Genomic DNA, 136,027 nt, shown 5'->3' with positions numbered 1-136,027 from the left:
GGCCGGTTGAAGAGTGAACCAGTGAATGGAAGACACCTCTCTCTCTCTCTCTCTCTCTCTTTCCCTCCTCTCTTTCTGTGTAACTCTGACTTTCAAATAAATAAATAAATCTTTAAAAATAGAGATTTATTTTTGAGGGTTGGCACTGTGGCATAGCAGGTAAAGCTGCTGCCTGCAGTGCTGGCACCCCATATGGGCACTGGCTCAAGTCCCGGCTGCTCTACTTCTGATTCTGCTCTCTCCTATGGCCTGTGAAAGCAGTAGAAGATGGCCCAAGACCTTAGACCCCTGCACCCATGTGGGAGACCCAGAAGAATCTCCTGGCTCCTGGCTTCGGATCAGTGCAGCTCCAGCTGTTGCGGCCAATTGAAGAGTGAACCAGAGTATGAAAGACCTCTCCCTCCCTCTCTCTCTCTCTCTGCCTCTCCTTCTCTCTCTGTGTAACTCTGACTTTCAAATAAATAAATAAATCTTTAAAAAAAGAAAGAGAGATTTTTTTTAAGTGGGAGGGAGAGAGAGAGAGGTGTTCCATCTTTCTTCTGCTGGTTCACTCCTCAAATGGCTGCAGGTCTCCCACCTGGGTATCAGCATCCCAAGCACTTGGACCATCTTCCACTGCTTTCCCAGGTACACGAGCAGGGAGCTGGATCAGAAACAGAGCAGTCAGGACTTGAGCCAGTGCTTATATGGGATGCCAGCCTCACAGGAGGTGACTTAACCCACCGCCTCCGCCCCCCATGCTACACCTCTCCCTTGTTGTCCCTGTAACTGGCCCTCCTCCATCCTAGGTCTGAGGGGCTCATAGCTAAACGCCATATTTGTCTGAGTCGGTTGCTTGTCTTGGCCAACTCTGCTCCTCTTAGTGTTCTTGCCATGACTCTGCCAGTCAGGCCCGGCCTTCTTCCCGAGTGGCAGTGTGTGCTTCTGGGTAGTGCAGTGACTTCTCTTGAGAGCAGTTTCCTTGAGGGCTGCAGGAGGTCACGCTGGCTTGAACACAGCACTTCTCTCTGGCTGGTCTTGCGCCTAAGCTCAGATGCACTGCCTTTTTGTCTTCAAGGTAGAACACTCCAGCCCCACAGCCCCTGTCATCGGTACCCACGGGCAGTATTTGTGGGTGTGTGCATCAGTTTCAGGGTGTTTTGACCAGGATTGTGGCAAGGCAGGGGGTGCAGAGTGAGCACAGCCCCCCCCCCCACCCTGTGACCCTGCCACTCAGCCACACTTCCGCTCCCTCCAGCCCAGTGGACTCTGTCAGACTGCCAGCCCCTTTACACCTGCTGTTGCCTCACCTGGAGTGTCCTTCCACTTGCTCTCACCTGGCAAATGCCTTCCTTTGCATCCTGCAAGGTCCTGGTCCAGCAGGCTCTCTCTCAAACCCCATCTGATCCTCCAGGCAGAGTAGCTTCTTTGTAGCTCTCCATTCATCCTGTCGCTCAGCTGCCGCTAAGGGTCTGCCATGTGCCAGGCAGAGTCTACTGGGCCTGCACCCAGAAGGAGACAGAGGTACGGAGTGCATTAGGTCAGCACCAAGGGAGAGCACTGCACCTGCCTGGGACAAAGGACAGGGACAGGTCCTGAACGTGGTGTCACCGGAGTCCTAAGAGTGTGTGGATCTCCAGGTGGGGAAACTGGCTTGGGCCAAGGCACGGAGGAGAGAATAATGTGCTGTGTGCAGGGTAATGGCAACCAGTTATTCTGGAACAGAAGCCAAGGCCAGCAAACGCAGGACTTTGTTAGGTTGAACCGTAGGAAATTGCATTTTTTGCAGGTCCCAAAATAGGCAGATATCAGAGTTGGTGTTTGTGGCGCATCAAGCTAAGCTGACACAACATCAGCGTCCCATGTCAGGGTGCTAGTCCAAGTCCCAGCTACTCCATTTCTGATCCAGTTTCCTACTAGTGCCCCCTTGCAGGCAGCAGAAGATGGCCAAAGTACTTGGGCTACATCGGAGATCTGGATGGAGTTCTGGGCTCCTAATTTTGGCCTGGCCTATCCTGGCCATTGTGGCCATTTGGGGATTAAACCAGTGGATGGAAGATCTCTTTCTATCCTTCCCTCTCTGATGCTCAGCTTTCAAATAAGTAAAAACAAATCTTTTTGAAAAATTAAAAAATAGTCAGATATCATCATTTTTATATAGGTTTAATTTACTATGTAGCTGTGAATCCTGGACCTTGCCTTAGTGTTTTCCAAACTTCTCTCATTCTTGAGCCACCTGCATGGGTTTTACCTGCTCTGAGTACCTACCCACTCAGAGCTACTTAATTTTCATTAAAAGAGACTCACTTTTTAAAAAAGATTTTATTTATTTATTTGAGAGGTAGAGTTACAGACAGTGAGAGAGAGAAACAGAGAGAAAGGTCTTCCTTCTATTGGTTCACTCCCCAGGTGGCCACACCGGCCAGAGCTGCGCTGATCCAAAGCCAGGAGCCAGGTGCTTCTTCCGGGTCTCCCATATGGATGCAGGGTCCAAGCACTTGGGCCATCTTCTACTGCTTTCCCAGGCCACAGCAGAGAGCTGGACTGTAAGAGGAGCAACTGGGACCAGAACTGGCACCCATATGGGGTGCCGGCACTGCAGGCAGAGGATTAACCTACTGTGCCATGGTGCAGGCCCCAAGAGACTCACTTTTTAAACTTAATTAAGGGTCTGGAGCTGTGGTGTAGCGGGTAAAACCACTGCTTGCAGTGCTGGTATCCCCTATGGGTGCTGGTTCGGGTCCTGGCTTCTCTACTTCTGATCTGGCTCTCTGCTATGGCCTGGGAAAGCAGTACATGATGGCCCAAGTCCTTGGGCCCCTGCACCCATGAGGGAGACCCAGAAGAAGCTCCTGGCTTCAGATTAGTGCAGCTCTGGCCATTTTGGCCACTTGGGGAATGAAACAGCAGATGGAAGACCTCTCTCTTTGTGTAACTCTTTCAAATAAATAAATAATTTTTAAAAACCTTAAATACACTTATTTTGAAAGAAAACTATAAGGTGAACATTTTAAAAAATTATCACTTACCATATTAAGAAGATAACTGAGGGGGCTGGCACTGTGACATAGTGGGTAAAGCTGCTGCCTGCAGTGCCGGCATCCCATATGGGCACCAGTTTGTATCCCGGCTGCTCCACTTCCTATCCAGCTCTCTGCTATGGCCTAGGAAAGCAGTAGAAGATGGCCCAAGTCCTTGGGCCCCTGCACCCATGTGGGAGACCCAGAAGTTGTTCCTGGATCCTGGCTTCAGATCGGCACAACTCCGGCTGTTATGGCCAATTGGAGAGTGACCCAGAGGATGGAAGACCGACCGACCTCTCTCTCTCTCTCTCTCTGCTCTCTCTGCCTCTCCTCTCTCTGTGTAACTCTGACTTTCAAATAAATAAATAAATATTTTAAAAAAAGATAACTGCAGAAATAAATTTGATGAAAATAAAACTCTTACTAGATCCTGTTGCCCATGAAACTCTGTCTAAAAATTCCTTCTTCCACTGCCAAAAGGGTGAATCCAAGACAGCCCAAGTGTTTGGGCCCCTGCCACTCACATAGGAGACCAGGAAAAAGTTCTCCCTCTTTGTAACTCTGAATTTCAAATAAATAAATAAATAAATCAAGAAAGAGAGAAAGAAAGAAAGAGAGAAAGAGAGAAAGAAAGAAAGAAAGAAAGAAAGAAAGAAAGAAAGAAAGAAAAGAAAAGAAAAGAAAAGAAAGAAAGAAAGAAAGAAAGAAAGAAAGAAAGAAAGAGAGAAAGAAAGAAAGAAGAAGGAAGGGAGGGAGGGAGGGAGGGACAAGCAAGCAGGCATTTGGAAATGAAAATCACTAGGATGAATTGGATGTGATGAGTGTGAAAAGCAGAATCAAGAGCGACTTTCCAGGGGCCAGCACTGTGGTGCAGCAGGTTTGGCCACTGCCTGCAATACCAGCATCCAATATGAATGAAGGTTTGAGTCCCAGCCGCTCCACTTCCTATCCAGCTCCCTGCTAAGGCTCCATGAAGGCAGCAGAAGATGGCCCAAGTACATAGGCCACTGCCACCCATATGGAAGACCTGGACGGAGTCCTGGGCTCCTGGCTTCCACCTGGCCCGGTGTTGGCTGTCGTGGCCATTTGGGGAGTGGACCAGTGGATGGAAAGTCTCTTTCTCTCTGTCTCTCCCTCTCTCTCTGCCTTTACGAATAAGTTTTTAAAATAAATCTTTAAAAAAAAAAAAAAAAAGACTTTCCAGTTTCTAGCCTAGAAGGTGGTGATGGTGCAACTGTAGACATGGGAACAATGATTTAGGATGGAAGATGATGCAGACTATCACATCCCACACTGGGGGTGCCCAGGGCGAGGGTTTGAAGCAGAGCCTTTGGGTCCTGATGACCCCCTACAGAGAAGCTGGGGGGCTGCAGCTTTGCCCTCCCCTGAGTGGGAGCAGAGGTCTTCGTAGTCTTCACTGTCTCAGCAACTCCTAGCTCAGCAGAGGAGGGGAGGTTTAGGGAGAAAAGACAAATTCTATCCTGAAACCCCTGAGTCATGGGCACCTGGGGGAAGAATCCATCCGGATTCCAAGCTCCACCCAGGCCATCCACAGCTCAGCCTATGGATTGGGGGTCACCAGCCTGGAGAGGGAGGTGGAAACCACGGGAGTGGATGAAAGTGCCCAAAGGGAGCCTGGGGTGTTGTGACAGTCATAGGCTCAGGATCCAGCCCCCAGGGGCCACGCCATTTGAGGGACAGGAAGTGTGGAAGAGGAGACCACGAGAGCAACCGAGGGGAGCAAGCAGGAACCTCAGGTTCACCAGGAGAGCCAGGCGTCCCAGAAGCCAGCAGAATGGAATTCCACGGAGCGGCGGGATCCCCAGCACTGGGGACCGCGGAGAGGTCAACCAGCATGAAAACACCTTCTGATGGTGTTGTGGGGATTTCTTAGAAAAGCTGTTGTCAGTAAAGCAGTGAGAACAGAAATCAAAATTCAGATTGGATCGCAGGGTGGCAAGCGCAGGGAGCGAGTGTAGATCGTTCTTTGGAGGGTGAGCGGTGGGTACAGCATCACCATTGTCATTTATTCATTCATACTGACCACTTGCTAGGTGCAGGCACTGTTCCAGGTGGTGTTCCAGGTGCTTCCACGGAGCTCACCTTCCAGGAAAGTGCTGTGGAGGGAATCAGTGCCAGAGGCACGTGTGCTCTTTTATATTGGGTGATTGGATAACGGCTCTGGTCACATGGCCGTCATCAGGGATTGTTGAGTTTAAATAAAGTACAAGGTGGGATTAATTGTACACCTTAGTTTTTTAGTTTTTTGTTTTTTACAGGCAGAGTGTACAGTGAGAGAGAGAGACAGAGAGAAAGGTCTTCCTTTTTGCCGTTGGTTCACCCTCCAATGGCCGCTGCGGCCAGCGCGCTGCGCTGATCGATGGCAGGAGCCAGGTACTTATCCTGGTCTCCCATGGGGTGCAGGGCCCAAGTACTTGGGCCATCCTCCACTGCACTCCCCGGCCACAGCAGAGAGCTGGCCTGGAAGAGGGGCAACCGGGACAGAATCCGGCGCCCCAACTGGGACTAGAACCCGGTGTGCTGGTGCCGCAGGTGGAAGATTAGCCTATTGAGCCATGGCGCCGGCCCCTTAGTTTTGTTTTTAAAGATTTATCTACTTATTTGAAAGTCGGAGTTAGTTACAGAGAGAGAGGGAGAGACACAGAGAGATCCATCTTCTGGTTCACTCCCCGGAGGGCTAGAATGGCCAGGGCTGGGCTAAGCTGAAGCCAGGAGCCAGGAGCTTCTTCGAGATCTCCCATGTGGGTAGCAGGGGTCCACTGTTTTCCCAGGTCATTAGCAGGGAGCTGGATCGGAAGTGGAGCAGCTGGGACTCAAACCAGCGCCCATATAGGATGACGGTGTCACAGGTGGCAGCTTTACCCACTACACCACAATGCGGCCCCCTAGGCCTTAGTTGTTGATACACTGTCTACAATTCTAATTGACTGACTTGTTACTCCTCTACTGGAATCCATAAAACTGCACCGTCATGGTTTCCAAATCTGTATGACCCCCAAAGACCCATGTGATCCCCAGAGCCTGATGTGTGAACCGAGTAAGGATGGAGCTCCATGGAACTGTGGTGTCTGAAGGTGCGGCCTTGGAGAGTGATTGGACTGAGGCTTCATAGAGACCCCTTGTCCTGTGTCATCTTGTTACTGCTGTCAGTGCATTGACCAGGCAGTCCTCCTCCTCAGTTAACAGAGTGGAAACAGGCCTGGCCAGTCCAACAGCGAGCTAGGCAGGGAGGAAGGGGTGACCCGCATCTCAGCCTTCAGGCACGGAGTGCAGGCCAGTGTGGGCTTTGGGGCCGAGCAGCCCTCGTTGGCATTTTTGGGCTTGTCCTTTACCAAATCTGAGTTCATTGCAGCCTCAGGTGCTCCACGCTCAATGCTGCCTCCCGAGATTGCAGGAGATGGAGAGGAGATGCCTGCCACGAAGCACTCCTCCATCCTGTACGTGCACTCCGTGTCTGCTGCGTGCCACGCAGCTTAGCCTGCTCTGCCCTCGTGGCGTGGCGGAGCGTGCTCAGAACAGTGGTGGGTTAACAGGAAGGAGACTTAGGCCCCCTTAGAGAAGTTGTAGTTTGTTCTGCCAAAACTGGGGATGAGAACTTCATCCATCAGTCAGTTCGCAGCTCCTTTTTAGTTGCCCTCCTCCCTCCCTCTATCCCATCAGCTCCAGGCTAGCTGCCCTGAGCTCCCACTTTGTCTAACACCTTCACCCCCAGGGGCATTCCCAGCAAAGCCCATCACCACTTTCTCAGTCTCTAGGCCTGAGGGCGTGGCAGCCACCTAAGCCTCCTTTCTCTCATCTGCACAATGGATTGCAAAGATTTCCTAAGATCACACTGTTGGTTGACTGCACCATGCCAGGCACTTTCACATGCAATTTTTTTTTTTTTAAGATTATTTTATTTGAAAGACAGTTACAGAGAGGTAGAGACAGAGAAAGAGAAGAAAGTCTTTCACCCACTGGTTCACTCCCCAAATGGCCACGATGGCCGGAGCTGAGCCAGAGCTGCTTCTAGGTCTCCCATGTGGGTGCAGGGACCCAGGGATCTGGACTGGAAGTGGAACAGCCATATGGGATGTGGGCGCTGTAGGCTGGGGTTTTAACCCCCTGTGCTACAGCACCAGCCCCCCCCCCCCAAACACATAATCTCTTGTAATCTACAGAGCAATGTGGGGAGGGGGAGCTTCCGTTCAATTCCACCAGTATGTACTGAGTGTCTGGTAGGGACAGGCTCTGTTTTATCCACAGCCGTGCCTCCCAGAGCTTACATAATGGGAAGAGACTACAAATGTGTACTAAGTACTAAGTGCTGTAACACAAGTAAGAGGAAGAGCCGGGGAGGCATGCAGGGCACTGCTTGGATACACTTTACACAGATTCAGGGGGCTCCAAAGTATCTACGTGTATACTCATTACTTTTTATGGTAGCCTTGTGTCCCCCTGAAAACTTCAGATTCTCAGTGGACTCCTTGGAGAATGTTGCTGTCTTCCTTCTCCAGAGGAAGGGCCCCAGAGGGATCCGGGGCTGATAGCCTCAGCTCCGGAGTGGAAAGTTTGACCCGGCTTCCATGCATTCTGTGAAAGGTGTGGATTCCCAGAGGCTGTGCCTGCAGGGGAACCCATCACTTACTTTACTATATTTAGAGAGGGTGAGTCCAGAAAGGTGCCATCCCTCAGTAAATAACCCAGGATGTGAAACAAAGATGAATGCAGTCGATTCAGAACCAGGAGCCCCTCGGGGCAGGCAGACAGTGGCCACAGCTGTGCACAACACTGCCCACGTGGGGGACTCTGGATGCGGCTTCACAGCCAAGCACAGCGAGTTCTCATTACCAAGGCAATGCATTTCCCCCCAGTAATTGCTGCTTTTTCCAAAAAATACGTTAGATGTCCTTACTGATCAGACTGATAAGGCTCACAGGAAATCTAAAAAGGAGGAGAAAATAATTTCCATGAGTGTTTAAAAAACTTGATCGGGGCCACGGGTAGCACTGGGGACTGGTCACAGAGACCCAACATTCTAGCGACCTCTGACGCCGCCCAGCTGATGGGATTGGGCAGAGGAGCCCAGGTTGGGAGCTGGCCTGGGGAGGTCTCCTCAGCCCAGTGTCTTTTCACTCAGCACAGGTTCTGTCCAGCGCCCCCAGGTTCCACCACTATGGAGGAGTTCCTTTCGGCTACTGAGGACAACATGGCAGTTCTTATTTTAAAAGTTTTTGAGTTTCTTTGTTTACTTTTTAAAAAATTTTAACTGATAAATAAAAAGTGTACATATTCATGGGTACCACATGATGTTTCAATACATGTACACAGGTATTTTTTTCTTCTTCTTGCCTTTCAGGGTTTTAAGTTACCCTAGCGCTAGTCAATCTGGGATTGCGCATTCCTAAGTTACTGCTATTATAAAAGTGGTCTATATTTGTTGTGTACAGAGCAGATGAGAGCACCCCATCTGTGTCCCCCCCAACATTTCCTTCAACATGGCTGAATGACAAAGGGCTCCGTGCTAAGAGGGCTGAGAGGCTGCTAAGGTTTTCAGAAGAGGCTTTAGGCTAGCCGTATGTTTAGTAACAATTAAGTTGAGTTTTCAACAAACTTCTGATCTAAGATGGATCAGAAGTCTCTGACCATAGGGGACTCCTCCCCTTGTTGACACATTCATGCAAACCAAGGAGTACAGCAGTAATCCCCCAGGGAACAGGCGCAGAGCTCCATTCTTAGAACTGGTTGAAACCTTGTTCTTAATCAAAGAATGAGGGGTGGGTGCTGGGTGCAGTGGGTAAGACACCACTTGTTATGCCCATGTGCCATCCTGGGGGGCCTGGGTGTGAGTCCCAGCTCTGCTCTCCACTCCAGCTTCCTACTAATGCAGGCTCAGAGGCAGCAGGTGACGGCTCCAGTACCTGGTTCCCTGCCACCCATGTGGGAGAAAGGGACAGAGTTCCAGGCTCCTGGCTTTGTCGACCTGGGCAGAGCTGGATGTTGCTGGCATTTGGGGACTGAATCCGTAGATGGAAGATCTCAATGCCCCCGTCTCTCTGCCTTTCAAATAAATACAATAAACCAGAGAATGACGCGTAGGCGATTAACTGCTCAGGAGAGAAGTCATACATTCAAGTGCAAGAAGGCTTTGCAGGTAACCCTGACTCGGGCTGACAGATGGGTGGGTGAGCTGCCCTCTGCAGCAGCCCCCAGCAGCTCTCTCCCTTAACATTTGTAAAATGTTCCCTGAGTGTCGGGATGTGCCAGGTCAGTTAGTCAGCAATTCTGCTTCAAGAATCCGCCTCTGTTCCATGACTCCGGTGCGGCATTTTCCCGATGGAAGGAATTTAAAATGTGAAATCATCTACTGAACAGAGCAGGGAGACTCTGGGGCTGGAACCCCAGGCCCCTCACTCACAGCTCAGTGGGGCGGCCATCAGGTGCCTATGCACTTTTTATCCAACGATGATTTCACGGTCTGGAGAACGCTGAGCCGGTCAATCAGCAGCCAGGCGGCTACGGGGATTAACTGAGAATTTACTTACACTTGAGAAGGGAACAGGGAAGGGGCACCAAGTGGAGGAGTGGGGACCTGGGGAGGCATCCCCAGCAGCGTGTGAGAACTTACAGCGGAGGTCGGCTTCTGTTTCACTTTGCATGGCTGGGACCTGGAGGAGTCCCCGGGCCTTCCTGTTCTAGAAAGAAGAGCTCAGGCCAGGTGCAGCGCCCATGTGCTGCCGGAGAGCTGAGCTGATCTTTAATGGAACGAGAGGTAACCAGCGCAGGCTTCTTAAGTCATTTTCAACCGGACACTTAGAGCTTCTAGGAGGAGCTTCCAGTCTCCGGGACTGCGTCTGGGCTGCGCCAGCAGAGCAAACGGCTGCTCGGTTCGGTTCGTTCGTTCCCTGCTTCGTTCCTTTGTGCACACCTCTTTAACAAATCCAGCTCTCTCTGGGCCTCAATTCCCCGACCTGATCAGAGGTACGGGCTCACATGGGACCCCGCCTTCTGTCATATTGTTCGGCTTTCACCTCTTCTCTGCGCCGTGACCACTTGCCAGTTAACCGTGAGCCCCTATTTCCTCGCGTGTAAAGTGGGGACACCGCAGCCAGCTTCACCCGGGAAACTAAGGCCGCGCGCAGCCACCGGCGCTCAACCCGAGCGCTGGCTGCCGCTGGCACCTGCGCAATCCCCGGGCAGGGCGCGGACCCGGGCCCCGCCGACAGGTGTTCCCGCGGGTGCGGCCCGTGGCCCCCGGCGGGGGCGGGCTCTTAAGCGCAGGCCGCACTCGGCCCGGGCGGTGCCCGCGGCTCTCCCACCCTCCCGGCGCGCGCACCCTGGCCCGCGCGCGTGGCGGCCGCCGGGGCTCCCGGCCCTCCTGGGGGCGGGGCCGCGTCCGCGGGTCCCGCGCCCCCGCCGAGGCCCGGAAGGGGCCGGCCGCGCTTCCGTCTCGCCGGGGATGCTCGGAGGGCGGAGCTGCGGCCCGAGGACGCGACGCGAGCCCAGTTCCGGCGAGGAGGCCGCGCCAGTGACAGCGATGGCGGCGGAGTCGGCGCTGCAAGTCGTGGAGCGGCTGCAGGCGCGCCTGGCCGCGAACCCGGACCCTAAGAAGGTGAGCGGGCGGGGCGGCGCGGCGGGCGGGCGTTGGCGCCGCGCGGACCCTAACGGTCGCGGGCCTGGCCGCGGCGGGGGTCGCGGGGCTGGGACCCTGAGCCAGGCCCGGTCGCGCTCGCGGGCCGGGGGTCGCCAAGTTGGCGGCCCCCGGCGGCTCCCCACGCGCCGTGCGGGGGACTCGGCTGCCCAGGCCTCTCCTTCCCGGCCCCGCCGGGTGGCCCGCGGGCTCTCGGCGGCGGCAAGCTCCGGGGCGAACGCCGCGTGCCCCGCGGGTCCCGAGCGCTCCCCGCGCCAGCTGCTTCCTGCCGGGCGGACGGCGCGGGCCGAGGGCTCGGGGCACGGGCGGCCGTCGGTGCGGGGAGGCGGCGCTGCCCGCGGAGCCGGGGCTCACGGGGCCCTCTGCTCCGGGACGGCCCTGCCACTTCCCGACCCCGGCGAGCCCCTCTCGGAACCGGACGCCGCCGCCTCGCCCGATGCCCTCCCGCGAACTCGGGCTGCGTAGACGGCCCGAGTGGCGGCCCCGGGGCTTCGGAGCTCCTGGCTCCCGCTCGGCGCCGCCGAGAGGGTGGGCAACCATTTTTAATTGGATCGAACTTGTTTTCCTTTAAAACTCTTCCCCCCCCGCCCCCCCGAAGTTAATGCGTGCCGCTGCCCGGTGTCTCGGTGTCCCTGGGAGAGCGGCTGCGGGCGGGGGTGGGGACGTCCGGCGGGGGCGCAGTCCCCGGGAGTGCAGCTCCGCGCCCGGGACCCGGGGGGCGAGGGAACGGCGAGCGAGGCGGGGCTCAGCCTCAGCGGCCCGCGGCGGCATCTGCCCAGCCCCTCTCCCCACCTGCTGCTTCCTGGGCTGCCCGGCAACGCTGGGCCCCCAGCGCCTCTCTTGATCGCCCCTCGCAGGACCCCCTGCCTGCCCACCTGGTTCCCAAGTGGGCAGGCGGAGCGCAGGGCGGTGCGCTGCCCCCCTGGGCCGGGCCACGCCGGGACCTCCTCGCCGCGGATCGCCAGCCTCCACTCGGGGAAGCCATGTTAGGGATCCGGGAAAAACTCGAAAGTGTCCGGTTGCGTCGCCTTCTGCGCCGTGCCGAGGCTTCGGTGCGGAGCAGCCAGGCGCACGGACAGGTTTCCGTGCGGGAGCCCTTTGCGGATGCAACACAAGCAGTCTATTTCTGAGCTCTGGTTTGTTTTCTTAAACACTGTAAGGACTGTGACCTTAAAGCGATCTTATCTAAGCCCCGCCCCCCCATTTGGTCTTCATTTTTATCAGATTCAGGAAAAAAAACTACTCTGTCATGTTGTTCTTTCCATTGCAATTTACATCTTGGAGTAGCTTTTTACTAGTCATTGATAGACCTGCGATATCAGCCAGCAGGTTCACTGGAACCATTATTGTTATTTTTAAGCGTTTGGGCTTTCTCTTCCCAGATGGGAAATCGCCCTGAACTTCGGGCTTTGGATTGTGAAGTGAGCGTTTGAGGAGGAGAAATGCGGAGGTCGCTTGTGCAGAGGGCGTGATAGCTGGCGTTGAGACGTGAGCTCACTGCAGAGGGAGAATTGCAAGCTGGCACACTGGCCTCCCTCCCTACCTCTGTTAACCCAACAAGCTCCCACAGGTTCTTCTTGAAATTGCCAGATGATTATGTAGCAGTGTTGAATTTGCAACCAGACCTTGCGTTCAAACCATTATTAGCCAAAGCGTTGATTCTGCATCCGTGTCTGCAGATCTTGCGGTATTAAACATGGGTGTTTAACTCTGTTTCTCAAGTTCATCTTGTGATCCAGCTTACTTGGAGAAGGTGGTATCAGGCTGTCCAGGGCTTTCTTTCTTTTTAAAGATTTTATTGCATCTTACTTGAAAGGTAGACACAGAGAAAGATCTTCCTTCCACTGGTTCACTTCTCAAATGGCCGCAACAGCCAGAACTGGGCCAGGCTGAAGCCAGGAACTCCATCCCCATCTTCCACAAGGGTGGCAGGGACCCAAGTACTTGGACCATCACTTACGGCCTCCCAGGTTGCACACTAGCAGGAAACTGGAATTGGAGCGGAGTTGGATGGCCTTGAATCCGGGTGTTCCGACAGCGATGGGGGCATTCCAAGCCGGGTCTCAACCACTGAGCCAGATGCCTGCCCTAAGGGCCACTTAGTTTCTGTTCCTGCTCTTGACTTGGAAATGATTTTCATGGCTGATAAAGTGAAAACCTACCCTTTGTTACATTTTGAACAAAATGTGTCCAGGACACAGATTGATGGTAGGTGGAGAACTAGGGGATCAGGGGCTGGCGCTGTGGTGTAGTGGGTAAAACCATCGCCTGTGATACTGGCATCCCTTATGGGTACCACTTTGAGTCCCAGCTGTTCCACTTTGGATCCAGGTCCCTTCTAATGCACTTGGGAGGGCAGCATGAGATGGCCCAAATGCTTGCAGAAAACCAAGCTGCACCCTCGTGGGAAACTCCGAAGAAAGCTCCTGGCTTCTGTCTGGCCTGGCCCTGGCTGTTGTGGCCAACTGGGGAGTGAACCAGCAGATGGGAGATTGATTCTCTCTCACTTTCTCTCTCTCTCTCTAACTTTGCCTTTCAAATAAATAAAGTCTTAATAAAAAACTAGGGGTCAACAGTAAGACTTTTGCTCTGTGGCTTGAAAGAGTGTGCAGGGAACAGCTGAAATTCCTAAGCATGGGCTGGGCTGTGTTTTCTCATGCAGACCCTTGCAAGGTGCCTGGTTTGGTAACAGCAAGTTTGCAGCTGCCTGAGGATGCCCAGTGTGCTTTTGCCTTGCTGTTCTGTTCTTTCTTGACATCTGCAGAAACCGATGGGGTTGTGGAGCCTTTCTTCTCTGTGGGGCTGAATCACCTGTGTCTGCTTAGGCCGCTCCTGCTGACACAGGAAGGCAGCACTCATTCTTGCAGCCAGTGCTCGGCTCTGGGATAAACACCCGCTCTGGGCCTCCTGGCCCATCCTTGCTTCCGTAGAGGTCTTGGGATTCTTGGCCACCTCAGTGGCTGCCTTTGCTATGTTTACTTGAACTCTAGCAACGTCACCCCGAGGAGGAGCTGCTCTGCTCAGTCCCACTTACGCTGCTGTTCCTAAGGACAGTGTTGTTAGTTTTTAAAGATTTATTTTAGTTGGAAGGCAGAGAGAGAGAGAGCGCGCGAGCACACTCAAGCTTCTATCTGCTGATTCACTCCCCAAATGGCCACAATGGCTAGGGCTGGACCAGGCCAAAGCCAGGAACCAGGGGCTTTATCCAGGTCTGACATATGGGTGCAGGGGTCCAAGGACTTGAGCCATCTTTGCTTTCCCAGGTGCATTAGCAGGGACCTGGAGCAGCAGTAGAGCAGTAGGGACTCAAACTGGCATCCATACGGGATGCTGGCATTGCAGGCAGCAGCTTAACCCACTATACCACAACGCTGGTCCTGACAGTTATTATATGGGGTGCTTCTTGGCATGTTGGATAAGTTACCTAACCTTACTCAGTTTCAATATCTGTAAAATGGGGAGGATAATATTTACTTCACAGAGATGGTTAGTGAGGCTCAAACGTGGTTACATGGGAAAGAACTTGGCGTGGTAGCCAGCGCACAGTGGATGGGATGGAGGTATTCCCCCTTCCCTTCCTGGGCATGGCATTAGGGGAGAAGTACTTACTCTGAACATGTTTAGTGATTGTCTGAATTTTCCTTTAAGAAAAAGAATTGGTATTAATCTTTGCACTCATAGCTTAGGTTACAAGAAGTAAGCAACCATTTCCTGGGTGGTAATAATAGAATTTGAAGTGGTGGATAATTTTCTCTCAGCCTTGGAGTTTCACACTCCCTAGATAAACCACATAGCCTTCTGCTTGTTCCCAAACAAGATTCTCACCTGTGAGCTGATGGCTTTGCCTAGCGACCTTATGAAGTAATAATTGGAGTGGAATGACCAGAAAAATATACTTGTTACTGTACCTGCCGGCAATGTGGCATGCTGGTTATAGCCTGGGCAACACATGGAAAAAGAACAGCTCTTGTTATATGAAATCTGTTCTCTTTGTATAAATTAAAGCATTTTTTTTTTAAAAAGGACAGGTCTTGTTATATTTAACTCTTGTCACTTTCCTGGAGAAAGGTATGGCTGACATGGCTCTTGGCAGAGGTAGACCAGGAGCTGGCTAAGGAATACCGAAGGCCACACGAGTGAAACGTTTGGAAAGCTGTCTGTTGATGAATGAAAAGATTCACAGTGAGCACGGTTGTCTCCAGCGTCCTGGGCCTGTGACTAAGGCCCACACATGGGTTGTCTCAGTGGCTCCTCACAGCTGGCGACTTCAGCATAGGCTCCGGTTCCCAGCTTTCAGATGAAGCAGCAGCCAGGGTTCAGGGAGGTTACTAACTTGCGCAAGATCTCCTGGCAAGGGGCTGATGAGCCAGACAGGGAAGCCTGCCCTGCCTCTGGAGCCCCATCTTACCCACTTGTGCCTCTAGTTTTAGGAACCCCAGCGAGAGAAAGTGTCCAAACCCAGGTTGCTGTTCTCATCTCTTTGGGCATTTGGTGTCCTCAGCAGCTAAGCTCTGATTGTAGCAACTTGAAATTGCTTCCCATTTATATCAAAGGAACAGTCCTGTGAAACAGTGTATCCCTTCCGGAACCCTGTCCTCTTCCTGCCAGGGTTTTCTTACACCTTCCCTGGGCCCTGATTTCCCTAAGACGGTACCCTAGCAAAACTGGAGCGGAATGATGGACGCTGCTGACTTTGATCAGAGTTGACAGCTTTGATTCTCTTATCCACATGCTGCTTCCTCTGGGGTAACCTCCTGATCCAGAGCCACAGACCCGAGTGACTCCTACCCCACTAGCATCCTGGGCCTGACTTTTCTGGACCTGTTTTCACAACTGTAAAATAGCTATTATCACTGCTTGCTACTGTAAAATAATAGTCGGCCCTGCGTAGGCACTTGACCGTCGGATACGGTGCTTACTTGCCCCAGCGAATATGATTATGACTTTAGAGAAACTTGATGTTTGTTTTATTCCTTCTGCAGCTTTTGAAATATCTGAAGAAACTCTCCGCCTTGCCTATTACAGTAGACATCCTTGCGGTAAGAGTTGTGTAACTTTAAATATTCTATGACTATATTCTGCCCCCTTCCCGCTGGAAAGAGCATAGGGGGAGATTAAGGGCGTGGGCCTCCACTCAAGACTACATCCTGCATGCTTCCATTCCTGTGGAATGTCCAGCGGAGGCAAACCCAGACACAGACGGACAGGCAGAGTAGTGCTTGCCAAGGACTGGGGAAATGGGGAAGAAGAGGGTGACTTTTGGGGGAGGTGGACCTGTTGTGGAATTCGCTGGTAGTAATGGTTACACAGTATTGTGAGTGTCCTGGAAGCCAGTGAGTTCCACTGTTTAACATGAGGAATTGTGTATTGCGTGAGAGTTATTCCAAAATTTAAATGAATTAGAACAGTATTGGCTTTCTCCAATCCTGGATCCAGATCCGAGTTCTGGGACTTTGGTGAAGTGGGTTGACCCTGCTGCCTGGACGTTGCAGACTGGCTCCTGCACCATCTACCAAACCCTTCGCTGGGCGCCCGGCCCCTGCCGTGGTCACTGCTGGTGTTACTGTGAAAGTTGTGACCCCTCTGTGCTTGGTACACTGTGCTGCCGGGTGTCACGGAGACTTGGAAACATGGGCACAAAGGGGCTTAGTCTGTTTGAGGAAAGAAGTGCTGTGTGTTGGGTTTCTCAAGGCAAGAGGCCTTATTTCTGTAAAAAAAACGGGAGTCTAGTTGGTGACTCTCCGCCAATTCCTCTGTCAAACGTGCAGGAGACCGGGGTTGGCAGGACGGTGAACAGCCTGCGGAAACACGAACACGTCGGCGGCTTTGCCAGGGAGCTCGTGGCCCAGTGGAAGAAGCTGGTTCCTGTGGAACGGTAAAAGCTGTGTTTTGTCAGCTCACGCAGCGCCAGTTTTCCATGCTGTCCCTACTCTGCCTTCTTATTTCAAGTAACTGTCTTAGGAGACAACTTTTGCTGGCATGCCCAGATGCCATATTGGAGTGCCTGGGTTCCAGTGGCTCTGCTTTTGACCCAGCTTCATGCTGATCGTCACCTGGGAGGCAGCAAATGGTGACTGACGTACTTGAGTCCCTGTCACCCAAGAAAATACATTTTTTAAAGATTATTTATTTAAAACTCATAGTTACAAAGAAGGAATGATAGGAGAGAGAGAGAAGAGAAATGTTCCATGAGCTGGTTTACTCCCCAAAGTGAAGCCAGGAGCTTCATCTGGGTCTCCCATGTGGATGCAGGAGCCCAAGGACTAGAGCCGTCTTCCACTGCTTTCCCAGGTGCAGTAGCAGAGACCTGGATTGAAAGTGGTGCAGCTGGGACTTGAACCGGCACCCATATAGCATGTTGGTGTTACAAGTGGCAGCTTTGCCTGCTATGCCACAGTGCTGGGCCCAGAAAGTATTATTAAAATAGAATGAGTTGGGACTGATGCTGTGGTGTAGCAGGTTAATGCCCTGAAGTGCCAGCATCCCATATGGGCACTGATTCAAGACCTGGCTGTTCCACTTCTGATCCAGCTCTCTGCTATGGCCTGAGAAAGTAGTAGAAGATGGCCCAAGTCCTTGGGCCCCTGTACCCACATGGGAAACCCAGAAGAAGCTCCTGGCTTCTGGCTTCAGATCGGTGCAGCTCTGGCTGTTGCAGCCAATTGGAGAGTGAACTATCAAATGGAAGACCTCTCTCTCTGTGTAACTCTGACTTTCAAATAAATAAATATTAAAAAAAAAATAGAATGAGTCAACATATCTTATATTTCTATTTATTTTTAAAGATTTAGGTCTTTCTTTTAAGATTTTTTATTTGAAAGGCAGAGTTAGAGAGAGATCTTCTATCTGCTGGTTCACTCCCCAAGTGGCCGCAACAGGCAGAACTGGGCCAATCTGAAGCCAGGTGCTGGGCGCTTCTAGGTCTTCCATGTGGGCGCAGGAGCCCAGTACTTAGACCTCTCTCCGCTGCTTTCCCAGACCAACTAGCAGGGGGCTTTACCTGCTACACCTGAGAGCAAGATCGTTCCTCTGCTGGTTCATTCCCCAACTGGCTGCTAATACCGGGTCTGCACCAGGCTGAAGCCAGGAGCTTCATCTGGGTCTCCCACATGGCTGCAGGGTCCCAAGCACTTGGCCACTCTCTGTTGCTTTCCCAGGCACATTAGCTGGCAGCTGGATCAGAAGTAGAGCAACTGGGACACGAACTGGTACCCATATGGGATGCTGGCATCACAGGTGACAGCTTTACCCGCTACACCATTACACCAGCCCCATAATGCTATTATTTAAAGATAAGCATTATTAATACTTTGATGTGGTTCTTATATTTTCTTAAAAAGCATTTGTATATAGTTGTGAGCTATATAAACCAGAGCCCCCCTTTGAAGTAACAAGTTAAATACGTCCCTAGGTTGGAAAAAGATCTCCAGGTGTTTTCCTGTGCACAAGATACTAATTTGTATGTCGTGGTCACACCCATCACCTTCCATTTGCCAGTGTTCTCCTCATCTCATTTCTGCCTCTGCTTCAGGGCCGCACCAAGGTTCACATCTGTTTCTCCTTTCCTCTTAGAAACAATGAGCCTGATGAGCAGGACTTTGACAAGAGCAGTTCCCGCAAGCGCCCCCGGGAAGCTCTGCAGAAGGAGGAGGAGATGGAGGAAGAGGACCAGGAGCACTGGGAGGTCTCCGGGAGCCAGTCCTGCAGCCCTGAGCCCAGACAGAAGAAGCACAGGAAGCTTGCCGAGCTGGAGAGACCCCACAAAGCCTCCCACAGCCACGAGAGGAGAGACGAGAGAAAGCGGTGTCACAGGGTGTCGCCCGCTTACTCCTCAGACCACGAGTCTTCAGATTATGGCCACGTGCAGTCCCCCCTGTCTTCTGCCAGTCCTCATCAGGTGTACGTGGACCATTACAGGTCCCCGGACCAGGACCCCGAGCCCATTGCTCCACACCAGAAGCCTGGAAAAGGCCACAGCCATGCCTTGCAGGACAGACTGGGGATCAGCCAGGAGCGGCACCTGGGTGAGCCCCAGGGGAGAGAGGCTGTGAACCAAAACAAGGAGCACAAGTCTTCCCACAAGGAGAAGCGCCCTGGGGGTGCCAAGGCCGAGGAGAAGGCCTGTGCCATAAGCAAAGAGAAATCTCACAGCCGGAGGCCGCTCTCGGGTGACAGTGCGAAGGAGAAGCTGCCCTCGGGTGTCTCCCAGAAAGAGAAGGAAAAAGAGGGCAGCAGCCACAAGAAGAAGTTTGCCCCCTCCTTGGAGGTGGCTTCGGACAACCACCTTAAAAAGCCAAAGCACAGAGACTCGCAGAAAACCAAATCGGACAAAAAGCCCGGTCCAGACAGCGTGGACGCGGGCAAGGGGGGGAAGGGGAAGACTCAAGACGGGAGAGTGAAGGCCTCCAAGGCGGGAGAGGAGGATGCCGAGGACGGCTTTGAGGAGCCCACCATGTCCTTTGAGTCGTACCTCAGCTACGACCAGCCCAAGAAGAAGAAGAAGAAGGTCGTGAAAACGTCGGCCCCAGCACTTGGAGAAAAGGGGCTGAAAAAAAGCGACTCTAAAAGCACTAAAGACTCGGGCCCAGCTCGGAAATTGCCTAAGGGGAATGAAAACCAGACGGAGAAGCTGCCGGCAGCCAGCGCCGACTCAGCCAAGCCGAAGAAGGTAACCCTGCAGCCCACCCCCGCTCCCCGGCTGGTGTCTGAGGGCCCGTGCCATCTGCTTGCCGTAACTTCTCAGGGCCAGGGCAGCTGGTGCTTTCTGAGCTGTCCCAGTCTGTTTCCCGATCATGGGCCCCTCCAACAGGGACGTGCCTGTGCCGTGTGCTGTGTGCCGTGTACTGAGTCCCGCCGTGGGACGGGAAGCTGTGCTTGTCACCGCGCTGTCCCTTCACGGCTCTCTTCCTGCAGGTCCCCACAGACACGTTACCGGCGCTGCCAGACCTCCCCCTGCCCATGATCCAGACCAATTACCGTCCACTTCCTTCCCTCGATTTGATCTCTTCCTTCCAGCCAAAGCGAAAAGGTAATTTTCTATATCGTTCTGTTTGTTTTGTTTGAAGGTTTATTTGAAAGGCAGAGCGATGGGAGGTGGTGGGGAGAGGTCTTCCATCTGCTGGTTCACTTCCCAGATGCCCACAACAGCTAGGGTTGGGCCAGGCTGGAGCCAGGAACTCCAGGGTCTCCCGCGTGGAAGGCAGAAGCACAGTACTTGAGCCATCAATTGGCTACTTTCCAAGGTTCACGTCGGCAGGGAGCCGGGTTGGAAGCAGAGGAGCCAGGACTCGGACCCACACTCTGATGTGAGATGTCAGTATCCCAGACAGCGGTTTAAAGGCCATGGGGCAGGCACTGTCCCTTTCAAATCATAAATAAATAAATCTTTGTTTAAAAAAATAAGAGAAAGACTTACTAATTCGTTTGTGATCTATTACCATAACAATTGTGTAACATCAGGTTTTTGGTGCACTTCCTGAGTGTAGGTTCTGGAGTTTGACAGCTTGGGTTTGAGTCCCAACTCTGATTTTTCTTTTTTTTTAAGATTTATGTATTTATTATTTTTTTGAAAAGCAGAGTTACAGAGAGACGAAGGCAGAGAGCGAGTGAGAGAGAGAGAGAGAGAGAATGTCTTCTATCCACTGGTTCACTCCCCAAATGGCTACAACAGCTGGAGCTGCACCGATCACTTTTCCAGGTCTTTCATGCAGATGCATGGGCCCAAGCACTTGGGCCAACTTCCTCTGCTTTCCCAGGCCATAGCAGAGAGCGGGATCAGAAGTGGAGCGGCCGGAACTCAAACTGGCACTCATATGGGATGCTGGCACTGCAAGTGGTGGCTTTACCTGCTATGCTACCACGCCAGCCCCTTGTTTTTTGCTTTTTAAGATTTATTTATTTGAAAAGCTGAGTTAGGTCTTCCATCTACTGGTTCACTCCCCAAATGTTCACCATGGCCAGAACTGGACCAGGCCAAAGCCAGGAGCCTGGAGCTTCATCCAGGTCTCCCACGTGGGTGCAGGGGCCCAACGACTTGGGCCATCTTCTACTGCTTTCTCAGGCCACAGCAGAGAGCTGGATGGGAAATGGACCAGCTGGAACTCAAACCGGCACCCATGTGGGATACTGGCACTACAGACTGGGCTTTTAACCTGCTGCGCCACAGTGCCGGCCCCAGCTGGGATTCTAATGGACTCGCATGTGGGATGCCAGAGCTACAGGCATTGGCCGAGTCTGTTGCACCACAGTGCCAGCCTCCCAGCTCTGATTTCTATAAGCTGTCTGACCGTGGGCAGTGTTCTAACTTCTTTGGGCCTTAGTCTCATTCTGTGAATGGGAATGATATGGTATTTGCCTCATAATCGTATTTAGTGGATTTAAAACTGATTTTCCAGTAAAGCTTTTAGCTTCAGGCCTTTCAGTTGTAAGTGTCCAATGAATCTTAGCTGCTGCTAGTCTTTGCATCCCTGTATTTTATGCTAGGTGTGATTTTTTTGTCTTAGTGGAAAAAAAAAAAAAAGACCTGTAGTTTTAATAGGAAAAGAACTAGAAGCCACAGCAGAGTCCACCAGCAGGGGGTCAATGGATAAATCATGGTCTGTCTGCACCGTGGGGTCTTTAGGTGCCATAAAAACTGGAATTTTATGCACTGACACAGAAGGATCTCTGCAGTGTGTTCAGTCACCAAAGCAGTGGTGTCATGAGCATGTTACTAATTGATTAATAAGGGGAAAACTGTTTATAAAGATCCACAAGCAATCAGTAGCACTGGCTGCCCTTGGAAGGGAAGGGAGAGGCTGTGGTCTTGGGTGAAAGGGAGTTTCGCTGGAGCACTTAGGACTTTCTGTCATTCCCTTTCTGATTTTTCTTGCCCTCTAGCATTCTCCTCACCCCAGGACGAGGAAGAAGCTGGGTTCACTGGACGGAGAATGAATTCCAAGATGCAGGTGTATTCTGGTTCCAAATGTGCCTATCTCCCCAAGATGATGACCTTGCACCAGCAGTGCATCCGAGTCCTTAAGAACAACATCGACTGTAAGTGGCCCGCGTCTCTTGGCTCGTGCGTGGCAGCGCTGGGAGGCTTGGCTGCCATTCGGCGCGTTCACCTTTGGTTTCTCTGCAGCAATCTTCGAGGTGGGGGGAGTCCCCTACTCTGTGCTGGAGCCCGTGTTGGAGAGGTGCACTCCCGACCAGCTGTACCGCATAGAGGAGTACAATCACGTGAGTGCCCCGTGCGGGTGGGAAGAGGGCGGCACGCTGCTCCGCGCCTCCAGAGACCGCTTTGTCTCTTTGGAATCGGCCGCGACCGAAGGGCAGAGCGGCAGTCGGGTCGCTGTCCTGGGCACGTTTGCTTTGCCTCCGGGCCCCTGCGCTGGCATGTTTTGAAGCACCTGCTGCCGACTGCTCAAGTGGGCCTCCCGGGCTGGAGTCGGGGTGAGACGCAGAGGCCGTGACGCACACGCCCAGCACCTCCCTTGAGCTGGGCACGGTCCTGGCAGCAGGGGGCAGCGCTTTGTGTGGACAGCCAGGTGCCTAGTGTATAGGAAAGAGCACAAACTGGTGTGCGGGGGTCTTTTTCTGGAACCATCCAGATCCATCCAGAAGTCCTCCCCACCACGTGGACGTGTTTGTCGGATTGCGTTTGTGCGCTCACTCTGCGAGGTCTGACGTCCTCCCTGCGGCCTCCTTGCCATTCAGTGCAGGGTTGTGCCGGGAAGCCCTGGGCTTGACTTCATTCAGCTCGACCCTTGCCTGCTCTCCTAGGGAAGATGATGCAGCTGGTTCTTGGCTTATCTCTTGTAGCCAACCAAAAACTGCTAGCATAGTGCCTCCCACATAACTTTTTTTTTTTAATTTAGTAGTTTAGTGTTTTCCTAGTGTTGTGGTATTTTAATATACTACTATAAAGACCAAAAGCTTCTTAAAGAAGTCTTTTTAAAAAAATCCCTTTTTTTTTTAAAGATTTATTTATTTATTTGAAAGGCAGAGTTACAGATAGAGGGAGAGACAGAGAGAGAGACGTCTTCCATCTGCTTGTTGACTCACCAGATGGCTGCAACAGCCGGAGCTGGGCCAACTGAAGCCAGGAACCAGGAGCTTCTTCCAAGACTCCCATGTGGGTTCAAGGGTCCAAGCATTTGGGCCATCTGCTGCTGCTTTCCTGGGCCATTAGCAGAGAGCTGAATCGGAAGTGGAGCAGCCGGGACTTGAACCAGCACCCTTATGGGATGTTGGTGCAGCAGGCAGAGGCTTAACCTGCTATGTCACAATGCCAGCCCCTGTTTCATTTGTTTGAAAGGCACGGTTACAGAGAGGGAGAGACAGATCTTTCATCCACTGGTTCATTCCGGAAATGGCTACAAAGATCCAGGCTGGGCCAAATGGAAGCCAGGAGCCAGGAATGTCTCCATGGTCTCCCACGTGAATGCTGGGGGCACTTGGGCCATCTTCTGCTGCTCTTGCCAGGCTATTAGCAGGGAGTTGGATAGGAAATAGAGCAGGCAGCAACTTTACCTGCTATGCCACAACTCTCACCCCTGGAAAAGGGATATTTAAGAGTGTTTATATGCAAGAAATATCCTGGTTTGATTTCAGGTTTTAATAGAAGAAACAGATCAATTATGGAAAATTCATTGTCACCGAGACTTTAAGGAAGAAAGACCAGAAGAATATGAGTCATGGCGGGAGATGTACCTGCGCCTCCAGGACGCCCGAGAGCAGCGGTTACGAGTGCTGACCAAGAATATCCAGTCTGCACACGCCAATAAGCCCAAAGGTAGGGGCCGGCGGTGGCAGTGGTGGGCAGCAGGGTCTCGGGGACCCCTGATCTCTGCAGTGTAGAGGCCAGCGGGGGTGGTTTCATTCTGCCACAGCCCATGCTTCCATGCCTTGGGGTTTTCTGGGTTGATGAACAACCTCTAGCTCCGGGGACCTGGACCGCTGCAGATGGCGTCTCTGCTCAAGGAGGCGCATGGGCAGGTGGGCAGCTCCATGTTCCTCCACAGGCAGACAAGCAAAGATGGCCTTCGTCAACTCTGTGGCCAAGCCGCCTCGCGACGTCCGAAGGAGGCAGGAGAAGTTCGGAACGGGAGGAGCAGTTGTCGCTGACAGAATCAAGTAAGCGCTCTGTTCTTGCTTGGGGAAGAGAGCTGGGAGGTCGTCTTCCCCACTGCGAGGGAGCCGTGGGTGCGGGAAGCAACTCGCCCATGGTGGGGATGGCCCTCGGCCAGCTCAACGCTCTGCCCCCCGAGCCTGGACTCCTGGACAGCAGCATAAGGCAGATTGTTTTCCTGTGCCTTAGGGCTGTCAGGATTAACCTGGACACAGGACCCGGCACAGCGGAAGCACTCACTGGCTTTCCTTTTCCCTGTTTAAGCAAAATTATTGCATCTAAGCCACATAGACATTTTCTCTTTATTTAAAAAATTTTTTAAAAATTTTATTTATTGGAGAGGTAGTTACAGAGAAGGGGAAAGACAGAGAGAGAGAGGTCTTCTATGCGCTGGTTCACTCCCTAGATGGCTGCAGCAGCCTGGCAGAAGCTTAGCCTGCTGTGCCACAGTGTGGCCCCTACATGAGCATTTTCAGAAGAGAGTCCGGAACCTAAGAAATGAAAGGAGATGAAGCCAGCGTTGTGGCACAGCGGGTAAAGCAGCTGCCTGTGGTGCCTGCATCTCGTGTGGATGCTGGTTCGAGTCTTGGTTGCTCTACTTCCCACCTGGCTCCCTGCTAAAACACCTGGGAAAGCAGTGGAAGATGGCCCAGATGCTTGGGTGCCTACACCCATGGGAGAGGCCAGCCCCAGCCATTGCAGCCGTATGGGAAGTGAACCAGCGGGTGGAAGATCAATCTCTCTCTCTCTGACATTCAAATATTATCTTCATTAAAAAAAGAAACAGTGAGAGTTGAGGCTCTCATTCATTCTGAAAGGCTGATGCAGCAGCCATCCCTGTGCCGCCACCAGAATCCAGGGCGCCCGCATCCGCCGGTCAGAGCCGCAGGAGGAACCACACTGTCCGTGCTGAGGGCAGATCTCTTCTGCTCGTGACCGCCCAGCTGTGTTCTTGTTACAGGATTAAGCCCGCCCCGTACACCGGCGGAAGCAGCCACACCTCCGGCAGCAACAGCTTTAACGCCAGCCCCGAGGAGCCGGCCTACGACGGCCCGAGCACCAGCAGTGCCCACCTGGCGCCAGTGGTCAGCACTGTTTCCTACGATCCTCGCAAGCCAACTGTGAAGAGTGAGTAACTCGGGTTCCTGCTGAGCCCCCTGCATGCAGCGACTGTTGCATTGCGTCCTGTGTGTGTGGGTGGGGGGGGGGGTGTGTGTCGCTTCTGAAGGACGCCTCCCAGGCGCTGGGCTGCACGGCGGCCCCTCCTCCCCACCCCGCCATGTCGGCGATGGTGTGAGATCGTAGTATTGGAGGTAACATGAGCCTGTTTCTCTGGGGAAGTGGTCGTTACTACCGACAGCTAAGTGTAACATCTTACTTGAGTCTTATAACCTTCTAAATATTTTTTTTCTCTTTTTGGATCTATTTTTTACTTTATTAGCTTCATTACCATAGACCAGCAGTAGTCTGTGATAGAACCGTTTTTCTGCCAAGGGCCATTTGGATATGTATAACATTGTTCGCTGGTCCCATGCAGAATTATCAACCCACAAATCAGCCTGCTGTAGATGTATTGAATCTTGAGTGCCGCCTGAGGTTGCCTTGGCAAGGCCAGCCCAAAGGAGCTGTGGGCTTTGCACGGCCCACGGGTGCATGCACGATCCCCAGGATCCCCAAGGGAGTCCTGACTTAAGTATTTTGTGTTCTTGGCTGGGCCCAAGCATCAGGTTCACCTGTTGCGAGTCAGGAGTTTGTGCGGCTCATCTCGGACTTGGACAGCATGAGGGACGGCGGGAGTGCTGGTCACTGATTGGACATCTGCGAGGCCACGTTAGATTACTGCCGAGTCTGGCAAGGAGGGAACCCCAGCTCTGCCCTGACACAGTGACCGTGGGCCCTGCGGGGGCCGGGGTGAGAGCAGCGGCCCCGCCCACAGGTCCTCAGCGAGTGCCGCTCTGTGCTGTCGCCTCTGTTGCGGTGTCAGCAGATTCACTGATGGCATCCGTCTGTCTGCCGGTGCACAGCGGAAAGGGGAAAGGCTTGGCGCTGCTCGCAGACCCCGGTGGTGCCGGCGCGTGTCTGCGCCGCCACAGATCTAAAGCGACTGCCCGGTTTCTTTCTACAGAAATTGCCCCGATGATGGCCAAGACGATAAAAGCTTTCAAGAACAGATTCTCCCGACGATAAAACTGAGGGCCCTTCTGGGAGCTGGAATTGTTGGGGGCAGGAAGAGAACAGTGGAGGCCGGGGGTTGGAACTTCCGAAGGAGACCAGGAGCCTTGCGTGGTGAAGACGGTGGTCCCTGAGCGCAGGCGACGCCCGTGTGCCCCGGCCCGGCCCCACTGCCTGCAGCACACTTCAGGATTCTGGAGGAGACGTGAAGCCTCAGTGCACTGAGGATTTTAAGGTCAATTATACTTTTGTTGTTAATTAGCATCTTTGTAAACTATAAGACATAGTTTTAATTAATAAATATTGCTCCCAGATTGTATTTATATTACCCCCCCGGCCAGGTTTGTTTTTTTTTTTTTTTTTTTTTTTTTTGGGTCCTCTACCACTCACTTAGCCTTTTTCCCCCGGGTTCTTTATTAGAGTTCATGAAAAGTGCAGAGCAAGCTATTTCCCTGTTCCAGCTCGGCTCTGCTGGGCGGACTCCGGTCCGGAGGGAGGCCTGTGTGGGACGAGGAGTGCCAGGGAGCGAGCCTTCCCGTGGGCCAGGACCGCTCCACGTTCCCGCGCCGCAGCATCTCTCACTCGGTCACTAGTGTTCATTTAGGGAGGCTGTCGGCCAGGGCGCCCGCTGCCCTCCATCCACTTTGTCAGTTACCGCTGAGTTTCCTGGGTTCTGTTTGTTTTGCGGCTCACCAGAGGGCACAGAACCTTGGGAGATGAATTTGTACCGAATCCCAGCATTTTGATAATTTCCAATTTCTGACTCAAAATTTCAGATTTTATTTATTTTTTTCCCCACTTTTCTATCTTTCCTGCTGTCCCTTGGCATGGGGGGAAAACACCGACTTGGCAGGGCTTCTCATAGCTCTGGATACGACTTGAGAGTTTTTAAAGCCAGCACTTTAATCCCTTATTCTCTATGAATTGCAACCAGAAGCCAGTGGTTTTACAAGTCGTGATGCTTGGCTGGAGGTGGGTTGAGAGGTGAGGCCACGTGACGGGAAGAGCACGGCGGTTGCTGTTGGGTGGTGAACTTGCAGTGGAAGCTCTGCTTGCTGAGTTTTTAAGCCAGGATTTGGAAGAAAGGGCCAACTTAGGGAAAGTCTGAGCCGAGGCATCAGGACGGGGCAGCCCGCGGGCGCCCATCACGTGTGGGACCGGCGGCTCTCGCTTCCCAGTGGACACGGGAGCAAGAGCCCAACGAGGAGGGCAGCGCCAGCCCCCTTCTTGGCTGTCAGAGAGCTGCTGGGTGGGACCCAGGCAGGAGGGGGAGACTGCACGTTTGAGAGGCACGCCTTTAAGGAAACCCAGGAATGAGACGGAGGGGATGGTGTGTGACAAGCTGACAAGCTGGGCAGGCCCTCTGGGAGCCCGCGGTTTGCAGGCACCCTGGAGCCCTCGCTTCGGCTGACCTTGAAGACTCCCGAGCCACACAGAAAATTCTGCGCAACAAAAGCTCCGCATCCTTCGGTGTGTGTTGCTGGGCCGGGTGTCTGTGGCGACGGGAGGCGGACACCACCGCATATCAAGTTGCCGTTTATCTTTGAATTGGATAAAGCATTATTCCCAAGAGAAATGATGCATCACCTTTGCCCCGCCCGCTCCTCTCCTAGGCTGTTCACCAAATCTAAAATCCAAAAACCCCTGTCTGACGCCAGACGCACGTCTGGGTCAGGTGCCAGATGCCCTTCAGTCACCCGGCACAGCTTCCTCTAGGTGTCGCCACCTGGGATCTCTCCCTGAGCCCTGGGTTCAGTCTGTGCCATTGACAGCGGATTCTCCTGTTTCCGGTTCTGTCGGGTCTGCCACGATTTCCCTCACTAAGAGCCCGCCCCCATGGGTAGCCACTGGGACACAGAGGTTTGTGGGCAGCCGGACCCCGACCCCCACCCCCCGCCCGCCCCAAGCTCATCTGCAGAGCAGGCATCAGATGATGTTGGGCCTCGGGCCTCGTTTGGGAAAACGTGTGATTTTTTTTTTTCCCCCCTGTGCCACACTACACAGAGATGACCACGTTACAGATGAGCTCTGCGATCCTTGGCGTCACGGGCAGTTTCCCCGGGGCGTTCTCTCTCCGGGAAGCGGGAGGGAAGGCGCAAGGCGGCATCCTGCTCTTCATTTGTATTTTGGTCCCAAAATGTAAATACAATTTTCTATGTTACTTTTTTGTGGTAACTACCAAGATGAATATTTTAATTAGATAAGTTATATAAAAAGGAAAATTCCATGTCTAAATAAAAAAAAAAAACTGCACCTGTGCCACGTCTGTCTGCTTACCGTGCCGGGGAATGGAGAGCGGCGACAGTGGTCCCGGGCCAAGAGGCGGGGGTCTTACTCCCCGGCGGGGGTTTAACAGTGCTGGATTAGGAAGAGGGAATTCCAGGTGCGAGAACCACGTGCACGGCGGGAGGGGACTCGGTTGTCAGGAGCACTTGCTGGGAGCACACCCTGTGCCGTCATATACCTGGAATCCCGGACGGTGCTGGTGGCTTCATTTTGCCGTTAGAAGCCATGGCTCGGGGATGCCACCCAAGTGCCCAGCTTGTATGTGGAAAGGAAGGGCTTGGGGCTGTTCTACTTTGACTCCGTCCTTGGGACATGAGGGGCCCAGGTGGGTCCCATCAGCCTCACGCCGCCATCCTAGTGAGCACAGGACGCCGGTGCAGGCAGGGTGGCAGCAGCAGGGACTGGCTGAGCTGCAGGAGCTGCAGCACATGGCCAGCGGAGCCCAGGGTGCGGCATCCCCTGAGACGACCCTCAAGTCCTGCCCCTAAACAGGGCATCCTTGACCCATGGTCCAGACTTGGGTTTCCCAATTCTTTGCTAGATCGGATGGTCACTGTTAAGACTTCAAAGTTAATTGTGACGTGTGACAGCTGATGGGTTTTGCTCAGAATTGGCAAGTTAGTTCTTTGGCCCTTACTAATCCAACACTGACTGAGCCAGGATGTGTTTATACAGAGGCACACGCATGTCCAGGTGTCCAGGCAGAGTAATTGGCCTTATTGGCTCATGACCCCACTCTGAGAAGGTTTTTTTTTCTTATTTGAGACATAGAGTTACAGAGGGAGAGACAGAAAGGTCCTCCATCCACTGGTTCACTCTCCAAATGGCTGCAATGGCCAGAGCTGAGCCGATCTGAAGCCAGGAGCTTCTTCTGGTTCTCCCAAGTGGGTGCAGGGGCCCAAACATTTGGGCCATCTTCCACTGCTTTCCCAGGACATAGGCGGAGAGCTGGATCAGAGGAAGGGCAGCCGGGACACAAAGCAGCGCCCATGTAGGATATTGGCACTGCAGGCGGAGTCGTAGCCCACTGTGCTGCTCTATCCCGGCTCCCTGTCGTGCACCTGGGAAGGCAGTGGATGAGGCCCAGGTGCTCGTGCTCCTGCTACCCACGTGGGAGCACCGAAACACTCCCGACTTCAGTCTGGCCTAACTGTTGTGGGCACTTGCGGGGTGAACCCTTTCTCTCTCACTCTGCCAATGAATAAGTTAATAAATAATCAGTTTTGGCATTTCTCGAGCATAGAATCTCTTGAGCTGGGGGTCCCCAGAAATACAGTTTAGAAAAGCAACCCAAGTGTTAATCAACTGAATGCTGGGTCTCCCCAAAGTGTATTGCAATCCTAAGCTCCAACGTGGCAGATACAGGAGGTGAGGGCTCTAGGGGTGATCGGGTCCCGAAGGGTGGAGCTTCATGAATGGGATTCTTCCTTATACAGAGAGAGTTTTCTGTCACTCTCCTCTCTGCCACGTGAGGATACCATGGCTTGACAGCGTCTGCAAGCCAGGAGGGGCTCTCCCCAAACAGCTTCTGCCGCGCACCTGATCTTTGGAAACCAATATCATTTGTTACAGCAGCCTGAACCACGACGCCATGCAGTTAAAGTGTCCACTGACACTGGAGATGCTCCAGAGAGTTGGCCTCAAATAGTGTAGTAAGATATGGGTCATGGCTGGGCTTCCTGGACATTCCGTCACCAGCAAGGCTCGTGTCGCCTCCCCTCTGTGTCACTGTGCATAAGGCAGTCGCCCTTGGCCTCGTGAGACTTTGTGCTAGGAGGGGAGACAGTAACCAAACAACTACATGGATACCTGTTTAAAATACAGATGCCTGGACCCCACTGCAGTAATCTGGGCGAACAGACCAGAGGTGGGAGCTGACAGGACCTGTGGAATGAGTCAGATCCCAGTTCAAATCCTGGCTCCACCGCTCCCGCCCCCTCTGAGCCTCGGTCTCCTCATCTGTGCAGTGGGATCGATGATGCAAGGGTGCAGTGAGAAGGGAGCTGAATGCCTTTGCGTGCTTCCTTCCTTCCTTCCTTCCTTCCCTAAAGGAGGAGTGAAAGGAAGAAGCGTTGTTTCCCGCTGATGGGAACTGAAAGTGGAGGGCCACAGCTAAGAGGTCGGCAGGTCCTCTCAGAGCTGCCTTCCTGGGCCCTGCTGCCCTAAAGTCGGTTCAGCTTCTCTGGTTTGGGGCCGCTCTTCTCTTCTCAGGCCCCTCAGAACCTCCTTCCTCATCTCAGAGTCACAAACTCAAACACAGCAGTTTGCAGCAAGCAATGGCCAGTGCAGGAACAGCAGGCAAGCGAGAGCTATTTACACAGCTCCACCTGACTGTGTCCTGGTGGAGGGAAGCCAAGCCTCTGCCGCCACGTCTCCTGGGCTGTAAGGAAAAGGCAGAGGCGCTGGCGCTGCGGTGCGGCAGGTTCAGCCTCCACCTGTGATGCTGGCTTCCCATGTGGGCGCCAGTTCAAGCCCTGGCTGCTCCACTTCCAATCCAGCTCCATGCTAATGCACCTGGGAAAGCAGTAGAAGATGGCCCAAGTCCTTGGGCCCCTGCACCTGCATGGGAGACCCTGAAGAAGCTCCTGGCTCCTGGCTTTGGATCGGTGCAGCTCCAGCCGTTGCGGCCAATTGGGGAGTGGACCATTGGATGGAAGACCTCTCTCTCTCTCTCTCTCTCTCTGTGTGTGTGTGTGTGTGTGTGTGTAATTCTGACTTTCAAATAAATAAATCATTAAACACACACACACACACACACACACACACAAATTCTGGAGCTTGAGTGCCTGGAGTGGAATCTTGGTTCTGGTACTAACCACCCACGTGACCCACTGCAGAACGGGGATCACAGGACACCTGAAATACGAAGATTCAAAAAATCACGGAAGTAGGAGTGGGCATTTAGCCGAGTAGTTAAGACATCTGTGTTCCACATCGGAGTTCCTGGGTTTGATTCCAGCTTCCTGCCGATGCAGACCCCCGGAAGCAGCAGTGATGGCTCATGTAACTGGGCTCCTGACCCCCACATGGGAGACCTGAGTTGAGCTCCAGTTTCTGGTTCTGGGCCCATCAACCGAGTCATTGCATGCATTTGCGGGGGTGAACCAGCAGATGGGAGTGTGCTCTCTCTCTGCCTCCCAAATATTAAATAAAAAACATTTAAAACACACACACACACACACACACACACACACGTAAGTAAAGTCCTAAGACAGTACTAGAGCATTACTGAGTTATATGATTGTTAACTGTTATTGTTACTATACCATCAGCTTGCCACAAAGAAGCAGTCAAAAGTGGTAGTAACAGCAACAGTTTCAGTTTCTTACAGGCTGAGGTGGCAGAGAGAGGAATGTGGATATACATGCATGTGTTGAACTATGAAAACAGTTATAGACAGAGCCAGAGGATGCAGGCTGTAGCTTGACCCACCAGGCCACAACGCTGGCCCTGAATGCAAGAAAGAAAAACCCGGGAGCTTTTCCTACTTGCCTCGGAATCGTCCTAGGAGCCGGTGAGAGTCCCCATTTGTCTTTAGACCATTCCTGCAAGATAGAAGTGCAGGAGAGGAGCCAGTTAGCAAAGGCCCAGGATGTTATTCCCCAAAACTCAGCTGGCCTCCTGCTGAATCCTGCCCCTGTTGGCCACTGCAGTTTCCCATCCAACCAGATGGGGGTGCTGGACAGACAGCCTTGCCCTTGGCCCCACTGAGCCCCACTGTAAAAGAGACAGGTTTTTCCTTTGGACCAGGATGGAACACTTTTTATGTGTGATCTAGTATTACTGGTGTCACAGAACTCCACAAGGCCTGTATTCTTATTTTTCCCATTTTATGTAAGACAAATCTGAGCCTGGAGGGCATATTTAATAGTTATGTCACTGAGGCAGGAGTACAGATGGAGCCAACTTAAAAAGTTATCAATGGGGGCTGGTGCTGTGGCTTGGCAGGTAAAGCCACAACCTGTAGTGTCCTGGCTGCTCCACTTCCAGTCCAGCTCCCTGATAATGTGCCTGGGAAAGCAGCAGCAGACAGCCCAAGTCCTTGGGCCCCTGCACCCACATGGAGACCTAGGTGGAGCTCCTAGCTTCCAACAAGCCCAGTTGCAGCCATTTAGAAAGTGAACCAGCCGATGCAAAATTTCTGTCTCTGTCTCTCCCTCCCTCCCTCCCTCTCTCTTTCAAATAAATAAATTTTTTAAAAAAGTTATCAAAGGCCGGTGCCGCGGCTCACTAGGCTAATCCTCCGCCTAGCGGCGCCGGCACACCGGGTTCTAGTCCCGGTCGGGGCGCCGGATTCTGTCCCGGTTGCCCCTCTTCCAGGCCAGCTCTCTGCTGTGGCCAGGGAGTGCAGTGGAGGATGGCCCAGGTGCTTGGGCCTTGCACCCCATGGGAGACCAGGAAAAGCACCTGGCTCCTGGCTCCTGTCATCGGATCAGCGTGGTGCACCGGCCGCAGCGCGCCGGCCGCGGTGGCCATTGGAGGGTGAACCAACGGCAAAGGAAGACCTTTCTCTCTGTCTCTCTCTCTCACTGTCCACTCTGCCTGTCAAAAAATAAAAAAAAAATAAAAATAAAAAAAATAAAAAGTTATCAACATAATGGGTGGTTAGATGAAATCAGCCTATTCTGCTACTTTGATAAAGAAACTTTTGGGCCCGGCATTGTGGCGTAGCAGGTAAAGCCACCGCCTGCAGTGCCGCTGGCATCCCATATGGGTACTGATTTGAGTCCCGGCTGTTCCACTTCTGATCCAGCTCTCTGCTATGGTCTGGGTAAACATGCAGTCCTTGGGCCTGTGCACCTGCATGGGAGACCCAGAAGAAGCTCCTGGCTCCTGGCTTTGGATTAGCCCAGCTCCAGCCCTTGTGGCCATTTGGGGAGTGAACCAGCAGATGGAAGACATCTCTCTCTTTCTCTCTGCCTCTTTAACTCTGCCTTTAAAATAAATCTTTAAAACTTTTTTTTATTTGAAAAGATCTTCCATCCATTGGTTGACTCCCCAAATGCCTGCACCATCTCACGCTGGCCTAGGCTGAAGCCAGGAACCCAGAACTCAGTCCAGGTCTCCCACATGGGTGGCAGGGACCCAAGTACTTCTCACCTGTTGCCTCCCAGGGTCTACACTACCAGGAAGCTGGATGGGAAGCATGGAGTTAGGACTTGAACCAGGCACTCCAACACTGGATGTAGGCACGCCAAGCGGTGACTTAAGCCATTGCATCAAACCCTCAGTCCAATGTTTATTATTTAAAGCTGTTAAGTTTTATGATGGCTTGCTACACAGCATAAGCTAATTGATAGAACATGTTTACTTTGTGTGCCCCTCCCATTCCACTCCAGGAAACCAAAGGAGAATGTGTTCCAGGAATAAACCATTTTATGGAGTTGGCATATGTTATAGCAGGTTAGGCTGTTGCCTGCAGTGCCAGCATCCCATATGGGTGCTGGTTCGAGTCCTGGCTGCTCCACTTCCGATCCAGCCCCCTACTAATGCATCTGGGAAAGCAGTGGAAGATGGCCCAAGTGTTTGGGCTCCTGCACCCATGTGGGGGACCCAGATGGAGTTCCTGGGTCCTGGTTTTGATCTGGGCCCCCTGTCTCTCTGTCACTCTTCCTGTTACAAGAAATAAATAAAACACTACCTGTCTCTCAACATCCCTGTGAAAAGTGATTAAGATGAAATATGCAATGTGCTTAGCATAATGCCTGGTATGCGGAACCTGAGATCAGCAAGGAGGACCCTGATGGAAGCGAGAGAAGACATCCGGGCACAACCCGTGCTGGGCCTCCGGTGGTAAACACAGGCTTTCGAAGGAACAGCCAGTGTGTGTGTCATCCAGTCGACCGGACGCGCGCTCAGTGTTCACTACAGAATCAGCACCTGGCCTGAAACTGTGGCGTGGGAGCAGGCATAATTCAGGGCATTCGGCTATTTTTAAAACAGGGTTTATTTTATTTTTTGAAAGGTAGAGTTAGAGAGAGACAGAGAGAGAGGTCTTTCATATGCTGGTTCACTCCTCAAAAGGCCACAGTGGCAGGAACTGGGCTGATCCAAAGCCAGGAGCCTCTTCTGGGTCTCCCACATGCGCAGCGGGGGCCCAGGAAAGTGGGCCATCTGCTGCTGCTTTCCCAGGCGCATGAGCAGGGAGGTTGATCAGAAGTGGAGCAACCAGGACCGGAACTGGGATGCTGGCATTGCAGGCAGTGGTTGGCTCCAATAGCTGTTTTGAACCCAAATCAAGCTTACCTATTTCACACATAACTGAAGCAGGACATCAAAAACCTTTCTGGCTGTGCTTGAGCAGATAGATTTTTGGGTTTCTATTTCATCAGCCTCCATCTTGTCTGGGCACTGCAGAGCTAATGGGAAGGGTGAAGGTATCCAGAATGTTCTATAATGTCCTCTGCAAACTGTCTTCCCATCCCCACTAAGGAGCCAGGAAGCATTCTACCCCAGAAACAAAATCACGTCAACTCTCAAAGAGCGGCTTTCAATTCTGTAGAGCTCACCTCAGCCCACAATATCAAAAGACATCGTGCCTGAGTATACAAACCCAAGCCTGAAACTAAAGTCTCATTAATGGAGATTTAAAATGTATGACATACAGAGACACACACGCAGTAAAATCGGTGACATTCTGATTTTTTTTTTTTTTTTTTTTTTGACAGGCAGAGTGGACAGTGAGAGAGAGACAGAGAGAGAAAGGTCTTCCTTTGCCGCTGGTTCACCCTCCAATGGCCGCCGCTGCAGCCGGCGCACCGCGCTGATCCTGGCAGGAGCCAGGAGCCAGGTGCTTTTCCTGGTCTCCCATGGGGTGCAGGGCCCAAGCACCTGGGCCATCCTCCACTGCACTCCCTGGCCATAGCAGAGAGCTGGCCTGGAAGAGGGGCAACCGGGACAGAATCCGGCGCCCCAACCGGGACTAGAACCCGGTGTGCCGGCGCCGCAAGGTGGAGGATTAGCCTATTGAGCCACGGTGCCGGCTTGACATTCTGATTTTAAAAATTGTATTCTATTTTTAAAAAATGTTGCCCACATAGGGCCGGCGCTGTGGCTTAGTGGGTAAAGCCACCGCCTTCGATGCCAGCATCCCATATGGGCACCAGTTCGAGACCCGGCTGCTCTCCTTTGGATCCAGCTCTCTGCTATGGCCTGGGAAAACAGTAGAAAATGGCCCAAGTCCTTGGGCCCCTGCACCCACGTGGGAGACCTGGAAAAAGTTCCTAGCTCCTGGCTTCGGATTGGCACACAGCTCCAGCTGTCGTCATCTGGGGAGTGAGCCAGCAGATGGATGACCTCTCTCTCTCTCTGCCTCTCCTTCTTTCTGTGTGTGACTTTCAAGTAAAATAAATAAATCTTAAAAAAAAAATGTTGCAGTTGGCGCTGTGGCTCACTAGGCTAATCCTCCACCTTGCGGCACCGGCACCCCGGGTTCTAGTCCTGGTCAGGGCGCCAGATTCTGTCCCGGTTGCCCCTCTTCTAGGCCAGCTCTCTGCTATGGCCCGGGAGTGCAGTGGAGGATGGCCCAAGTACTTGGGCCCTGCACCCACATGGGAGACCAGGAAAAGCACCTGGCTCCTGCCTTCGGATAAGCGCGATGCGCCGGCCACAGGGCGCCGGCCGCGGCGGCCATTGGAGGGTGAACCAACGGCAAAGGAAGACCTGTCTCTCTGTCTCTCTCTCTCTCACTGTCCACTCTGCCTGTCAAAAAAAAAAAAAAAGTATTAAAAAAAATGTTGCCCACAGAGGCCAGCATTCTGGTGCAGAGGGTTAAGCCGCCACCTGCAATGCTGACATCCCATGTGGGCACCAGTTCAAGTCCCAGCTGCCCCACTTCCCATCCAGTCCCCTAGTAATGTGCCCGGGAAAGCATTGGAAAATGGCCCAATGCTTCTACCCCTGGGAGTAAATGGCTCAATGCTTTTACTCCCCTTTTACACCTGGGAGCTCTAGATGGAGTTCTAGGCTCCTGGATTCACTGTGGCCATCTGGGGAGTGAAGCAGTGGATGGAAGATGTCTCTCTGTCTCTCCCTCTTTCTAACTCTGCCTTTCAAATAAATAACTCCTAAAAAAAAAAAAAAAGATGAAATGTTGGCCACAGTCTTGTAGACAGATTTTAGGACCTATTGATGAGTCACAACCATCTGTCTGAGAAAACTCCTGGGAAACATCATGTGGGAGGGAACTTAAAGACGATCCAGTCTCGTTCCTTCACTTAACAGGGGTGGACTGAGCCTCAGAGAGGTTAAATCAGTTGCGCAGGGACACACAGCTGTGGCAGAGCTTCGACTGGATTTTTCATAACTACCAGGTGGGGGCTGGCACTGTGGCATGGCAGGTTAAGCTGCCATCTGTAGCACTAGCATATCACTGGTTCCAGTTTTGGCTGCTCCTCTTCTGATCCAGTTCTCTGCTATGGCCTGGGGAGGCAGCGGAAGATGGCTCAAGTGCTTGGGCCCCTACACCCACATGGAAGATCTGGAGGAAGCTCCCAGCTCCTGGCTTCGGCCTGACCCAGCCTTGGTACTTGTTGCCATTTGGAGAGTGAACCAGTGTATGAAAGATCTCTCAGCCCGGCGCTGTGGCGCAGCAGATTAAAGCTCTGGCCTGAAGCGCCGGCATCCCATATGGACGCCAGTTTGAATCCCGGCTGCCCCTCTTCCGATCCAGCTCTCTGCTATGGCCTGGGAAAGCAGTAGAAGATGGCCCAAATCCTTGGGCCCCTGCACCCACGTGGGAGACCCCGAAGAAGATCTGGGTCCTGGCCGTAGCTGCCATCTGGGGAGTGAACCAGCGGATGGAGGATTTCTCTAACTCTGCCTCTCAAATAGAAAATTTTAAGGAAAAGACTTATTGTTACAGGATCAGCAACAGGCCAGGCCTTGTCGCCAGCTCTGGCCATCCCTAAAGCCCATCCTCAAAGCCCGTCGCCCGCAGAGCGGTCCAGCAAAGCCCACGCAGGAGCGAGCAGGTGCACCGGCCACAACGCGGCGTCCGCTGCGTCCCGGGCCGTGTCCAGCGGCTTCCACAGCAGCGTGGTGGCCAGAGAAGGCAGCACAGCCTGTGGCTTCCCCCACCGATCGCTGGGAACACCCGCTGGCTCTCTCCGCCCTTCAGTATGGAAACCGCGAGGCCTAGACAGCAGCAGCGCGCGTCTATCCGGCGCAGAAAGAGTCAACACGAACCGAGACCTAGAGGGCGTCTCCCAAACGCCCAGCCCCTCCAAGCCCCGCCCACTCCCCTGGGCGCATGCGTCGCACAGGGGCGCCTTTTACGACGCGGCGGAGGCGGCGCGCTTGGCGGCCGGAGCGGAGCGGAGCTAGCGAGCCGAGCGGCCGGCGGCGTCGCCATGTCTCACGGCCACAGCCACGGCGGGGGCGGCTGTCGGTGCGCGGCCGAACGAGAGGAGCCACCTGAGCAGCGCGGCCTGGCCTACGGCCTGTACTTGCGCATCGACCTGGAGCGGCTGCAGTGTCTCAACGAGAGCCGCGAGGGCAGCGGCCGCGGCGTCTTCAAGCCCTGGGAGGAGCGGACCGACCGCTCCAAGGTGGGCCCGGGGCGGGCGGGCCCCCCAGGTCTGCTCCCTGAGCCCCATTCCCGGTGTTCAAAATAGCGACGGCCCGGTTGCCCGGCGCCTTGTGGTGCCCGGCCCCTGCCAGCCCTCGGGGAGGCGCCCAGGGCTGCGTCTCCCCATGTCGCAGACAGGGACCACGGAAGGCTAGCGAGGGGAAGGGGCGCTTCGGCTTGGCGCAGCCTGGCGCTGGCCGATAGGAAGAGCTGCCGCGGGGACCACCCTCCTGCCGTTTGACCGTTGGCCCCACGGCCGCTTGCTTGAGCTTATCATCTGGGTGGTCCCCACCCAGAGCCACTGTGGGGCCCAGGCCCCTGCGAGAGCCGTCGGAAAGGCGTGCAGCCCCTGGCCCGGGAAAAGGCGCGCTGATTGGTTGGTCCTGGAGATTCTCCCACTGGGCGCCTCTCGATGGCATGGTCTGTAGCTGTTAGCACCTGTGGCTCGGCCTCCTCGGCCTGGAAGACCACGGACTCTCCCGCGCTGCATCCCGGCTGTGCAACAGGGTGGGAGACGCCTGAAATGGGAGGTTCTCAGCGAATATCTGTTGCTTTCTCCTCCCTCCTCCCCGCCCCTCCAGTTTGTTGAGAGCGATGCCGACGAAGAGCTGCTGTTTAATATTCCGTAAGTATCTCCGTGGTGCCTGCTTCAGGCTGAGCAGGCCGGACCCAGTCGCCTCCTCGGATGGAGAGGTTGGTGGTGTCCAGGGCTCACGTCCGTGTCCGGGAGTGGGGTGAATTGCTCGGGTGGGCTTGAGGAGGAAAGCATGCGGGTCTCTTGGTGCGGACTGGCGACGGATGGACTTGTTGAACAGTGAGAAGTCCAGGGAAAGCCGGAGGTAGCCGGGCTCTTAGAAGTTACCCAGTAGGAGTGAGAGAGATGAGTGAGCGGCCAGCCGGTGGGGGAAGGGGCTTGCCCAGGGCCCCCGGCCCAGCAGGCTGACAACCTTCTCTCTCGGTTCTGGCAGATTCACTGGGAACGTCAAGCTCAAAGGCATCATCATCATGGGAGAGGACGATGACTCACACCCCTCAGAGATGAGACTGTAAGTGGCCCGCGAGAACCCGAGCGTCCTCTCTTGGGTGACACTTTAGTTCAGAGCCAGACAGTGTTCTTAGCGGGTTTAATGTTCCCCTTTGAGTATGTCTTGTCCACTTATCTCTTCCTGAATTAACGACATTCTCAGATTCGGTATCTTGAGGGCCAGCAGCGTCTCTCTCTCCTGAGCGCTCGCTGTGGGAGCCTCCCGTAAATGCCGGCTCTTGGTGGCCTTGCGCAGGTCTCAGCTGATCTTCATGGGTTCCACGCTCCGGGGTAGCCTCAGGATTTCCCTGTGCTGTGTCGTGCAGTAATGTGTGTGTGGGTTCATTGACGCGGGGTTTTCCATCTGCGTTTGTGTGGCCTTCAGTGAGCGACGTTCTGTGTACCTGCTGGCAACGCCGGGTCTGTTGCCCCCAGAGCACAGACCGACCTCACTCGAGCGCGCCTTCCTCAAAGAAGACGAGAACTAGCCTTTGGGTGTTGGAGGAACAAACCTCAGAACTTCACAGACAAAAAGTCACCTGATAGATGGACCAACCTTAGTGACCAGAGGTAGATGCTATGTTTGAGTGTTAAAACGTGAATTAAAACATCATGTAGAGCAGCTCCTTGTCCGTGATCTCACCGTCTGGTTTGAGATACACGCGGTCAGCGGCAGCTTGATGCAGTGAACACAGCATTCTGGGAATGGGCAGTTCCGGAGGTTTCAGGTGCACCGCGCTGGGGAACGTGGTGAACCCTCAGGTCCTCTGCCCTGGCTGTGGCCGCACCGTGTGCACCTGCGCCTGAGTCACATCGTGGCCAGCGTGGTTATCAGTGGCTGTCAGGCTGTCACGGCGTCACAGTGCCTGTTTCACTCGATAACTGTCCAGAGGAACGAGGGTGGTGATGCTGCCAATCGGGATTTACCAAGAGAAGCCATACAGTGTTTCCTTGGAGTGAAAACGTGAAAATTCATGACTTCACGAGGAAAGAAAGTCACTTGTAGGCTGCAGTTGCTAAGATCTGTAGTAAGTTATTGGTGTTAATGTCTTACTGTGCCTCCATTTGTAAATTAGTCTTTATTGCAGGTATATGTGTATAGGAAAAAAGCTTGTGTGTGCATATATATAGGATCTAGTACTCTCCATGATTTGCAGCATCCACCGAAGGTCTTGGAATGTTCTTCTCGGTGTGCGGCGTGTTTGATGCTTTTGGAGATCAGTTACTGAGGAGGTGGACTGTCCGCTGAGGACTGGCTTCCCACGCGGTGGGGTGATTAAGAGTGCCGGCTCTGGAGGAAACGGGGTGCAGAATCCTGCCGTACGCTTGCTAGCTGCATGACATTGTCAGATTTTCTTTTCTAGGCCCTGATTGTCTGGTGTTTAAAATAGGAGTAGTGGGGCTGGTGTTGCACACTGAGTTAAGCCTCCATCTGCAATACTGGTGTGCCGTACAAGCACCAGTTCAAGTCCTGGCTGTTCCACTTCTGATACAGCTCCCTGCTAATGTACCTGGGAAATCAGTGGAGGATGACCCAAGTACTTGAGTTCTGCCACCCATGCCGGTGATCCAAATGGAGTTTCAGGTTCCCGGCTTCGGCCTGGCCCAGCTCCAACCATTGCGGCTATTTGGGGAGTAAACCAGATGGAACATCTCTCTCTCTCTCTCTCTCTGTAAATCTTCCTTTCAAATAAATAAGTAAATGTTTGAAGGGAAAAAAAAAAGAGTCTGTGCAGTGGGTTAAAGCCCTGGCCTCCAGCGCCGGCATCCCATATGGGCACCGCTTCAAGTCCTAGATGCTCCACTTCCGGTCCAGCTCCCTGATAGTGCTCCTGGGCCCCTGCACCCATGTGGGAGACACAGAAGAGCCTCCTGGCTTGAGTCTGGCCCAGCCCCGATTGTTGGCAGCCATCGGGGAGTGAACCAGCAAATGGAAAATCTTTCTCTCTCTCTGTCTTTACCTCTCTCTCTAGCTCTGCCTTTCAAATAAAGAAAAAAATAAATCTTTGGAAAAAAAAAAAAAGAATAGTAAGTACCTTATAAGGGACTTAAATGAGAGAACACGGGAAGAGCTTAAAATAGGTCTGAATCATTGAAAATGCCCAGTTTTGGGTGAGCAGATAAAAATACTTACACAACCATCAGTTCTTATACACTACATATGTTATGCTTTTATTGAATCTAAGATGTCATTGATTATAAGATGCATCATTTTATGTATAATTAATAAAAAATTAATTAATAAATAAAAAATACCTCTTTGGGGCCTGTGCTGTGGCACAATAGGTTAAGCTGCCGCCTTCAGTGCCCATCCCATATGGGTGCCTGTTCGAGTCCTGGCTGCTCTACTTCTCACCCAACTCCCTGCTAATATTCCTAGAAAAGCAGGAGGAGATGGCCCAAGTCCCTTAAGCACAAACCAAGTAGAGGTAATGGGTAAAACTGACAAAATTGTTGATTATTGAAGATGAATTACAAATCTATAGAGATTCATTGTATTCTCTTTTGTGTATATTTGAAATTTTCCACAGTAACAAAAATTTAAATATGTACATCTCTTAGATTCTATGCAGTTTATTTTTTTTATTTTTTTTATTTGAAAGGTGGAGTTATGGAGAGGCAGTGAGAGAAAAGTTGTCCATCCACTGATTCACTCTCAGATGACTACAATGGCGAGGGCTGGGCCAGACTGAAGCCAGGAGCTTCATCCGGGTTTCCCACATGGGTGTACCAGGCACGTTAGCGGGGAGCTGGGTCAGAAGTGGAGCAGCCAGGACTTGAACTGGCACCCATATGGGATGCTGGCACTGCAGGCAGTGGCTTAATAAGCTACCCCACAGCACTGGCCCCTCTATTCAGTTTTTTTTTTTTTTTTTTTTTTGACAGGCAGAGTGGACAGTGAGAGAGAGAGACAGAGAGAAAGGTCTTCTTCTTGCCGTTGGTTCACCCTCCAATGGCTGCTGTGGCTGGTGCACCGCGCTGATCCGATGGCAGGAGCCAGGTACTTCTCCTGGTCTCCCATGGGGTGCAGGGCCCAAGCACTTGGGCCATCCTCCACTGCACTCCTGGGCCACAGCAGAGAGCTGGCCTGGAAGAGGGGCAACCGGGACAGAATCCGGCGCCCTGACCGGGACTAGAACCTGGTGTGCTGGCACCACAAGGTGGAGGATTAGCCTAGTGAGCTGCGGCGCCAGCCTCTATTCAGTTTTAATTTCCATATCAACTGTATGGAGTATGTACTGTCACTCACCCATTTTATAGCCGAGGAAACCAAGACATAGAGGTTAAATCACTTGTCCCAGATTATACAATTGGTAAATGACAGCCAGGTTTTAAACCTTGGAAGTCTAGCTCCAAAGATATTGCTTATTTATTTTTTTCTATATTGTAGTTGTTGGGAAAAAAAAGGATTTATTTATTTATTTGAAAGAGTTACACACAGAGAGAAGGAGAGGCAGAGGGGGGAGTGTCTTCCATCCACTGGTTCACTCCCCAGTTGGCTGCAACAGCTGGGGATGCACTAATCCTAAGCCAGCAGCTTCTTCCGGTTCTCCCATATGGGTGCAGGGGTTCAAGGACTTGGACCATTTTCCATTGCTTTCCCAGGCCATAACATAGAGCTGGATTGGAAGTGGAGCAGCTGGGACTGTTGCTATGCCACAGCGCTGGCCCCTGTTATAGTATTTTTGTAAATTATTTATTTATTTAAAAGGCAAAGTTAGAGAAAGAGGAGAGAGAGAGAGAGAGAAAGATCTTCTATCCACTGCTTCACTCCCCAAACGGCCACAGCAGCTGGGTTGTCTTAGCTGCTTTCCCAGGTGCATTAGCAATGAGCTGGATCAGAAGTGGAACAGTCAGGATTTGAACCAGTGTTCATACGGGATGCTGGGGTCGAAGGCAGCAGTTTAATTTGCTGCACCACAAGGCCAACTCCCTATTTTATAGTTTTAATGGATAATAATTGTACATTTTGTGGATACATTGTTCTATTTCATATTTGTATACTCTGTGTAATCAAATCAGGATAATTGGCGTATTTGTCACTTTAGACATTTATCACTTCTTAGTGTTGGGTATATGCAAAATCCTGGCTATAGAACATGAGAAATAATTTCTGCCATTCAGCTGTACCCCTGTACCCCTTTACTATCTTCTCTCTAACCCCCCTTCTAGCCATATGTAACATGAGATCTACTTTCTTGGCTTCCACATAAGGGTGACAACATGCAACATTTGTATTTCTGTGCCTGACTTGTTTTACTTAACATAGTATCCTCCAGAGTCCATGTTGTGGCAAATAACAGGGCTTCAGGGTGATGTTCGGCCTTCCTGTTGAGAAAACAGTTGGTATTTCTATGTCCCATGTTGGAGTGCTTGCATTCAATTCCTGCCTCTGACTCTCGACTCCAGCATCCTGCTAATGAAGACCCTGGGAGGCAGTGGTGATGTCTCAAGGGATGTGGGTCCCTGCCACTGTCAGGGGGAGTTGGACTGAGCTCCTGTCTGGGGCTGCTGCCCGGCTTGGGGACCATTGCAGGGATTTGAGAAGTGAACCAGCAGATGGGAGCTTGCTCCCTCTCTCTGTCTCTCTGCTTCTCAAATGAATGAGTAAAGCACTCATTCTTCTTTTTTAATGGACAAGTTGATGTTCCATTGTGTGTACCCATTTATACCACATTTCCTCGTCCGTTCATCCATTGGTGGATACTTGGGCTGTCGTGGATGGAGCTGCGTGGATCTCTTCAGCTCACGGACTTTCTTTCCTCTGCGTGTATCCTCAGTCGTGGGGCTGCTGGATCATCCGGCAGTGCTATCTTTAGTTTTTCAGGAACTGCGGTACTGTTTTCCATAATGGTTTTACCGACTTTCATTCCCACTAACAGTGTTTAAGAATTCCTCCTTCTCCACATTCTTGCTAGCATTTTTGTCCTTTTTGTAATAAGCATTCTAACTGAGTGAGATGGTATCTTACTGTGATTTTGGTGTGCATTTCCGTGATGGTTAGTGCTGTTAAACATCTTTTCATACAGCTGTTAGCCTTCTGAGTGTTGTTGTCTTTTAAAACTTTTTTTCTTTCTGAAGATTTTATTTATTTGGAAGACAGAGGGAGAGAGATTTATTCGCTGGTTCATTTTCCAGTTGTCAGTAACAGCCAGGTCTGGGCCAGGCCAAAGCCATGAGTCTGGAACTCCATCTGGATCTCCCGGGTGGGTGGCAGGGATCAAGTGCTTGGCCATGTACTGCTGCTGTTTTCCAGATGCATTAGCAGAGAGCTGGATCAGAAGTAGAGCAGCCAAAACTCAAGCCAGTGCTCCAGTATGGTCTGCTAGCATTGCAGGCAGTGGCTTAACCTGCTTCGATACAGTGTCAGTCCTCCCCTCCCCCCCCTTAAAGATTTATTTATAGAACTGGCACTGTGTTGTAGTCGGTTAAGCCGCTGGCTGAGATGCCAGCATCCCAGGATGAGGCTCCTGGCTCCTGGCTTTGCAGCCATTTGGGGAGTAAACCAGCAGATGGAAAATTCATTCATTCACATTCTCCTTTATATTCTTTCTCTCTCCTTCCCTGTTCTCCCCTCCCCCCACCTCTCCACCTCTTCTCTGTATCTCTGCCTTTCAAGTAAGTAAAAAAAAATCTTAAAAAAATATTTATTTATTTTTACTGGAAAGGCAGAGTAACAGAGCAGTGGAGAAATAGAGAAGAGAGAGATCTCCCAACCACTGGTTCATTCCCCAGATGCCTGCAACAGCCGGGTCTGGGCCAGGCCAATGCCAAGATCAGGAACTCCATTCATGTCACCTACAAGGGTGTACTTGTACTTGGGCCATCCTCTGCTGCCTCCCAGGTGAATTAGCTGTAAGCTGGATCAGAAGCAGAGCAGCTGGGACTTGAACCGGCACTGTTATGGGATGTGAGTGTTCCTTGTGGTGGCTTAATCTGTTGTGCCATAATGCCCACTTCTGTTTGTCTGCTTTTGAGAAATATCTTAGATCATTCATTCATTTAAAAAATCAGATTATTATTTTTTTGCTGTTGAGTTCCTGATATATTTTGGATGTTAATCCCCTGTTGGATTAATAATTTACAAATATTTTCCCATTCTGTTGGTTGAGACGCTGTTTTTAACTACAGTGCTTCACTGCCTCTCATGACGCTGCTTGTAAATGGTCACTATTACTGTCATCTGCTGCGCCTCATTCCTAAAAACACTTTGAAGCAAACGTTTGCTTTCTTCAATTACACGCGTTCTGCAGCAGCTGATATCCCGGCCCCCTGTGTTGGGTGTGTTAACAAAACACCCCGAGCTGGCGGCTGGTGGAGACGTGTGGCTTAGTCCTTCAGCGTCTGTGGGCTGAGGGTAGCTGTTTCTTTGAAAAACGTTTTTCTTCCAGTAGTTTCACCTTGACTTTCCAAAGTCTGTTGTAAACTTGCAGCTTTTTGTGCTCTTTCAAAACGCAAGGCCCCAAATTGTGTTTTTAAGAACTGTAAGATGACTGAGTGTATGGGGTAATTTTGGGACGCGAAGAATGTCAGAGCATTGAGTTACCTGATCTTATCTCTTAACTGTGTTTAATATGTTTCTGCCAAAGTATGTATTTTTCCCCATGAGTAAGCTGTTTTATTGAACACCCTCGGCCTGATGTGAATGTGCTGAGTTGCTTGTTTTCTCCATTTGCTGCATGTGACCTGGTCTGAGCCATCTCTTTGTGTATCGCTTCTCATGTGATCTTAGCCCACTTAAAGATGCCACTGGGTGATGTTGCAATTCTTAGCTCTTTCCTTGTTGCATCGAAGATATTTCTATGTAATGCCAGTAAAATGCCATTTCCAAAACTTGACCCCGAAATTTGATCTCCTTTTGATAGAAGCAAAGCCAGTTGAGCAGTCAGTAGAAGTTTTGAAAAGTGTGCTGAAACGCATTTCTGGACTTTTCTTCCCTTTTCTTTCTCAGGTACAAGAACATCCCTCAGATGTCGTTTGATGATACAGAGAGGGAGCCAGACCAGACCTTTAGTCTGAACCGGGATCTTACAGGAGAATTAGAGTATGCTACGAAGTAAGTGCGGGGCCCATCTTGGCGACTTCTGGCAGCCCCTCACTTGCAGTGAGTCTGCAGTGCGTTGGCACTTCCGGAGCTTGCCCTGTATTTTTTAGCCAGCCTTCTATCCTAGCGCTGGAAGTGAGGTGAAACAGTGGAGGAGCCTTGCTCCTTGGCTCCGTCAGTTTTTGGCAGAAATTGAGTGCAGGCCACGGAGTTGTTAACTGGGAGAATTGACAGATCTGAGTGAGCTCCTAGGAAAGATGTTTCCTGAACTCCTCTGTGCAGAGAGCTTATGTCAGATTGAATTACACATGACCACTGCGTCTCTTTGGTTTTGTTGTTGCCGGGGAAGGTCCACACTCAGCGTGCTGGAGTCCTTGCCGGGGCGCACAGCGATTCCAAATCCCTGCTCCTTGAGGGCTCACTCCTCCTCCCATCCCTGTTGCCTTGGGCTGGGTTTGCCAGAAGCTCCGGAAATGTCTGCTTAATTAATTGCTCGTCCCGTAGAGACGAATGAGAAGAAAGAACCCTAGTGGGCTCTGACATTGGCCTTGGTTTTACCACCTAGATTGTGTAGCTGAATTGTTGTTTGCCACGGTGGTGAGATGCTTGTTGAACTGTAACCTGTGTCTTCTCTCCTCACTCCTTTTCATTCTCTAGAATTTCTCGTTTTTCAAATGTCTATCATCTCTCGATTCATATTTCAAAAAACTTTGGAGCAGATACAACAAAAGTCTTTTATATTGGTCTGAGAGGAGAATGGACTGAGGTAAGAGGAAGCTGTCTCTCTGCATGCTGTGGTGGTGGGAGCTTAAGGGGAGGGGGGAAAGAGAAGGTGAGACATCCGTTCTCCCAGTCTGTTTGTATTTTTCTGTTTCCTCACTATAAATTGTCTGGTTCATTGACTAGGGACGTTTTTAAGACGGCTAAAGTTATTTATACCAATCCACAGTCTTTCACGTTCAAATTCTTTTCCTTTGTTCAATGTTTTGATAATCTTTCCATGGCAGGCACCAGCTTACATAAGGTGATAAGTGAGATGGACAAGTTCCAGTTCTTGTGGGGTCCCCACTGTAGTAGGGAAACGGATGTTGGGTGATCCTTGATAATCTTTGTAGGCTTCTCAAGATAAAAACTATCAGAAGAGGGGAGAGATCAGGTGATGACTTCTAGAAACGAACGTGAATGGAGACGACAGCCAATGAGTGTGGTTCAGGAAAAGACAGTTCTTCATGGCCCTGACCAGCCTCTCAATTCCCTCGCAGCTTCGCCGACATGAGGTGACCATCTGCAATTATGAGGCGTCGGCCAACCCCGCAGACCACAGGGTGCATCAGGTTACCCCACAGACACACTTCATTTCCTAAGGCCGGCCACGGCTCCCACAGACGCGCTGTGTCAGTGAAGACGTGCGACTGCCCGTTGGGAAGGACAGAGATGAGGCTCCAGAGAGCTGGCTGCCGCAGCCTCTGCCCAGCTTTGTCTTCGGGCTTGCTGCAGAAACCTGGCCTGTGGAAGACGCCACACCACCCGCAGAGTTGTGGGTGCTGACAGATAATCGTGGTGTTCTAGGGCCCTGCAGAAATTGGGTCTTAGGCTGGGTGGCATCTGGCAGTCACGGATAACGCTTGCTTTTCCAGTCAGTGTGGCCATGGGATCCCAAGTGTCTTGTTGCTTTGTGGCAAGATTTTTGTGTGATTTTTTTTTTTTTTTAAATGGAAGTGATTCCTGAGCTGCAGGAGACTTTCTGAAGCCTCAGATTTGCGTGTTTCTAACCATCAGGAGGGTCTCCAACTAAACACTCATCCCTGCTTGCTCCTTCTCCCTGTCATTGTTCAGCATTCTTGTCAAGTTGCCTTGCTCGGCATTGTCTGTCACACACAGCTTTAGTCTCGTGACTGGAGCTGGAAAGGGAGGAGTCCCTGATGCTGTGTGATGGCTCAGGGAGGAGGCCTTCCCGCACACCACCTTGCTAAGTGGGCTGGGGAGAGCTGGGCGTCATTTCTGTGTTGGTGGGAACCTGGTCCAGTAAGACGGAAACTTGGCTAAGATTCCCCTTGGAACACCTTAGTGTTTATTAGCTTCTGACTTGTGTTGTAAGCTCAGTGCCAAAATTTGGAGATCTCTTGAGTTCTTCTGTTCATGGCCTTTATTTACTGTGACTAATCAGCTTCCTAATAAATCTTCGCGAGACTTAATGTTTGTATTTTCTTTTGAGTTTCTTGGTGGTACTCACAAGACTTTGATTTGATGGTCAGCTGTAGTGAACTTTGAGATTTTTTGTTCTTTTGTCATTTCAGACCAGGTAGATCCAAATGCCACGTGAAGTCAAGTCTACATGATTTCTCCAGGAGAGGCCAAGTGTAATGCTGTATCGCAGGCTAACAACACTCCCACCCCAACAGTGTGTAAAAGGGAAAGTAGGGTTTTCTGTATCCCACTGCTCACAAAGGAAAGTCCGGGGGGTGACATTCACAGAAATGGGGAGAACGGAGTCCAGAGCTCATCCGAAGGAGGGAAGGTGGGGGAGCCAGAGTGCAGTGCGTTCAGTCTGCAGGTGGACCTGAAACTCCGGGCTTAAATTCCAGAAGTCACTACGGCAGTTGGAGAGGGTTTCAGTGTCTCCAAGTGGCAACTGAGATGGTCAGTATCCTGTCCCTGTGGGGAATAGGAACAGTTGGCAACAAGAATTAATTCTGAATCTGATCCTCTTAGAAAATGTCTCTGAGGCATTGGCCCACACTGCTGTTGGGGGTAAGGCAGCCCCTGTGTGAAGGCTGCCCTGCCAGGCCAGAAATGCAGCCTGAAACCAGCCAGAATGCAAATGTGGTTTTCGGTGCACTAAGGGCCCACTCTAAACCACAGCTTCCATGTTTCTGCAGAATCAACTTGAAGGTACAAGAAGGGGTATGTTTTAACTTGAACCAGGTTGAAAAACAAAATCTCAGTGCAGACTAGCCCAGCCTTAATGAAAGCACAAATCATACGCAGCCCCTGAGACTGGGTCTCTGAATTTGAGACGTCACTGAAGGATTTGTGGGAAGTGCCGTGGTGTCTCAGGTGATGGTGGGGAGGGGTGCAGGAGCAGCTGTATGGTTTTCTTCCACTTTATCCCCTTTCTCCTGACATCGGGGTCTTTGGCTTGCCCTGGTCCCCTGGGCCCAAAGATTGCTCGCCCAGAGTCCTGGTGCTTTCGGCTCTGTTTCCATGGCCTGTTGAGTACTTGAAACCATCCAGGCCCAGGGGAACGTAATTTGTTGGGCTTTCAAGTCTGTGTTTTCTTCCAGTTCAGAACAGAACTGAGAGTGGGTTAAGCTGGCTCAATGAGTTCCAAGCTGCTGAGGGACAAGTGTGAGTCACTTCCTGTTTGTGGATCCTAACACGTTCTATCAGGCACTGGTCCTTTGGTGTGTCTGCTTCCCTTCCAGCCTTTCTGTGGACCCTGGGCCCTGCTTCCACGTTACCAGTGCAAAGGGCTACTCAGTGGGGACCAGCTGGAGCTTATGCTGGTGGCATTTTGTGCACAGCACAAGGCATTGCTTGTCGAAGGCAGCGCTGAGGTCCGGCCAGCTGTCCTGATATGGCCTGTGTGTATTTTCCCACAGCCCTTTTTAGAGTGATTAAGGCTCACACTGTGATTTTACAGTGTGTAAAGTATGTTCACACGGCCTCATTTGAGAGCCTCACGACAAAGCTGTGAAGTGCGCAGGGTGGTTATTAGCGCCGTTTTACAGCCCAGGAAGCAGGTCAGGAGAGGCAGCATCCCCATGGAATCTAGAGGTGGCTGTTTATGCCCCCCCGCCCCGGGCTGTTTCCTCTTGGAGACTGGAGGACTAGATAAATCCTCAGGTCTTCTGAGGTCGGGGTGCATGATCCCTTCCTTGTCCTGGCATAGGGCATTCATCCTCGGTGAGGAGGATGCACAGAAAATCTACAACATGGAGACCAGAGTTAACAGATGCTGTATTCAGGATGTTTGCTAACTGGGATTCTAGCCACAGAGGGGTGTGTGTGTGTGTGTGTGTGTGTGTTGGGGGATGGTAATTTGTTCCACTGTAGTGACCTGTGCTGGAGGATGTGTAGGACATCCTCCTGTGTACATTAAATGCCACAGTGAAACTGCTCATATGTACCCCACAACCCGGTCGGTGACACCCAAGGGCATAGTAAGGCGTGTCCCACGGGGAGGGGGGAAAATTGGCAAACCTCACGCCAACGCTGGCGTGCGGGAGGCGCACGGGTGGCGGGGCCAAGCTGGGTCCCCGACGACGCCTGCGCTCCTGCAGGTGGACGCGGCCCCGCCCTCTCCAACATGGCAGCCCCTAGCTGGGGAGCTTCCGGATTCCGTACCGCCGGCCAGGCTACTTCCGGCAGAGCGATGGCTGGGTTCCCGGGACTGGAGCGGAAGTTCCGGCGGGGGCGGCCGAGGGGAAGAGTGTGTGTCTGTGCGGGAGAAAGGGGAGACTCGCCCGAGCGGTCTCGAACGCCCCGGGGAGAGAGGTACCCCAGCGGCGGGCGCGCGGGCGGGTGGAGGGCGGGCGGGCGAGGTCCGAGCGCGGGGTGGCCGGGGGCGGCCGCGGCCTGGGGAATGGGGGCGGGGAGGGGTGCGAAGGCGCTGTCCAGTCTGGGGGATTCTGGGAGTGGAGCGGGGCCGGGCTGGGGGCTGTCAGGGTGCGGGCAGAGGGACTTGGGCTTCAGAAGTGCAGGCTCCCATTGTGGGGCGGGGGCTTCTCTATGCTGCAACATGAAGAGCCCCTTTGTGGGCAGGGTGGAAATGTCAGCGTGTGGAGGGGGTGGCCCGGGCTCAGAGCTGACGCTCCCACGGTGGAGAGTGGTCAGGAAGCAAGTTCATGCCGTGGGGAGGGAGATACCAGGGCGAGGAGAAGGCGCCCCCCAAGAGGCGGGGCCTCGTGAGAGGTGGGAGTCCCCGCAGTGGAGCAGAAAGGGAATCTCGCGGGGGGGGGGGGGGCTGCGTTTCCCAGGGGAAGAGGGGCCGCGGGGTCGGAGGGCAGAGGTCCCACTCGGAGACGCGCTCTGGTCAGGTGGAAGCCAGGTGGGAGGGCCGGCGCCCTGGGCGGGGAGGGGCGCCGGAAGCAAGTTTGGGGGTGCTGCGGGGCGGGCGGGGAGGGGCCAGCCGGCGCTGACATTCTGTTGTGTGTTTGGGAGTCCCAGAGCCCGCTCAGCCCGAGTCAGTGACAGCCGCAGCAGCAGGTAGCCCCACGCAGGGGGGCGTGGAGCGCCAGTTGGGGGTGGGAGGCTGCCCAGTGTCCTCACGCTTTCAGGGGCGCCGGGAATGGTTCAGCCTGAACTGCCAGGCAGGCTGATGGGGCTGTGGGGTGTGGGGAGGAAGCCTGTTCCCCTGGCATTTTTCTCCCCTGCACTTCCCAGTAGGGCTAGGGCTTAGGGCAGAGGAGACCTTGGTGATCTAGAGAAGAGGTGGTGGGAGACACTGAGGGGTGTCAAGGGGGGCCCGGGCTGCCCTGCCTCTGCCTGGGTACAGCAAGCTCGGGCTCCCTGCTTGGGCCAGAACCAGGATCCCAAGGTCTGAACCCCCAGAGTGGCTGCACCTGCTTCCCAGCCCCGGGATGTAGAGGAACTTCGTGTTCCCCCTGGGGCTTCTTGCCTGCCTTTTCTCTGTGCCTGGGATAGAACCTGGGTGCCGTGGGGGCTGGGGGCAGCCCCTGCCTGCCTCTTGACTGCTCCCCCTCGTTCATGCAGGCCCAGCCTGCAGGGAGCCCTGTAGTGTATGTGTGGTAACACCATGTCTGTGCCCCTGCTCACCGACGCTGCCACCGTGTCTGGAGCTGAGCGGGAGACGGCCGCGGTAAGGACCCCCCTTTACCCACGGCCCGTCCCATGGCCAGCTCCTGTGGCGGCAGCTGGGGAGCTGGCTGGAGGGGTGTGGGAAAAATGGAGGTGGCGGGGGTGCGCAGGGAGTGGCCTGGAGCCGGAGGCCCGTGTTAATGACTCCTTAGGCAGCTACCTTAGGTCCCCCAGGGCCTCCGCAGGGGAGGGGTGTGCAGAAGTTGGGCGACCTACAAGGGCAAATTCTTCCCTGTCTCCCCATTTCTGATCCTTTTCCAGGTTATTTTTTTACATGGACTTGGAGACACAGGGTGAGTGAGTGGGGAGGGGCTGCTCCTTGGGGAGATGGGCACTGCCGTCCCCCCCCCCCCCGACGGGTGCCTTCTCTCCCTTCCCTCCTACAGGCACAGCTGGGCTGACGCCCTCTCCACCATCCGGCTCCCTCATGTCAAGTACATCTGTCCCCATGCGTGAGTGTCGCCCCGGCAAGGGCGGGGCTGGGGTGGTCCTTTTGGAGGGATTGGACCCCTCCGGGAAGGGGTGATGCGTGTCCTACAGTCCCAGGCCTGCCCTCCCCCCAGCGGCATGCTGGGACTCGTCTCAGGGCAGTTGGAAGTGCCATTTTCAGCCTCGGCTCTGTGGAGCCCTCACAGATGGGGCCAGCACCGACCCCCAGCCCTGGGGTCTCTCAGACCTGAGACCTCCTAGGATCAGGGCCTCCCCATGTACTCACCCCCAGCTGGAAGCCGTCACCCTGTGAGGGGTTCTGCGTCTCCATCGCTCTGGCTGATGCCCCAGCCACAGCCTCCAGCCCCACGTGGTGGTTGCCTGGCAACACCTCAAACACAGGCCCTGCCTGCTGGGAGGGGCCCCCAGGGACGGCTCTGCCCCCCTCCTGCCTCTCTGCTGTGGCTTCCTCCTCCCTGCTGAGCGTGGTGGGCCTCCTGGCTCTTCCTCCGCAGGCCTAGGATCCCAGTGACCCTCAACATGAAGATGGTGATGCCCTCCTGGTGAGTTTGGGGCTGGGGGAGCTGTGGGGGCGGGCAGGGTCTCCCAGTGGCTGCCAACACCTCTGCTTCCCAGGTTTGACCTGATGGGGCTGAGTCCAGACGCCCCAGAGGACGAGGCTGGCATCAAGAAGGCAGCAGAAAACAGTAAGGTCCCTGCCCACCGAGCGTCCCCTCCCCCCGCCCCTCCCTGGGAAGGGCTGGGCAGTGCCTGGCGGGCTCCCTTCCTGGACCCCTCCCGCGGCCTCCCCCCGACCCAGTCCTGCCCCTCCCCCCAGTCAAGGCCTTGATTGAGCACGAGATGAAGAACGGGATCCCTGCCAATCGGATCGTCCTGGGAGGCTTCTCACAGGTGAGGGGGGCTCGTGGGGGGGGGGGGGATGGGTAGCTGGGCTGTGCTCTGCTAACCTCTCATCCTCTCCTCCCTCCAGGGCGGGGCCCTGTCCCTCTACACGGCCCTCACCTGTCCCCATCCTCTGGCTGGCATTGTGGCACTGAGCTGTTGGCTGCCTCTGCACCGGGCCTTCCCCCAGGTGAGCGACCCACAGCCCCCCTCCCGCGGCTCGGGGACTGTGCCGTGGCACTGGCTTTGCGCTGAGTCCCGTCTGGCCCGCAGGCAGCCAACGGCAGTGCCAAGGACCTGGCCATCCTTCAGTGCCACGGGGAGCTGGACCCCATGGTGCCCGTGCGGTTTGGGGCCCTGACAGCCGAGAAGCTCCGGTCCGTTGTCACACCTGCTAGGGTCCAGTTCAAAACGTACCCGGGTGTCATGCACAGCTCCTGCCCGCAGGTCAGTGGGGCCCCCTCCCGCCCCATCCCTCGCCCTCAGCCCTCCCGCTGGGAGCCTCACCGTGCTCCCTGTCCCCAGGAGATGGCGGCTGTGAAGGAATTTCTCGAGAAGCTGCTGCCTCCTGTCTAACTGGCCGCTGGCCTCCAGCACAGTCCTCCGGCACCGGGGGGACCCAGCAGGCAAGCGTGGCACCATCTCGGATCTGAGCCGGTCAAGCCCCTGTCCCCTCCCTCCCTGACCTGTCCTCTTCCCACAGGCCTCTGGGGCAGGCGGCCGGGGCCTGGCCAGGCCTTGCTTCCTGGCCTCAGCCCCCCGGCTGTCTGGCAGGGTGTGGGCTGCTTGCGTCTCCCATTGCCCTGGAGACGGGCACCCCTGGCAGCAGGCGGGGCTGGAGGCAGCGGGAGAAAGGGGCCCGGCCGCCGACCCACTCACTCAGGACCTCACTCAGAGCCCCGCTTTGGGCCCCCTCCTGTGACCTCAGGGTTTGGCCCGTGGGGCCCTCCCAGGCCCCTGCCCGTGATTCTGCCCAGATAATCGTGTGTCTCTCCTGCCTCCCGCCACTCTAGCTGCTTCTCAGTCATGAATGTGTGCATGGCCCCGGGGCCCCTGGCTGCTGCTGCCTCCGCTGCCGCCGCAGCCGCCTGCCCCGGGCAGGAGTGTTGCTGAGGAGGCGGAGTCCCTCGGGGCCCCTCCCTCTGCCATTCCGACTTGGGGGCTGGGCCCTGCCTCCCTGTCACCCTCTTCCCCCGCAGGCCTGGAGCCTGCTGGGCTGGACTGAGGCTCAGTCTCCCCAGCTGTCTCCCCCGACTTCGTCCCCACTCCAGGCCAGGGAGGCGGTGGGGGAGGAGCTGTGTCTCGTCTTCTGTCTCCATGTGGTTTTGGGTGTTTTTCTTGTTGTGTCCTGGATTCCAATTAAAATGAAAGAAATCGCTTCCTCAACTCTCAGGCCTGGCTGGTTCTGTCCAGGGGCGCGGAGAGTGACCATCTGCCGGCTGCCCAGTGTAAGAAACGTTTATTTTCAACACTTCGGAGAGCTCCTTTGTAGCAGTATAAATTAGTGCCTGGGGGGAGGCGGCGTTTGGTCCCAGAGCCTCCCTCCCTGCTCTTGCTGGTCCTGGGAGTTGCTGGACCCTGTGGAAGATAGAGTGGAGAGAGGCCCGGCTCCTGGTCAGTGGAGCCCACGGCCTCCTTCCTGGTGGGCTGAGCCGGCCCAGCTGGGGTTTGAGGTAGGGGAGGCCTTGGCTTGGCCCCAGACGCTCTGGGGCTTGGCTTCCTGCCAGAGGCTGGAGCGCAGGGCGGCTGCTTCTCATTCTCCTATCTGGTCCATGGAGAGGTGGGGGGTCCTCAGGCCTGTGCGCCAAAGCCCGAAGGATTTTGCTTCTGCCAGCGCCATAGATCTTCACCTGCGGCAGAGTGAGGCGTGTGGTCAGGGCCCCGAGTCCTGCGGGCAGCCCGGACCCCATCCGCCCCGTCCAGCCCCCAACACTCCCAGGGCTAGGCCAGCACTCACACATCCTATCCAGCCCTAAGGCTGCCGTCCAGCCCAGCTCTTCGTGGGCCAGGCTGGGGTTGGCGTAACAGACAGCCACATCGCCTTCCCGCCGGGCCACCACCTTATATGGGATCTGCAGGGGAGGGGACCCACAAAGCTGAGTCCAGCTGGCCCTGGGCCTCGCCCCTCAGCTGCTGGCCAGGGACAAGGCAGGCCAGGGAGGCCGGGCGGTGCTGGGCGTCCACCTGTAGACCAGCAGGAAGGGCCTGGGTCTTTGCTGCTGAGCGGTGGAGCTGGGCTGGGGGAGGGGAGCCTACCTTCTTCCCAGAGGCCTTTTCCATGGCTTGGACCATCTGCAGCACCGAGTAGCCTGTGCCCGTGCCCAGGTTGTAGATCTGCCCGGGAGAGGGGAGCAGGCTTTGTGGAAGGGGCTGGAACCCCACCCCAGTGGGAAACTCAGACCAGAGGTAAAGAGAGGTGTCCAAGACTGCAGTGTGGGCCCTGATTCTGCCCCCAGGCCCTAACCCGCCGTTTGCCCTGCCTGCAGACTGGGGAGCCCCTACCTTTTGGAACTGCACTGGCCCAGGCTTCCGTCCCCTTCCCTCCCTGGCACCGCTCCTCTCCCTACCCGGCAGCCACACTGCTCCTTCAGCTTCTTCAGGGCTGCGATGTGGCCCTTGGCCAGATCCACCACGTGGATATAATCCCGGACGCCTGCAGAGGAGGTGGCGGTTGGGTGGGGAGCTTGTTCCGTCCCTGTCTCCCCACTGGCTCCCGTTCCTGGGTCATCCTAGGCTCACCTGTGCCATCCTCTGTGTCATAGTCATTGCCAAAGACATTCAGGGCCTCCCGACGCCCGATCGCCACCTGGAGGCCGAGGTCAGATCAGCTCCTCTCAGGTCTCCAGCACCAGCTGGGACCCTGGGCCACGCCCCCTGCCCCTCCCCTTCCTCCTTACCTGGGAGACGTAGGGCATGAGGTTGTTGGGGATGCCCTGGGGATCTTCGCCAATGCAGCCAGAGGCGTGGGCTCCCGTGGGGTTGAAATAGCGCAGCAACACTGCGTTCCAGGCCTGTGGGACACAGGTCACATGGTGGGGGCGGGGCCAGGCAGCACGTCCCACCCTTACCTCATAGCCTCTGTTCTCCACAAGCCCTCAGAGGCTGGGGCCCCACCCCGCCCATGCTGGGACCTAGACAAGTCACTGTCGCTCCATGGCCAGAGCCTCCTCCCTACCCAGGGGTGCTCAGGATCCCAGCTGCTCATGGGAAACTCGAGGGCTCAGCCGGTGCGCGGGGCCAGGGGGCCCTCACCTTGTCTGCCCGGCACAGGTCCTGGATCATCTCCTCGATGAAGAACTTGGACTTGCCGTAGGGGTTGGTACAGCCCCCTGTGGGGTGGGCCTCGTCCAGAGGTAGGTACTGGGGGTTCCCGTACACGGTGGCTGAGCTGCTGAACACCAGGTTCTTCACCCCGTGGGTCCTCATGATCTGGCCGAGGCGGGAGGCATCAGTGGCCCGGGCCCCCCACATTCATCCCCACCCTGCTCCTCTGCCACGCTTCTGTGCACACGCACCCACAGATGGGGAAACAGACCAGAGGTAGAGAGGTGTCCAAGACGTACAGTGTGGGCCCTGATTCTGCCCCCCAGACTCTAACCCACTGTGTGGCCCTGCCTGCAGCCTGGGGAGCCCCTACCCGCCGTGTGGCTCTGCCTGCAGACTGGGGCCCAGCCAGGCCCTCCCCTGCCCCCGCCCTGCCCCCAGCCTCACCTCCAGAAGCTGGATGGTCCCAGTCAGGTTGACTCTGTAATAATCCAGGGGCTTCTGCACCGACTCGCCCACGGCCTTGAGCCCCGCAAAGTGGATGACGGCCACAAAGCTGTGCTGCAGGGCAAAGCCAGGGTCAGGGTTGCTTTCCTGGCCCTTGACCGTGGCAGTGTCTGCTGCCTGCCTCTCTGCCAGGCACCCACCTTCTGGAAGAGACGCTGTAGGGCCGCCTGGTCCAAGATGTCCATCTCCTCAAACTCCACCTTGCGGCCCGTCAGCTCCTGGACCCGCCGCAGGCTCTCGGGCATGGCGCCCCCTCCTGGTAGGGTGCAGGGAGGCCGGGAAGCTCAGGGCTAGCCAGACACACCCCCCCTCCATCCCCCACCCCCACCCCCTCGGTTGGGGAGGAGCAGCAGGGGCTCCCTTCTGCTGGCCGCGCCCAAGCTCACCGCGGATGGCATTGTGGAAGTTGTCGATGACCACGGGCGAGTAGCCTGCCTCCAGCAGCTCTAGCACTGTGTGGCTGCCGATGTAGCCGGCTCCACCCGTCACCAGCACCTCCTCAGCCATCGCACTGGCCCGGTAGGGACAGTCTCGGAGGGGGCCTCCTTTTGTGGGGAGTCTGGCCCCTTGAGCGCACCTGGAAGGCGGGCGGGCAGCAGCGAGCCCTTGTTAACAGGGTGGCGGCTCCGAAGTCAGCCCTGGTTCAGTCCCTCGCTGGCCTTAGGCTCGGGAGATCACTAGTTCTCTCTTGGCCTCAGTTTGCATCCACGGGGCCACAGCAGGGCTTGGATGGGGAGATGGACACGCAGGCACCGTACACTCTAGTTCCATTTGGCCCAGGTTGTGAACATGGGATCTGAGGTCCACTTTTCCCTGCCCAGTGTCTAGTGATTGGAGAGTCCTGGGCGGCAGGCCTGGGGCTCCGGGATCCTGGGAAGGGGGCCTGTCTGCCCGGCGCAGGCCGCCCCAGCTCTAGGTGGCAGGTCTCTGAGCTCAGTGACTAACACCTCCCCCCTTTCCCTCCAGGATCAGCAGGCAGGAAGCAGGAAGTAGATCAGATGACCTTACACAGGCAGGCTGAGCCCAGCTCTGGGGCTGTAGCCCTAGTCCTAGTGTGGGCCTCACCCTACCCCACCCCAGGCTGGTTCAGCCTCTGCCCATGCCAGGGCCAGCCTGGTCACTCCTGGGTGGAGCTAGGGATTCTGCCCAATTCAGGCCGCAAGCCTAAGCCGTGTGGACGTGGGCTTGGCCTCGTCTCCACTACCAGGTGTGCACCTCCGCCCTGAACAAACTGCAGGCAGGCGGTGGAGCCCAGAGGAAGCCCCAGACACTGAGGCCTTTCATTCCCAGCCCTGGCGCGCTGCCGCCCCTGCGCCCTGCTGCCTCACCTCTGGGCGCATCTGGCTCTAACTGAGCGCCCGCTGCGTGCCACGCTCTGCATGACTTTCCTGAATTTCACCCACATCTGGATGAGGCGGGTGTTGCTACTGGCCTTGGGCAGACACCAGGGTCCGAGAGGTGAGGGAATCCGCCCGTGGTCACACTGTCAGCGGCAGCCAGGCTGACAGCCGGACCCCCAGGCTGGCAGCCCGGCCCCTCTGCCCAAGCAGTCAGCCAGCCCTCGTCCTCCCTGCTGCCCGCTGGACTCTGCCCGGGCCGCGAAGCCGCCCCCACCCCCACCGCCCAGTCCGGCGCTCTGCACTGAGCACGGAAGGTGGCCGCAGAGTGGCTCTGGAAGGCTGGTCAGCCGCCGTGGTCGCCTCCTCAGTTTTTCCAGTCTGTACAATGGAGGGGAAGGGGCGCTGGGCCGTGAGCGCTCGAGGGCGGCTGGGCATCAGCCGGGACTTTGCGCCAAGGCTCGGAAGGAGCCGAACTAAGAGTCCCTGGGCCGGGAATGAATGAACCGGGCGGTCCAGCCCAGACAGCGCCGAACGGGAGCAGAGGGGCGGGCCTGCCCGCCCTGGCAGGATCCCGCCGGGTGCGCGGCCTGGGCCCTCCCGAAGCTCCCTCGTTGCCCGCGGACCACCCGGTGCCTCCCGAACCCACCCGGCCCTTCATTCCGCTTCCCGAACCTGCACAGAATCCCTCGCCCAACGCTGGCTCCAGAGGCGCCGCCTCCCGCCCTGGAGCGGCGGCTCCTTTAAGGGCTGGCGGCCCACCCAGGTCCCACCCCCTCCACGCCCCCAAGAAAACGTGTCACTTAGGCTACGGCGACACCGGGAGGACAAAAGGCCTGCGCGGCTTCAAGGCGATTGCGCGGCCAGCTCCCACGGAGGGCGGAAGTGGGCGGGACCATCCGCTGACCGGCGCGGTGAGCCGAGACACGGCGCCCGCGGGCCCAAGTGCCCGGGACGGGGTCGTGCCGGAGTCTCGTGGGCAGAGGGAGGGCATCTGGCGCGGGGCCGACGAGCCCGGGCCCCACTCTACCCGCAGATGTCCAAGCTCTGCCCGACCCTTCGTCCAGTCTTCCTTCGGGAAGTCCGATTCCGTGCAGCTCGGGCAGCAGGGGCTCGGGGCGGGGGGGCGAAGGTCGCGGGCAGCTCGCTAGGAAGCTGGAGGGCCTCGGGAGCTCCCGGGGTTCCTGTCGACTGCTCTGTGTCTCTAAGAGGGACTGATGCGCTTCAGGTCGCGCCGCAGCCTGCGCAGTCCACGCACGAGCGCGCCGGCGTTCCCCGAGCGGGGAAAGCCCGGGTCTGCCCGAGCCTGCGGCGCCGCGAGCTGCCATGTGGACCTGGGAGAGGCCGCTGCTGCCCCCAGGGGACGTCATGCAGCAGTCCCGGGCTCCCAGGCGAAGCCTGAGAAAGGGCCCCTGCGGGTGTCCGCGGGCAGTGGCCCGAGCCAGCCCGAAGCCACTGATTTCCGGCGTCCGTGTTGGTGGCCGGGGAGGAAATCCAGAGATGAGCATACATTTCCCTCTGAGATTGCACCACTGCCAAGGAGTCGTACTCCCCAGTCACACACACACCTACACAGGTACATTCTGGAAAATTAAAGCTTTAATTATCAAAAATCATATTCCAAGTGGAGATTTTCCAGAGTTGCTGGAGTTGGCAGATGCCCCCCGCGGAAGCTCAGCCCTCTGCCTGTCTGGGGGTCTTCAGTGCCCCTTGCCCTAATAATCGGGGCCCCAGGGGTGCCCTGAAGGCTGCCCCCAGCAGGGGCTGGGGTTTCCGCGTGCCCTCAGTCACCTCCCGGGCTGCCGCTGGGGCCCAGGGAAGGGAACCTGCCAGCCCCAGCCTCTGGCGCTCAGGGCTGCAGGGAGGGCCCGGGGCCACAGTGCCTGGTCCTACGCCTCCTTTCGGCCAACTGAGACCGTGCAGGGAGGCTGGGAGGCCCCGCCCCTAATTTCATCCTCATTGCCACGTCCCCATCCGAGAGTCATGCACGCCTGCCCCTGCTCTCTCTCGTCCCCAGGGCTTGATGCGCACAGGGGCTCAGAGTTTGCAGGTGGCCTGAGCCACTTTGGAGCCGGTTTTCCTGTTGAGGGCTTGACAGATAAAGTCCCCTGCTTCCAGGAGCTTCTGCAGGTTCACACCCTTGAGAAACAAGTCAGAGGAGGCCGAGTCGGGAGCTGTCGGCTGCCAGGAAGCAGCAGGCCGGCCAGGCCCCAGTGCTCCTCACAGGCAAGGTGCGTCCCCAGTGCCTGCGAGGGTGGATCCGGCCGCCCCTGGCTTCCCTCATACACGAGGCCCCAGTGGTGCCCTATCTAGGCCTAGCATGGAGCCTGGCCCACGGGGATCAAACAGGCTGGGAGGCAGCTGGCGTCCCGTATCTCTGTGCTGGGGTAGAGTCCAGTGCCTTCTGATGCAGCTCCGTTAACGCACCGGGGAAAGTGGCAGGTGACGGCTCACGTGCTCGGGTCCCTGCCGCCCACGTGGGGGATCCAGTGGTCTGGGCTCCTGGCATCAGCCTGGTCCAAACCCGGCCACTGCCGGTATCTGGGGAGTGAGCCAGCAGCTGGAAGATCTCTCTCTCTCCTCTCTGTCACTCTGCCTTTCAAGTAGGCATAAGAAAAATGGCACCTCGAAGCAAGGACTGTGAGGTGGAAAGGAGCGGGCATGAATTGCGGACAAGAGCAGCAGGAAGAAAACCTGCTGACACAGCCCGACTGGCCGGGTGCTCGCGGGCTCCGCTCCTGCTAAGCAGCCTTATGAGCAGATGTTATGGTCATTCCCAGATCCTAGATTAGAGAGGGATGAGACAACTCGGGCCTGTGAGCAGCAGGACTCAGTTTTACTTTTTTTTTTTAAGACTTATTTGAAAGGCAGAGCGAGGAGGACACAGGGGGAGCAGGAGAGAGGTCTTCCCTCCCTTGATTCACTCCCTGAATGTTCGCAACAGCTAGGGCTGGACCAGGCTGAAGTCTGGAGCCTGGAACTCCATCCCAGTCTCCCACACGGGGCCCAGAGACTTGGGTCACCCTCCACTGCTTTCCCAGGCACATTAGCAGGGAGCTGGATAGGAAGCAGAGCAGCCAGGACCCAACCAGCACTCTGACGTGGGATTCTGGTGACACAAGCAGTGGCAGCTTAACCCACTGCACCACAATGCCAGGACTAGGTCCCAGGACTAGGATTTCAACCTAGCTCCGTCTGATCCCAAAGCTTCCCGGCCTCCAGGCCACCACTGGGGGCCCTTAGGATTCTGGGCCACCTGATGTGCTCCTCTCATTTCACAGACAACCAAATAAGGGCCCAGAGAGAAGCTGCTCATTTCAGGTCATGAACCTGACCCCTCTCCAAAGTCCCAGGCACCTCTCACACGGAGACCCTGGTGGTCTTGCGCTAATGCTGTTGCCTCCTTCACTCCCACTCTGCTACCTCATAAACCTAAAGTGCCCCAAATGCCGGCCACACTCCCACCATGCTAACAACTCCAGGGCCCCTCTTCTGTCCGCCTCAGTTCCCGGCCATCACCAGCAGGAGGCAGGCGCACTTACCGTGTGAATGCCCAAGCCCTCCAGCATGTAGACCAGGTCCTCGGTGGCCAAGTTCCCCGACGCCCCCTGTGCATAGGGACAGCCTCCTAGTCCGGCCACAGAAGCGTCCACGACGCTCACCCCCATCTGGAAACAAGGATGCCGCGCTGCCGCCAGGGCCCAGGCCCCGCCACGCCCATCGGTCCCCGGAACTCCGCGGTCACGCCTTTCCTGAAATCCTGCTCCGGCCCCGTCTGCTGCTGCGCGGGCGCGCGTGGGCGAGCACCGCTGGCTGGAGGGGAGCAGGCTCACACCGCGGGGATGCTGACCATCTCCTGTCTCTTTCCGCTGCAGCAGGTTCCGCTCCCCATCCTGACAGTTGATTCTCTTTCTTTAGGCCTCGGCTTCCAAGCCACCTCCTCCCAGAATTCCCCCTCACCACCGGTCCGGCCCCTCCCACTGCTGACAGGCAGACCTCTGTTCTTCCTGCCACCCATTCACCTCCTGTCCCCCCACCCCCGTCTGCCCCTGCCTGCTGTCACTTGGCCCCACCAGGGCCCTATCATGTCACGTGTCCCTGACGTCGCTTCCTTCTCCCCAGAAGACGACTTCATTTCTTCACTGTCCCTAGGCCTCCGCCACCCCCTTCCCCACCCTCACTTTCAGCTGCTTCTTTATTCAAAGGGGAAGCAGACACCTGCTCCCCCTGCACACGTGCACTGCACACAGGCGAGCACGCGCGCCCCGGACCCAGACTCACCCACACAGTGCAGTCCTGCCTCCCTACCTTCCCTCTTCTTCTCTCCGTCTTCAGCCTCACTTGGGCCACTTTTGCCAAATCCCCCGACCCCCGCAGCTGGGGCGGGGCCCCTCTCCAGGACTCCTTCCCTGGCGGCACCTGTCACCGTGCAGCAGGACCACTGGCTGCCCCCAGACAGAGGGTGCCACGCACTGACAGGACAGGGTCACCATGCCTGTGTCCACCACACCAGCCCAGGGCCTGGCGTGCCGGCATCAGGGAATGTTTGCTGAGGGAATAACAGAAACCAGGCTGTCCTGCCACCACGCCCTGCCCTTCGGGGAAATGGGCACGTGCTTTTGATTACCTGTAGGGCCATCAAGGTGTTGGCCAGGGCTTGGCCATAGGTGTCGTGGCAGTGGACAGCCAGGGCAGCCAGCGGCACCTCCCGCATGACAGCAGACAGCATGTCCTTCATGGCTCCCGGGGTGCCCACCCCGATGGTGTCCCCCAGGGAGATCTCGTAGCAGCCCATGGAGTACAGCTTCTTGGAGACCTGGGGAGGCAAGCAGGTTCTTGGGGACTCGATTCCGGCAGGCAGGGGTGCAGGGGCTCGGAGCAGGGATCCTTGTGTAGGGAGAACACCTCCGTGTCCGAGTGTGAGCCTGGGCTCGTGGCTCAGAGGGCAGAGCCAGCTGCGCCCGGGCCCTCCTCCTGCCACGTCCCTCCCACTTCATCCTTTGCTCACGCCTGGGTGCTGGAATCAGGGCAGCCGACTCCTCAGCGAGTTCTGTCCTGGGCAGTAAGATCCCTGCAGCCTGGGCCCGCGACGCTGCCTACATATTCTTAGCAGGAATTCCTAACTACCAACATTTTAGAAGCCACTGAAAACCCATGACATCTCGGGACAGCTGGGCAGGACACGCCTCCCTGTGGAGACGCTGCCACGTGGGCTGCTGGACAGGGGGAGGAAGGATGTGACACAGCAAGGGACCTGGGCGACCTCACCAGTCTCCCGCACAGCAAATGAACTGGCGATGTCCCGCGCCCTCGGCCAGGAGCAATAGCTGGGCCTGCTGGGGCAGTGGGGGACAGTGGGAGGTGCATGCCTCTGGGGTCCTATGGTGCTGGGTTAGAGCCCCTGGGCTGGGTGAATGAATGAAATAGTGACCTACCAGGAAAGAGCAGGGAAAGGAAGCCCACCCGACTGTCACCCTCACAAGAGCCCCGCCCGACACACACCTCCGCCACTTTAGCCGGGGAGATCTTCCCTTCGTAGGGGCAGCCCAGCGCACAGGACACGTACCTACGGGAACACAGGGCAGGAAGGACATCGGTGCCCCGGGCTCTCCGGCCAGCAGGGCTGATGCAGGGTGGCTGTTGAGGACGCACAGTCCTGGCAAGCCTGCAGCCAGAACCTGAGGGCTGGCAGGAGGCCGCAGTGAGGCTCACTCTGGGAGGTGCAGAGGGAACAAGGCAGTGCAGCCTAGTGCCAGGAGGGGGCAGCAGAGAACCCCACAGGGCTCACAGTTCAGGAGAAGCGGGGCGTGAGCGGGCACCTGAGCTGGAGCTGGGGCTGGGGCTGGGGCTGGGGCTGGGGCTGGGGCTGGGGCGTGTGTGTGTGTGTGTGTGTGTGTGTGTGTGTGTGTGTCCACGTGGAGAAGCGGGGAGTGAGCCGGCACCTGAGCTGGGGTTGGTGTGTGTGTGTGTGTGTGTGTGTGTGTAACTATGTGCCAGGGGAGACAAAGACTGGCTGAAACTGCAAACCCGCACACAAGCCCAGTGGGCTGAGGGCCGAGGGGTCACTGCCGCTTGCCGACTGGCCTGCTGTGTGCCAAGCAGGGGCACTGAGTAAGAATGACCAGGTACCCAGCCTTCTGGATAAAAAGGCAATCAAATATATAGGTGTAAAAATCTCAGAAGTGATGGGCTCTGGAGGGAAAAAAAGGGACGCAGCTGGAGGCCAAGTCCCACATGGGGACCCGGAAGCCCTCTCCCAGGCCGCTGGGGCTGCGGGAAGGGCATCCCAGAGCAAGCAGCACCCGGCAAGGGGCAGAGGAGCGGAGGCATGGCGCGCATCGAGAACGAGGAGGCGGGAAGGCAGGCGCGCTCTGCTCATGGCTGGGGGTGTGGGGGGGTCTTGGATGGAGCTGGCCTCTTCTCCCACTGGCCCTCCTGGAGCGGAGGCCCCTGGAAGCCTTTGAGAGTCAGCACGGCAGCCTGCCCATTAGAAGGCACGGGAGGGGCTGGGGTGTGGCCAGTGGCTTAAACCACCTGCGACACCTGCTTCCAATATGACCGCAGGTTTGAGTCCTGGCTGCTCCACTTCCCATCCAGCTCCCTGCTAATGTGCTTGGGAAAGCAGCGGAGGGTTGCCTAAGTGCTTGGGCCCCTGCACCCATGTGGGAGACCCAGATGGAGCTCCTGGCTCTTGGCGTCAGTCTGGCCCAGCCCTGGCTGTTATGGCTATTTGGGGAATGAACAAGAGGATGGAAGACCTCTTTATCATCTCCCTCTCTCTGTCACTATGCCTTTCAAATAAATAAATAATTTTCTAAAAAAGAGGCATAGTAAATGTTTTCTGGGTAAATATTTTTCTTAAAGATTGATTTATTTGGAAAGCAGAGTGACAGAGAGAGCAAGAGAGAGGGAGACAGAGAGAGTGAGTGAGCCTCTATTCACTGGTTTACTCCCCAGCTGCCCACACCAGCCAGGGTTGGGCTAGGCTGAAGCTAGCAGCCAGGAGCTCCATCCAGGTCTCCCATGTGGTGGCAGGGGCCCAAGTGCTTGGGCCATCATCTGTAGCTCCCAGGTGCATTAGCAGGTAGCTGGATTGGAAGTGGAGGGGCTAGAACTTGAATCAGCTCAACAAACCCACTGTGTCACAATGACCCGGCTGCTCACTGGGGACCCAGAGATCTCAGTACACTTTTCCATTTTAAGTCTCCCGCTGATTCACCAAGCACTGCTGAGGAGCCAGCACAGGCCTGGGAGTCGGGAGACAGGAGCCCCTGCTTTCCCATTCATCACCCACGCACCGCTTCCTGGGCACCTGCTCTGTGCTGGGCTGAGCACGTGGAGAGGAGAGCACAGCACGAACTGGTAGAGATGTGGGCCCTGCCCTCATCCACGGGGAGTGGGGACACGAGAGGATCCAGTCAAAGGTAAGTGTTACGTCGGAGCGTGGCCAGGGGCTGTGGGAGCCCAGAGCAGGGGCAGCCGCTCCAGCTGAGGACGGGGGAAGCTCTGAGGAGGAGCAGCCTGCAGGAGCAAGAGGTTCTGAGTCTACGGAAAATGCGTGCAAAGGCCCAGGGGTGAGAGCGCGCAGCGGTCGGGGAGGAACGGAAGGGCCCAGTGGGCTGGCGGGCAGTGTGCGGAGGACGCAGGGCCCAGTGGCCTGGCGGGCAGTGTGCGGAGGACGCAGGGGCCAGTGGGCTGGCAGGCAGTGTGTGGAGGACGCAGGGGCCAGAAGGGGGCCAGGGACGATGGAGCAGCAGAGTGGCGGGGACTGAACCATGCGGGTCCTGCAAACCACCTCCAACGCCTGAACTTGGCCATCACGGGGAAGGTCTTTAACCGCGAATGGGCTCAGGTGTGTGCTTCTGAAAGCTACCTCTGGCTATCACTGGGCCGGCTGTGCAGCCTCGTGGGAGACTACCCACTCTCCCTGAGCCTCAGTTCTGCCGTCTGAAAAGCGGGGATGGCTCCTCACGGGGCAGACAGGAGGTACTGATTAGAGTAGATACCGTGCACACGGTGCTAGGAGCTCCGGCTCCCGGGGGCCTCGCCCTGTTCCGGAAAGGCACTCAGGAAACAGAACCACAGACTCACCCCCGCACGGGGATAGCGGCCGCCCGAGCCGCCTGCATGATGGCGTCAAACCGCTGGAAGCTCGCATCGATGGAGCAGTTGACATTCTTTCTGGTGAAGAGCTCTGAGGCGGCTCCGAAGATGCTCACCTCCCTGGCGCCGGCAGCCACCTGTCAGTACCCGCGGGAAGCTCTCAGCCCTCTCTCTTCCGGGAACACGCACCCACAGTGTCCCAGTGAACTTCACGGAGGGCGAGTGGTAGGGGTAGAATCTGTACCTCAGGATGCGACCTTCTCTGTGAAAGGCCATTGTGGGCGCAAGGAGTCAGCATGAGGCCATGCTGGAGGGGGGCGGGCCCTGGCCCAATAGGACCGGTGTCCTCACAAGAAGACGGCCAAGAGAAGACGCAGAGACATGGAGGAGAGGGCAGACTGCAGTGACGCACCCGCAGGCTAAGCAGTGCGTGGACTGCCGGCCCCTACCAGAGGCAGCAGGGCGCCTGCACAGATTCCTCAGACGGAACCAGGCACAGCACAGCTTCCTGTGGGATTTCCAGCCTCCAGCCCCGTGAGAGCACACACGACTGTCATTTTAAGTGACCCACTTAAAATGGTAGCACTGTCTCATAGTAGCCCTAGAAAATAAATACAGTGACTTATGTCTCAGTAATAATATTACAGGAGGGCGCTGTAGTGCCGTGGGTTAAGCTTCTGCCTGGAACACCTGCATCCCACATGGGTGCTGGTTCGAGTCCTGGCTGCTCTACTTCTGATCCAGCTTCCTGCTAATGCATCCTGGGAGGCAGCAGCTGAGGGCTTAAATGCCCGGTTCCCTGCCTCCCCTGTGGGAAACCAGGATGGAGTTCCAGGCTGCAAGCACTGGCCTGACCCAGGCCTGGCTGTTGTAGGCATTTGGGCAGTAAGCCAGTAGAAGGAATCTCTTTCTCTCTTGCTCTGCCCTTCATGGAGATGAACACAAAAAGACATTAAAAAAAAAAAAATAAGAAAGCAGCACAGACTTCCTCCAGGGAAACACCAGCACCACCTCTGCCACCACCGCTCAAGTCACTCCTGCAAGGAGCCTTTTGCCCGAACGCAGGACCAGCCTTTCCAGCGACGCTCCTGTCCAGAGCTGTAAGGAAGCTGGCAGGTGCTGGCAGCTCCTGGTGCAACCCTCCTGGAGGGCAGGTGTTTGGCACGGTGGTTAAGTCACTGCTTGGGATCCACACGACCCACACCACAGTGCCTGGGTTTGAGTGGTGGCTCTGCTCTCTCTTCCGGTTCCTTGCTAACGTGCCCCCTGGGAGGCAGCAGGTGATAGCCAAGTAGTGGGGTGCCTGCCACCCAGAAGAGAAGACCTGGATGGAGTTTCGGTCTTCTGGCTTTGGTCTGGCCCAGCCCTGGCTGTTGCAGGTATTTGGGGAATGAATCAGAGGATGGGAGATCTCCCTGGGTCTATCTGCCTTTCAAGTAAGATGAAAGCCAACACAAATTAAAAAGAAAAAAGAGAGCCTGCTGGAGAGCTGCCTTCCTCTGAAGCAGGCAATCACAGGAGTAAGTCACGTCTCCTAAGCACGTGGGCCAGGTTCTTGCTAAGCAACGCATGCAAATTCTAGCTTCTGAAGTCCTCCCGGCGTCAGGCACTGTCATTCGTTCTACAGCAGAACCGGAGACTCAGAGAGGTTAAGCATCTGTCAGGATGGCGAAGAGTGGCAAGGGGCAGGCCCAGCACTGCAGACAAGCTGTTCAGATGGACCCCCCACGACAGGGGGCGGGGCTAGAGACAAAGCAGGGACCAGTGTCACCTGTTTCATTTCTGGGGCCCCCACCACCATACCAGTCTCTTACCGCTGACTCAAAGCCTTTCAAATTTGGGGTCAGGACCGGGTAGTTTCTACCAGGAAACTTCCGGATGCCCTTTAAGACTTCAGTGTGGTCAGCCATCTGGGAGCCAAGGGAGAGACATTGCAAGTCATCACCAGGAGCAGGCCGGGGAAGCCTCCTCACCCAACCCCTGTCCTCCAGGAGCCCGGGCAGTGCGTCCTGTGGAGCTCATCTCCCTAAAGTCAGCAGCAATTGTTCGACCACCGGCAAGGCTCGGGTTTGGGTGACAGCCCTGATTTCTCCATGAGGCCAACCTGCCAGCATCACATGTCGAGCCATGAACCGAGGCCAAACTGTACGTGTGACACTCATCCTGGAGCAGACCTCTCCTCCCTGCCTGCCCGTGCCTGTAAGCGGGAGGCCTGGGAGGGGAAGGCCTTAGCAAGGTCACCCAGCAAGTCCAGGCATTGTCAAGGCTGACCCTGCACCCATGACTCCTGGCTCATGCTCTTTTGGGCACCATTGCACAATGACTCATCCACGGCCCCTCAGCCAGGGGCCTGGAGGCCCCTGTTCCCCACGCCCACCAGCTTCAAGAGCAAATGCACGACTTCCCACCCCTCTTGTCCCAGGAAAGGCTTCCCTCTGGGGGTTGGGGCTCACCTGGGGAACCCACTTGGGAGACACAAAGCTGGTGGCTTCTATGACGGGGAGTCCGGCTTCAGACAGCATGTCTATCAGCTTGATTTTCACGGCAGTGGGGACGATGTTCTGCAGCGGACAGAGGAGCACCAGAGAGGCCAGGTCAGCACAGCTGGGTATAAAACTGTGCCTATTGGTTCACTCCCAAACCCCACCCGGAAGCCAGGCACACTCCCTGCCCACAAGCAGGGGACAAGCCTTGTCTTCAGGTCCCGCAGGTGGTGGGCAGTCCACACTGGAGGCAGTGCTCACCCAACAAGGAGTTAGTATTGGCATGGAAACTTATCTTTCCACCATGCAGACATTCCCTTGATTACATGTGTAGATTATGACCCCACTATAAACAACTTGAGAGCAAAGTGCCATGGCCTGAAAGGGCAGAGATGACCAACCTTTGGGGTCCTATGGAAAGGGGCCCCCAAAATATCACACTCTCCCCTTTTCCATCTCCCAGCTGGCACTGGACTTCATTCTCACATGTTCAACCCACTGCCCCTTGCCCTCCCTCCTCCACATGCAGCTCCCATGGATCGCTCTGACCAAATCTCCTGCCATTATCCCATGAGCACAGTCTCACTCCACCAATTCATCCTAAAACACAACTTTCACTGTCTCACTCTCTTGCTCAACAGCCTTCCGAGGCTCCCTAATACTTTCAGGATTGGGTTAAGAATCCTAAAAACTCCAGGTTCTTTTCACCAGGCCCTGCGGCCTGCCCCTTCTCCCTCTCCCCCACTGCATTCACTTAACCCGTTCCACAGATAATTTTTGAAAGCCCCTGAGTTCCAGGCAATGTGTTAGGTACAAGGGATACACAGCAGGAAGCAGGACAGATATGATTCTGCCATCATGGGGCTGTCAGACTGGTGCTCCCAACAAGCACTCACTATGGAAGCCAGACTGCTCCGTCTTAAAGAAAGAACAAAAAGCTTTTCCTACCAAAATACTGAACAGCACATGAGTTCAGAAAAATATGCCCATGACAAAACTACTCTTAGTCCCAGAGATACTATTAGCACCCTGGGAAGTAACTCCCCATCTGTGTGGTCCAATACGTTAGCCACTAGCCACCTGCGGTCATTTAAATTATAGAAAATGTCAGTTCCTCTGTCACAGTAACTTTACCTGTTTGAGGGAGACAGAGACAAAGCTCCCATCTGTTGGTTCACACCCCAAATGCCCACAGTGGCTAGAGGGCCAAAGCTGGGAGCCAGGAACTTAATCCAGGTCTCTCACGTGGGTGGCAGGGATCCAACTACTCGAGCCGTCACCACTGCCTCGCAGAATGAAGCTGGAGTCAGGAACGGAGCTGGGGATCAAACCCAGGCCCTCAGAGGTGGGACATGGGCATCTAACCACCAGGCCAAACGCCACCCCAGCCACACAGCAAGTGCTCAGAGCCACATGTGTCTAGTGGCCAACACACTGAGGTCTAGAATATTCACAACCAGGACATTTTCCCATCTTCACGGAAAGTTGTACGGGACAGTAAGGGTGTAGGTTCTATTGTAAATGTCACCCCTCGAACACACAGATTTTTGTTTCTTACACAAAAATGTAAGATTTTAAATATATATATATTATTTTACAATCTGCTCAAGTCACTCAATCAACTCCAACAATACTGGATCTTACGAAAAGCCTAAGATGCACTTGACCCAGCTTAGTCGCATCTTGGGCCACACTTCCCACCGTGCGGCAAACTCAAAGCAGATGGCTGGAGCACCCGCTTGGTTCACGTCCATCTTTACCTTTTCATTTTGCAGTCCATCTCGGGGACCAACTTCCACGATTTTCACCTGTTTGGGGAGCGTGCCCATAGGCGACGATGTGCTGACCTTTGGTTTAAAAGAGGAAACACAAAGTAAGAGGAAGAGGCTGTCACACCCACTGTGAGGGCACCACTGTGAGGGAACGCACTCATCGTCACAGCCCTGCGACCAGAAGCCACGGACCTCAGCAGTCAACGCACATTTGGCGAGGACGTCTTAGAAACAGGAATGAGCAAGACTCACACTCGCAGGGCACACTCTTCCCTGAAGCGCGCACAGAACTCCGCACCTGCTCCCACAGCCAGTGTGTTCCACCTTCTCTCTCTCCACCGCAGCCACCGGCTGCTTAAACCACAGCCTGACCCATCCCCTTCCCCCATGGCCCATGAGGCTCCACGTGGTGTGGCTTCCGCTGACCTTGCTGAACCCAACAGGTCCCTCAACTGCCACCTCTGCCCTAGAGGGCGCCAGGCTCCAGTGCCCCTGGCCGCCTCTCCCAAGGCTTCCCTGTGCCGGCAGGCGCTTCTCCCATCTCCGTTATGGAGCCCCCTCCTTTGCAAAGCTGCCCCTCCCTTCCTCCCCTCCACCACTCCCTATTCCAGGACTATGATTATTTCCCGCAGAGCACTGCCAATAACGTCTCCTGGGTGCTTCCTCAGGCAGAACACAGGCCCCTAAGGGACCGTGTCTGTCTTCCCCGGCGCTTCACCCCTACCATTTGGCAGGGCACAAGGCAGGCACTCAGCAAATTTACCAAAGCAACAAAGAAATGCACGAAGGGCTTGGGGGTCCCAGCGGCGGGCACCTACGGAGCGTGGGAGGAGCATGGGGCTAGTCTCAGGCTTTGAGGCAGGCAGGGGTGGGGGTGAGGATGGCAGGAAGGCTCTGTCTGGTTAGTCCGAGGCAGGGCAAAGCCGCCCTGAGTCCTCTTTACACAACATCTATCCCCAGGCTTCCCCTCCGCCCCAGCAAGCCCTGTGCGAGTGCTTTTCCTCCTTTCCCTTACCCATCTTACCCTGACAGCACTTAACTTTAGCAGATTTGATCAGGATAAATGTTCCGCAGTGGGCGGAGAGGAGGGGTACGTGGTGTAATCCGCTGAGGACCCTGACCCCTGAGAACCTGTAGGAGCTCCCTGCCATCAGCCAGATGCACAGTGAACAGCTGGGCTGGACTGGCCAGGCTTTAGCCAGCAAAGCTTCCTGGAGGCCAAGGGGACAGGCCACACGGGAAGGGCCTGCGACCCGAGGCTCCGGCAGGGCTGGCAGCCTCGGCCGAACACGGCCCTGAGAGTGTCCTGCGGCTCTGTGTGCCTGACTTCTATTCTCTGCTTATTCCAAGGCCCGGGACCTAACAGGGGTGCGATAAATAAGTGCTGGGTGCTGTTGAAAGAACGGAAAACTTCCTGCCGAGTTCCTTATACCAGAACAGTGTAACTCCACCTCCTGCCCTTCCTATAACAATCCACATTCATTAAACAGTTTGTCAGCGCACAGCCTCTTCTCAGCAGCCTTAGGAGGTAGGACTGTGTACCTGCTACGGACCCGAGAGCCCGGCAAACCTTGCGGAATTCTACTAAGCAACAAATCTGAGGCTTGGAGAGATGACGTCACTTTGCCAGAGTCACCTGCCTGGCGGGCCCCCGGGGTGCTAGGTCGAGCGGCAGTGCCACCCTGCTGCCTCTGTGCCACCCTCAGGGCTGCAGTCTTGTTCCCCCGCAATGCTCAGCTCCTTCTTTCCATAACCGTCTGCTCAGGGATGGGCCCCCCGCCCCCCAGGGATGAGTCCTGCGCTGTGACGCACCCCCACCAAAGCCAGCGCCGATAACGACCCAAACCCTGAGCATCCGGACGGGCCCCCTGTCAGCTCCGCCCCGGGAACGCGTGTCCTGTCGCACAGCTAGAGAGACACAGCTTGGTCCTGGTGTCGCTTTGTAGACGAGAAAGCGGAGGTTTAGGCAGTAGATAACTACGTCGGGGCCACCGCAGCTGGGGCTGTCATTCAACCCCTTACAGCTGGGTGTCCCACCCTCTCCCCCCGCGTGCGGACGGGAGAACCTCAGATCCAGCCCAGGGGAGTCCCAGCCTGGCCCCACGCGACCCAAGCCACGCTCAGCAGGCCGGGACAGCGCCCCGCGTCCCTGAGAGCGACAACAGCTGGAAACCGACGGGTCAATTTCGCGAGCGGCACTGGAAGCAAGTGTTGTGGTTTTCACTAAGAGGTGACAGGTGTGAGGCTCGGCGGGAGGAGGGAGCCGGGGCACCGGGAGGGCCCTGCACGGGGAACCCACGCCCGGGATGGCGTCCCGGCTCTCCGCGACCCGCTCCACCTCTCGGGGCCTCAGGGGCCCCCACGGCCCTGAAGGGATCTGGGCGAGCCAGGGAGCGCCGAAGACTCCACGGCCCTCCCGACGCTGCCCAGCTTCGCCTCTCAGAGGGCGGCCGCCACGGCTCAGGCCCCCGACCCCGACCGTCACGGCTGCCTGCAGGGTCGTCCCTTCGGCGGACGGGGCACTTACAGCCCGGAGGGTCGCCAAGCCCACCAGTCGCCGCGGCACCACCTTCCTCATTGTCGCCATCTTGGCCCCGCTTTCCCAGTCACCGCCCAGCGGCGCCCCACGTGACGGCCTGGGGCCATGGCTCCGCCCCCGGGGCGGGGCCTCGCGGTGACGTTTGGGCGCCGGCTCCAGCCCCGTCTCTCCAGTTATTCCCACAGCTGGTTCTTCGTTAGCTTTCTGAGCGCCCGTCGTATGCCAGACAGGGTAAGACGCTAGGGACGTGAAGATGAACAAAAATCAAGCAAAGCCTCCGGCTTCGTGGGTTTAGAGCGTGAGAGGTGAGGGGGGTAGATGTTAATAACCACACACAGTTCTATGCTTTTTAACTTTCATGGTAAGAGGCGTCACTATTCGTCACTCTGTTCTGAGTTCCTTGCACGCACTGATTCTTCGTCACGATCTCCACGGTCCAGATGTAGGCGGTGAACCCCAGGAAAGCGAGCAGCTTTTGATTTCAGACCTCGAAGTAGAAGTAAAATCTGTCCGGGCAAGGAGGATGCAAGAAAAGCTTCCCAGACAGAGGGACTAGCAAAGGCAATGGCTCTGGGGGGGAAAAAAAAAGAAAAGAATGTTAGTGTTAGGAGCAGGTTTTTTTTTTTTTTTTACTTTTATTTAATAAATATAAATTTCCAAAGTACAGTTTATGGATTACAATGGCTCCCCCCCATAACTTCCCTCCCACCCGCAACCCTCCCCTCTCCCACTCCCTCTCCCATTCCATTCGCATCAAGATTCATTTTCAATTGTCTTTATATACAGAAGATCAATTTAGTATAAATTAAGTAAAGATTTCGGCAGTTTGCACCCAGAATGCTGGTTCCTCAAAAAGTCAAGCAGGGAGCCATCATAAAATCCATAATTACCGTAGTCTTGGCATTTCTTTTCTAGGCACACACCCACAAGAGCTGAACAGAGGGGACTGAGACAGGTGTCCCTACACCAGTGTGCAAGAGCACATTGGTCACTGTAGCCAACAGCTGGAAACAAGCCACATGTCCCTCTCTGGATACAGGAGTACGCAACGTGCGGGTTATCCATGGAATAGGACACGCCCACTCCTCACCCCTGAAACGGAGGGAAAGCCCGGAACACGTCGCAGCCTAGGTAAGCCCGAAACGTACCAGGCTAGGCTGGCACGGAAGCACACACGCCAGATGGTGACACTGTCCCATGTGACGGCCACTTTGTGTGTCATCTTGACCCGGCCGCTGGGATGCCCAGGGATTCGGCTGCACATTGTTTCTTGGTGTGTCTGCGAGGGGATTTCAATGTGAGATTAGCACTGAATCAGTCGAAAGAGGAAAGAAGCCCACCCTGTCTCGTGTGGGTGACCCTCATTCAATCCATTGAGGGCACACGTGGAGCCAAAAGGTGGAGGAAGGGAGACGTCCCCTCCCCTTGCCTGCCCCGGAGCCACGCCGCCGACTTCCCGGGGGCCTGACGCTTGCTGGCACCAGGTCTGGGACTTCTCAGCCTTCACGGTTGGGGGGCCAGGGCCAGCCGCTGGAGGGGCTCCTCTGGGCTGTGCTTTTCCAGAAACCCCTGACAAGCACAGTGAGAATCTAGAACAGCCAGATTCACAGAGGAGTCAAGTGAACTCATGCTCCCGGGGGCAGGGGAGAGCGAGCCGAGCATCCTGTTGAATGGGACAGAAGTCACGACTCAGGAGCCGGCATTGTTAGGCCAGCGCGGACGAGGCTGCCATTCCGTGTCAGAGAACTGGTCCCGGTCCCGGCTGCTCCACTTCTCATCCAGCTCCCCGCTAGTGTGCCTGGGAAAGCAGTGGAGGATGGTTCAGGTGGGAGACCCAGATGGAGTTCTGGGTTCCTGGCTTCAGCCTGGCCCAGCCCTGGTCACTATGGCCATTTGGGGAGTGAACTAGTAGTTGGAATCTCTCTCTCTCCGCCCCACCCCCACTTCTGTCACTCTTTCTTCTTGTTCTTCTTCGAATATTTTTTAAGATGTCAAGTTAACATTTCATCAAATGCACCTGGAGATAAGTAGAACATTCTTTTTTTTTAAAAAAAAAAAATTATTTATTTATTTGAAAGGCAGAGTTACAGAGAGGCAGAGGCAAAGAGAGAGAGAGAGAGAGAGAGAGAGAGAGATCTTCCATCCACTGGTTCATTCCCCAGATGGCCTCAATGGCAGGAGCTGAGCTGATCTGAAGCCAGGAACCGGTAGCATCTTCCCGGTCTTCCAGGTGGGTGCAGGGGTCCAAGGACTTGGGCCATCTGCCATTGCTTTCCCAGGCCATTGTAGAGAGCTGGATGGGAAGTGGAGCAGCCGGGACGTGAACTGGCACCTGTATGGGCTGCTGGCAGTGCAGGCAGTGGCTTTACCTGCTCTACCATGATGCCAGCACCAACATGACAAATTTTATATTACATATATTGTATTGCAATAAAAATGGTTAAGCACAGAATTATCCTATGACCCAGTAATTTTCCTCCTAGGTCTACACTCAAGAGAAATAAACATGAGTCACACATGGGGCTGACACAGTGGCATAGCAGGTTAATCCTTGCCAGTGATGCCGGCATCCCACATAGGAGCCAGTTCAAGTCCTGACTGCTTCGCTTCCAACCCAGCTCTCTGCTATGGCCTGGGAAAGCAGTGCACCCACGTGGGAGACCCGGAAGAAGCTCCTGGCTCCTGGCTCCTGCCTTTGGAGGCCATTTTGGGGAGTGAACCAGTAGATGGAAGATCTTTCTCTCTGATTCTCCCTCTCTGTAGTTCTGCCTCTCAAACAAATAAATAAATCTTAAAAAAAAATAATGAATGACACACAAACATTTGTGTGCAAACATTCAGAGCAGCATTAACCACTTAGTGCTAAGTGAAAACAACGCAAATGGCCATCCAATGATAATTACGCAAATACAGATGTGGCGTGTCCTTAGGGTGGAATGCATTTCAGCCATAAAAAGAAAACAAAGTGCGTGTTACAACTTGGGTGAGCCCTGGAAACATGCTGAGTGCAAGAAGCTGGACATGAAGCTCTGCATGACTCCACTGATATTGATATATGCAGGGCCTTGAAGAGGCAGCTCACAGCCTGGCCGTCCCCCAGGGCTGGGGCAGTGCTGTGGGAAAGGGGCTTCTTTGGGGGGTGATGACAATGTGAACCCACTTTCAATGAGTGAGTGAGTGAGATAACGTGAATTATACGTCAATAAAGCTTTTTTTTTAATATCTATTTGAAAGTCAGAGTTATAGAAAGAGAGGGAGCGATAGAAAGAGAAAGAGAAATCAGAGAAATCTCCCATCCACTGATTTATTCCCCAGATGGCCACAACAGACTGGGCTAAGCCAGGCTGAAGCCAGAAGCCAGGGCCTCCATCTGGATCTCCCATGTAGGTGCACGGGCCCATACATTAACCATCGTCTGCTTTCCCAGGCACATTAGCAGAGAGCTGGGTGGGAAGTGGAGCAGCTGGCGCCGATATGGGATGCTGGCACTGAAGGCGGTGGCTTTACCTGCTACAACATAGTGCCAGCCCCAAAACTATTTTTTTTTTTAAATGGACAAAAAAAAAAAAAAAATGCAGGGCTGGTGCTGTGGCATAGCGGGTAAATCCTCTGCCTGCAGTGCCGGCATCCCATATGGGGGCTGGTTGGAGTTCCAGCTGCTCCACTTCCCATCCAGCTCCCTGCTAAAGGCCTGGGAAAGCAGTTGAAGATGGCCCAAGCACTTGGGCTCCTGCATCCACGTGGGAGACCTGAAGGAAGCTCCTGGCTCCTGGCTTTGGATTGGCCCAGCTTCAGCCATTGTGGCCATCTGGGGAATGAACCAGTGGTTGGAAGACCTCTCTCTCTGCTTCTGCGTCTCTGTAATTCTGCCTTTCAAATTAAAACAAACAAACAAACAAAATATAAAAATGGGGAAGGGAAGTCCCCAAGATGACTGACTGTGGAGTCCTTTGGCCTCAAAAGCCCACTCAGCCGTCCTGCCTGCTTGAGGTTGGCCATCTGGGTTCCCACAAGCAGAGTTTGGGGCTTAGACAAGATCTCTTTGGCGACATCACATGTCCCCAGGTGTCCACAGAGGCAGGATTTTCTACCTCCAGGGACCACACCAAGAAAATGTCTAGCCCATTAACAGAAGAGTTCCTTAGAAACTTTTTTATTCATTTGTTTTCATTTTACTTGAAAGGCAGAGAGAGAGAGAGAGAGAGAGAATGAATCTTCCATCTACCGGTTCACTTCCCAAATGTCTACAACAGCCACGGTTAGGCCAGGCCAAAGCCAGGAGCCCAGAACTTCGTCTGGGTCTCCCACGTGGGTAGTTGAATCATCATCTGAGCCAGCATCTACTGCCTCCCAGGGTGCACATTAGCAGGAAGCTGGGTGGGAAGTGGAGCAGCTGGGACTCAAACTCGGCTCTCAGCTACGGGATGTGGGTCTCCACTGCTGCACTAGGCGCTTGCCTCCAGGGGTCCCCTTTGACAGCTTCCTTAGATAAGCATGGTGCAAGAATAATTGTTCACACTAGAACTACATGGCGAACGGAAGTGAGAGGCCTCCGTGGCCCCTGGGTGAAGCGTTGACACAGACCTTGGGCCTCAGTTTTCTAAGAGGTTCAATCCACTCTTCATTCCTGCTGTCCTGGCCTGTCCTGGCGCTGTGGTGTGAGAGTTAAAGATCCTCAGCAGGCTTGGTTCCCAGGGTGCCGCTGCTGGAAGGAGGTGGCACCTGAAGGGGTAGGGCCTAGGAGACGCCCCGGGTCATTGGCATCGTGCCCTTGGAGGGTAATTCTCATGAGATGGTTGTTCTAGAAGCCTGACTTCGGGGTGGGCACTTGGAGCAGTAGTTAAGAGGCTGCTTGGGGCTGGCATTGTCGCAAAGCAGGTGAAGCCACCACCTGTGACGATGCCAGCATCCCAGTTTGTGTCCTGGCTGCACCACTTCCCATCCGGCTCCCAGACAGTGGCCTGGGAAAAGTAGTGATGGATGGCCCCAGTGCCTGGGCCCCTGCACGCCTGGGGGAGACCTGGAAGAAACTCCTGGCTCCTGGATTCGGCCTGGCCCAGCACTGGTCATTGCGGCCATCTGGGGAGTGAACCAGCGGATGGAAGATCTGTCTGTCTCTCCCTCTCTGTAGCTCTGACTTTCAAATAGGTAAATAAATCTTTAAAACAAAGATGCTGCTTGGGATGCCCACAACCTACACGGGAGAGCTGGCTCCTTTCCTATTCAGCTTCCTGCTAATGCCCATCCTGGGAGGCAGCAAAGGACGGCTCGAATATCTGGATCCCTGCCACCCGTGTGGGTGACCTGGATTGAGTTCCAGGCTTGTGGCTTTGGCCTGGCTCAGCCCTAGCTATTGTGGGCATTTGGGGAGTGATCCAGTGAATGGAAGTTCTCTTTCAAATAAAAATGAAAAAAAAAATGCAGCTACCTGATCTTAGAATTTGAACCCCCCAAACTGTGAGCCAAATAAACCTTTTTTCTTTATAAATTTATTTGTCTCTAGCATTTCGCTATAGTAACAAAGAGCTAATACACTTGGTAGTTTCCACACTGAACTACTGTAGACATTTGAGAGTAAATCTTGTAAGGCTCCAATTTACTGTCTCCACTTGAGAGAGCTTCCGAGTGGATTTACTGAGTGCAGACCTACAGGCACTTGCTACAGTCTGGACACACTTTGACCTCCATTTTGTGAGGGTCCATCACGTGTCAACACAGGAAACCCCCCTGGCCGACCAAACTGCACGGACAGAGTTACTCCACTTCGTCAGGGAGGTGGATTGGAAGCATCACACCATGGACACTGACTTTGTAAGGAACTGGACCGATCCGTGTCCATCATCACCATCTAACAGATTCCGCAGCTGTGAATCGGAATCACGTCCAACATCACAAGAGACTCCAGACGCCGGTAGACGCAATCTGGACATCTTAGAGTTGGACGCAGCTTAGGACTTGAATTTTTTAACAGATTTATGTATTTATTTGAGAGGCAGAGTTAGAGAGAGAGAGAGAGAGAAAGTTCTTCCATCTGCTGATTCCCTCCCTAAATGGCCACAATGGCCGGAGCTGAGTCTATCTGAAGCCAGGGGTCAGGAGCTTCTTCCGGGTCTCTAATGCAGGTGCAGGGGCCCAAGCACTTGGGCTATCCTCTGCTGCTTTCCCAGGCCATCAGCAGAGAGCTGGATGGGAAGAGGAGCATCCAGAACACAAACTGGCACCTCTATGGGATGCTGGTGCTGTAAGCGCAGGCTCAACCTATAAGCACCGGCCCTGGGACTTGATTTTATAAGGAATTATCTGTCTCCATTGAAGATGTGAGTGGAGGTGACTAGAATAGAAGTTCTTATCTTTCCACAAGAAAAAGAATTGAGGCCGGTGCTGTGGTGCAGGTTAAGTCTCCATCGGAGGCGCTGGTACGAGTCCTGGCTACTTCTGAGACAGAGAGTAGTGGTAAGCAAGGAAGCTCAGTTCGATGAGGCAGTGCATCCATCGGGATGGAGGGGCCCTCTCCAGACAGCCCTGAGAGCGTCCAGTCACTGAGACCAGGGTTTCTAAGGGTGTGGGGCCCACTTCTGCCTGCCATTTCTCCTTCCCCTCATCCTGGTCTCCTGAACAAAGGGTTCCCGGGTGTGAAACGAGTGAACATTCCTCCCAAGGTTTTTTTTTTTTTTTAAGATTTATTTTATTTATTTGAAAGACAGAATTACAGAGAGAGGTAGAGACAGAGAGAGAGGTCTTCCATTCGCTGGTTCACTCCCCCAGATGGCTGCAACGGCCAGAGCTGGGCTGATTTGAAGCCAGGAGCCAGGAGCTTCTTCCGGGTCCCCTACATGGGTGCAGGGACCCAAGACCTGGGCCATCCTCCACTGCCTTCCCAGGCCACAGCAGAGAGCTGGATTAGAAGTGGAGCAGCTGGGACTCAAACCAGTGTCTACATGGGATGCCGGCACTACAGGCCAGGACTTTAACCCACTGTGCCACAGCCCCAGCCCCCCAAGGTTTTATTGCTCAGTGTTATAAGACTGAGGAGCCCATCCGGTGCTGGGCAGAGAGGATTCTCCTGGGGTGATTTTCAAGGCAGAGGGGGGGAAGGCTGGGGCCACCAATAAAGCTGTTGGGGGTATGGGCAGGACTTTGTAGGGTAAAGTTCTGGGCTTCTTCCTAGGTGTGCTTCTACATTCCTTTCCATGGGTGCTTTGTTTTCCTTTGGCCCCTTTGCACACACAGGCTAATTTCTATCTTCCCATCTAGCAGAACCATCATGAAGTCAAACCCAACAGCCAGATTTACCCCAGACATTGGCTGTAACATTGACAATTAGGTGGGGGTTGGGGACACATTTTGGGACTCATTTTTTAAAATTTATTTGAGAAGCAGAGTTATATACAGTGAGAGAGAGAGAGAGAAGAAAGGTCTTCCTTCCACTGGTTCACTCCCCAAATGGCCGCAACGGCGGGTGCTGTGCTGATCTGAAGCCAGGAGCCAGGTGCTTCTTCCTGCTCTTCCATGTGGGTGCAGGGGCCCAAGCACTTGGGCCATCCTCCACTGCCCTCCTGGGCCACAGCAGAGAGCTGGACTGGAAGAGGAGCAACCGGGACTAGAACCCGGCGCCCATATGGGATGCCAGTGCCACAGGCGGAGGATTAACCAAGTGAGCCACAGCGCTGGCCCCCGGGACTCAGTTTTGAAAGGAGTTGGGTCTACTGGTTTTCATACCAGCCATTCTTCAATAGCACCCAAGAGCTTGGGTTTACATGAGACAATGGGTGCAATATTGAAGACTGAGAGTTGGGGCCACACGTTAGCATTACGTTTTCAGGGAGTTGGATCTACTCTTCTCCATGACAACCATTCTGGACTTGGATCCTAAAGCACTCCAGTTATTTGGTATCTTCTGGAAGACTTAAGAACTGAGAACATGGGGCCGCCATTTTGCCGGGAGTTGAATCTATTCATAGATTCACCCAATGGTACTTGCTGGAGACATCGCAACCATTGAGCTTGAGGCAGAAAACTTCCAGTAGTTTTTTTTTTTTTTTTTTTTTTTTAAGATTTCTTTATTTGAAAGTCAGAGTTACACAGAGAAGGAGAGGCAGAGAGAGAGAGAGAGAGAGAGAGAGAGAGAGGTGTCTTCCCCCAGATGGCTGCAATGGCCAGAGCTGTGCCGATCTGAAGCCAGGAGCCAGGAGCTTCCTCCGGGCCTCCCATGCAGGTGCAGGGGCATAAGAAGTTGGACCATCTTCCACTGCTTTCCCAGGCCATAGCAGAGAGCTGGATCGGAAATGGAGCAGCTGGGTCTTGAACCGGCGCCTATATGGGATGCTGGCACTGCAGGTGGTGGCTTTACCCCCTGTGCCACAGTACCAGCCCCTCCAGTAGCTCTTAGAAGCCAGCCTGGCACCATCTTTTCAGCTCTGCTTCTTCCTCTTGGCAGGAAATGGCGGTTTTAACCCTAGGGCCCTTGGGGCTCCACCGCTTGGAGGTCTCTGGAACAACTTTTCTTAGTTTTATTGCAGCAGCATTATTTGTGCCTTGTTATGGTAAACAGGATTTTTTTCATTGTTTTCTAGTATTGGGTTATAGAAATGCAGTAGGTTTCTGTGTACAGATCTAGCCACTTGCTAAAGCATCCCACTAATTCTGATAACTCCTTGGTGTGTCCCATCTTCTATGTGGACGGTTGTATTGTCAGTGGATAATGGCAGCTTGGCCCCTACACCCTTTATTTATTTCTTGTGTTTTCCTGGGTCTACCGAGACTTCCCATCAACACTGCACACGGTGATCTGGGCACCTTCTCATTCCTCACAGGGAAACCTTGCTTCTCATAGCTCCTCTCTGGGCTGGATGTTTGGCATTGCCATTATAAGTGCCACTTGGGACAAGTGCGTCCCACATCAGAGCGTCTAGATCTGAGTCCTGGCTCTACTTCCGATTCCAGCTTTCTGCTAATGGGTGTCCCGAGAGGCAGTGGGAATTTGCTGCTTAGGGCGATCTGTGTTCGGTGACGAAGTTTGTAAGTAAGAAGAGCTGGAACTCAAAGGTCAGTGTGGGTCCAGGGCTGTGGTAGAGGGGGTTAAGCTGCCGCCTGGGACGCCAGCATCCCGTACCAGAGCCAGCTGGAGTCCCGACTCCTCGCTTCTGATCCAGCTTCCTGCTAACTGCCTGGGAAGGCAGCAAGTACTGGAGTCCCTGCCACCCAAGTGGAAGACAGAGTTCCTGACTCCTGGCTTTGGCCTGGCCCAGCTCTGGCTAAGAAGGCATTTGTCCCTCAACCAATAAACAACCATCTCACCTCAAGGTCTGTTTGCTCTAAGTTGTTAATATGCACTGACTTACAGCCCTGCTTTGCAAAGTCTTTTTTAAAAATCACAAATGTGCTTTGATTGCATCAAAATTTTTTTCTGAAATAATGGAAATAGCATGTTTTCCTGTTATTGTGAATTCACTGATAGTTTTTCTTATGTGGAAGCAAGTTGAATTTCTGAAATGTAAACTTTTTTTTTTTTTTTAAAGACAACCCAGTTTATTTTATTTATTTATTTGAAAGGCAGAGTGAGAGAGGGAGAGACAAGAGAGAGCAGGACAGGCTGAAGTCATGAGCCTGGAACTCCATTTGGGTCTCCCACATGGGTGCAGAGGCCCAAGCACTTGGGTTATCATCTGCTGCCTTGCCAGGTGCATTAGCAGGGAGCTGGATCCAAAGTGGAACAGCTGGGAGCCCAGCTAGTACTCTGACATGGAACACTCGTGTAACAAATGACAGCTTAACCCACTGTGCCATATGTCAGCCCAACACGCTGCTTTGCTGGACGCTGGCTTTGGTTTGCTGAAACTCTTAGAACTGGATGCATCCCTAATCATGAACAGATAGGGCAATCCTTTTATTTTACTCTCACTCGGCTCTGGTGTCAGGGTTACTAAAGTATCCAAACCCAGGGGAAGTTCTGCACGGGTCCCTCTGAAACCAAGGGTCTGGTGTTATTATTTTTTTTTTCTTTGGCAGGAGGATTGTTTGCTACTGATTCAGATTCTTTAAGCCTCAGAGGACATTCAAGTTTTCTCTTTCTCCTTAAGCCACTGTGCTGTTAATTTTTAGTAATGTGCTCCTTTAAAATTTTTTAAAAGATTATTTATTTATTTATTTGAGAGGCAGAGTTGCAGAAAGAGGGAGGGAGAGACAGAGAGAGAGAGAGAGAGAAATCTTCCTCCTGCTGGTTCACTCACCAAATGGCTGCAAATCCCAGAGCTGGGTTGATCCGAAGCCAGGAGCCAGGAGCTTCTTCAGGGTCTTCCACGTAGGTACAGGGGCCCAAGAACTTGGGCCATCTTCTACTGCTTTCCCAGGCCATAGCAGAGACCTGGATCGGAAGTGGAGCAGCCAGAACAATAGGCACCTATATAGGATTCCAACGATGCAGGCAGAGGATTAACCTAAGAAAGCCACAGCTCCGACCCCTGTTCCTTTTAAATTTTATTGGAACAAAATCATCCATAATCTTCTTTAAAAACTACATGAGATTAAGTTGTGCATTATCTCCATTTTTTAAAAAAAATTTATTTGAAAGTCAGAGTGAGAGAGAGAGAGAGAGAGAGAGACTCCCCAGATGGCTGCAACAGCTGGGGCTGGGACAGGCCAAAGTCTGTGTCTCTCACGCGGGTTTCAGGGGCCCAAGCACTTGGGCCATCTTCTGCTGCTTTTCCCAGACGCTTTAACATGGAGCTGCGATGGAAGCAGAGCAGCCAAGACATGTACTGGCGCCCATATGGGATGCTAGCGTCGCAGGTAGCGGCTTTACGCGCTAGGCCACAGCGCCAGCCCCGTCTTGGTTTCTGCGTTGCTGGTGCACCCAAGAATCAAGCTTCCCTCTCAGGGATCACCACAGTTCCTGTGGTGTCTGCTTTCAGTTTCATTATCTCTGCTTTCTCTGGACTGTCTTTACGTGGACAGGGAATAGCGTCTCAGGAAGCGACTGACTTCCGTCATCGATGTGGATGATCAAAGAATTCACCGGAGCAGGTGAGAGAGGGCACGGAGCGGGGCTTAACACGCTGCAGGGGAGCTGTGGGCAGGCCAGCAGGGGCTCAGGCTGCAGCAGGGACGGCGAGCCGAGGGGGCCACAGATCACCACCAAACGGCAGCCCCCTGAGGGTTAGGGTGTTTGTCTTCCCAAGGTCCCACTGGTCTCCCCCCAACCCCCATTAGGTACTCTGCATCTCTGGGCAGATCTGGGAGGGTTTTACTGCCCTTAGCTAGGGACTCGCCCATCCACCGGGTGCCCCGTGCCACTTCCACAAGATAGCTCGTTAAACTCCAGCCTCTTCAACACAAACATTTCACACTATGCATTTGCCTTAGTTTTTTTTTCCCATCTGAGTTTCTGTTATTATCCTTGAATTATGTTGTCTCTAGGACACCAGTTCATTACTTGAGATTTGCAGGTGTCCCACACATGCTTAAGAAAAATACAATCCCTATGTAAAGATTTTGATGCATATTTATCAAATAAAAGAGAACTTGCTGAGACCTAGAACTGAAGAGGTGGAACAGGTGGTCGACTCGGAGGGCCGGCACTGCAGGTGAGGCGCAGAGAACCGGCAGAATGCTAGACCCGTGAGCTGCTGTGTCAAACACACCGACCAGGCGCTGGCCACAGAGCTGCAAGCAGCCCACACTGACACCGGGGAAGGATCCTACAGCACGCGTTCTGGCCCGGGTGATCTGACACACACGTTTATTTACTTGATTTCAAGGCAAGGCAGAATGGCAGCGGTCACTGTGACAGTGTAGCCGTATGCACACCGAGGTTCGCACACCGAGGTTCACATGCCGAGGTTCGGGGCCCTGGGTGCTCCGGAAGACAGCAGCAGCCTGCGGACCCCGTCCTGCCCCTTGCGGGAGGAGTTTGGCGGTGGCTGAGTTTGCCAAACCCTTTCCCCCTCCTTCGAGCAGCAGCAGGTGGACTTGGCTGCTTCTTGATCTGAAGTCCCGGAGGAAGGAGGCCGGGTATCCCACACAGAGCGAGGTTTCCACTGTAGGTGATGCCCAAGCATGGGAGCGGAGGGGTTAACTGTTCGGTGCCTTCTTTGGCCGCTCAGAGGGATAAGGCCATGGATCGCACTAGGATCTTGGATCATTAAGAAATCTGTCACGCACTCAGTTCATCTGATGAATGTGTGTTGGCAAAGCCACGTCTGGGCAGGGAGAAGCGTTTATTGCGGTGCGGTCCCGAGAGGGAAGGAACCAGGGCAGCACCGCAGGGCCCCCTTGCCCCGGCCAGCACGCTCACAGCACTCCTTTCAGCTTCACTGTCCAGGCAAACTCCACCGGAAGAGCAGGGAGTGGCAGTGCGGGCAGGGAAATCAGGAGTCCCTTCCCGGGGCTCACAGTCCACTTCAGCTCCGCTTGGACCCCAAGCATCTTCATCTGCAGACGGCAAAAGGGAAGCAGTGTTAGAGAGCGCCGGGCGGGGCGGGGTGGGGCGGGCCGGGCTGGGCCGAGCAGGGCAGGGCAGGGCAGGGCGGGGCGGGGCAGCCTCAAAACAGCGCAAGGCAAGGCGGGAGAGACGGGGGAAGGGGTGGGACGCAGCAGGGGGTGCCAACTGCTCTGGGCAAGGCTGCACCCCAGGAAGGCCCAGCAGAGGCACCCCACCTTTGTAAATGAGGTAGGCACAGGGGACTCCAGGCGTAGGACTCCATCTTCCGGCCAGTGCAGGAAAATGGCATACACGGCTGGTCCTTTCGAGGTGTACCTGGGAAAAAGCCAGCGTCGGTGTCACAGTGTCCTGAGAAGGAACGGCAGGCCGCCCCCCCGCCCCGTCACTGAGTCCCAAGTGCACGGCCCACTGGGGAGCACGGGCAGTGCGAGGCCCGCGTCTGCAGCGGGGACGCAGGCAGCGCAGCTCCTCTGGCGCCGTCCATCTTCCCTCTCTTCTAGGTTGAGTCTTCCTTTAAAATTAACTCTTCCTATCGCTTATTTCAGACTGGAGCCGTTCACCCTCTTTTTTCAACCCCAAACCCATGGGAAACTAGTGGAGGGTGCAACAGGGCCAGGGCACACGCGGACGGTGAGAGGAGAAAATGGAAACTCATCCGGCACGGGGATCTGCAGGCCGGCGTGCGCCGCCGTAACCCCGCAGCTGCCTTCCTCGGGACACAGCCTGGCACTCGCGGATGCTTTACCTACACGGTTTCATTTAATCCTCAAACGGCCCTGTGAAGTAGTTATAACTACTGTTAGTAGTTACTACTACTACTGTAGTTAGTAGTTAGTAACCCTGTGAAGGTAACTAACCGTTACTAACCTCGGCGGCAAGGTCACGGTCACAGTCACATGGACTGCGCTTCGTGGCTCCTCCCCTTTCCACACTCCCTCGTCAAAGACGTGCTGGGGCACACGACTTATAGCCTGAGAGAGGCCTTCCAGCCTGGCTGGCGGCGCTGCGGACCCATGGCCGCCCGGCGCGGGGCGCGGGCCACGGTCCCCGTGCTGCGACGGCCGAGGACGACTCACCACACGGACGCCGACACGTTCTTCTCGAGCTGCACGCGCCACGGCTTCGAGCCGTAGATGGCCTCCCCGTTGACGCTCAGCCACTTCCCCACGGCCAGGAGTCTCTCTTGGAAGATGGGCACTATCAGCCCGTCCTTGGTGGGGCCCACGTTGAGAAGGTAGTTGCCTCCCAGACTCACCGTCTGCACCAGTTCCTGGAGGGGCAGAGACCCGGGCCCGTTATGCCGCGAGCAGACTCCGGGCAGACCCTCCCTGCTGCGGGCAGCCTTTGGTGTAGAAACAATACTGTCTATTTCCCGCCATTGTAAAAAGGTGGACAGACTCATACAGGAAACCTGAAAAACCCTGGCTAAAGATGGAGAAACGGATGGACCCGGTTGGGGGGTGCCCAGCCGCAGCGGGCAGCAGCATGGTCTCGGAAGCCCATGGTGTCAGAGCCCGAGGGACAGCTGGGCAGGGAACACGGGGACTGACCGGCCCGGAGACCAGGGGGCCGGAGGGGAGCACCCGCTGCAGGGGGGAGGGGGCGGGGGTGGCGGGGCGGAGCTGGCGTGGGCGTGGCAAGGAGCCGGTAGTTAAAAACAACAGCTCGTGCCCAGGCACTCTTACAGAGATGATTTCGGACTCGCTGGTGATGTCCGACAACACCATGTTGCGACGATAGCCCCAGGACGCCTTGTCGATGCTGGTGCACATCTCCCACTTGTGATCCGGCAAGACCTGCGGCTTGTACTTATCTTGACAGTTGTAGTACCCTCCGTGGCGACAGGAGCAGTTCTGACCCCATCGGTCATTCACCACCACCTCATCCTAGAGGAGGGAGGAGCACCCGGAGTTAGCTGCCCTGCCCGCTTGTTTACATCACGCACTGTGACAGGCTGAGTCGGTTCAGAAGCCAGGGGCCGACAGTCTGGAGCTGGGGATGGTTTCCCTGGAGGGGACATTTGGCAAAGCCTGGAGACATTCGGGGTGATCACGACTGTGTTGATGCCACTGGGGCCAGTGGGCAGAGAGCAGAGATGCTGTAAAAGGTCCTACAGGACACGGGGCAGCCCCTCTCAAGGGAATGCCCAGCCCCCGATGTTGATGGCGCTGAGGCTGAGAAACCCGGATCCAGAGGTGTGGGTCGGGGCCGGGCAGTGCTTTAAAGATCACCCGGCAAACCTCCTACAAGGGGACTTCAAAACCTCCATGGAGGATGCAATCAACAGAAAACAGTTTTCATTCTTTTTAGAGATCTTTGAGTGGCACAGGGAGAGAGAGAGCGAGAGCGAGAGGGAGGGAGAGAGAGGACACTCCTATCTACCGGTTTACTCCCAAACGCCCACAGTGGCCCAGGCTGGGGGATTCATCTCATCTCGGGAGCCAGGAACACAACCCAGGTCTCCTGCTCGAGTGGCAGGACCACAGTTAACCTGAGCCATCAGCGCTGCCCCTCAGGGTCTGCATTAACAGGAAGCTGGAGTCAGGAATGGAGCCGGGTAGCAAACCCAGGCCTTTGATATGAGAGATGGGTGGGTGTTCTAATGGGCATCTTGATTGCAAAGCCAAGAGCTTGCCTGAAAGGTAAGCTTATTTTGGTAAAAAAAATCCTGAAGTCTGCAGCAGGTTCTTGGCTCAGCAGTTAAGATGCTGTCTGAAGGGGCAGGCATTGTGGCATAGCAGGTAAACCTGTTGCGCTGCTGGCATCCCATATGGGCACCACTTTGTGTCGTGGCTGCTACACTTCCAAGCCAGTTTCTTGCAGTGGAAGGTAGCACACATGTTTGGGTCCCTGTCACCCATGTGGAATCTCCTGGCTTCAGCCTGGCCCAGCCTTGGCCTTTGTGGCCCTCTGGGGAGTGAACTAGTAGATGGACTCTCTCTCTCTCTGTAACTCTCTCAAATAAATAAATATTTAACTGGGACACCTGCATCCCATATCAGAGCGTCTGGGTTCCAGCCCTGCTCCTGACTCCAGCTTCCTGCTAATGTGCATCATGGGAGGCGGCAGGTGCTGGTTCAAGATCTGAGTCCCTGCCACCCACATGGGAGGCCCTGACTGAGTTCTGGGCTCCTGGTTTCGGCCTGGCCTAGCTCTGGCTGTTGTGGGCATTTGGGGAGTTAATCAGTGGAGAGATCTCTGTCTGTCTCTGCTTCTTTCAAGCAAAGTGGAAATAAATAAAAAATTAAAGAGAAAAAGAAAATTCATTCATATGAGGGTCCTTCAACAAACTTATGAACATGTGCACTATGAAATCACTGTGCACGGAACAGGCGCCACTGGGGCGGCCCGGCGCACCGAGGCCCTGGACAGCTACCAGAGGCCTCCCAAGCAGCCGTCATGTGGCTGAACCCACCAGGACAAGAAACTGTAAAGCAGTAAGAAGAAAGCATTTCCTTCTGGGACACTCACCTGCAGCTGGAAAAGGAAACTGGACTGTCAGGGCAGACCTGCATCCTGTCCAGCCTGCTCCCGTTTCAATCCTTCCACCTGGCGTTCTGGGTTTGGACTGTGCGGGAAAGTTAACTGTCTTCTAGGGGCTATACTTCAACAAATTTGTAAATACTGTACTTACCAAAGGGTGTGACACTGAGACGACTGGGGTAACCTTGGGAAATTCTAAAATAGTTACTCCTCACTTCTGGGATGTAGGTGGCCAGGAGAAATTAAGGCCACCACGGAAGTCTTACACCACGGGCACAGATGGCACTGTGCTCGGTGTGGGCTCGGTTGATGTTGAAAGGATGGAAGATGCAAGACCTGAACTCCACAAAATAACCAGGACAGCAGAACATCAAGCAGTCCCTGTGCTAATAAACAAGACCAGGGAACACAGGTCTCTCTTGTCAGCAATGGGGGACGGAGCTTGGCACGTGCAGCCTACCTGTGCACACGGGAGATGAACTAAAGCAGGACTCGAGGAACCACATGACACGATGATTAAAGGAGAGAAATGTCAGCACAGAGAAAGGAGCGCACCCGCAGCTTTTACATCCGTGCGGAGCAGGTTTGCTCTGGTCCGATCCTGACAATGGGAGCCACTTAAAGCTTTGTTTTGCTGGACATTGAGATGTCCACCCTGCTGCCGCGCGGAGGCCGCCGAGGTGCAGTGCCTCCGGAAGCAGTCTCTTCCTCTCTTCCTCCCTTCTGGTGCCACTGCTCTGGGAAGCCAAGCAAGGACGGTAAACTGACCAGACAACAGTTGTGGAAATCGACTGAAGTTAGTGAGATAAAACTTGAAAGAGTGTCTGCCTAGTGTTTTGTGCTAGTGTCCTTTTAGGAGAAGCCTTCACAAGGAAATTGCATTCAAGGCTGTGTAAGCTAAACTGAAATGCAAATGAATGGAAATATTAAGGTAGGTTAAAGGTCATATTGGTCACACTGGTCCAACCAGTCCTTTTTTTGTCTAAGGAATGGAGAAGGAAGTGTTTGCTTTTTAAACTTTTGACCAAATGGTTTTTGGCATTTTCTGGAATCTAATTCCGTACCTTAATTCTAGATAATATTTTTTAAAGATTTATTTATTTATTTATTTGACAGGTAGAGTTACAGACAGTGAGAGAGAGAGACAGAGAAAGGTCTTCCCTCCGCTGGTTCACCCCCCAAATGGCCACTACGGCCAGCGTGCTGTGCTGATCTGAAGCCAGGAGCCAGGTGCCTCCTCCTGGTCTCCCATGTGGGTGCAGGGCCCAAGCACTTGGACCATCCTCCACTGCCCTCCCGGGCCACAGCAGAGAGCTGGACTGGAAGAGGAGCAGCTGGGACTAGAACCCGGCGCCCACATGGGATGCCGGCACCACAGGTGGAGAATTAGCCAAGTGAGCCATGGCGCTGGGCCCTCTAGATAATATTATGTTGGAAAACTTTAATAAAAAGGCATATGAAAGGGGCCAGCGCTGTGGCATAGCAGGTAAAGCCGCCACCTGCTGTGCTGGCATCCCATATGGGTGCCAATTCGAGTCCTGGCTGCTCTTCTTCTGATCCAGCTCTCTGCTATGGCCTGGGAAAGCAGTAGGAGATGGCTCAAATGTGTGGGAGACCTGGAGGAGGCTCCTGGCTCCAGATCAGCCTAGTTCCGGCCACTGTGGCCATTTGGGGAGTGAACCAGCAGATGAAAGATTTCTCTCTCTCTCTCTCTCTCTGTCTCTCTGTAACTCTGCCTTTAAAATAAATAAATAAATAAATTCTTTTTTAAATAAAGGCACATGAGAAAAAAATATGCATGGATTTCAAATTGTGTGCCAAAATAAATATCTCCTGATTGCACTTTTCATGAGCTTCCTGAAGCATGCTTGTGTTGGAAGGGAAACAGAGGGGACAGGACTTGTCTGAGGTCACGCTGGGCAGTTTTGTAAGCTGAGAACCTGGTGTCCACTACACTGCTTTCTTTGCTGAGCTCAAGAGAAGTTAACAGTCAAATGTTCTCCTCCTCCCCTCAAGGTTTAGCTGAACTATGGACTATCTGAATGTAAACATCCAACACAGCCGCAAATTTTATAACAGGGTGGCCAACACAAGGAAATAACTGAAAACACTTTGTACTCATCATAACAAAAGGAGATTAAATTAAAACTTAAGGGGCCAGCACTGTGGCTTAGCAGGCTAAGCCTCTGCCTGCAATGCTGGCATCCCATTTGGGCAGTGGTTCTAGTCTCCTGTGGGGAGCAACCCGGACTGGACTAAGTTACTGGAATTAAGACTTATTCTATGCATCTGCTCTCCCACAATATGGCGCTGGGAGAGAAGAAAACAGCTTCTACGCAGCTGCCTCTTGCCAACTTGAGTGATGACCTCCAGGAGCTGATCCTGCTCCTGATTGGAGGAGAGCAGCGTACTCGGCGTGTGGGCAGCCGAGTTAGGATTGGCGGAGGAGGACTATAAAGGAGGAGAGAGACGGCATGCACCAGGAACATCTAAGGGGAACACCTGTGCAGCCCCCGAGAGAGCCGGCCGGCGGTGTGCCGCTCCCCTGCGGAAGTGGGGAATGTGGCAGGGGGAACCGCCCTTCCACGGAGGTGGAAGGGTCGGTAGCCAACCCGGGAAGAACCAGCAGCAAACCCGGGGAGGACCGAGCAGATGAAAGAACAGCGCAGGGTTCAGTGTCGCTCCTCCACGAAGACGGGGAGCGACATAATGGTGCCGTGACTCGGATATGAAGCCTAGGCAGGGTTTAGTGTCATTCCTCCATGAAGACGGGGAGCGACAGTCTCCGATGCTTCTTTTCTGATCCAGCTCTCTGCTATGGCCTGGGAAAGCAGTGGAATATGGCCTAAGTGTTTGGGCCCCTGCACCTGCATGGGAGACCTTGAAGAAGCTCTTGGCTCTTGGCTTCGGATCGGCCCAGGTCTGGCTGTTGCAGCCATTTGGGGAGTGAACCAGTGGCTAGAGGACCTTTCTTTCTCTGCTTCTCTCAAATACATAAATAAATCTTAAGAAAAAAAAAAAAAGTTGGTTAAGGCACCCACCTCTCTGGGCTGGCACTGTGGTTTAGAAGGTTAAGCCTCAGGCTGGCGCTGTGGCGTAGTGGGTAAAGCTACCACCTGCAGTGCCAGCATCCCATGTGGGCGCTGGTTCTAGTCCCAGCTGCTCCACCTCCAACCCAATTCTCTGCTATGGCCTGGGAAAACAGTGGAAGATGGCCCAGTCCTTGGGCCCTTGCACCCGTGTGGGAGACCCAGAGATGCTCCTGGCTTTGGATTGGCACAGATCTAGGTTTTTTTGCAGCCATCTGGGGGAGTGAACCAGAGTTTGGAAGACCTCTCTTTCTCTCTCTCTCTGCCTCTCTGTAACTCTGCCGTTCAAATAAATAAATAAATAAATAAATCTTTTTTTTTTTTTTAAAGGTTAAGCCCCTGTCTGCAGTGCCAGCATCGCTTATAGGCTACTCAGCTACTCCACTTCTGATCCAACTCCCTGATAATGTGCCTGGGAAAGCAGTGGGAGTCAGCCCAAGTACTCAGGCCCCGCACCCACGTGGGAGATCCAGAGGAAGTTCCTGGCTCCTGGCTTTGGACCTGCCTAGCCCCGGCTGTTGCAGCCATTTGGGGAGTGAATCAATGGATGGAAGATCTCTCACCCTTCTCTCTATCTTTGCGTTTTAAATAAATAAATCTTAAAAAAAAAAAAAAAAGACACCCACCTCTCACATCCAAGTACTTGGTTCTGAGTTCTGGCTCTGCTGTTGATTCTAGTTTCCTGCCAATGTGAATCCTGGGAGGGAGCAAACGATGGCTCAAGCCCCTGGGTCCCTGCCACCCACATGGGAAACCCGGATTGAGTTCCTGGCTCCTGCCTTTGGCCCAGACCTAATCCAGTAATTACAGGCATCTGGGGCATGAAGTAGCAGACGGAAGATCTCTCTCTCTCTCTCTCTCTCTGTCTCTCCCACTCTCTCTGTAACTCTGAATTTCAAATAAACAAATCTTTTTTTTTAAAGATCCATTTTAAAGATTTATTTGAAAGGCAGAGTTAGAGAAAGAGAGGAAGAGACACAGAGAGAGAATCTTCAATCTGCTGGGTCACTCCCCAAATGGCCTCAAAGACCAGGGCCGGGTCAGGCTGAAGCCAGGAGCTTCTTCCGGGTCTCCCACATGGGTGCGGGGGTCCAAGCACTTGGGCTATCTTCCACTGCTCTCCCAGGCCATTAGCAGGGAGCTGATCGGAAGTGGAGCAGCTGGGAATCAAACTGGTGCCTAAATGGGAGGCCAGCGCTGTAGGTGGTGGCTTAACCTGCTATGGCACAATGTGGCCTCAATAAATAAATCTTGAAAAAGAGAATGAAGAAAAACAAAGAAGTAAGTTATGTAATCCATACCTTGACAGGGCTGTCGTTGTAGAGCCAAGCGAGAAACTCCGTGGAGTTCCAGTAGGTGTAAGGACACTCCCACTCCCCGTCAGACCAGATCAGGTCAGGCTTGTAGCTGGAAGACAGGTGATCGCGATGCCACTGCTGGGTCAGTGCGTTCAGACTTTTTTTCAGCAAATATTTAAAACTTAATTTTCCCTACTATGAAAGTACAAAATCACAATGCAGAGGATGGGACAACACCACAACAAATCACCTTGTTAACGCAACCGCTGTCTAAGACAAACAGCGTTTTGGTTTATTCCCTCCTCATCTTTTTTATTTCTTTTTAGAAAAAAGAATTATGGGGGGGGGGGCGGCGGCACTGTGGCATAGTGGTTAAAGCCATTGCCTGCAATGCCAGCATCCCATATGGGCACCAGTTTGAGTCCCAGCTGCTCCACTTCCGATCTAGCTCTCTGCTGTGGCCTGGGAAAGAAGTGGAAGATGGCCCAAGTCCTTGCACCTGCGTGGGAGACCCAGAAGAACGTCCAGGCTCCTGGCTTTGGATTGGTGTAGCTCTGGCCATTGCAGCCAGTTGGGGATGGAAGACTTTTCTCTCTGCCTCTCTTTCTCTCTCTGTGTAACTCTTTCAAATAAATAAATAAATCTTAAAAAAAAGAAAAAAGAATTATAGGGGCCGGCACTGTGGTGTCAGGGGCTAAGCCTCCACCTGCAGCACCGGCATCCCATATGGGCACTGGATGAACCCTGGCTGCTCCTCTTCCAATCCAGCTTGCTGCTATGGCCTTGGAAAACAGAAGATGGCCCAAGTCCTTGGGCCCCTCCACCCATGTGGGAGACCTAGAAGCTCTTGGCTCCTGGCTTCAGATTGGCGCAGCTCCGACTGTTGCAGCCAATTGGGAAGTGAACCAGGGGATGGAATACCTTGCTCTCTGACTCTCCCTCTCTCTATCTGTAACTCTACCTCTCAAATAAATAATTTAAAAAAAAGAAAAAAGATTTATAATCAATGTATGTGGGTGCTTCAGAAAGTTTATGGAAAGTGGAATTAAAAGATAAATTTATTTTGGCACAAATTTTTTTGAAATCCATGCATACAATGAGGTCTTCAAAAAGTCCACTCGTGTTAAAAAAAAAAAAACCTGCATGGATTTCAACACTTCTTTTTTTTTTAAAGCTCTGTTTATTTGAAAGGGAAGAGTTACAGAGAGAGAGGTCTTCCATCTGCTGGTTCACTCCCTAAATGGCCACAATAGCCAGGACTGGGCCAGGCCAAAGCCAGGAGCCTCTTCCGGGTCCCTCATGTGGGTGCAGGGGCCCAAGGACTTGGGCCATCCTCTGCTGCCCTCCAGGCGCATTAGCAGGGAGCTGGACCAGAAGTGGAGCAGCCAGGACTCAAACCAGCACCCGTATGGAATTGCTGTAACTATGACTTTCAAATAAATAGATAAATAAATAAATAAATAAATAGGGCCTAGCCCTGGTCATTGCAGTCATTTGGGGAGTGAACCAGCAGATGGAAGACCTCTCTGTCCCTCTCTTTCTCTCTAACTGTCTTTCAAATAAACAAAATTGATCTTTTAAAAAATAAAATCTTGGGGCTGGCGCTGTGGTGTAGTAGGTTAAGCATCTGCCTATAGTGCCGGCATTCCATATGGGCACAGGTTTGAGTCCTGGCTGCTCCACTTCCGATCCAGCTCTCTGCTATGGTCTGGGATAGCAGTGGAAGATGGCCCAAGTCCTTGGGCCCCTGCACCCACATGGGAGACCTGGAGGAGGCTCCTGGCTCCTGGCTCCAGATCGGCGCAGCTCCAGCCGTAGGGACTATTTAGGGAGTGAACCAGCGGATGGAAGACCTCTCTCTCTTTCTCTCTTTCTGCCTCTCTGTAACTCTGTCTTTCAAATAAATAAATAAATATTTAAAATAAAGAACTAAATCTTAAAAACAAAAGCAAACACAAAGCCACTTTGGATGCCCGAGGCTGAGTCCCAGCTCCACTTCTGGCTCCAGCTCGTGCAGATGCGCTCCCAGGGAGGCAGCAGTGCCGCTCAAGTACTTGGTCCCTGCGCCCACACAGGAGGCGTGGAGCGAGTTCCTGGCTCCTGACCTCAGTCCGGCCCAGCCCTGCTGCTGCAGGCATCCGGGATTGAACCAGCAGATGGAAGAGCTCTCTCCCTGTTTATTTCTTTCAAACAAATAAGAAGAAGAAACTTTTTTAAAAAGATGAACACCACCAGCACCCTGCTTTGCACCAGGCAGCGTGACAGCTACGTCTGGTGTGTGATTCCGAGCCCTCCTCAGCAGGCTCTGCGATCCCCACTCTACGGCGACAGGCTCAGGCCCGGCAGGGGGCTGCTTCATGCGTGTAACACACGCCGCCTGACACCGCCCCCCAGGTCCTGATGCAGGGAAAACACCACACAAGGAGGGAACTGAAGTCCTGACAACTCTCAGTCTGTTCCAGTGTGACCAGAGTAGAAGGAAGAGACGCTGCGGAAAGTTGGCTGGGAAAAAAAAAATATTTTGCCTTAATGCAAACCATCACTTTGACCGTTTTGCTGTCTTTCAGACTTTTTCTTTAAACCTGCCGCCTCTCTTTTTGAATAGCACCCCATGGGAAGGTCTGAGTTCACTGCCAGAGGTCATCAGGAAGGTCTGAGTTCACTGCCAGAGGTCATCAGACCAAACACTTCCAGCCCTTACTTGTTAACAAGGTCGTACAGTTCTGGCAGTGTCTTTGTGTTGACAAAATACTGTGTTTTGAAGCCATTTTTCTTATCCTGTTGGTAGAATGGATGGAACCACTCCATGAGTGAGTAGTACAGTCCATATCGTATGTTCCTAGAACAGAAAACAGGAAAGAAACTGTTGGGAAGCAAAGAACAAACACATAATTTTAAGAAAAATCAATTCCAGTTTTTTTTTAATAGCTTCTTGAAATTCACCTACTATAGCATGCAGGGGGGTAGAATCCAAAATTATCTCCTTAAATTATTTCTTATCATTCACTTAAGAAAAAGATTGGGTCTATTGTGTTTTTGAAAATCTATTTAACTACTTTTTATACATAGATAACTTAACATCACAAAGTCATTTAAAAGGGCTGGTGTTATGACGTGGTAGGTTAAGCCTCTGTCTGCAGTACCAGCATTGCATATGGGTGCTGGTTCGTGTCCCAGCTGTTCCATTTCCAATCAAGCTACATGCTAATGGCCTGGGAAAGCAGTGGAAGATGGCTCAAGTCCTTCGGCCCCTGCACCTGTATGGGAGACCTGGAAGAAGCTGCTTGTTCCCAGCTTCAGATATGCCCAGTTCTGGCCATTGTAGCCATTTGGGGAGTGAACCAGAAGATGGAAGACCTCTCTCTCTCTGTAACTCTGCCTCTCAAATAAATCTTAAAAAAAAAAGTAAAGTAACTTAAACACACATCTTTTAAGTAAAAAACTCAATAACATATAGTTTATTAACATGTCCAATTATTGCTTCAATTAAAAAAATAGTATGAGAGCCAGCGTTGTGGTACATTGGGTTAAGCCCAATGCGACATCAGCATCCCACATTGTAGCCCTTGTTCAATTTCCTGGCTGCTCCACTTCTGATCTAGCTCCTTGTTAATGCACCTAGGAAAGCAGTAGACGACGGTCCAGGTACTTGGGCCCCTGCCACTCACGTGGGAGACCCAGACAGAGTGTGAACCTCCTCCTGGCTTCTACCTGGCCCAGGCCTGGCTGTCACAGCCATCTGGGGGAATGAGCCAGCAGACGGAAGTTCTCTGTCTCTCCCTCTAACTCTGTCTTTCAAACAAACCTTAACAACAACAACAACAACAACAGGTCAGTGTTACAAAACGTTACTGAGTACACAAGGATAACCCCGCGATGGCACAGCTAAGAAGGATCTGAAGTCAGTTACTCACCATATGCCTGCAAGAGAGACAGCCATGTGACTTCTGAGTCCAGAGCTAATCAACCCAGCAGGCTTATTAGCAAAGCACAGCTCTGGGAAGCAACACTGCCCAGGGCACAGGAGGCCCTACACTCTCTTAGAGGTACAGGGCTGGGGTTTTGGCACAGCGGTTTAAGCAGCCACGCTGGACTCCTGAATCCCGTATCAGAGGGCCAGCTACTCTGCTCCCCATCCAGGTCCCTGCTAATGCACACGGGAGGCGGTGAATGATGGCCCAAGTACTTGGGGTCCTGCCATCCATGTGGGTGACCGGGATGGAGTTCCAGGCACTTGGCTTCGGCCTGGCCCAGCCTCCGCTGTTACAGCCACTTGGGGAGTGAAGCAGCAGATGGAAGCTCTCTCTCTCACCCCCACCCCCCTTTTCTGACACTCTGGCTTTCAAATAAATAAATAAATAAATCTAAACAAGCATCCAGGTAGTATTTTAGGCCTTGCAGGCCGTCTAGTCTCTAGCTCAACTCTCAGAGCGCACCTGGAGAGCAGCCACGGGGGTGAACACGGGGCACCGGTGAGGCTGGGGCCCAACCACACTCCATGACTTACAAGAGCAGGCGGCCGCCGACCCCTCAGATGGAATGTCAACTCTGGCAAATCACAGCAGAGCTGTAGTTGGAAATGCCACAAATGTCATTCTCCTCCTGACAGGCAAGCCTACCCGGACTGCCGGGCCAAGCAGAAACACCTGGGCTCCAAGTCCTCTGCGCCCTGCCCCACCCCGATCTTGGGAAGTTGTGCGCCTGAGTCAGGATCCGGCTCACTTCAGCTGCCCCTCCGCTCCCTGCTTGCTCTGTCAGTCACCCTAACTTCCCGTCTGCCTAGAGAGGCCTGGCTGAGGACAGAGCTGGTCCCTGGCCTCCGTCAGATGCGGGCAAAGGCTCTGGGTTGGACGTTTCCCAGAAGGAACCCCTCTTGGGCTGCAGGTGGAGCCCCGTGATCCATGCTGGTGTCCTTCACCTGACCAGACTTGGCCCTGAACTTCTCTGACGGGGTTCCTCTGGGTCACGTGACCACCACATCGAAGGCTGCTCATTCAGTGGCCCGGGGCCCTGCGGCTTACTTGCTCAATGCAAACCCAGCACAGAACAGCGCAGAGGGCACAAAACTCAGGGCGGCTAGGGCAGGAGAGAGGACGCAGACACGCACCTCTTCCGGATGGCTGTTCCCAACTCACCAACCACATCACGATGTGGGCCCAGGCTCTTAGAGTTCCAGTTCCAAGACATAGGACTTGGCCAGTTTGTGAAGCCTTCGTGATGCTTTGTCGTCAGCACCACATACCTGTGGGCATGAAAACCATATAAGCAACAGCGCTAGGCCACAAACATGAACTTGCCCAGCAGGCCCGGGGCTTTCAAAATGGCTGGGAGAGCGGCCAGTGTTGTGGCACTGAGGGTTAAGCTGCCACCTACGATGCTGGCACCCTACATGGGTGCTGGTTTGAGTCCTGGCTGCTCCACTTCTGATCCAGCAGAAGATGGCCCAAGCCCTTGGGCCCCTGCACCCACGTGGGAGACCCGGACGCAGTTCTTGGCCCCGGCCATTGTAGCCATTTGGGGAATGAATCAGCAGACGGAAGATCTCTCTGTCTGTCTCTCCTCCTCTCTTTGTAACTGCCTTTCAAATAAATAAATAAATATTTTTAAAAAATAAGCAAAATTATTTAAAAAAAAAAAAAGGCTGAGAACTCGCCCATGGGAGATGCGCTCGGGCGCGGGGGTGAGCAGCTGTATCAGCAGCATCCACAAAGCCGCTGCTGGATTCCCACCCCTTGGAAGCCACCTGGAGGAAGTCAGGACCTGGAGTCCTCAGGCAAGGAGGAGGCCGGGGAGGGAGGAGCAGGGGGCCAGGCGAGCTGTGCACCTCAGCCTTTTGATCCTCAACCCTTCAGGTTATACATGTTCTTCCTTTGCCCCGGAGGAGAAAGACCTCTACTGCACACAGCTGACAGAGGCGTAAGCTGTTGGTCTTGCCAAGCCTCAGTCTTGTGCTGGCTGGCGCGGGGCTTCCAGGATGCCGGGGCCAATTCCATGGTGGGTTTCATGGGGCACATTCCTCTCGCAGCAGCTGCTTCTTGGAAAATGTCAAAGCCATCATCACTACCTGAGCCCTGCAGAACCCGGCAGGGACGGGTCCCTGGGCGCAGACCCCCCCCCCCCCCCCCCCCCGGTCACACCACGTGGGTGGCGTCCAGACACTAGTCCCTTCCTGTCCCCGGGCCCTCGCCTCACCCTTCGTGTACACGGCCTGGCCAGAGGCTGGGTCCCAGATTTTACTTTGTTTATTTCATGTGGAAGCTCTGAGCTCTCAGAGCCCGGGAAGGCAGACAGCCTTCCTGTCCATCCAGGTCTTCCTCTCCCCCACATCTAATGCAAACGCTACCCGCCAGGTGCGATTTCTCCTCAGTACAAGAGAACCTACAGCCTGGGAAGCAGGTGGAGGAGCCCAGGCAGGGGTGGCAGACAGCTCCACGCCTCGTCCCCGCCACCCTTGTGGAAGTCGTATGCCCAAGGCAACGAACGGAGCCGAAGGCGGAGAGCTGCCCCAGACGCGGCCTCCCTCCCTTCCCACCCTGGGGCACCAGGGCCCGAAGGAGCGCGCGCAGCCCCTTCCCAGCGCCGTCCCAGGGGGCTGCAGTGCCTGCCCAGGTCCACAGGTGACCGCTGTCCGAACGTCCTGGCCTCCGGCTCACCCGCCCATCTTCCGCCTGGCTCCAGCCCCTCCACAGCCGAGCGCGGGCGGGGCCCACGACACCCCCCCCCCCGGAAGCCTGCATCTCTAACATTGCCAGCCAGCCATACCTCCTCCTCTGCGCCCGCAGCTCGGACCCGCGCCCCCACGCGCCGCCCGCCCGCAACCACACTCACTTGGCCCCCGCAGCCTCGAAGAGTTTGGCCCACTCGTCCGGGTTGAAGAAGCGCGCCGTGAACTGCGGCCCGAAGTCGGCGTACTGGAAGCCGGGCGGGTAGTTGTCGCTCATGAAGCGCAGGTACTGCGGCAGCTTCTCGCCGTCCAGGTGCCACCAGAACCACTCGCTGCCCCAGGCGGGCACCGAGTACACGCCCCAGTGCACGAACACCCCGAACTTGGCCTCGTCGAACCAGGCCGGCAGCGGCCGCGAGTCCAGGCTCGGCCAGTCCGGCGTGTAGCGGACCCGCGACGAGGCCGCCCGGAGCAGCAGCAGGAGCAGCAGCAGCGCCGCCGGAGACCCCATCCCGGACCCCGCACGGCCGCTTCCGCGTCTCCGGCGCCCCTCTTAGCGCGCAGCTATGGGGCGACGCCCCGGCCGCTCTGACGGGCGATTGGCTCTGACGAAAAGGGGGCGGGGCAACCACAGAGCCTCGCTGCCGAGCCGCGGCCTCTCCAGGTCGGCCGTTCCTGGAGCGCCCTCTGGCGTCCAAAGGGAGACAGACGCACGAAGGCGTTGACAGCGATGCGCCTGGGGACAAACATTTTCAGCAGGGACTTAATTGCGGGGTTTTGTAGGTGGGGAAGGCCCGGCTGGGGCTGGGAACTGGGAGTAGCCCATTTTGCTGCCGTAGTCCTGCACGGGGAGGCTGAAGTTACAGCACGGGTTTGGTATACTGGGAGCCACAGGGCGTTTTGAGCTGTGTGTAGTGTAGCAGGGCTACCAGGTGGGAAGGGTGTGCCACCTCCCTGGCAGAAATAATGAGGTAGAGGGATGACGGGAGGAAGCATTAGGAGAAAACTGGGGGCTGGCAGGAGAGCAGATGTGATCGTTTTGCCTGCCTCATGTTTGTTGAGCTGGTTAACACCTAGGGGGAAAATGAGACCCGTGCACAGGACGCCACCGAGAAATGTGTCTGAACTACTAGGGCTGGAGAATTGGGAGCTAAGAGGGTCTAGGCCCAACAAGTGTGTGTGAGCTCACCCGATAGGGAGACCACCCCATCCTTCTTTTTTTTTTTTTTTAAGATTTATTTACTTATTCGAAAGTCAGAGTTACACAGAGAGAGAAGAGGAAGAGAGAGAGGTCTTCTGTCCGATGGTTCACTCCCCAGATGACCGCAATGGCCAGAGCTGCACCGATCCGAAGCCAGGATCCAGGAGCTTCTTCCGGGTCTCCCAAGCGGGTTCAGGGGCCCAAGGACTTGGGCCATCTTGTACTGCTTTCCCAGGCCATAGCAGAGAGCTGGGTTGGAAGAGGAGCAGCCGGGACTAGAACCAGCGCCCATATGGGATGCTGAGGCTTCAGGCCAGGGCGTTAACGCACTGTGCCACAGACCAGCCTCTACCCCAACCTTCTAAAGTCGAGGTGCCAGCAGGGAGAATGCCATCGTGTTGGGCAGGGCTTTGGAGAGCCTTGCTTGGCCCCATGCTTCCAATTTTACAGATGGGAAAACTGAGACCTGGTGGGGGGAAGGGAGCGGCCCAAGATCAGGACGCCCGTTTGGGTCAGTGGTGGGACGAGGCAGTCTGTGCCTCTCTGTGCTGCTGCTGTCTTGCACCAGGGGAAGACAGAGCCATGGTGACGGCCCGGAGCAGTTCCTCCTGCCGGCAGGGATAAGGAAGCACAGCCGGCGCTGCTGCTGCCACTCCTGGGGCAGCTGCTGCCTTTATCTCCCGCGTTCCTTCCGCTGCAAGGTTGTGTTGAAATCCTGTGTGGACCCGCAGTCACGGACCCCTTCAGACAGAACCCGCGCCTTCTCGTGAGCACAGCGCTTCCTGGGCTTGGGCGATACGGAACTTAGCTTGCGGCAGCTGAAATGAGACTCTGACTTTCATGTCTCCTATCCACACACCTTCAGGGGCAGGTGAGAAAGTGTAGAAAGTGTAGAAAGACTTTGACTCTGCTGGTTTTAAAAATCTGGCTGGATTTGTTCAACAGACATTTACGGAGTGCCGACTTGGGCCAAGCACTTGGGCGTTTTCCTCGCTAAAATGAGAGAAGGGCTCACCAGTGCGGAAAGTAAGGCCTGGCTCTCCTGGCAGGAATCGCAGGCTGTGAACATAAGGTTCACCTTCCGAAACGTGAGCCGGGTCTCTGCCTTATGCAACGACGGGTGTCTGGGCTAAAATAAGGGCCGATTCTCCAAAACACACTGCACAGGGCTTCGGTATCCCGCAGTCACTGCCTAGATTCCCTGGGGCTCTGTGCTGGGTCCTCGCCAGGCACTGGACGTGCAGAGGCGTCCACGGTGCTCATCTCGCGGGGAAGAAAGCTCGTGACTGCTGCCCAACCCAGCCGGAGGGGTGGGCTCTGCCTTCGGGGGCTGTCTGGGTTGAGGGAATGGCGTTGGCGAAAACTTCGCGTGCACCCGGCACTGGCAAGTGTGACTTTCTCGAAGATAGGGGCTGTGCAGGTGGAATGGGTTCAGTTAAGGTGAGGGCATACTAGGGACCACACCCAGGGATGGTGTCCTTGGAAGACTCCAGCAGATCAGGGAGAAGGCCATGGAAGACAGAGGCAGGCCCAGGGACGACATCACTTGGAGGCAGGGAATACCGGGAGCCCCCAGGAGCTGGAAGAAACAAGAACAAATCCGCCCCTTGGTCTGGGACGCGGGTCACGCGTTTCTGCTTACCCAAAGCAGGACTTGGTGAACGCCTGACACAGGAGACTACCGCAAGGCCTCCAGGGAGTGTGCTGAGACCCGTTTGCTGGGGGAGCAGCCATCTGAGGTCACGGAGAAGGAAAATGCCCCCGCTGAGCGATGGGCGAGCAGAATCGCACTGACCGAGGCTGAGAGGGTGACGGGCAGGCGCTGGAGCACACAGAGCTGTTTATAAACCGCAGCTCTGCTGCCGGTCAGCCCCCGGGAGCGGCAGGCTCCGAACGCACACATTGGACTGAGGACTGCTTGGGGAAGCTGTAGCTTCCGCGTTAGACCTGCCAGGCGGCTGGCTCTTGTCATCAGTCCCTAAACAGCCAGTGTAGCCACTTACCAGCACTTAACGTTGCCTTAGCGGGCTCTGGTGCACCTGCAGGTGGTTGAAGCTGCACTGCAGGTGTATGCAGGGCGGATGGTTTGAGCTCTTGGGTTCAAGTACTTGGAAACCCACTTGGCCTTGGGTTCCTGGCTTTGGCCTGGCCCAGCCCTGGTGGTTGTGGGTATTTGAGGGAGTGAAGCAGTAGGAAATCTCTCTTTTTTTGTGTGCTCTCTTTCTCTCTCTTTTTGCCTTTCAAATGCAATTGTTAAAAGATTTATTTATTTGAAAGAGTTACAGAGAGAGGCAGAGGCAGAGAGAGTGAGAGTAAGAGGGAGAGAGAGAGAGAGAGGGAGATCTTCTATCCACTGATTCACCCCCCAAATGGCCGCCACAGCCAGAACTGAGCTGATCCAAAGCCAGGAGCCAGGAGCTTCTTCCGGGTCTCCTGCATGGGAGCAAGGGCCAAGGACTTGGGCCATCTTCCACTGCTTTCCCAGGCACATTAGCAGGGAGGTGAATCAGAAGTGGAACAGCCAGGATTCTAACTGGTGCCCACATGGGAAGCCAGTGCTGCACCATAGCACTGGCCCCTCAAATACAATTTTTAAAAATTAAAAAATACAGAGCCATTTTATATAAGGGACTTGAGCATCCATGGGTTTTGGGGTCTGTGTGTCTGTGTGTGTGTTGCAGGGCTTGGGGGTGGGTGTGGGGGCAAGCCTGGAACTGTTTCCTGTGGATACCTAGGCCCAAGTACAATATGTGTGACCTCAGCCACCTGTGACTTTGCCACCCTAAGGGTCCCTCGTCGGCAAAAGGAGCACACCAGGCTGCTGTGGGGGCCGTGGGAAAGAAGGCATTGAGAAGCACCTCGCACAGGCTCGGTGATAGCCAGCTGGCGCGTCTGGCTGAGCTGCCGCTGGGTCTGTCTTATGTCAAGGCCTCAGGCAAGACCCATCACATGCGTGGTTCTGCCACTTTCATCCCCGGGACTGCTTGCAAGTCTCTCTTTACTCATTGGCCCTCTCCTCCTCCTCCTCCTTCTTTTTAAGATTGTATTTATTTGAGAGAGGTAGAGTTACAGACAGAGGGAGGGAGAGGCAGAGAGAGAGAGAGAGAGAGAGAGAGAGAGGTCTTCCATCCTCTGGTTCACTCCCCAAATGGCCTCAATGGCCAGAGCTGAGCCAATCTGAAGTCAGGAGCCAGGATCTTCTTCTGGTCTCCCACATGGGTACAGGGACCCAAGCATTTGCGCCATCTTCCACTGTTTTCCCAGGCTACAGCAGAGAGCTGGATTGGAAGAAGAGCAGCCAGCTCAGAACCAGCGCCCATATGGGATGCCGGCGCCACAAGCGGAGGCTTAGCCCACTACACCACAGTGCTGGCCTGGCCCTCTTCTTACCGGAAGGCAGAGCCTAAGCCCCACAAGACGGGGAGAACCTCATCTGTGGCTGCCCTGTTCACCCAGGACCGGGCTCGGAGCCCAGCGCCCACTGGAAAAGCAGGCGGACAGCGCACACCTTGGCTTGTCAGTCGTCAAGGCAGCCGTGCCCAGCCAGTAGCGTCATCCCCTGTATTCCACGCGTGGTCCCAAAGATTTGCTTTAGGACCTCTCGGCACTCCTGCCCACCACCAGCGACGCTCTTGCCTCCCGCTTTAAGCAAGTTGAGAAGAACCCAGCCTCTCTGACGTGTGAAAGGTGGGAACCCTGGGGTCGTCAAAAGCAGGGAGCTAGGTCCTTGCTGGGCTAGGCGGCTGTGGCCCATTAGCCTGGTGCCTGGCACGTAGGAAGGCGTTTGCCCTCCTCCCTGTAGCGCTTCTCACCTCCCATTGTTGGGGTGTGCAGGAGGCTCCAGGACTGTACCGAGGGCACTGGGGAATTGACAAAGTCTTCCTCCGAGTTAGGTTAGCCAGACAGACCGCCTGCTCCTGGCAGCACTGCCACGCAGGAGCTTACAGGGGCAGCACAATATTCATTTAAAAAAATTTTTTTTTATTCATTTGAGAGGTAGAGTTACAGACAGAGAGAGGGAGAGACAGACAGAGACAGGTCTTCCATCTGCTGGTTCACTCCCCAAATGGCTTCAATGGCCAGAGCTGGGCCAATCGGAAGGCAGGAGCCAGGAGCTCCTTCCCAGTCTCCAGTGAGGGTGCAGGGGCCCACAGCAGAGAGCTGGATTGGAAGTGGAGCAGCAGGACACAAATTAGCGCCCATATCGGATGCTGGCCTCACAGGCGGGAGGCTTAGCCCACTGTGCCACAGCGCAGGCCCCAACACAATTTTCTGAAGTCTGTGTCTTGAATGTTTGTGCCTCCTCCAAGGAGCTGAGAGAGTGGGGACTGTTAGGATGTGGGGGTGGGGCCCTCATTCCGAACAAGGGACCCAAAGCTGATGTCATCCCCCACCTCCAGAAGAGGGGCCAACACCTGGACACTCAGCACATCACAGTTCTCTGCCCTCCGTGGGCCCAGGTGACCCGGAGGTGTGATCTCTCGTAGTTCCTGACCCAGGGAGGCCCAAAGATCAGCAGTGGTACCCGGGTTTCTAGAAGAATCCTCCAAGTCCCTCAATGCTGGGGGTGGAAGGCTCCCTGGGCGCCTGTGGTTTCTGGGGGACACAGGCGCTGAGACACGTTGTGGGGCAGGGCGTTGCTGGGCCTGACACCCGCTGAGCCCGCCCAGCCCTTTGTCTCCCAGCCACAGGCCCTTGCTCTTCAACAGGCTGCTTGCTGATTGGCAAGGGCAGGGCTCTCTGGGGAGTCGGTCCCAGCACCTCACAGCCTACTGGGGTGGCTGTGGCATCCCCTGCTCCCGCAAGAGCAGCGTCGCTTCAGACCTGGAGTGGCATCGCCCGAGCTCCGAGCACTACTGCCCTCCAGACTCTGGCCCCAGGGTGAAGTTCCTGTCCGTCTCTGAGATGGATGACCTTGACCTTGGGGCCTCTTCTTTTTCTTCTCGCCCCAGGCCCTGCAGGCGCTTCTTCCAGCGGGCCAGGCGGCGTTGGGCAGAGGAGCGGATCTCCCCACTCCGCAGGGCGTAAATGACGGGGTTCACCATGGAGTTGACGAGGCACAGCATCGAGCAGAAAGCGAAGGCCTTCTTGACCTGCTTGCTCAGCGTGGCCACCAGGCTGTGGACCATGAGGGCCAGGACTGGGAACCAGCACAGGAGCAGCACAGCCAACACCAGGCCCAGGGTCTTGGCCAACCTCACGTCCAGCCGCATCCAGGCTACTCCCGGCACCTGCTGGTCCTGGTGCCCAGCCAAGCTGGCTACGTGCTGACGGGCTTTCCAGAGGACATGCACGTAGGTGCAGATGATGCCACAGAAGAGGAAGGCGATGAACAGGAGCCAGCTCAGCAGATAGTCGTTGGGGATCAGGGGGAAGAGCTCGGAGCAGGGACTGGGGCAGCAAGTCCACCCCATGAGGGGCAGGTAGGACACCAGCGCCGAGAGGACCCACATGACGCCCAGGGTCACCAGTGCCCTCCCACGGGTCAGTAGGGCTTTGTACCTAGGTGGGTAGCGCAGACAGAGGTAGCGGTCAATGGCGGTCAGCAGCAGGCTACCCACGGAGGCAGTGAAGGTCAAGGTCACGCTGCCGATCTTCAGCAGGAAGACAGCCCTGGAATCCACACCCTGGAAGACGTGGAAATTTACAAAGTTGCAGGCAAAGACCACACTGGCCAGGAAGTCAGCCACAGCCAAGCTGCCGATGAACAGGTACGAGGGCTTCCGGCGGAGCCAGTGGGAAGACAGGATCAGGTAGAGTACGGCCAGGTTCTCCAGGGCGCTCAGCAGGCCCAGGAGCGTGCACAGCACTGCAACAGCTATCTTCTGGGGGTCGCTCAGGATCATGTACTGCTCCATGGGGTTGAAGTCCAAGCCTTCGGTGGAGCCATTGGCCGCCTCCGTCACCCCGCATGGCTCCATGGGGTGGGCCCGTTGGCTTTGCTGTAGCGCTCTGAGAAGAGAAGAGACCCAGTCAGTGCGACAATGGCCAGTGGTTGACAGCAGTCAAAACTGCGACCTGTGCAGCGGACGGAGAACGTGCCGAGAAAGCAATGCGTGCCCCGTCTCCCTGAGTCCCTCCGTGGCGCAGCAGCGTGGGGAGCCAGCTCTGTCCCGGGTGCCTCAGGGGAGGGACGTGGGCATGCGACAAGCAAAACTGCCCTGTAAGCTTTTCGGCCTTCTATTTTCCAGAAGACAAATTCTAAGACTTCCCTTTGAAAGCAAGGAGTCAGAAGTCAAGGGGAAATCAAAACCAAGAAGTGGAATCTGGAGTGATCAGACGCAAGTGGTTTTGTGTTGTTGCTTTTTTTTTTTTTTTTTTAATTAATTAATTAATTTGAAAGGCAGAGTTACAGAAGGAGGGAGAGAGAGAGAAGGAGAGAGATCTTCCATCTGCTGGCTCACTCCCCAAATGGCCACAACAGCCAGGTTGGGCCAGGCCGAAGCCAGGAGCCAGGAGCTTCATCCGGGTCTCCCCTGTGGGTGCAGGGCCCAAGCACTTGGGCCATCCTCTGCTGCTTTCCCAGGTGCATCAGCAGGGAGCTGGGTTGGAAGTGGAGTAGTCGGGACTCAGACTGGTGCCCATGTGGGATGCTGGCCCTGCAGACTTCACCCACTACGCCACAGTGCCGCCCCTCCCCCCTTTATTTTAACATTGCTGTTTCTGTTTTGCCAGCTTTGAGGAATTCATTCATTTTTATTTTTTAGATTTAAAAAATTTATTTGAAAGTCAGTATGACAGAAAGAAAGGGACAGATAAAGAGATCTTCCATCTGCTGCTTCGTTCCCCAAATGATCACAATGGCACGGGCTGGGCAAGGCCAAAGCCTGGAGCCAGAACTCCATCCACGTCTCCCACATGGGTAACAGCAGTCCAAGTACCATCTTCTGCTTTCCCAGGCACAGAGCAGGAAGCTGTGTTGGAACCAGCCCTCAGACAGGGATGTGGGCGGCACAAGCTGTGAGTTAACCCTTTGTGTGCCACAACGCTGGCCCAAAGGTACTGAAGCTTTAATAAGTACCGGATGAGAGGTGAAACGTTGGCTTCACACCGGTTCAAGTCCCAGCTGCTCCTCTTCTGATCCAGCTCTCTGCTATGGCTTGGGAAAGCAGTGGAGGATGGCCCAAGTGCTTGGGCCCCTGCACCCATGTGGGAGACCTGGAAGAAGCTCCTGATTCCTGGCAATCTGGGGAGTGAACCAGTGGATGGAAGACCTTTCTCTCTGTTTCTCTCTCTGTAACTCTGTCTCTCAAATAAATAATAAAAAAAATCTTTTTTTTTCTTTGAAAAACAAAAACGCAAGCCCTGGCTGTGGCTGAGGTCCTCAGAATGGCCACAGGGGCTTTGTGTGTTCCGGCCCCTTTGTCCCTCCGACCTCCCCTCCGTGTGCTTCAGCCTCTCTGGCTCTCTGTGCATCAGTCACACGTGAAACTCCGCGCCCCGTGACCGGAGACCACGTATGTGGGTCTTGATCAGACTGCCTATGTGCCAGTGACAAGCACTTTTCAGAAACATGTTGAACGATCTGTCACACGCAAGGCGTGCTCTGACCACATGCAATTTACTTAGAAATCAAGAACTGAACAAATATGACTGACAAACTTCAGAGGTTCTGAATAATCTTGAGCCAAAAATCATAAAGGAAATTAGAAAATGCTTAGAACTGTATGATCATGACATCACAGCACATTCAAATGTGTGGGCTGCGCTGAGCGGTGTGGCACGGGGACACATTCCATTCATAGTACACGTTACAAGAGAAAAAGAAGAGATTGACGAGCTCAACATCCAGCTCATGAAATTCAAGAAAGAGCAACAGTGTCAATGCAGAGAAGGCAGAAGACAGGAATAGTAAGGAGGGAAATTAAATATTTTTTCTTGTTCAGACTTATTTGTTTGAATGGCAGAGCAGCAGAGAGTGATGAGAGGGAGAAGGAGAGAGACAGAGACAGACAGAGGTCTTCCATCCACTGTTTCCCTCCTCAAATGTCTGCAATGGCCAGGGCTGGGCCAGGCTGAAGCCAGGAGCCAGGAGCTACATCTGGGTCTCCCATGTGGGTGCCGGGGCTCAGGCGCTGGGGGCCGCCATCTGCTGCCTTCCTGGGCACCCGAGGAGGTTGGTTTCGAAGCAGAGCAGCAGGGACTCCGACCTGCCCTTGGATATCGGAGGTGGCAGCTTAACCCGGTGCACCACCACGCCAGCTCCTGGGGCATCTTTCTGATTTGTGGTCTCTTTCCTTTTGTTCTTGTTAAAATAAGATACTTTTTAAAAGTTTATTTCACAGGCAGAGAGAGACACACAGAAAGAGGTCCCATCCACTGGCCCACTCCCCAAATGCCTGCAATGGCTGTGCCAGGCCAAAGCCAGGAGCTTGAATTAGCCAGTGGAGCTGGGACTTGAACCTAGCACCCCAGTTTGGAATGTACTGATAGGTCCAACAACGCCCCTCCTTTTTTATATGACCAGGCTTGAGGTTGTCTATTTATTATCTTTTCTTTCTTTCTTTTTTAATGTTTATTTATTTATTGCAAGGCAGAGTTACAGAGAGGCAGAGGCAGAGAGAGATAGAGGGAGGGATCTTCCATCTGTTGGATCTCCCCAAATGGCCACAATGGCTGTCCAAAGCCCATCCAAAGCCAGGAGCCAGGAGCTTCTTCCAGGTCTCCCACATGGGTACAGGGGCCCAAGAACTTGGGCCATCTTCTGCCTTCCTAGGCCATAGCAGAGAGCTGGATCAGAGGCAGAGCAGCCGGGACTTGAACCAGTGCCCATACGGGTTGCTGGCGCTGCAGGTGGCGGCTTTACCCACTATGCCACAGTGTTGGCCCCATGTATTATCTTTTCAGGGAACTGGCTTTGGTCTTGTTAGGTCTTTCTATTTTTACACAAGTTTTTGAAGTACCCTGGTACTGGGTTAAGTAGCGACTTCTCTCCCCTGTTTCTTTCTTTTCTCCCCTGTTTGTTGGATTGACTGATTTGATGTGGCTTTGGGACAGTCTCGTTTCATGGGTGGCTCACACAGAACAGGGCAGCTCACAGCAGCACCACGAGCTGCCTGTGCACACACGGCCCAGCGCCACTGCAGGCAGCCTCGGCTGGCCCAGTGCCACTGCAGGCAGCCTCGGCCGGCCCAGCGCCACTGCCCAGCGCCACTGCAGGCAGCCTTGGCCGGCCCAGCTGCGTGCTGCACTTCTTCCTTGCCCCAGATTCCTCCCCAGCTCTCCTGCCTTCTCCAATCCCAAGCTCCCACAATCTCATGTGAAGCTCCCAGAATTCCTTTGTATCCATGGCAACTGCTTCTGCACATGTTTTGCCCACGAACTAGACCAATAACCAGGGGGTGGGTGTTTGGCACCAGCATCCACAGTGGGTTCGATTGCTGGTTCCGGCTCTTGACTCCAGTTTCCTGCTAATGCCACCCACGCGGGAGACCTGGACTGAGTTTCTGACTCCCACTGAGCTTCGGCCTCTGCTCAGCTCTGGTCACTGTGGGTATCTGGGGAGCAAACCAACGGATGGGAGTGCTCTCTCGCTCTCTCTCTCTCTCTCTTAATTAACAACAACAGAGGCTGGTGTTGTGGCCAACAGGTTGAGCCTCCGCCTGTGACATTGGCATTTCATATGAGCACAGGTTCGAGTCCCAGTCACTTCATTTCCAATCCAGCTCCCTGCTAATGTGCCTGGGAAGGCAGTGGAAGATGGCCCAAGCGCTGGGGTCCACTACCCATGTGGGAGACCCAGACGGAGTTCCACGTTCCTGGCTTCTACTTGGTACAGCCTCAGTCTTTATGACCATTTGGGGAGTGAACAAGCAGATAGAAGCTCTCTCTCAATCCCCATCTCCCTCTCTCTCTCTCTCTCTCTACCTTCCAAATAAAATAAATAAATCTTTAAAAATATTTTTTAAAAAACCCAACACTCTAGCCAACATTTGCATGGAGTTTAAATTCTACAGATATTTTCTCCAGCCACAGTCTAATTGCATCCACACAGTTCTATGAGATAAGAATTCGGGTTAGATGTCGGGATTCGGTGCAGTGGTTGGGACGCTGCGTGCCACACAGGAGCACCTGTGTTTGAGTCCTGGATCTGGTCCTCTCCATTCCAGCTTCTTGCTAATGTGCACTCCTGGGGACAGCAGGTGATGGTTCAAGCAGCCGGGTCCCTGCCACCTACATGGGAGACCTGGGATTGAATTCCCAGCTCCTGGAGTCAGCCTGGCCCAGGCTCAGTGGGGAATTTGAGGAGTGGGCCAGCAAATGGGAGTTCTCTCAGTCTGTCTCTATCTCTGTCTCTCTTTCAAGTAAAATAAGATAAAAAAAAAAAGAGAGAGAGAAAGGAAGAAAGAAGAGAAGAAAATTCATTCTTTTTCCTTAAGATTTGTTTGTTTATTTGGAAGTCAGAGCTACAGCGAGATAAGAAGGGAGAGAGAGAGAGAAATCTTCCATCTGCTGGTTCACTCCCCGAACAGTCGTAATGGCTGGGGCTGGATCAAGAGCCAGGAGCTTCTTCTGGGTCTCCCATGTGGATGCAGGGGCCAAAGCACTTGGGCCATCCTCTGCTGCTTTCCCAGGCACATTAGTAGGGAGCTGGATCAGAAGTGGAGCAGCTGGGACTAGAACAGGAAAATTCATTCTTAAAAAAATAAAAAGAGGGGCCAGCGCTCTGGCGTAGCGGTTAAAGCTGCTACATGCACTGCTGGCATCCTATATGGGTGCCGGTTCGAGTCCCGGCTGCTCTTCCTCCTATCCAGCTCTGTGCTATGGCCTGGGAAAGCAGTAGAACATGGCCCAAGTGCTTGGATCCCTTCACCCTCATGGGAGACCTGGAAGAAGCTCCTGGCTCCTGGCTCCTGGCTTCAGATTGGCCCAGCTCCAGCCATGGTGGCTATTTGGGGAGTGAACCGGTGGATAAAATACTTTTTCTCTCTCTCTGCCTCTGCCTCTCTATAACTCTGTCTTTTAAATAAATAAATATCTTTTAAAAAGAGTATATCACATTAATTTAAAAAATAATTTTTAAAATGATGGATGTTGTTACTTCACAGATAACAGAGGCCCAGAGAGGTAAACCACCTGGCTGAGCCCCAGAGCTTGTCAAGATCAGAGAGTGGTGAGCCTTTTGAAATTCCAGTCTTCAGTGTCTTAGCCCAATGCCTGTGATGGGTGGGTTCTCAAAACCTGCCTGATAATGAAGCCACCTGGCTGGAAAGGGGCTGCCTCCACCAGTGCAGACCCTGAGTGTGAGTGCGCTGCAGGTGGAGCCAATCCCCTGGGTGCAGGTCCCAGCCAGATTGGCCTCGTTCACGATACCTAATGCGCCGACTGCCTCATTGCTCGTCCGCAATGCGTGTGAGAGTGCGGATGTCAGTGAATGAACGCTACACACGGAGTGTTCGTTGCGATGGGGATGTCACCCACTCCATGCTGGGCGGAGGGCATCCGAGAGCACAGACCATTTATAGTCCACGGGGTCCTTATCTCCATAACAAGCAGAAATCTGAGTTCCTGTCTCCTCTGGGCTCCTTCCAGGCGGCCCAGGTTCCTCCGCGGAAGCAGCCGGCTCAAGGAGCAGATGGAAACCTCCCACCTGCTCTACCTCCATCAGTTTTCCACGGAGGGAGCAGAGCAGAGCGGGAGGGAATTTGCCTGAGGTCGCCCAGGGGGTTCGCGACAGAGCTAGGACTGGGTTCCCGGCCCCTGAGTCACAAGACAAAGCCTGGTGCTGCCAGCACAGAGAAGCTGGGAGGAGCCTTTCCCTGAGACAGGTGTCCTTCGCTGAGTCTGGTTAAGGTCACAGCTGTGCTGACAGGGAGACAGAGACAGACAGACTGACAGAGAGAGCTCCCAGCCACTGGTTCACTCCCCAGACGCCTGCAGCAGCAGGTCCTGGGCTGAGGCCAGGAGTCAGGAGCCAGAACTCATTCCAAGTCTCCCACGTGGGAGGAACCCAATGGCTTGAGCCATCGCCTCTGCCTCCCAGGGTCTGCATTAGCAGGAAGCTGGAGTCAGGAGACAGGAACTGAACCCGGGTACTCCAATGTGGGAGGCAGGCATCTTCATCATGAAACTGAAACCCGCCCGGAAGGGCCGGAGTGAGCTGCTCCGGGGGTGATCCCGTGAGACGGCCTGCCTAGCCCATGCTGTTAGCCTGACTGCTGGCAGGCAGCGGGAGCCCCTCCCCCCCGATGCTGACAGCACTCCGGCCTTGAGGGATGAGCCCGCACTGCTCTCTGCACCCTTGCTGCTCACGCCCCCCACGGGGACTCCAGCTCCCCCCAGCCTGGGAATGGCTTACCTCTCGCTGGGTCCAGGTAGGGACGTGGAGGGTAGCGGCTGGCAACTGTGCCTCACCCAGGCCTGTGTGGCCCCTGACACGTGGTTACTATCTGAAGTGGGCGGGGACGGGAAATGCTGGCATTTGGATGGAGCGTCTAGGAAGACAACATCCGACAACAACAGGATGTGCAGAGCAACCGGAACCCAGCTTCCTGTCTTCCCTTCGGGCCGCAGCCTTGCAGGGGTCAGAACGTGTGGTCTCCAGGCGGGGCGGGCGCTGCGGCCGAAGGTCCCGCACAGGCGCTCAGTGTCTGCCACACGGACTGCTGGTTCCAGTTCCCCCTCTGCCTCCGCACAAGCCCCTTTGAAATCCTGGGCCCCTTTCTTCTCTGTGAGATGACAGTAACAAGACGTGTCCCGTTCTCCCTGGGGAGGCCAGGCGTTTGGCAAGCAGAGAAGATGCCCCTGTCCCATATCAGAGTGCCTGGGTTCAAATCCCAGCTCCACTCCTGCTCCAGCTTTCTGTTAATGCATGACCCGGGAGGCAGCAGGTGAGGGTGCAAGCATTTGAGCCCATTGGGGCCAGCACTGTGGCTCAGTGGGTTAAAGCCTCAGCCTGCAGTGCCGGCATTCCATATGGGCTCCAGTTCAAGTCCCGGCTACTCCTCTTCCGATGCAGCCCTCTGCTGTGGCCCGGGAAGGCACAGTATAGGAAGATGGCCCAAGTCCTAGGGCCTCTGCACTTGCATGGGAGACCAGGACAAGGCTCCTGGCTCCTGGCTTTGGATCGGCTCAGCTCTGGCCATTGGGGTCATTTGGGGAGTGAACCAGCGGAATGGAAGACCTCTCTCTCTCTCTCTCTGGCTCTACCTCTTTTTGTAACTCTGTCTTTTTTTTTTTTTTTTTTTTGACAGGCAGAGTGGACAGTGAGAGAGAGAGAGACAGAGAGAAAGGTCTTCCTTTGCCGTTGGTTCACCCTCCAATGGCCGCCGTGGCTGGCGCGCTGCGGCCAGTGCACCGCACTGATCCGATGGCAGGAGCCAGGTACTTATCCTGGTCTCCCATGGGGGGCAGGGCCCAAGCACTTGGGCCATCCTCCACTGCACTCCCTGGCCACAGCAGAGAGCTGGCCTGGAAGAGGGGCAACCGGGACAGAATCCGGCGCCCCAACCGGGACTAGAACCCAGTGTGCCGGCGCCACAAGGCAGAGGATTAGCCTAGTGAGCCGCGGTGCGGGCCGTAACTCTGTCTTTCAAATAAATAAATAATTCCTTAAAAAAAAAAAAGTATTTGGGTCCGTGCCACCCATGTGGGAGACCTGAACAGATCCAGGCTCCTGGCTTTGGTCTGGTCCAGTCTGGGCTTTGGTGGACAATTGGGGCAGGGAGCAGAAGATGGGAGATCTCTCTGTGCCTGTCTCTGTCTCTCTGCCTTTTGATAAATAATTAATTAATTAAAAAATAAGGCAGCCAAATGGGCTCCATGACAGTTTTGAACCTGGGGCTACGGGTCCGCCCTTGCAAAGTGTACTGAAGATTTCACGCCTATGCACTGTTTAGTAGGAAGGAGTCACAGATTTTAAGTGGTCAGTGATGGTCAGATGTTAAGAACCACTGAAGGTGGGGCCAGTGTTGTGGAGCAGTGGATTAGGCTGCTGCTCGCCATGCCGGCACCCCATATGGGCGCTGCCTCACTTCTGGTCAGCTCCCTGCTAATGCGCTTGGGAAAGCAGTGCAGGATGGTCCAAGTGCTTGGGCCCCTGTTATCTGTGTGGGAGACCCGGATGGACTTCCAGGCTCCTGGCTTCAGCCTGGCCTATTCCTGACTACTGTGACCCTTTTGGGGGAGTGAGTCAGCAGGTGGAGGATCTCTCTCTCTCTCTCTGTCTTTCCCTCTCTCTCTGTAACTCTGTCTTTCAAATATAAATAAATCCCTAAGAAAAAAAGAACCATGGATGCATGCAAAAGCATTTTGTGATCTGATGCTGTACAAATGCAAGATTCGAAGAGAACCAACAGACCAGGTGCTCTGCTCGCCTGACAAGAGTGCCGCAGCCAGCAAGCACCTGTCCGCAGTAAGGTGTCCAGGCTGGGGGCAGCCTCGGGGCTGCCACCTGGAGCCCTGACTTGCTGAGTTCTGGGAAGGGAACCTCGAGGCCTGGGAAACTGCTCAGGAATAGGTGTGCCTGGGTTTTTCCTGACCGAAGTGAAAGTGTGAAGTGAGAGTACACAGTCGGCAGCCGGCCTCACCTCTGCCGCGGCGGGGCGGGCGTGTGGCACAGTGGCTGAGTCTCTCTGCTGGGGACGCCCACATCCCATATCAGAGTGCCTGGGTTCGAGTCCTGGCTCCAGTCCCGATTCTTCCAGCTTCCTGCTAACGCGCACCCTGGGAGGCACCTGCTAATGCACCCCAGATGATGGATCAAGTCCTTGGGCCCCTCCCACCCACGTGGAAAAGCTGGATGGAGTTCCTGGCTCAAGGCTTCGGCCTGGCCTAGCTCTGGTTCTTGTGAGCATTTGGGGAGCAAGCCAGCATAGGGAAGATCTCTCTGTCTCTCTGCCTTTCAGATAAAATGAAAATAAATAAAAAATCTGAAGTTTTTCTTGAGCCGAGGCAGGCAAAGGATCACCACTCAGTCTCAGCTGAAACTTCATCACAGCAAGGCCACACCTGCCTGACCTGCAGGGGTGACTCATCAGAAACACATGGGTGGCTCCCTCAGTGCTGTGCACCACCACTGGGGTGTGTGTGTGCGGGAATGGCACCACTGCAATAAGGTTTTTGGGGCTTTGCGGCTATAGACGGTGTTCCTTCACCCGAATCTTGCCAATTTTTACATCTATTTCTGTAGCAAAAGCCACCTCTTCCAGGAAGCCTACTCTGGTCTCCCCTCCAGTTGGGTGAAACCAGTTGTATTGTAGCGCACAGACCACTGTGTCCACCTGGTGTTATCTGTGTCCGTTTTGTGTCTTGTGTCCGGAACCTCTAAGCTCGAGAGAAGAATCTGGACCCGGAAGTAAAGTCATCTTCATATTCTACTTTGCCTGTCCCAGTGTTTGGGCCACAGCTGGTTCTTGGTGGAGTCTGGAGGAGGGCTGGAGCAAAGCTAGCAGCCCTCAGGGAGGTGGAGCCCCGTCCAGCCAGGGGAGGCAGTCATGGCCCCGGACACACCTCCGCTCCATCCCAAGCCTGTGACACACACGGCTCCCCGCTGCTCGTTCCCCCGGAGCCTCACTGCATGGCTCATCCTGGTGCTCCCGGGCCACACTTGCAGAATGAGGTGGCAGCCACGGCAGTGGCTCTAAAGCGGAACATGAACTGGAAGGTGGGCAGCTTTTCAGGCCCTTTGACCTTGTGGGCTGGAACACCAGGTGGGCGGTCACTCCCCGAGTGGATGTACCAGGGGAGGGGGCGCCCAAGGACCCGAGTCCCAGGAGTTGTATGGATAGAGGTGAAATACATCAAGTCTCCCAGGGCGGGGAGGACCAGGACTGCAAGGGGCTTGCTTCCTTGTCCGTTCCGTTACTAAGTTCCTCCTGGGCTTTCCCGTGCCTGATCCTGGCACTTCGATGCTGTTAAATCAATTGCCTGGAGGAATGAATGAACAGATGCTTGTTGGGGGGACAGCAGGCTTCTTGAGACGGAGGGGTGCTGCCTTCTCCCCAGGCTGCGGCAAGCCCAGCACTGCACGCACACCGGGTGCAGCCCGGAGCCGCTCACATTGGCTCCTGACTCAGTCACTGCTGTGAGTGATTTTATTTCCACTGCTCTCATTCATAGCATAGCCACCCCTGGTCCTTCCAGGAAAGAAGTCACGGAACTGGAGCAGGTGACCGTCGGTAAGCTCTCCTCTAACATTCCTTTCTCAAATGTCCGTGGGCTACACATGTGGGCCCCCTGTGGGACTCCACCCCGAGTCTGCCGTCCACTGTCTGTCATCGCCCCAGCCCTGGTCTCTGTGTCTTTGCCACCTGCTGTGGACTCACTCCTTTTCCTGGGACCTTCCTGTGCCTCCCTCTGGCTCCGCTCCAGTCTCCCTCCCAGCAGAGCTGAGCCAGGTGAGGGTGAAGCGCCACGGTCTGGGGATGAACCGACACTGGGTTCAACCCCCAGCTCTGCTGTGCCCAGGCTGTGTGATCTGGAGGCAGGTTAGCCAGCTCGCTCAGCGTCAGTGCCTCCATCTGTGGGCGGGGAACTCGCACCTGCACTCTCCACGGCACGTTGCAGAACTATTCAAGACTAATTTAGCAGTGGCTTAGCTGCCTAACGGAACTAGAGCGAGGGCATGATTGGGGGAGGGGGGCAGAAAAGGGTCCCGAGGGAGGAGTCAGGGGCTCCGGGCCTGACCCTGGCAGCAGCACCTGTTGGCTCTTGGGAGAAGCTGCTTGCTCTCTCTTGTCCAAAACTGTCACCCAGAAAGAAGACTGGGGGACGATGTGGACAGCTAACTGGCATTGTACTAGTGCTTTCTGTATGTTCTATCATTGAAAACTCAAAAGGATCCTACAAAACAGGTACTACTACTACTACTATTATTATTTTCCATATTTTATAGATGGGGAAATAGAGGCCCGGAGACACTAATCAGGCATGGTGGGGGCCTTAGGGACCCTTATTCTCCATTATTCTGCAGATGTAGGACCCCAGCCTCTGGCTTGGCAACTCCTCCCTCCACCTCCAAGCAAACACTGGGTAAAGCAAGCAGTCTGCAGTCTGCCCCGGGGACGGTTTTGTGAGTCTTTTCTCACATCTTCTTCCTCTTTCAACCACCTTACACTTCAGTCACTTCCCTTCCAGAGGACCCAACAATACCCACGTTTGTATCGCAGCCTGGGACGCTCACGGCTGCTGGGCAGGCAGATTCCGAGGGACCCAGACCACAGTGAGTGGCAGGCGAAGCTAGGATGTGAGTGCTAGTGATGACAAGGTCGCACTGGGAAGGCGCAGGCTCAAATGCATGGCCTTTTCCCAGACATGGGGGCCTTGGCCATGGACACTCCTTGTCTTTGCTCCCAGGGCCTGTCCCATCTCCCCTCTTTCTGATTGCTCGCCAACGCCCTGCGGTCACTGGCTGGGCCTAGACTTTGGTTCCGTCCCCAGCTCCTGGGTGGAGTCCAGAATACCTCTCTCCCTCGGATTTCCCAGCTGGGCTCTGGGGTCCAGCAGAGACACATTGGGTCCAGTCTTGGCTCAGCCAGGTGTTAGGAGCGCGGTGCCCTTGGCACTCACTGACTTGGCTACTGCTTTTCCTCAGTTTCCCAACTGTAAAACGAGTCTCCCTGGCGGTGCCAGGCACACAGGGCCCCTGGTAATGGGTGCGATCGTAGATCATACACAGTGTGTGTGCACATGATGGGTTCCTCTGCGCTTTCCCTAGCTCTTTGCTGCTGATGAAAGGGAAAGACAGTGTCATCTCTGTGCGCCCTTGGGCCAGTAGAGGGAGGGTCAGGGAAGGAGGGAGGTGACAGGCAGGAGGGAAGAGCAGCCAGGACAGCAGAAGGGGATGGTGTCGTTTCCACTCAGGATGTTTGGGGTTGAACGAACAGGAGCCCAGTCTGTGCTGGGATCCTGGCTGATGATTAACCAGACTGTAGCAAAGTCAGCACCCGGGGCTGGCATTGTGGTGCAGTGGGTTAAGCCGCCCCTTGCAACGCCAGAATCCCATATGGGCACCTTTTTGAGTCCCGGCTGCTCCACTTCTGATCCAACTTCCTGCTAATGCACCTGGGAAGGCAGTGGAGGATGGCCCAAGTACTCGGGCCCCTGCCACCTACAGGGGAGACTCAGATGGAGTTCCAGGCTCCTGGCTTCAGTCTGGTTCAACCCCAGCCATTGTGGCCCTTTGGGAATCAGCTGATTAACTCCCTGAAAGTCCCCACCAACCAGGACTGCGCCAGGCTGAAGCAGGCGTCCAGAACCCCATGTGGGTCTCCCACATGGGTGGCAGGGACCCAAGCACTTAGGCCTGCTGCCTCCCTGGGTGTGGGTTAGCAGGAAGCCAGATCATAGTAGAGCTGCAGCTCAAATCCAGGCTCTCCTGTGTGGGACGTGGGCGTCTCAACCCCTGTGCCAAATGCCCTACCCCCAGGATCCTGTATGCTAATGGAAATAGCATTTTTAATGAACATAACTTTTCTGTTTAGCAAACTTCTTAGCATCTGGCTTACGAGCAGGCAGCTGGAGCTGCCATCCCCTCGGCATACAGCCTGGGGCGGGTCGCTGTGGTGAGGGCACCCCGGGAGAATGGAGCCGCATGCTGCCGGCTCACGCCTTTGTGGCGGGTGCTACAGGAGCATTTAACTCGCACCGCTTCCTTATTGGCAGGGGGGGAAGGAGGGTAGGGAGAGGGGAGGGTTGCAGGTTCATTTATTTTGTAGGTAAAATGTTTTCTTTTGAACGGATAAATACTAAGGAGCACAGAGTGAGGCTATGAAGGCTCCCAAAGAGCAGATGGCAGGTGCTCCCAGCGCACGGCCAGGCGCAGCCTCCTCTGGCGGCTGGGAGAGGTGCTCGGTTTGGATGTGGTCTGAAGGCCTCCCCCAGGGTTCATGTATGGTCATCTGATCCCCACGGTGAGGAGGTCCCAGGGAGGAAGCCTAAGCCCTCACAGTGCTCGGAGACAGGCCTTTGGGAGGCGACTGGGACTGAATAAGGCCATCCTCTTGGGCAGAGACTGGCTTTGTAAGAGGGAAAGACTGGAAGAGAAAACGTGCCCGCTCCGCCCCTGGCCGTGCGCCTTCCCGTGCGGCCTCGGGGTCTGCGCCGGGAGACCATCCCCGGATGTGGACCCTCGCCCTTGAACTTCCAGAACTGAGAGCAGAGTAAATCTCCTTTCTTTATGAAGTTGCTCAGCCTCGAAGCTTTTGTTATAGCCATGCAGATTGGTAACACATTGCCCTTCGAAGGAGGTTGTCTTATTTCCACTATTTTTTTAAAATTAAAGAAATATATATATACATATATATATATTCTACTTATTTGAGAGGCAGAGAGACCCAGACAGATGGACAGGGACTGACAGATAGAGAGACAGTGTTCCCATCTGCTGGTTCACTCCCCAAATGCCTGCAACAGCCAGTGTTGAGCCTGGAACTCCATCCAGGTCCCCCACGTGGGTGGCAGGGACCCAAGACCTTGAGCCATCGCTTGCTTCCCCCCAGGGTACACATTAGCAGGAAGCATTGGAAGCAGAGCCAGGACGTGAACCCAGGCACTCTGACATGGGATGCAGCCGTCCCAAGAGGTTGCTTAACCACAGTGCCACACATCCACCCACATGTTCACGGTCTTTCTAGACAGGGAGCTGAGGCTCAGGCAGCATGGGTGTGTAAGTTGCTGAGTCCAACTCCAACCCCGGCCTCACTGATAGACCTGGAGGCCCCCTGTGGTGGGAGGCAGGCAGCCTGGCTGGAGGGGCCTGGGGTCTCCCTGTACAGCCACGCAGGAATCTCCTCCTGGCCTCTCCTTTCCATTCTTTCCTCCTTGCACCACCGCAACCCAGCACCAGCAGCTGCAAGGGAGTTCGAATTCTGCCCCAAGAGAGGAGGGGCTCCTTGGTGGTTCTGCTCACTGCTGTTATCGAGAGAGACAGAGACAGAGGTCTCCTAACTGCCAGTTCATTCTCCAAGGGCTTGCAACAGTGGGGCCGATCTGCTGCTGATGCTGGGAGCCAAACACTCACTCCAAGTCTCCCACGTGGGTGGCAGGGAGCCAACGACTTGAACCATCACCATCACGGCTGCCTCCTGGGATCTGCGTTCATGGGAAGCTGGACACAGGAGCCGGAGCGGGAACTGAAGTCCTGTACTTTAGGGGAGGACATTGGTGTCTTCACCAGCAGGCTAAACACCCACTCCCATTGCTGTGTCGTAGGCGCAGCCGTGTGGCCCGTGCTGGCCGCTCAGTGCCTGCGGCTGGGTGACTGGCTGAAGTTCTCTGCGTCACATGTGAAACTCCTCAAGGAGGGCTTGTCTTCTTCAAGACTTTCCCCGGGCACCAAAATAAATGGATCGCTTAATTCCATTCTCTTCCAACTCGGAAGTCCCCTCATGTTAAAAAGAGTGTCAGGGCCGGCGTTGTGGCACAGCGGGTTAAGCTGCCACCTGCGACACCAGCATCCTGTATCTGAGCGCCAGCTGAAGTCCCAGCTGTTCCACTTCTGATCTAGCTCCCCGCTAATGCACCTGGCCAAGCACTTGGGCCCCTGCCACTCAAGCAGGAGACCCAGATGGAGTACCCAGCTCTTGGCTTCAGCCTGGCTCAGTCCTGGCTGTTGTGGCCATCTGGAATGTGAACCAGCAGATGGAAGCGCTCTTGCTCACGCGCTCTCTCTCTCTCTCTCTTTCTGTGCTTTAAATAAATAAACAAAAATTTTTAAAAAACAACTGCTGGGCTCTCCATTTCCTGCTTTCCAGACCGCAGGGCCCAGGGGCCCAGAGGAAACGTCGGGAGATGCGCCCCGCAGTGTTGTCCCTCTGCACACGGCCGGCTGACCTGGGGCCCGACTCCCAGCTCCTCTGCCTTTTATAACCTCCCCTCCATCTTGGGAACTGGAGGCCTCGCTCCCTCCTTCAGAGAAAGCCTGCTACGGGATTTGGAACTCAGGGATCCTGAGATGGAAATAAGTGGCTGATGACCACACGTGGGTGCCCTTCACCCTGGGCACCACTGAGGTCTTTTTTTTTTTTTTTTTTTTTGACAGGCAGAGTGGACAGTGAGAGAGAGAGACAGAGAGAAAGATCTTCCTTTGCCGTTGGTTCACCCTCCAATGGCCGCCACGGCTGGCGCACTGCGGCCAGCGCACCACACTGATCCGATGGCAGGAGCCAGGTGCTTCTCCTGGTCTCCCATGGGGGGCAGGGCCCAAGCACTTGGGCCATCCTCCACTGCACTCCCGGGCCACAGCAGAGAGCTGGCCTGGAAGAGGGGCAACCGGGACAGAATCCGGCGCCCTGACCGGCACTAGAACCCGGTGTGCCGGCGCCGCAAGGCAGAGGATTAGCCTATTGAGCCGCGGCGCCGGCCACCACTGAGGTCTTGATCAGTGTGTGTATGTGTGTGTGTGTGTGTGTTGGCAGGGGGTAGCGTGGGATTGGGGGAACCCTGTCACAGTCACACCTGGATGTGACTGCTCGCCTGCTGCTGTCTGTAGCAATGGAAGCTTTCACCACAGCGGGGCTGCTATGGCTTGGATGTTGGTTTGGGTGCCCCCCCCCCAAGTCTGCGAGAAGCCACAACAAAGGCAGTATAACCAGGTGCCGCTGGGCTCAGCCATACACCTCCCGTATCTAGGAGCTGATTCCAGCTCCTGCTGCTCCGTTTCCGATCCAGCTCCCTGCTATGCTGCCTGGGAAACAGTGGAAAGTGGCCCAAGTGCTTAGACCCCTGCCACCTGTGTGGGAGGCCCGAATAGAGTTCCAGGCTCCTGGCTTCTGCCTGGCCCATCCTTGGCTGCTGTGGTCATTTGGGAAGAGAACCAGTGTGTCACCCTTCCTTCCTTCCTTCTTCCTTCCTTCCTTCCTTCCTTCCTTCCTTCCTTCCTTCCTTCCTTCTTTCCTTCTTCTTCTTCTTTTTTTTTTTTTAAAGACTTTTATTTATTTGAAAGCCAGAGTTACACAGAGAGAAGGAGAGGCAGAAATAGAGAAAGTTCTTCCATCCGCTGGTTCACTCTCCAGATGGCCACAACAGCTGGAGCCATACCCACCCAAAGCCAGGATCCAGGAGCCTCCCCTGGGTCTCCCACATGGGTGCAGGGGCCCAAGCACTTGGGCCATCTTCCACTGCTTTCCCAGGCCATAGCAGATAGCTGGATTGGAAGTGGAGCAGCCGGGACTCGAACCAGCACCCATATGGGATGCCAGCACCACAGGCGGTGGCTTTACCTGCTATGCCACAGGGCTGGCCCCACTCTGCCTTTCAAATAAACACAATAAACCTTTTCAAAAAGAAGGCAGTGTAATCAAGGGGACAGAGAAGTTTGGATGATGACACGGACTTTTCACAGTAGCTTCTCTCTATGGCAGGAGCAGGACCGGGCTAACCACAGGATGGATGTTCTGAATCACCTGTGGTTTCCCTCTGGGCTGTTCAACCTCTTCCTGGCTTGGCCAGATAACAAAGGGAACGTCGCCCTGGTTTGTTTGTTGGGTTGTAGTGGTGGGAGTGGGTGTTGTGATTCAGGCTGGTTCCCCAAACAGAAGTGGGGGGAGTGGAGATGTGAGGTGGGGAGCACTTGGAACACCCTGGCAATTGTGACAATAATAGCAAATGTGGGGGCCAGTGCTGTGGCATAGTAAGCTAAGCCTCTGCCTGCAGCGCCAGCATCCCATATGGGTGCTGGTTCGAGTCCTAGCTACTCCACTTCTGATTCAGCTCCTTGCTGAATGGCCTGGGAATACAGCAGAGGATGGCCCAAGTGCTTGGGGCCCTGCACCCACGTGGGAGACCCAGAAGAAGCTCCTGGCTCCTGATTGGCCCAGCTCTGGCTGCTGTGGCCGCTTGGGGAGTGAACCAGTGGATGAAGACCTTTCTCTCATCTCTCCCTCTCTCTGTCTGTAACTCTGCCTCTCAAATAAGGAAATAAAAACAAATTAAAAAAAAAAAAGTAAATGTTGACTGAGTGCCTACTGTATACTGTATGCCAGGCCCCATTCTGCACACGGGGCTCCATGACTTACGTGTTCTTCATGGCGAGCCCATGTGGGGACTGGCGTGGCTCCCACTTCTGGTGCACTTGAGGAAACCAGAGCTGCAGAGGCTGCTGAGATCTGTCAGTGGTGACAAAGGGGCTGCAGGGGACACAGGGCACCTGGAAGAGGCTGTCGGCCAAACGGAAGCTGGGGTGGGCCCTCAGCCACTGCGGGGGTGGGTGAGGAGAGGCTGGGGCTGGGCCAGACATGTTCCACCCGCCCCTTTATAGCTGATCCAGTGCACGGTGAGTGTGTTTGGTGTTTGGTCTCTGGGGCCATTGAAAAGACAGTGAGTTACCATCTTGGGCCCGGGACTTGGGATCCGGTCTCCCTGCACTATTAACTCACAGGGTCACCTGGGTTTCCCTCTCACATCACTGGTCCTGTCCTGTGGTTAACAGATACAACCAAGTGAGACTGAGAAGGGACTGTATAGAAAAAGGTCTAAGAAGCAGCCCGAGGAGCCAGCGCTGTGGCGTAGCAGGTAAAGCTTCTGTTTGCAGTGCTGGCATCCCATATAGGCGCTGGTTTGAGTCCCAGCTGCTCCATTTCTTATCCAGCTCCCTGCTATGGCCTGGAAAAGCAGTGGAAGATGGCCCAAGTGCTTGGGCCCCTGCACCTGCGTGGGAGACCTGGAAGAGGCTCCTGGCTCCTGGCTTCGGACCAGCGCAGTTCTGGCCATTGCGGCCATCTGGGGAGTGAACCAGCGGATGAAAGACCTCTCTATCTCTCTGCCTCTGTCTCTCTGTAACTCTTTCTTTCAAATAAATAAATAAATCTTAAAATTAAAAAAGCAGCAGCCCGAGTTGCAGGTGTGAGTTCTGGTTCTGCCCTTTACGGAAGCTGTGGTCTTTTGGGCAAATTACCTTCTTGCCTTGCCCTCAGCATCCTTGTCTGTGAACTGGGAAGCAGGAAAGAACCCCCACTGAGGGTGCACTGGAACTTGGGGCCCCCAGAGAATGCATGGTCCAGGGCCTGGCTGCCTAGGGAGTGTTAGTCCAACACTACGTCGCTGTTACCTTTGTTGCCTATGTGTGAATTTTCTCTTGTCCAGTTACTTCATGGTCAGATCCAAGACTTAAAGAACAAAACACGATGGAGTGTGGGAGCTGGACTTGACCTTGCTCTCTCTCTTTTAACCCTGGAGCTTATCTCACAGTCATACAGAATTTCCAGCCCCCATGCCCCCGCGGAGTAACTCTAGCCATTTGGTAGCTTTCTATGCCTCGTGAAAAGGGAAGTGATTTTAAGTCAGATGTGCTATTTTGTTGGGGGTTTTTCCCTGCTATGTAGCATAGTTTAGAATTGTGCTTATTTATAAATTGGAAATCAGTAGCAAGTCCCAGGCATCTTGATGGTGTTGGGCGGCCCTGGACTTGACTTTTGTAATAGAACAAAGTGTACGGAGACCGGAACGCCGCCACCACGGGCAACCTGGTGCAAAGGCGCCTGGGGTTCTTTGTTCCCTGTAAGTGACGTCTGTGAGGCAGGTTGCCTATTGTCCAGCAGACAATTCAGCGCCCTCCACCTCCGATGCTTGGTTAGAGAAGTTAAATAGTTTTGTTTATACCTTGCTTCTTTGCAATAGGTTCAGTGAGTTCCCAACTGTTTGCTGCGTTTCAATGCTAATGTATCTGTATACATGGGACAGTAATGATTCAACCATTGTTGTTCAATAAAAATGAAGAGCAGGAGATGTTCGGGGCTCTTGAGCTACCATGCGAGGAGCCCCCCCACCCTGCCTTTCTTCACTCCACTTTGTGTTGCTTGTAATTCTCTCCACGCCTGCTACTCAGCCCTTTGGGTGCCTCAGTCGTCCGGTGGTCCGCAACATGTAATAATTTTCTCTGACATTCATTTTAAACCTTTAAATTGTATGCATGACATAAGAAAAAAATTTTTTGTCCTCTCTGCCTTTTATAAGAGGCATGCGATCTTGATCTACTTTTAAATGGTTGCTCCCCAAGTTTCCAAGTGCTGGGTTCCCGGGCACCGAGTGTGCAGTTACGTGGGCTGAAACCCTACCAGGGTCCCTCCATTGGGACCGGCAGCCTTGAGCGCTTGCCCTCGGTGCTTCGAGCGTCCCTGGAGGCCTTCAACCAGAGTTTTCTGTTTGCTCCGTGTGCAGAGGAAATAGCGCCCAGGCAGGTCTTCAGCTACAAGCAACTGCTCGGGCCCTGCAGGACCACGTCGCATTTATGTCCAATGTGGGAAAAGACAAATGCATATGGTTTCCTCCTTTTTAGAAACATAGAAGAGAGAGAGAGAAGGAGGGAGGGAGGGAGATGGAGAGAGAATGCTCCCATCCTCTGGTTCACTCCCCAAATGCCCACGGCATCCAGGGAAGCCAGGCCAAAGTCGGGAGCCGGGAACTCACTCCAGGTCTCCCACGTGGGGGCTGGGACCGCTAGGCCCACTGCCCACCCTTTATTTTCTCCTATTTAACAACCCTTGGAGTTTTGGGGGGTATTGGCATTCCCCCTGATGGGCTGTGTAAGAGCTTTGATCAGCTAAACACCCTTTATTAATCTTAAGGCAAATTGGTGATTATCATCTTCCTGCTCTTTATTTCCTTGATGTCAGAGCTCCTTAAGTTTCCTGTCTGCAGTCACTGTTCATTTGGCTGTAAATGCGACAGTGTAGGATTAATTATGGCGCCAGTGAGCCCAGGACCCACCAGCCTGTCCGTGGGTTCTAGCAGTGGTCTGATCAGCTCTGTCGCTTCTCAACTTTGCATTTGTCCTGCGACACTCTTACAACGAGAATAGTATCCCTTAAATATTCAAACCATTGTTTACCAACTTTTGGAAACATGGAAGCAAGCGCCAGGACCTCTGAATGATAGGAATCTTCTGGAATCCTCTCCCCTTGGCAGGAAAAGCTGGCAGAAGGTGGGCAGGACTCCTGTCCCTGCCGCTTTCCCGAGTGTCTGAGCCCCGGAGGCTGCATCTGTCAAATGGGCCTTGTTAAGACTGGCCCCAAGGCGGGGAGGATCGAGTGGATTGGGAAGCACCTGCCTGCTTCTCCCAGTGTTCCAGCAGGTTCTCAGCAGGTGCCCAGACACCTCTCCTGCTTTCCCAGGCCCCAGATTCAGGGGGAGACACAGGACAGCCGCACTGAGATTCAGCACAGCGCTGTGAACACAGCTGTGGCTCTCAATGAGGAACTCCGAGGCGGCCCCAACCCCTAGGGAGACAGGGGAGGGGGAGTTTTGGCAGGGTGGGGTTGGGGGTGGGGTGGGGGTGGGGTTGCCTGCTACTTGCTGTGTGAATACAATGTCTGAGGCCTCCCCTCTAGGCCATGGGAGCAGGTGGGGGAAGGGAGGAGAAACCACAACACTTGAAGTTTGCCCAACCGCGGTCACTTCTGGCCCAGGTCACACCAACAGGCTGCCTGTGTGTGGGACCCCTGCAGCCTGCTGACTCACGCCACCGTGGGGCTGCACCCGCTCTGGCCTGCCCGGTGATCCGGAGCTGTCTGTGCACTTGGGGTCTTGGTGACATGGGTGGGGGCGGGGCACACCCCATGCTCCGGGAGCCCTTTCTCACCCTGGAGATGGAGGGGAGAGGCCACCGTTCTACTCTTCTGGGCACCGCTCTTGGTGGCACCCCTCCCTGGGTCTGGTTAGCCCTGCCGGGGAGCCAGGGGGTTCCCACTCTGCCCTCTGGCTCTCTGGCCTTGGCAAAACAATTCCCCCCTCCCCCTTAGTTTCCTCTTTGCAAATGCGGATTAAGTAAGAGGATACCACAGACAGCCCCAGGCACAGGCCGGGGAGGCCCAGTAGAGATGCTGATGGAAACAGATCCCCTGGGCCAGCCGTTGAAGCCACAAGGCCTGGTGGGTGGGAGACACCACGTGACTATGGGGGTGGCCTGCTGTTTGGGGAGGGGAGGGGCCAGCCACAGTCACAAGATGGGATCCCCTTTGTCCCGGGCAAGGGTTCTCAGCTGTCCGTGCTGTGGCATCGGAAACACTGCAGGTGACACAGCAGAGATAACAACAGTGGCTGTTCCTCACACCCACCTCGCACTTTGCACACCAGCTCCCCTGTGTGAGTCTCACCACGATAAAGCCTGGTTGTGGGCCCAGACTGACCTGGGCTGGAGCTGTACCAGCAGCTGCACCACCTGCCAAGCTTCTCAGCTCACAAGTGTGGGTTGTGAGAAAGCTCGTGGGAGAACTGACCCAGGTAAGGTCACAGAGCCCTAACGTGTGGCAAATGCCCCATCAATGCTGACTTGAGATGTGTTAACTTGGGGCCAGCATTGTGATGTCCGTAGCAGGTAAGGCCACCACCTGCAACATCAGCATCCCATAGGGATGCCGGTTTGTGTCCCGGCTAATGGCCTGGGAAAGCAGCGGAAGATGACCCAAGTGCCTGGGCTCCTGCACCTGCGTGGGAGACCCAGAAGAAGCTCACGGCTCCCGACTCCAGCCATTTTGGCCATCTGAGGGAGTGAACTAGCAGAGGGAAGGTCTCTGTCTCTCTGTCTGTCCCTCTCTCTCTGTAACTGACTTTCAAAATAAATACATTTTTTTAAAAGAAAACGTTAAGAAGGAAACAAATCCAGCGCCCACTAGAGGCAGGCTGGGAATGTGATGACGGCTTCATTTTTAGAGTTGAAGACGTGGAAGCTCAGACAGCGATAAGCCAGGGCCAAGGTCGCCTGACTCAAGGGTGAGGGGACCTCCTGCATGACGGCATCTGACCCGGTGGGGGACAGCGCAAGCCCGGGGCCCCGCAGAGCCGACTCCGTTCGCACTGGCCGCACCATTCCTCGGCCATGTGATGCTGAGGAAGTCACTGTGGCTGTAGGGCCTTCCTCTGCTTTATCTGAGAGATAGGGCTGCCTGCCTCCTTGCTGGGGTGCCTCCAGCGTCAGGGACTTCCTGCAGGGAGGGGTGGAAAGCAGAAGCTCTTCAAAGATGAGCCTTCTTCCTGTCCTTTGAGCTCAGTGAGCTGCCAGGTGGGGAGGGGGAGAAGCGTGTGCGCTGCCATCCGAAGACAAGAGAACGCAAGGTGGCCCCATGCTGGGGCGCGCCCAGGTTGCGGGTCCCTTGTCGGGCGGGGAGCTGGGCTGTGCTCCCTGGGAGATGCGGGACCTCTATGTAAAGTCTCTGAGCGGCTCACTCCGGGGGTCGTGGCTTCAAGTCTTGGTAAAAAAATCCAGAGTCCAGCTCTGCCAGGGAAGTGGCTGGACTCCAGAAGATGGAGCCCATCAGGACCAAGAGCACCCCCTGTAAGAGGAGCCAGGGCCCCCTCACACTTGCACTCAGTGTGTGACCCCCAGGGCCAATGTGTGATGCTGGGAGGGGCTGAGGCTCGCGTCCCACCAGCTCTGTAGGGTGGAGGTGCAAAATCCCACTGAGTGTGCTCTCATCAGAACAAGCTGAAGAACAGTAGAGAGCCACCTAAGGACCTGCGCTAAAAAGAGATGGTGGTGGAGGGGGGAGGGAGGCGGTGCTCTGCTCAGGGGAACTGGGCTGCCCTTTGGCTGCCTTACCTGTGCCAGCCCAGCCCCCACTGGTGAGAGGCAGAGGACAGCTTCACCGGTAAACAATGTGTTAAACTGCCACCTGCAGTGCCAGAGTTCAAGTCCTGGCTGCTCCGCCTCAGATCCAGCTCCCTGCCAATGTGCCTGGCAAAGCAGCGGAAGATGGCCCAAGTACTTGAGCCCCTGAACCCATTTGGGAGACCCGGATAGAATTCCAAACCCCTGGCTTCAGCCTGGCCCAGTCTGGCCATTAGGGTCATTTGGGGGAGTGAACCAGCAGAGGGAAAAGCTCTCTCTCCTCTCTCTCTCTCTCTCTCTCTCTCTCTCTCTAACTCTGTCTTCAAATAAATGAATAAATAACTCAATCTTTAACACAAACAAAAAAATGGATGTTGGGGCCAGGGGCAGCTTGGATGCCCCCTCTGGGGGGCCACAGGTAGGTACAGATCTGGGGCCAGGTTCTTGGGGCTCCGCCTCCCTGGGTTGCTCAGCAGGCCCCTCCTCTGCCTAGTCCAGTCCTTCCTGCCCTCCAGGGGTCTGGAAGACCAGCCCACATCCCCCCTTTGTCCTCATCTCCAGTCCTCAGCCAGGTTAGGGCATGAAGACCACAGTCTCCGCTGCTGGCGTTCCCCTAGCCCCTCGCAGAAACCCGGCCCCAGGCCGACATGACCCCCGCGACACTCACAACCAGCTGTGAGCAAGTGACGTTCTAGGCCCAGGCTGCTGGGAAGAGGAAGGTGAACAGCGAGGGAAGTGGCGTGATTTACCCGGCACCATGCAGCCGCTGGTGGCAGAGCCGGGATGCCAACCCCAGACGCTCACCCGGGGCCCCCAGAAACACATTGGACCACCAAGTGGGGTCTCCAAGGCAGTGGGCACCTGGCTTGGACACACCTCCAACACCACCCCGCTGCTGCTCTGTGCCTCAGTTTCCCCACCGCGCTCTCCAGGTGGTCTCTAAGGCCCCTGCCAGCCCTGGCCTGCCCCTCCTGGCCCACCTCTGTTGAAGCATGCATCCTGCAGAACAGCACAGCCTGGTGGCCGGCAGGTGGGCCGGGAAGCCAGGTGGGCCAGCTCTCCTGCTCGCTCTGAGCCACCAAGCCACCAGCCCCCAGCCATCCTGGAGCTGACTATAGACAGTGAACTAAATTCAACCACGATGGGCCCTCGGAGCAGTGCCCAGCGCCCAGGCAGGCTGCTTGCGAGTCTGACTGCCTCTGGGACGAGACCAAAGCTCTGGCCCTGCTCCTGGTTCCGCCAGCCCCAAACACTCCCGCCACCCATCCCCACAAACCTCAGGCCTCCAGACTTGACATTCAGCCTCACCCCCCTGCCCCAGACAGGGTCCCCCAGCTCCTCAAGCCCCTGCCGACAAGAGCTAAGGTGAGAACTCAGGTTTTCTGGAATGAGGAAGAACACTTGAAACAATAAGAAAAGCGACTCACGGTTGTGAGGGCGCCGGGAGCCTGGCGGGCGCTGCCTGCCTGTCTTGCGCCCACTCCCCACGCGTGGCCCCGGTCCGGCTCTGAGCCGCTGTTCCGCCGCTGCCTGCAGGCCAGCCTTCTCTCTCTCGCTGTTGCGCTTTCTCACAGATGAGCGGGTGCCAGCAGGTCTGGCCTTCCGCCCCGGGGTTACCACTTCCCCTCTGCGTACTCCGTGCCACAGGGTTCTTTCCCTTGCCCCCTGAGTGGCTCTGGCCAGGGTGGGGCGTGGGTCTAGGTCCTGAGTCAAGGGACGTGGGTTTTAATCCAGCCTGGACGCGTGGAGCAATTCACTTTAGCTCCCTAAGGCTTAGCGTCTTCATCTTTGTGTGGGGGGACAGTGTGCCAGCCTCCCGTAGATCACCTAGGACTTCCCATTCCCACGCAGAGCTGTAGATGAGAAATGCCTGCAGGCGCTGGACAGAGAACATGAATAGGTCTGAGAAGTGGTGTGAGGCTACAGGGAGTGGGGGGGACTGTGGAGAATGGGGGAACATAGGACCGGCCAAAGGGGGCGGCTCCAGCCAAGCCAGGTGTTCCAAGCTTTTGGAAGCTGTAACATGTTTTCCAAGAGACACCAGAAATCCTGGTTTTTATATGATAGGTTCCAATTTTTTAAAAAATATTTATTTATTAATTTGAGATGGAGAGTTAGACAGTGAGAGGGAGAGACAGAGAGAAAAGTCTTCCGTTGGTTCACCCCCCAAATGGCCACAATGGCCAGAGTTGGGCTGATCTGAAGCCAGGAGCCAGGTGCTTCTTCCTGGTCTCCCACACAGGTACAGGGGCCCAAGCACTTGGGCCATTTTCCACTGCTTTCCCAGGCCACAGCAGAGAGCTGAATTGAAAGAGGTGTAGCCGGGACTAGAACTGGCACCCATATGGGATGCTGGTGCCACAGGCAGAAGACTAACCTACTGCGCCATGGCACCAGCCCGGATAGGTTCCAATTTTGGCATGTCTAACACAAGGGAAATTTTTTTTTTGACAGGCAGAGTGGACAGTGAAAGAGAGAGACAGAGAGAAAGGTCATCCTTTACCATTGGTTCACCCTCCAATGGCCGCTGTGCCTGGCGCACTGCGGCAGGAGCACCACGCTGATCCGAAATCAGGAGCCAGGTACTTATCCTGGTCCCCCATGGGGTGCAGGGCCCAAGTACTTGGGCCATCCTTCACTGCACTCCTGGGCCACAGCAGAGAGCTGGCCTGGAAGAGGAGCAACCGGGACAGAATCTGGCACCCCGACCTGGACTAGAACCCGGTGTGCCAGCGCTGCAGGCGGAGGATTAGCCTAGTGAGCCGTGGCACCGGCCCACAAGATCAAATTTTTAAAAGATTTGTTCTATTGACTTGAAAGGCAGAATTACAGAGAGAGAGAGAGAGATACAGAGAGAGAGAGAGACAGAGGGCGAGACATGGAGAGAAAGACAGATCTTTCCTCTGCTGTTTCACTTCCCAAGAGCTGCAATGGCTGGAGGCTGGGCCAGGTCAAAGCCAGGAGTCCTGAACTCCGTCTGGATTGCCCACATGGGTGGCAGGGGGCCAGGCACTTGGGACACCTTCTGCTGCTTTTCCCAAGCACGTTAGCAGGGAGCTGAATTGGAAGCAGAGCAGCGGGGACTCGAACTGGCACCCACGTGGGAGGCTGGCATTGCAGGTGGCTTAACCTGCTGCACCACAAGTTCAAATGTTTAACAAATGCTATGTGAGTCCAACAAAAGGCCATGTCCAGTTTGTCTTATCAGGGCTCGTGTCCCTAATGTCCTGTCCTAGGCTCAGTAAGCACTCGGGCATTGCACCTGATGCGCTGCAAAGTGTTTGCATTCCTCCTCAGATGAGCTGTTCCATGAGTCTCAGCTCCGTCTGTCTAGGGATACGTGACAAGTGGGATAAAGCTGCGGCTCTCCTGGCTCCTGGCCTCTGAGCATCTCATCGGCTCTTCTCACTACCTGCTCCCACCCCCTGACCCCAAGGGATGGCTCTGGTAGGGTTCTCCAGGAGGGAGATGTTTTGCCAGCAAGTAAGAACAGCAGACAGCAATATTGGAGACGTGTATGGTAACGTATTCTGTTGCTTCTCTGAGATTCAAATTTTACTGGGCATTGTTTATTGTGTCTGGCACCCCTCCATCGAGGGGACACTCAGCAAAGCCCAGCATTTTCTGTTGTCACCTGGTGAGGAGCATATGGGGAATCTACTGACATCTAGTGGCAGAGGGCAAGAATGCTGCTAAGGGGCCAAGGTGGCCGCCTGCATCCTTGACCGGCATCCCAGACCCCAGACTCCAGCACAAGTCTGAGTCCCGGCTGCCCTGTTCCGGTGCAGCTCCCTGCTAATGCACCTGGGAAAGCAACAGAAGATGGCCCAAGTGCTTGGGGCCTTGCCACTCATACGGGAGACCAGGATGGAGCTCCAGGCTCCTGGTTTTGGCCTGGACCAGCTCCAGCCATGGCAGGCATTTGGATAGTGACCCAGTGGATGGATGATTTCCCTTCTCCATCACTCTACTTTTCAAATAAATGAACCAATATTCATCTATCTATCTATCTATCATCTATCTATCTATCTATCATCTATCTAACTATCTATAAAGAATACTGCCAGATATCCTATAAGGCACAGGACACCCCTGCCACAGTGATCACCCAGCTCCAGATGTTAACTCAGGTTGAGAAGTGCTGGTGTAGACCAGGCTCCCTCCACCCCTTCAGGGCAGACTCGATGCTGGGGGTGAGAGCCTTATAGTGACAATGAGTCCCCCTGGGATAGGGCGCGGTGACAGCCTCCAGCCCCTGGGCTTCTCCCACGAGCAGGTGACAGGGAGGAATGGGACTGGGAGCTCTGGCCACCAAGAAAGAGGCACAAAAAGAGAAGGCGCTGGGGCGCCCGGGCCGCTGCAGCCCCCGTGCAGATCCTACAGAAGACGGAGGCATCAGAGACCCGGGGGTGAGTTGGAACCGGTTCCAGCTGAGACTTGCAAGATCCTGGATCCCGACTTTCCGTGCGCGGCAGAACCACGGGGCCAGAGGGCCACGGAGCGAGAAGGCGGCCTCGCAGGGTGCAGTACTGCCCGGGTCTCCTCGGCCCTGCTTCTGCGGGATGCTGCCCCCTGCTGGATGCACCTGCGCCCTGCAGGGTCCGGTCTGGCTGAGGAGACTCTCCTAGGAGGTGACAGTTTCTTACTGGTTCACTTTCCAAATGCCCACGACAGCCAGGGCTTGGAACTCAACATGAGTCTCCCACGTGGGTGGCAGGGACCCAGGTACTTGAGCCATCAAGCTGCCTCCCCCCGGTGTGCATTAGCAGGAAGTGGGATCAGACACAGAGCCAGGACGGGACCCAGGCACTCTGATACGGGGTGCAGGTATCCCAAGTGACATCTGTTGTGCCATTGCCTGACTCCGCCCACCTGCCATGTGCTTCACCAAAGACTTCGTACGTATGAATTCGGAACTTGTTTGCACCCAAATATGCTTATCTTTAAAAAAAAGATTTATTTATCTATTGGAAAGGCAGAGTAACAGAGAGGCAGAGGCAGAGAGGAGAGGGAGGGAGGGAGGGAGAGAGAAAAAGAGAGAGAGAGGTCTTCCATCTGCTGGTTCACTCCCCAGATGGCTGCAATGGTGGGAGCTTCGCCAATCCGGAGCCAGGAGCCAGGAGCTTCTTCCGGGTCTCCCATGTGGGTGCAGGGGCCCAAGGACTTGGGCCATCCTCTACTACTTTCCCAAGCCATAGCAGAGAGCTGGATCAGAAGTGGAGCAGCTGGGACTCGAACCGGTGTCCATACAGGTTGCTGGCGCTGCAGGCAGTGGCTTTACTCGCTATGCCACAGCACTGCCCCCTGCTTATCTTTTAATTCAGGTTTCCATGAGCATTCTGAAGTACCTTTGTATTTTCACCAAACTGTTGCTATATTTTTGCCTTTAAAATCCTGGCATACAGTTATCTTTTTAAAAAGTTAGTTAGGGGTCGGCCCCGCGGCCCATAGGCTAATCCTCTGGCTGTGGTGCCGGCACACCAGGTTCTAGTCCTGGCTGGGGTGCCGGATTCTGTCCCAGTTGCCCCTCTTCCAGGCCAGCTCTCTGCTATGGCCCAGGAGTGCAGTGGAGGATGGCCCAAGTGCTTGGGCCCTGCACCCTCATGGGAGACCAGGAGAAGCACCTGGCTCCTGGCTTCGGATCAGTGTGGTGCGCTGGCCACAGCGCGCTGGCTGCAGCGGCCATTGGAGGGTGAACCAACGGCAAAAAGGAAGACCTTTCTCTCTCTCTCTCACTGTCCACTCTGCCTGTCAAAAAAAAAAAAAAAAAAAAAAAGTTAGTTAGGAATAGGTGTTGTGGCACAGTCTACACCACTGAAGAGGTGCCTGCCTTGGAGAATGCACTGAAACCACCCTCCCCCACCCCCGACCCCGCCGCCCCGTGAGACAGAGCTGGGGCGCGGCCCGCTCTGAGTAGGAATATAGGAAAGGGCCTCCTTCCTTCTCCCCAGGGCCCTCCCCTCCCCCACGCCTTGATGAGGCCTGGAGTGTCACAGGTTAGACCCTGAGTGTCCACATCAGGCCTGGGAGGAAAGGACTGGCAAGTGCCCAGGGCGGCGGCGTGGAAGGTCAGAGAAGCCCAGAGCCTCCCGGTCTCCCCAGGGTGTCAGCTCCAGGGTACCAGAGTGGGTCAGGAGCCCACTCGTCAGTGCGGACAAGCATCAGAGTCCCAGGCTGAAGCACCCTGGCCCCTCGAGGGTGCACGTCCCCCCAGGGAGCTGGATGTTGGGCCTTCCTCATGTCAAACACACCGGGGCTCCCCGCCTTTCCAGAGGGGCTCTCCCAGGGAGAGGGTGCCGCGATCATGGGAAATCCAATCCGGGTGTGAAGTCAGCCCATTTTCCCTCGGGGGCGACC

At 54.8% G+C, this 136,027-nt stretch overlaps 7 protein-coding genes, 4 long non-coding RNA genes and 1 pseudogene across 15 annotated transcripts in view; 6 read left to right on the top strand and 6 right to left on the bottom strand.

Moving 5' to 3' along the window:
* Positions 1-10,165, bottom strand: part of LOC149125800 (uncharacterized) — a 14,269-nt gene extending 4,104 nt beyond the window's left edge. The window contains exons 1-2 of the long non-coding RNA XR_016211234.1: positions 9,631-10,165; positions 1,317-1,481 (exon numbers count right to left, since the gene is read on the bottom strand). This is a non-coding gene — a long non-coding RNA (uncharacterized LOC149125800). The remainder of the gene's footprint in view (positions 1-1,316; positions 1,482-9,630) is intronic.
* Positions 10,166-10,506: 341 nt separating this feature from the next.
* On the top strand, positions 10,507-26,264 carry ELOA (elongin A). The gene is made up of 11 exons (XM_051856697.3): positions 10,507-10,614; positions 15,636-15,692; positions 16,422-16,528; positions 18,226-19,321; positions 19,567-19,681; positions 21,532-21,687; positions 21,776-21,873; positions 23,248-23,428; positions 23,658-23,769; positions 24,726-24,892; positions 25,890-26,264. The coding sequence occupies exons 1-11, from the start codon at positions 10,540-10,542 to the stop codon at positions 25,949-25,951; spliced, it is 2,226 nt and encodes a 741-aa protein (XP_051712657.2). The 5' UTR covers positions 10,507-10,539; the 3' UTR covers positions 25,952-26,264.
* Positions 26,265-37,498: 11,234 nt separating this feature from the next.
* PITHD1 (PITH domain containing 1) lies at positions 37,499-48,054 on the top strand. 2 transcript variants are annotated; one of them, XM_002715983.6, is made up of 6 exons: positions 37,499-37,770; positions 38,372-38,415; positions 38,759-38,836; positions 45,767-45,871; positions 46,517-46,625; positions 47,122-48,054. In XM_002715983.6, the coding sequence occupies exons 1-6, from the start codon at positions 37,573-37,575 to the stop codon at positions 47,221-47,223; spliced, it is 636 nt and encodes a 211-aa protein (XP_002716029.5). In that variant the 5' UTR covers positions 37,499-37,572; the 3' UTR covers positions 47,224-48,054. The 2 variants fall into 2 exon arrangements, with proteins under 2 accessions (XP_002716029.5, XP_089157485.1); XM_089301359.1 differs by having other exon boundaries at positions 38,372-38,483.
* A 2,208-nt stretch (positions 48,055-50,262) lies between these two features.
* LYPLA2 (lysophospholipase 2) lies at positions 50,263-54,397 on the top strand. 2 transcript variants are annotated; one of them, XM_002715982.6, is made up of 10 exons: positions 50,263-50,356; positions 51,575-51,680; positions 51,941-51,972; positions 52,066-52,131; positions 52,624-52,671; positions 52,745-52,815; positions 52,947-53,020; positions 53,100-53,201; positions 53,285-53,458; positions 53,537-54,397. In XM_002715982.6, the coding sequence occupies exons 2-10, from the start codon at positions 51,603-51,605 to the stop codon at positions 53,585-53,587; spliced, it is 696 nt and encodes a 231-aa protein (XP_002716028.1). In that variant the 5' UTR covers positions 50,263-50,356; positions 51,575-51,602; the 3' UTR covers positions 53,588-54,397. The 2 variants fall into 2 exon arrangements, with proteins under 2 accessions (XP_002716028.1, XP_051712663.1); XM_051856703.3 differs by lacking the exon at positions 50,263-50,356 and adding an exon at positions 51,027-51,067.
* A 56-nt stretch (positions 54,398-54,453) lies between these two features.
* GALE (UDP-galactose-4-epimerase) lies at positions 54,454-58,893 on the bottom strand. Its single transcript, XM_017346469.4, has 11 exons — positions 58,795-58,893; positions 57,169-57,359; positions 56,923-57,038; positions 56,723-56,836; positions 56,264-56,440; positions 55,909-56,022; positions 55,751-55,817; positions 55,579-55,664; positions 55,268-55,345; positions 54,969-55,083; positions 54,454-54,861 (listed from the first exon to the last, which is right to left on the bottom strand). The coding sequence occupies exons 2-11, from the start codon at positions 57,287-57,289 to the stop codon at positions 54,803-54,805; spliced, it is 1,047 nt and encodes a 348-aa protein (XP_017201958.1). The 5' UTR covers positions 57,290-57,359; positions 58,795-58,893; the 3' UTR covers positions 54,454-54,802.
* Positions 58,894-59,700: 807 nt separating this feature from the next.
* On the bottom strand, positions 59,701-73,085 carry HMGCL (3-hydroxy-3-methylglutaryl-CoA lyase). 2 transcript variants are annotated; one of them, XM_089301358.1, is made up of 9 exons: positions 73,005-73,085; positions 70,466-70,552; positions 68,676-68,783; positions 68,037-68,132; positions 66,211-66,359; positions 63,622-63,685; positions 62,747-62,935; positions 61,662-61,787; positions 59,701-60,258 (listed from the first exon to the last, which is right to left on the bottom strand). In XM_089301358.1, the coding sequence occupies exons 1-9, from the start codon at positions 73,062-73,064 to the stop codon at positions 60,157-60,159; spliced, it is 981 nt and encodes a 326-aa protein (XP_089157484.1). In that variant the 5' UTR covers positions 73,065-73,085; the 3' UTR covers positions 59,701-60,156. The 2 variants fall into 2 exon arrangements, with proteins under 2 accessions (XP_089157484.1, XP_017201960.1); XM_017346471.4 differs by lacking the exons at positions 63,622-63,685; positions 66,211-66,359.
* Positions 72,504-82,097, top strand: LOC149125799 (uncharacterized). Its single transcript, XR_016211232.1, has 3 exons — positions 72,504-72,714; positions 73,932-74,147; positions 81,960-82,097. It is a non-coding gene; the product is annotated as an uncharacterized LOC149125799 (long non-coding RNA).
* A 2,639-nt stretch (positions 82,098-84,736) lies between these two features.
* On the bottom strand, positions 84,737-100,529 carry FUCA1 (alpha-L-fucosidase 1). Its single transcript, XM_002716023.6, has 8 exons — positions 100,154-100,529; positions 98,433-98,567; positions 96,027-96,164; positions 93,329-93,434; positions 87,141-87,341; positions 86,532-86,725; positions 85,671-85,770; positions 84,737-85,445 (listed from the first exon to the last, which is right to left on the bottom strand). Exons 1-8 carry the CDS (start codon positions 100,498-100,500, stop codon positions 85,305-85,307), a joined length of 1,362 nt encoding a protein of 453 aa, XP_002716069.3. The 5' UTR covers positions 100,501-100,529; the 3' UTR covers positions 84,737-85,304.
* On the top strand, positions 87,612-89,694 carry LOC127493514 (ADP-ribosylation factor-like protein 4A; annotated as a pseudogene).
* Positions 100,530-101,246: 717 nt separating the features above from the next.
* On the bottom strand, positions 101,247-102,954 carry LOC149125798 (uncharacterized). The gene is made up of 2 exons (XR_016211231.1): positions 102,833-102,954; positions 101,247-101,439 (listed from the first exon to the last, which is right to left on the bottom strand). It is a non-coding gene; the product is annotated as an uncharacterized LOC149125798 (long non-coding RNA).
* Positions 101,923-104,638, top strand: LOC149125797 (uncharacterized). Its single transcript, XR_016211233.1, has 2 exons — positions 101,923-102,061; positions 104,455-104,638. It is a non-coding gene; the product is annotated as an uncharacterized LOC149125797 (long non-coding RNA).
* Positions 104,639-105,150: 512 nt separating this feature from the next.
* On the bottom strand, positions 105,151-131,251 carry CNR2 (cannabinoid receptor 2). Of its 2 annotated transcripts, none has more exons than XM_051856699.3 (2): positions 131,098-131,251; positions 105,151-107,142 (listed from the first exon to the last, which is right to left on the bottom strand). In XM_051856699.3, exon 2 carries the CDS (start codon positions 107,109-107,111, stop codon positions 106,044-106,046), a length of 1,068 nt encoding a protein of 355 aa, XP_051712659.3. In that variant the 5' UTR covers positions 107,112-107,142; positions 131,098-131,251; the 3' UTR covers positions 105,151-106,043. The 2 variants fall into 2 exon arrangements, with proteins under 2 accessions (XP_051712659.3, XP_002716068.4); XM_002716022.6 differs by lacking the exon at positions 131,098-131,251 and adding an exon at positions 113,489-114,043.
* Positions 131,252-136,027: the final 4,776 nt, after the last annotated feature.

Source organism: Oryctolagus cuniculus, chromosome 7 (genome assembly GCF_051225735.1).
Source record: "Oryctolagus cuniculus isolate XC-2025 breed Fujian yellow rabbit chromosome 7, ASM5122573v1, whole genome shotgun sequence".
Classification (NCBI taxonomy): domain Eukaryota; kingdom Metazoa; phylum Chordata; class Mammalia; order Lagomorpha; family Leporidae; genus Oryctolagus; species Oryctolagus cuniculus.
Note: the sequence above shows the minus strand (reverse complement) of the source record. Positions and strands in the feature narration are given on the sequence as shown.

Coding starts and splice junctions, on each gene's coding strand:
- ELOA (XM_051856697.3), top strand. CDS start 10,540: ATGGCGGCGGAGTCGGCGCTGCAAGTCGTGGAGCGGCTGCAGGCGCGC. Junction 19,682..21,531: donor CTTCCAGCCAAAGCGAAAAG/GTAATTTTCTAT, acceptor CTTGCCCTCTAG/CATTCTCCTCACCCCAGGAC. Junction 21,688..21,775: donor CCTTAAGAACAACATCGACT/GTAAGTGGCCCG, acceptor GTTTCTCTGCAG/CAATCTTCGAGGTGGGGGGA.
- HMGCL (XM_089301358.1), bottom strand. CDS start 73,064: ATGGCGACAATGAGGAAGGTGGTGCCGCGGCGACTGGTGGGCTTGGCG. Junction 70,553..73,004: donor GCTTGGCGACCCTCCGGGCT/GTAAGTGCCCCG, acceptor TTTAAACCAAAG/GTCAGCACATCGTCGCCTAT. Junction 66,360..68,036: donor TGAAAGGCTTTGAGTCAGCG/GTAAGAGACTGG, acceptor GGGTACTGACAG/GTGGCTGCCGGCGCCAGGGA.
- PITHD1 (XM_002715983.6), top strand. CDS start 37,573: ATGTCTCACGGCCACAGCCACGGCGGGGGCGGCTGTCGGTGCGCGGCC. Junction 38,837..45,766: donor CACCCCTCAGAGATGAGACT/GTAAGTGGCCCG, acceptor TTTCTTTCTCAG/GTACAAGAACATCCCTCAGA. Junction 46,626..47,121: donor TGAGAGGAGAATGGACTGAG/GTAAGAGGAAGC, acceptor ATTCCCTCGCAG/CTTCGCCGACATGAGGTGAC.
- CNR2 (XM_002716022.6), bottom strand. CDS start 113,943: ATGGGACAGGGGCATCTTCTCTGCTTGCCAAACGCCTGGCCTCCCCAG. Junction 107,143..113,488: donor CTACCTGGACCCAGCGAGAG/GTAAGCCATTCC, acceptor TTCTCTTCTCAG/AGCGCTACAGCAAAGCCAAC.
- FUCA1 (XM_002716023.6), bottom strand. CDS start 100,500: ATGGGGTCTCCGGCGGCGCTGCTGCTGCTCCTGCTGCTGCTCCGGGCG. Junction 96,165..98,432: donor GGAACAGCCATCCGGAAGAG/GTGCGTGTCTGC, acceptor TTTCTGTTCTAG/GAACATACGATATGGACTGT. Junction 93,435..96,026: donor CTGTACGACCTTGTTAACAA/GTAAGGGCTGGA, acceptor CCTGTCTTCCAG/CTACAAGCCTGACCTGATCT.
- GALE (XM_017346469.4), bottom strand. CDS start 57,289: ATGGCTGAGGAGGTGCTGGTGACGGGTGGAGCCGGCTACATCGGCAGC. Junction 56,023..56,263: donor ACCTGTGCCGGGCAGACAAG/GTGAGGGCCCCC, acceptor TGTGTCCCACAG/GCCTGGAACGCAGTGTTGCT. Junction 55,818..55,908: donor TCATGCCCTACGTCTCCCAG/GTAAGGAGGAAG, acceptor CTCGGCCTCCAG/GTGGCGATCGGGCGTCGGGA.
- LYPLA2 (XM_002715982.6), top strand. CDS start 51,603: ATGTGTGGTAACACCATGTCTGTGCCCCTGCTCACCGACGCTGCCACC. Junction 52,816..52,946: donor CAAGAAGGCAGCAGAAAACA/GTAAGGTCCCTG, acceptor CCCTCCCCCCAG/TCAAGGCCTTGATTGAGCAC. Junction 53,202..53,284: donor TGCACCGGGCCTTCCCCCAG/GTGAGCGACCCA, acceptor TCTGGCCCGCAG/GCAGCCAACGGCAGTGCCAA.